Below are 126,234 nucleotides of genomic sequence, written 5' to 3' on the forward strand. Positions count from 1 at the left end.
TGTGAGTTTTTAAGTTTTAGTTTTTAATTTTTGGTGTATTTGTTTATGCTTCTGTGTTAATTTTTGTTTTTATTTTTTTTATTTTATATTATTTATTTTTGGTTATTTTAACTTATAAAAAATAAAAAGTAAAATAATTTGCTAGTGTGAGCTTACGGGGCTATCCAAATGTCTAGGCAAGTTTTAACTAGGAAAGTCTTGTGATTTAAGAGGTCCATGTGACCCCCCCTCACTTTCTTGGGAACGAAGCTAGGTCCTTGGAGAATTCTGTCTATCCCACTTGCATTTTCTTTTACTTAAATTGGATATCTGCGTGCTAATGAGTGAGGGTAAAACATGAATTTTCCATTTTATGTTTTCAATAATTTTTCTGTACAACATGCTTTACATAGTTGTAGGGTGCCAGCTCCGACCAACTACCCTCAAAATTTTCACCTACATAAACTATGTTCATATTGCTCTAATCCTTATCATAATTTGAGTAATTGTCCATCGTAGGGACAATTCTCCAATTTTTCATATGAGTAACATGATTTCACTAGTGCTGGGGAACATTTTCTAACTGCTCACATCGATGACTTAGTTGGGAGAGCAAACCAATTCATGGTAGCTAGGTTTGCCCATGTTCATATTGTTTTAACCCTTCTCACTGTGGACACAAATGCATATTCATTACACATTACAAGAGCATGATTGATAAGGATGATGCTAGCAATTTTGATCATAAGCATGTCCCTATCATAATCATCCTTGAGAGTGAGGAAATTGTGGATAACGATGAGGAGGAAGAGAAAAAGGAGCAATTGGAGTTGGTTAAGCACTTGGAACAAATTGAGCCTCTGTCAATTCCAAATTTCTCCAATGATAAGGAAGTGAGTACTGAAGCTCATTTCTTCATCACAATCCCTCTTGAGATACTTCATGAGCCCAAAATTCCAGTTCTTCAATATCTCAAAGAGTCATCTTATGATACACTTGTCAAGGATCTATGCACGCAAGCGCGTAAATCTAGAAACCATATTCCTAAGTGAAAAATTAAATTGACTTATAATGTAAACAAGTGTGTGTGTGTGCACAAAGTGTTAACAAAACAATATCAATGCGGAATTTAAACAACACAAGAAGTTCGTTAACGAAGTGGAAACTCAATAAGAGAAAAATCACTCCAGAGCAGCCAAACCTAGGATATCTACTATTCAAAAAACAAGACTAGTTACAAAGTAGTAGCATTCACATACCCCTGATGCAGTGGTCGTACCTTGCACTCTAACATGTAACCTAATACGAATGCCTCCCAGCTAAGTCTTCTGTCTGAAGGGGTCTTCAATGGAATCCTTTACCTTAGGGCCAATCCCTAAAATAGACTTCATATCAGCGCAGCAACAACACACACAATAATGGCTTCAGAGAGACTAACTCAGCACAATAACCTTACAATATAACTCTCTAAGCACTAAGGAATTCAATACCAAATTCTTGCTGTTCTCAAGCCTAGGGACCTCTATTTATAGGCTGCAGTTTCAACTGAGTGTCTGGCTTGATAAAACCTAGGCGCTGTCCCGATGGTAGTCATAGGGCGTTTAGACGAACAACTGTGCGATCGGCTTTCCAAAAATTCGCTGAAATTCTTTCCTGATTTGAGCCGCATCCGGACGGTTGCATTTCAGCTGCACGCAATTTCCATATTAAGGTTTCGCACATCCGGACTAAGGGAATGGTCATCCGGACGGTTGATTTGATGTACGCAATTTCCATATAAATAGCTCACGCGTCTGGACCATGAAGGCTAATGTCTGGATGTTTGAATTTTGAATGCGAGACTTGCCTTATGGATGAGCGCGTCTGAACGGTTGCAGCGATCTTCTCATATCTGTGTTTTAAAAAAAAAATCCTGTAGCTGGTCGAACACTGAGTGTCGTCCGAACGTGCTGATGAAACGTACGGACGGATGCAAGCTAGAGCAGTTCGAAGCTTCTTGACATAGAGGAAGGTTCGGATGGAAAGTTCTCGTCGTCCAGACGGATGATGCTTTGAACAGTTGGGCGTCCGGACAGTACATCACGTCGTCCGAACGGCTGCAAGGGATCTGATTTTTTTGAATTGTAGACTATGCAGAATCTTTTGGAAGCACTCTGAATAGTGGAATCCCTGTTTAAAAGTATCATTACAAAGAAGTGATTTTGTCCAACAGAATGTGGCCAATTACAAACTAACACTAAGAAGATCCTTCCAAGCATGCAAGTAGGTTACCTGAGATGGAGAAACATTCTTCTAGAGGGCTATCAAATTCTAAAGAAGAAAGGTTGGAAGGGATTAGTTGAACATCCCAATGATCGGGGAAAGTGCGATAACTTTTCTTTTCCATTTTCTTTTCCGCACATTTTCTTTTAGTCGTTTTTCATTTCATTTGTGTCTTTTTCTTTTGTTTCTAATAGCAATTGACCTTGTGATGTGTGTTTCTGTGAGAAATATTGATGTTAGTTTGTGATAGGTGTGCTTGTGTTTAAGTTTGGGGGACGCTTTGGCCTTTTTCACACCATGATATTTCCTTACTCCTAGTATCGTATTTTTATACTACACATTGTGAAAAATATGTGATTCAAGTTTGGGGATATGGAAACACAATCTGTCTGTTTATTTATTTATTTTTTGTTTATTTTATTATTCAAAAAAAAAAATTGTTTGTCTGTCTGTTTATTCTAAAAATAAAAATAAAAAATAAAAAATTTGTCCTATGTTGTTGATTGAGCATGATTATATCGCAACTGTGGCTTGTATGTCATTGGTTTGATTAACATGTTGAGCACTGCATGTCATTAGAAATCTGAATCTTTTGACTCATCTTTTGGATTAAAGATACTTCACTTGTTTGAAATTTTATCACAAGCACATTAGCATAGGGTCTGTGAGGTATTAGATTTAAATTAAAGAATGTGTATCTTGAGATTTGTAGGATAATTTGTTGATGAAACCTTGACTTAAATAATAATAATAACAATAATAATAATATCATCAGTTTGAGTTCTAATTAAGTAATCGGACCTCTTGTCTCACTAAGCATTGAGTGTTCGCGTAGAAAGATGAAATATTCAATTTGGTTAATTGTATGGCTAGTTTGACTTCGTAGCCTTTTTGACTTGAGTAATTAAGCCCATAGGGATGTCTCTACATCTAGTACCCTAAAACCATATGGTTTGGGAGTCACTGACCCACACTCGTTACATAGGTCAATTAGAAAGCTTAAAGGAGTCAAACTTTGCACAACCTAAAAAAAAAATATAATAAAATAAAATTGATTTATGCCTTGGTTGTTTTCATCTGGCAAGAATTCCTGTGAATTTTGGGGTATACAAGCTTTGAGAAAAATTGAAACCTTATGAGTCCATGTTAATCTTACTTTGCACTTATTGGAGCATGTGTTGTCTTAATTTTCCAACTGAGCTGAATCATTTATGATGTCCTGATGATGTGATTGTGATGTTCACCTTATTAAACCTACTCATAATGTATGAACCATGTGTTTGTGTGAAAATCCTTGTTTGTCAACAGCATAGTGCTTAATTGTATGTGGGTATCATTTATGGCAAACCCTTACGAGACTTTACTCATCTACTAGAGAGTCCTAGGGGTTTAAAAGACTTATTGCATATGCTAAATGCAATCGTTTCTCCTACAACAGCGGATTTATGTTTTATGTTTTGATTTTATTTTTTATTTTGTTTTGCTAAGAGACTAGCAAAATGTAAGTTTAGGGGTATTTGATGAGTACCAAATATTGTATATTTGGACCCCTTAATTTGCATTTGTTAAACTTTTAGCTTTGTTATTTTCTGATTTCTTGGTTAGTTTTGGTGTTTTAGTGTTTTGCAAGACGTTGATGTTGCAGTATTTTTGTGGGATTTGCAAAGACGCAGGAGAAAAAGTCTTTAAAGCCATTCAAAGCATGGATGTTAAGGCTGACGTGGCATGTGTGAATTTCAATGCTCTGACGACTGCTGACACCCTAAACCCGAGCATACTTTTGTCCTATTAGGGTTTTGAGGGGTAGAGGTGTCATTTTGAAAATATGGCCCTAAACCCTAGTATTCTTCTCTTGTATTAGGGTTTTGAGGGGTAGATGTGTCATTTTTGTAAAAATTGGGTTTTAACCTAATTTTTTGCTATAAAAACTCCATGATAGGCCCCACTTAGGACATATCCTAATATTGTACATAGCGGCAGCTGGGTTCTTTGGCTTTTATTATTTGTAAGTTTTCTTCTTCTTCTTCTTCTTCTTTTTTTTTTTTTTTTTTTTTTTTTTTTTTTTTTTTATGTTCTCAATAAAATTTAGTATTTTGTTTTTAGTTATGAGAGGCTAAGTCTTCAACTATGGTTAAAGATGAAGCCTCGCCATTGATTAGATTTCATGTTTTCGTGTTTTGATTCGTATAATCTGAATGTATGTTCATTTCAATTCAATTAAAAGATTAAAACTCTTTTAATTGATTGTTTTGATTAATGTATGTGTAAACGTTGGATATTTAATGTGTTTCATCCAACGGATACATTGAATCTTTTGATTTAATTTGGATATCTATTGTGATTTGTTAATTAAACAGATACATTGGATGATTTTGAATTAAATTAGATATTCATTGTGATTTGTGGAAATGATGGATTCATTGAATTTTTCAATAAGTAATTTTATGAAAATTATAATATGCATAAGATGTATGAACAAACATGAAAATATGTGCTTTGATTTGACGAGGTGGATTCTAAAACCTTAGTATTTTTTTATTAATTGTTTTTATTCTATTTTATTTTACCTAATTATTTTCCATCAAAATACCAAAATATTGGAACTAGGTTAAGATAGAATTAGTTTAAAAAGAAATTAATTTTTGCAGCACAATTGCATGTGGATTCGACCTCGCACTTGCACATACACTATATTGTATACGATTCATGTGCTTGCGAGTATTAAAATTTGCACAACACTGAGTAACTCATGTCCCTAGTTTGAGTCGACCAATATATCCATCCGAGTGAGGGGAAAGCTGTCTTTGAGACATGCTTTGTTTAGGTCGGTGAAGTCAACGCACATCCTCCATTTGCCGCTAGCTTTTTTCACCAGCACCACATTGGCCAGCCAATCGAGGTAGTCAACTTCTCGGATAGATTCGGCCTGTAGGAGCTTCTCCACCTTTTCATGTATAGTCTAGTTCCTCTCGGGAGTGAAACTTCTTCTCTCCTGTTTGACGGGCCAGTGGTTGGGATCTACGTTTAGCCTGTGTGTTAGTATCGAGGGATGAATACCTGGCATATCTTTGTGGCTCCAAGTGAACACGTCCTTGTTATCATGGAGAAAAGCCACTAAGGATTCTTTGAGTGGAGTAGGTAACTAAGATCTGACTTTAATCTTTCTTCTTGCGTTCCGGTTCTCAAACTCCTCTAACTCCTCAGCTGGGCTCCCCCGACTAGGGGTGTGCAAGGGGCGAAGCGGGGAGGATTCCCACCCTTTTTTCCCTCGCCCCGCACCCCTGCGGGTTGAGAAAATCTCACCCGCGAACCGTACAAAAAAAAGGGAAAATACATGTGGTGCGGGGTGAGGGGTGCGGGTTGGGCGGAACGGGGCGGGTTTTCAACAAAAACAAGATATGGGGTTCATAAAGTCACAAACACACATAGAACAAGAGAAAGTCTAACAAATCACAAATTCAAACCAAAGCCAAACAAAGCCAAATTCAAACAAAGGCCAAACAAAGCTAGATTCAAACCAAAGCCAAACAAATCACAAACAGGTTATAGGATCAGAGGGGAATCATTCAATACCGGTCTTGAAGCGAGGGTTGACGATCTCCCCACTGTTTCCAGTCTCCTCGTCAACCCTGATCTGGAACTTCATGACGTCCCCAACTCCCCACAGGATCGACGACTAGAAGATTAAGCCACTACGACCATGCTTGTAAGACAACACCATTTGGGGGGTAGAAAAAAGAGAGAAATGTATTGCAAGTGCGCATGAAGTGAAAAAAAAAAAGAAAAGAGGAGGAAGAGGAGAGATGGAGAGGTGGCGAATGCGAGGAGCTACTTGTGTTGGAACTTATGCAAGAGTCTTGAAGTCAGAAGGTGTGCAGCAAAGACTAGAAAAAATGAAAAAATGAAGAAAGGTGCTAGGGTTAACTGGGAATCCAGACCTAGGTTTTTTTTTTCTTCCAACGGAGTGGGGTGGGGCGAGGTGGGTCCCTGGAGTTTTTAAAAACCCCAACCCGCAACCTGCCCTGCCCTGTATGGGTATACCATTTTTGGACACGTACCCTCAAAAAATCAACTAAAAATCGAGATTTTTGGGGCACGGGGCGAGGGTCAGTGTGGGTGGGCGAGTTTTTTCCCTCCCCTACCCCTGACTATGATTGCTACCTGTCCTCTCCCTTGAGTCAAGGAGGGGACTGCTCGGGAGCGTCCTTCATTGTAATGTTGTAGCAGTGCCTTGCTACCTACCAATCTCCTTTGACTTCTCCAACCCCTTCCTCAGTCAAGAATTTCATCTTCAAATGCAATGTGGAAGTTATGGCTTTTAGCTTTCTCAGTGCCATCCTTCTGAGAATCTTGTTATAGGCTAGGGGCCGGTCTATCAACAAGAACTTGACCATTATAGTCTTCTGCTTTGGGTTTTCCCATGCTGTAATTGAGAGTTCGATGGAACCGATGGGGAAAACCTGCTCTCCTCCGAACCCCATTAGAGGATATTTCGCTAGGATTATTTTATCCCGACTTATATCCATATGTAAGAGCGCCAACCAATACAGTATGTCGGCATAGCTTCCATTGTCAACTAAAACCCTGTGGATAAGGTGATTGGCTACTTGCAAGGTGACAACCAAAGAGTTGGTATGGGGGAGGGATACTCCCACATAATCTTTATCCAAGAACCCAAGCACCGGGACCTCCTTCTTCAAGGACTTGCGGGGTCTGTCAATCATAAGAACCTCCCACTTCTTTAATAACCTAGTGTAGGCCTTCCGGTTTGCACTAGTCTCTCCCCCACCTGCAAATCCTCCGGATATAGTCTGGATCTCAGCAATGACTCAGTCGGGTTGCCTAGCACTTCTACTCCGTCTTCTCTCTTGCCTCGGCTCTTCTCTCCTTGGCTCATCCCTCCTGCGATTGTGCTTCCAAGGTTTGTCTTCCAGATGCCTCCACGGGGATGGAGCCCATTCCCTCTAGTCTCGGGGGGGATTATTTTGAGGTGGCCTATCTCAGTTCTACCCAGGTTGGGCTCGGTTGTCTCTGAAGAAGTGAACAAGCTTCCCACTACTAATGAACTTCTCAATCATCAACCTCATAGCTACACAGCCCTCGATGTGATGTCCCATTGCGTCATGGTAGGCGCAATACTTGTCCTTGTTTTTCTCCAATGGTTCTCTCAGAATCTTCTGAGGAGGGGCGTAATCAGGATCCTTCCTTACTTCCATTAGAACTTCATGGATCGGTGCGTTGATAGGTGTGAAGTTATAATCCTTAAACTGCTTGTGGGGTCTCTCAAGAGCCCGTTCTGCTGGATGACTCTTCTTCTTCTTTTCAAGGTTTTGGGAGGTTAAGGATTGAGCTTTCCAAGAGCCGATCATGGCTCAGAGAGTTTTTTCTTGGTTTATATATTCGTCCACCTTATCCATAAGCCCCATTAGATCATCAGGCTTTCTTCGAGCGAGGTCGGCCATCAGTGTCCCATCGGGTCATAGCCCTTGGTACAGGGCTACATATACCATTTCATCTGTGGCATTCTCAATAGACAATTTGGCCTGGTTGAACCTCATGACGTAGTCCCTCAGGGTCTCGCTTTCCTGTTAGCGCATAGATAGCAAATGGCCGGAGGTTTCTTTCGTACTCGCCCTACTAGAAATTGGGTCAAGCACTTTCGTCCTAGGTCCTCGAAATTATCAATGGACCTCGGTGGGAGTATCCAGAACTAATCTTGAGCACTCCCGGGCAGAGTTAAGGGGAAGGCTCAGCATGCCACCTCGGACGAAGTCCAATGCAAATCCAAATGAGCCTGGTAGTTATCTAGGTGCTCGGTCGAATCTTCAATCCCAATGAATATTGCAATGCTTGGGACTTTGAACTTCTTGGGGAGGCGAACTGTCGAGATCCGATCGGTGAACGGCAAAGCCGTTCCATGCAGCAAGTTGTCCACCAAAGAAACGATAACAAAAATTGTTCCCACAAACGACACCAAACTGTTAAAACAGTTTCCGATTTGGCGACACAAGCTTTAGAAACTGTCGATGGTCTCTTTCTGCAAAATAAGAAAGCTAGTGAGGGTGCTTGCTGGGGGTGACAATTGATCCCACTCTAATGCTTAAGTCAGTTCTTTAGATAATCTGTATCAATGCCTCAATAATGATAATTTCAGCCAAAGAATACCTGGAGGTTGATTTGTATTTATATTGTAGGGTTGAGACGGTTCATCCCTTGAAATGGGGGAGAACGTCTCTCTAATCATGGTTCATGGGTTATTGCACGTCACGAAACGTGTGCCTTCTGATAATTCGGAATGTGTGTACCCACGTTTGGATTGGGAGCAGCTTTGTGGAACGTGGCTTGAGCGCCTGAGATACGCTTGAGTATCTCGGGTTCTCACGACTTCTTGTATATGATTGGGAATGGGTTAGGCCTTAGTTGAATTAGGCTATGTTGACCGTGGGTGGGCCCTAGTTGGACTTTCAGGCCCACTTGTGATCTGTTAGGGACATTTCGGATTCCAGGCACTATGGAATCATGTTTATCCGGGTCGGGTACACCAACGGTTGTGGGTTTACTCGGGTCGGATAAACTGGCTAAGCTTAAACTTTGTGATGGGCCTGTTTGGGCTTTGGGAATGATAATTCCCCAACAAGACCCATAATATTGGGTCTCACAAATTCAATTGTGGATTTAAAACTCAGTTGTATGAAGATGTGTAGGACATGTGTGTGTATCATTTCTAGATTGAGTTATCTTATAATATTTGGACATAATTAATTAGTACTACATAAAGCATTTTTTTTTTAGAATTATATTTAGCCCTATGAGGTAAACATTATGCATGTGATCCGTTCTTGCTCATACCTATAGATTCTCTATTGATTACAACTTATCATGTTTAAATTTAGCATATGATCAAAAACATATTGAAATTAGTCAAAAAAGGATTATGAAAATAAATAAAGAAAAGCATTAAGGACAAATCCTAGACACTACTGAATTGCAATCTATATAATTGAAAGAAAAATGGGGGAAAACAAGAGATATTTGTATGAATATGCATGTCATGAGCATTCCTACTAAAACATACACTTTTCTTTCAGGCTAGAGCTTTCCTTCTGGAAGTGAGGGATAGAAAATACTTGACAGCCTATTTTCTAACCCACATAATCTTATGTATAAGTTTTTTATTACATTATAGAATTTGGATCTTCAACTATGAAAATTTTATCATTATCTCTAATGACATCAATAGAGTCAATTTCTGCTCCTTGTTCATCTGTTACTGCAGCATTTCTTGCATCAAACCCAAACTTTTGACCTATTCAAAATCATAGAATACACAAGTTAATAGGGTCAGATTGGAAACTTGTGAGTTCAATAATGAAAATCGTATATGCAATGTTGGAACGATTATAAAAAACCACTCTAATTGACATTTGGCAAAGCGATCAAGCTTTTCCAGAACGGATATAGGGAAAAATGTGAAAGAAAAGAAGATTGTTTTTGGGTATGGTTCCTTAGAATATATCCACAAAGGAATTTTCTCAATACACAAAGGATGAAAATAAGAGAAGTACTCTTAGATAGATACTCAAGAAATTATAGTCAAAATAGATACTTCATGTGCAGGCTGACTCAAACTCTCTTGAATAAGTGAGACTCAATACGTGAAATATTTAATTTAAATGAGAAGTAAATTAGAAAGACAAGATTTGAACTCAGAATTACTGGTCTCATATATACGTACTATCTTAAATCACCACTTAGTCCTAAAGCTTAAACTGATAGGAAATAATTAATTTAATCATTTAATGAATATTCTATCTAATAGCGTTTACGTGTAGGGTTAAGGGTGATTAAGATTTTATGGGTTGGGAATTAATGGAATGAACGCCATGTTGCATATGTGAATATTGTTTGTATGTGTTTGGTTTCACGGCCATACCATCCAAGTTATATGACAATTGTACTGTCTATTAAATGTATCTTCAGTAGTATTACTCATGAAAAAAATATGTACCTGCAATATTCTTGAGCTCCTCTAGGGAACCTGGCAACCTAATTAGTCTCCCAGCTTCCATGTAGCCAGTCTCTCTCCTCACAACTGGATTGCCTCTGTAAATGCTCACCCTTGGACAAACAACTCCACCGAAGTCTCTCCACTTGTCGTGCCTCGCCAAAAGCACGTCATTTATTTTGGTATCGGCTACCATAATCCGGTGACCAACCTCTCTTCTTTGCAAGATTTCATTCAATATTGCCGGAGGAAACTCGTAAATTTTTGCATTGACAATATCTGCACCGTTCAACAACAGAAGATTCACCATGTCAACGTTGTTATTAGCCATCGCAATCTGGATTGCTGTTAACCCGTTGCGATCCTTGGAGTCAACATCTAGCCCTTGTTTCAGTAATTCCTTCATCACCGATATGTCGTCTCTTTTTGCAGCAGTGCACAGAAGATCACCGACTATGTATGGATCGCATTGGGTGGCATCGTTGTAGAGGATCCAGAATATGGAATGGTGTTTTGATGCTATACTATTCCATAAAGCAGTGTCGCCATTTATGTCTGCCATTCATTGCATTATCATAAACCAAATAGTTTAAGTAAATCCAAGAATCCCAAGAGCGTAACTTTCAGAGAAAACTTCACTTACCTAATCGTGTTAAAGAATTTAACAATCATAACCTTAAATTATCAAAATTTTGAATGTTAATATCACAAGTTTCAGTCCTAACAGAGAATGCTAAAATGCTCACATTTTTTATTTTCTATTTAAAAAAAAAAAAAAAAAAAAGAAAAGAAAAGAAAAGAAGAAACCTTTCTTTAATTAAGGCCAAATTGATATTTTGATAAATTTTACAGGGGTATGAGAGATATTTCACAAGTTTGCCATTTGATTTAATACTAAACCCTGCCTCGTAAAAATTATCTAAAAAATGGAAGGCTAGAGCATTGGATATTACCTCGTAAGTGTATATTACATCCATGCTTAAGCAGTATCGAAACACACTCTTCATGCCCTTTTGATGCTGCTATATGCTGATCATACATCATAAGAAAAATCAGTGATAATATTGTGTAATAATGACAACAATGATATCAGTGATCTGTCAATGATGTTCATGGTAATTTCCAAAATATGAATTTCACACATATATGTCATAGGTAATTTAATGAATTAAAATGTATAAAAATATACCAATGGGGTTCTTCCTTTAGAATCTCCAATATCAGGATCCAATCTCTTCTTGAGAAGCTCATCAAGGGAAGCAGCATTTCCTGTACTAGCAACAGCCAGCAGGTTGGAACCCATGTTTGAATCACTCTCTTCTTCCTCACTGATCTCCCCCATCAAATCTCCACTATGCAGATCCTTTAGCTTTTTGTGATGCTGCATTTGCACCATATAATATGCCTAAATAATTAAGTCCTTAATCAAAGCCAACATAAGTATATTTTATCAATCACTTGGTCTTAAGTGGTGCCTCATGAAGCATCAGATCTAAATTAAGTTCCCTATTGAGTGGCAACAATTTTTTAGGGCTACGACGCTCACACGGTTTGCACGGTTTCTCTGGAACCTAGTCCGGGCAAAGCCCCGGATACCCAGTTATAAAAAGAAAATAATATGTTCTTCCCAGTATTGAGATGGATACACTAAAATGGACCTGAAGGAAGTTTTTGAGCATTTTCTTATAGTCTTGTTGATGGGTCTGCTTTGCTTCCATTAGAGCGGTGGTGTTGAGCCTCAAGAGTTGTGAAAGCTTTTTGGTTCGATACGTATAGCCTTCAGGTCTACAACAAAGTGCACCAACTTCTCCGAAAATGTCTTCAGAATGCAAAGTTCCCAGAACTTGTTCTTTGTGATCCACCTCACAATAAATGATTTCAATTTCACCCGACACAATGATGTAAACATCGTCCGCTGCTTCATTTTGCATTATAACATCCTCTCTAGGTGGTATGTACTCCGCCTTCATCTTCGCAACCTAATCAATGTCATTATATATACCATATATATGCATGTTAGATATATATATAATAGGTAGATGCATGCAAGATGTTTCAAGATGAATGACGTAACAGTACTATCTTGTCATCCTAGTTATATTCGCAGTCGTATATATAGCAGTCTACTAAATATAATTCGGTAAGTATGTACCAAGATTAAGAGAACTTCGGGGGAAAGGCCCTTAAAAAGATAGACATTCTTGACGGTTGGCATAAACAAATGCTGGCAAATGCTTTTACAGATGGACTTTGGTAGTTGATCAATCAGCTGTAGCTGGTTCAGGCTATCAGCCTTGAACCTCAAGCACATATAAGCCAATATTTGTTCTTTCAACCTTGGAGGCAGCTGATTTCGGCATACAAAATTTGATGCTGCTTCAATGCTATTTCGCTGCATATATATATGCAATATAAGTAGATGAACAAAGTAGAACACACAGACAAGACATCACAAAGACTGATGTGCTTACAAATTCCATAGTACGGCGAGTTCCTTCAACGACTAAATTGGTCATGTTGCCGATTAAGTAAGCTGTTAGGCCAAGGTTGAAAAGCATGTAGAAGATGATGAAGATCATTTCCATGGTGTTCACTGCATGGAGGTCTCCATAGCCAACTGTGGTCATGGTGGTAATGGACCAATACATGGCAGAAACGTATCGTACCCAAAGGCTTGTTTCTCTAAAATTCGGGATCACAGCTCCGATCCATGTCTTTCCTTGGTGAGGGTACCGGTCCGCTAGCAAGTAGTAGAGGCACCCGGCACAATGCACCGTAAACAACGTCACCTGAAGAACCCCCAAGCATTACAATTCCTTATGTTAGTTACATCTTTTGCCTGGATAAAGATCGCCAGCAATGTTGCTGCCCGTATTGTTAGCAATTCGGACAGTAAAATTGCTGCCTGACTAGCTACTTGTTTGTGTCTGGGTGAGTTGATGCATGTGTTACTTACAGAGAGTAGCCTAGCACACCTTACACAGAAATAACTGAACCTGATATCCTTCTCAAGCCTACCAAATGAATAAGAGAGCCAAAAGGAGTTAGCTTTAGAATGAGTGTCCAATTGTGAGGCTAAGGCTAATGATTAGGAAATGAAGAGTAACCTGGTGAAGAGTTGCTTGACCCGTCGGACTCTCCAAAATCTGAGCAGGCCCAAGATGGAGTAAGAGAGACCCATTTCTCGTTTGCCTCTCAAAAGGTATCCTACACCTTCAAATGGGACTGTTGATGCAAAATCCATCAAGAACCATGTTGACAGGTACCTTAATTAATTAGGACAACATCAGCATCACACTCGGTTAATCCCAATCATCTTCAATCACTAATTTACAGGCCAACAGGCCCATGGTAGGGGCGACTCCAACACTTCAGGGCAAATAGTTAAAAATAAAAAATAAATTTGTCATGCTAAGCCTTGTCTGATAGTAATTCGAGCAGTAAATATAAACGAGTCTCTATAGAATCTATCTGGATAAGTGACTAGACATGCAGCTCAAAATTTATTTAAGCAGGTATGTCCTAAATGAACTCTCTCATAATTGCTGCCTTGCTTAAAAGTCCTAATCCAACCTATGGTGCTAATTATAGACTGTTGCCACGCGAGCAACTGGTCTGTTAACGGAGTTAATATGGATTTTCAGTGAATATGGATCCCCATGAATGAGCAAGAACCTTCAATTTGTTGCTAAGGGGATGCACTGTGTTCCGATCAATTAATATAGGATCAACTGAATTTCTGAATAACTCAGTTGGACTTCTAATGACGGAGTTAATATGGATTTTCAGTGAATATGAATCCCCACGAATGAGCAAGAACCTTCAGTTTGTTGCTCAGGGGATGCACTGTGTTCCGATCAATTAATATAGGATCAACTGAATTTCTAAATAACTCAGTTGGACTTCTAATGATTTTGAAAGTTAAAAAAAAAAATAATAATAATTGTTTGAGAAAGCTAATGTTTTGACATGAATGAAATAAAGGTTAAAAAAAAAAAAAAATGTGAGATCTATAGTTAAAAAGTATTTTATATTTTAAATTTTTTTTATTAATGGTGATGAGAAAAGTTTTGTTTGTTTTTTTTTGTTTTTTGAAAACTAAAGTATCACTTTTGTCCACAGATACTTTTAAAAGCTAATTTATATCACTGATACTTTATTCATCAATATTTTTAAACTGGCAAATTACTCCCTTGTAATTTATGTTAAAAGAAATTATATTTACACACTAGTAATAATATGGAAATGGTATCATGTTTTACTTAACCATGTGCGTCTTAAGTGGATCAAATTTTTTGACATTATAAATTAAGAGACCTAGTTCGCTCCACACCATAGGACACCTCTTTCTTTCTTTCTTTCTTTTTTCTTTTTTTCTTTTTTTTTTTTTTTTGGGAGGGAATCTACACTATATATATATATATATATATATATGCTTTTTAGAGGTTATTTTTTGTTGGGCAACGGGCTTTGCCCAGCGATGGCCTCGTTTGGTCCATGAGGTTACAGCCCACTGTGAGTACCCAAGAGCCCAATCTAAGGAAGTCCGCATATCACGCATCCGTGGGTCTCCCATGATCTGCGGAGGTGATAACAACTATAATTCCTAGGTTAAAAATAGCCACATCAGTGACGCCCAAGAGGCGCCTATAAAAATGATAGCTCGAACCAGGTAAACTCTCTGAGTTCTCCCACATATGGTCCTAGAAATTCTAGACATACTTTTCGGACAAGCTTAACACTGACTCAGCATCGGAACTCTCCCCCACCGGCGCACACCAGCAAGTTCTTTTGCTCACCGTTCCTCTGTTTTTTAGGTCTTTTGCTTTCAGTGGTTGCTACTAAGAAATTTTTGTTTTAAAATTTTTTAAACAATATGCATTTGTGGTAATAATCCCACTCAGACCGACTCATTCAAATAATCATGAGCCTTCAGGTTAGTATTGACCCAAGGAAAATTGGCGGCCATAAAACCGAGACTGTAGGACTCCCAGGTAGTCCTATCCCAGGCGATAGACACCAAGTTATTATCTTCGGGAAAGCTATTCCTAAGAATATGCGACAGAATTAATGTGCATATATACCAATTGAGTCCCAGTAATACAGATATCTTAGGACCAAGATTCAATTTAATCAGCCAAGACCTGGAACAAGTATGTCCTGAGAACTCAGTTGTTAATTAAGTCAGCCAAGGCTCGGGACAAATATGTCTCAAGAACTCAAGTATCAACTAGGCTTGGTAATTTTGACACGATCCGCGAAACTGACACGAACACGACACGAATATAAAGGATTTGAGTTTATGCTATAACCCGTTTATGACCCATCAACCCGTTTATAACATGTTTATGACCCGTTAATGACACGTTTATGACCCACCAACCTGTTTATGACACATTTATGACCCATCAACCCGTTTATAACACATTTATGACGTGATAATTACATATTTTTTTACCAAATTAGCTAAATGAGTTGACACGCTAACCCGATGGGTTAACACGACAACCCAAATTGCCAAGCCTAGTATCAACTGCATCCCTAAAAATCCGAATTAGAATCCTACATTGAGATAGGATTCACGGTTTGGATCTCCTAGGATCACGCCCAGTTCCTGAAAATTCGAGATTGAAGCTAATTTTGGATTTATTGACAAGGATCTCACTTAGAGGTTGATAAGGAAAGAATCTCAAGATTGGAAGATAGGAGAGTCCAAGTCTAAGTCAAACTTTGACAGTGCTCCTAGGCGAAGAACATGAAACCCTAGAAGTAAGAGTTCTCATCATTCAGCCTATAAATAAGCTCATACCTTAGCTATAGAGGGGGATTGAATTTTTTGGATTAAGTAGACATTTTCTCTCATAAACTAACTTAAGCATCGAATTAAGACCCCCGGAAAGGTCTCATAACTTTGAATGTACATGTTTTTCAGAATTCTTGGGAAAGCTTCAAGCCTTCAAGAGCCTAGAAGGACGAACCGTGTTCATACTATACCGGAAACTAACTCAACTATATTGTCAAATAAAAGGGTTCGTGGAAACTATTTCTTAGAATGTGTTTTTTGCTTGCTTTTTTGTTGTGATGTGACATAAAAATAAAAATAATTTTAAGTATTTTCTTTTTGAAAAAATGCTAAAAAAATACCAATTACACACCGGTTACACCCCCATCTCACATGGAGTGGAGCCCACTACATGTGGGACCCACTCCATATGAAAAAAGAGGTATAAATGGTGTTTTTCTAACCTTTGTTTTTAGAATTGCTAGCTTGTTAAGACTTTTGCTTTTCTATTAAAATAATAAAAATAAATAAATAAATAAAAACCCTAAAAAGCGTCGCAGAACGACTTTATTTTTGGAATTAGGATTTACTACAACTACTAATAATTTAAACAAATAATATGAAAAATTCTCATATAAAAGTCATTTATTCGAGTAATTGGTGAGCGTAGATCGAGCTCAAAATTTATTTGGGTTTTGGATGCAAAATTGTACGATGGTCGGTAGTGTGGTGCCTTTGACAGCACTTTCCATTCATAGCGAACTGTTCCTTCATCTTCTCAATGATTGTACGTACTTACTCTAATTTCTTGAAACTTGATGATGCTCATGACTAACGTGCTGGGTTTTTGACTTCTTTTTCTTTTTTTCTACGAGCTTAATTTAGGACTTTGCATATAAAAAAATACGACCTTTAATTAGGACTTTATAGTGACAAATTTTTATTTTTTATTTTTTTGGAACAATACAAAAGTTACTAAAAAGTAGGATCTTTTCCTTTTTTTTTTAAAAAAAGGGCAGTATCTTTGATGATCCTCTTTAATATATGTATCTTGCCTAGATTTTTTTTTTTTTTTTTTGTCTTTTTTAATAAAAAAAGGTTGGCCCAGTGTAGGGTCGGACGATATTAAAAATAATAAATTGATTAATCTCCTATCCCAAAGTAGAAATCGAATTTTTTATAATAGCTATAATTTGTGATTGTGATTCGTAGACCAGACGGTGGGGTATGAATCATAATCTACAAAGAAAGCAAATTTCAGCAAACACGTGATTTTCCTCTCCTATTCCCAAGTTGAAGATGTTCTTACTACCATCATTAATTTTGGCTCCTTTTGTTTTGCGGTAAAAACTCTTCTAGAAAAGATAATTTTTTTTTTTTTTTTCCCAATATTTGGAATGACATAAAACTTTTGTCAAACTGAAAACATGCATCTTCGGTTGACTAGAAAAACTTCATTTGAGCTAAGCAAATTTTTTTTTTTTTTTTTTTTAATTTTCGTAAATTATTTTTTGAGTTTGAACTTCTTCTTCTTGACCTACAATACCCAACCTCCTTTCCGCATGCACGCACTCTTTCTTGCTGCACATTTTCTGCCGTACGTCGTCGAAGGTACTTGCCAGCCTCCTCTGGCCATTGTCGTACGTCGTCATCATAAGCTGTTGCCGTTGCTGATTTTTCGTACAAGCCAAACGCCAAAAAATGTTTTCAAACTCAAATATTTTTTAAAAAAACATTTTCCTAAACAAGGTTTAAGGTTTTTTACTTGACATGTACTACCACCACGGATGAGTAACAAGAAAAAAAAGATTGTACGGACGGACTAACCTGAGGGCGATCTTTCTAGAGTCGCGAACCAGAAGCTGAGTTCTTGGATCGATGTAGGCCACCGAGAACGTCAAGGCGATGTCGATCGCAAAAAACACATCCACAATATTGTCTGCAATCCAGAGTTTGGCCTTTGGAGAGCCATTCAGAAATGCCACCTCAAACGGGTAAACCCATGCAGAGTAAGCTACTAAAACCACCATAAATGTCTCCCAGCACCTATTTCACACATCAAAATTGACTACTTCATTCTTCATATTTACATTATTCTTTACATATATATACTAGGCTTTTATTTTATTTTATTTTATTTTATTTTACATTAAAGTATTCATTAACAGATTAAAGTTATCTATTTCTATTAGCTTAAACTTTGAGGACAAGTGACGATTTAACATGGTATCAAAGTCAATTAGAGATTTTAAGTTCGAACTTTGACTCTATCGTATATCCTCATTTTAATTAAATATTCCACGAATTAAGCCTCATCTATTAAAATGTACATAGTTTTAGCTCACACGTGAGGAAAAATGCTAAAGTATTTATTAAATTTAGGAGGAATTTTACTTACAACCCCTGACCTCAAACTTTAAAAAGTGTTAATTTAGTGTATCAATCTTTCATTTTTTTTCAATTTCAACCCTCCATCAGAATTTTCCATTAAATTCGGTCAAAATTTCTAAAATACCAGTGTTTAAAAATAAAAATAAAAATTATCAAAATTTTCAAGGATTCAGTCACGAGTATTTGTGCAAATTTCGTTAAATTCTGAACAACACCTAAATCCTTGCATTTTAACGGAGTTAAATTCTTTTTCTTTTTTTTTCCCTAAAAAAAATATGGGTATTTTGAAAATTTTGACAAGATTTAACGAAAAATTCTAATTGAGAGTTAAAAAAAAAAAAAATTGAAAGATTGATACCCTAAATTGACACTTTTTAAAGTTTGAGATTATGATTTGTCAAAGTTATCAAAGATTAAGGGTCGTAAGTAATTAAATTTTTCTTTAAATTTATCTGTTCCTTTTAAGTTAACTTTTTGGAAGTAATTATGATTTAACAAGAATTATTCTCTTCTTTATTTAGTTTATAATTTTCTTGTTCCTCGTAATAATATTCTCCTAACAGTACTTGTCTCTCTTCGCTCTCTTTTCTTTAAGTTTTATATATCTTATTATATATTTTTACATGTATGTACTAAAATATAGTGCCCATCATGAATAAATGGTGACATGCATTGAGAATGAAGTTCAACCAGAAAAACTAACCACTGATATATTTTTGGTAATAAAAAATATATAATTTTCTTGAGTTAATAATATTAATTACGTACCTATATCTTGAGTCCATGGGCGAGATGATCCACCCTTTTGACTGTATTTGATTCTGATTAGAACCAGAACCACCCAACGGCGGAAGAATGAGCTTCGACAGGTTACGCAAGTTCAGAGACGACGACGACGACGACATACCACTTTCTTCTTCTTCTTCTTGGTGTGAGGTTTCCGGCTGGTTTTTCCGGCAACTGCTCCCGGTGTCAGAGGGTAGGCCGGGAAGAGTAAATGGGCTAAATCTCGTCTCCATATAATCTCTCCCGGCCCTCCCAAACAACGCAACTCTTAGCTTTAACAGATTTTTGAAGACAAATATTGGGAATTAAGTTGAAGAGATCGATTTCTATGGCATTGGAAGAGAGAGTATAGGTTGTGAGGTGCATAGGAATTTGGTACAACTGAATTGATTGATGCTTCGTGATAAGATCTCTAGTTGGGAAATGGTGGTGGGGCAATGTTTGGCCTTGTTTGTGTAAGGGCAAAAACACACACATAATGATGCCAATTGCTACATGGTGACAACGTGAAGAAGATGTGACCCACTAGAAAATGTTTTTTTTTCTTTTTTTCTTTTTTTCTTTTTTTGATATGATATTAGCATTATTGTCCCATTCTCGATTGATTAATTAGGCTTTCAACTTTAACTTTATGTACATGTCTCTGACCCCACCCCCCAAAGTTTAGGCTTTTAGTTGGCAGTTTTCGTTTTTGAAAAAGATTTATAATAATTATTTGTCTGAATTATTAATAATAAACAGCTAATATGAGAAATTTTATATAAAATGTATATGTCCAAATAAATTTTAAGAAAAACTTTATTTACTATCTCTGATATTTTATTACTTTTTCAACCTTACCCTTAAACTTTAAAAAAACAAAAATTCAATTTATGATTACCATCTTTCAGAAATTTATAATGTCAACCATTCCGTTAAAATTCACCATTAAATCAAACGGTTGATGAGTGAAATCTCAAAAATACTCTTAAGATGTTTATAAAATTATAAAAATACCTTGAATTAGAAATTTTACTTCTTCCATTAAGATTTAATGTTAAATTTGGATAGAAAGGTTGGCATTACAAATTTCTAAAACATGGTAACCATAAATTTACACTTTTTAAAATTTAAAAATATAATTATAAAAGTAATGAAAAATAAAAGGCGGTAAATAAAATTTTTCCTAAATTTTAAGCTGGTAGATCTCATTTAAAATCTCTCGTATTAATATTTTAGTTATTAGCAATTCGGACGATGAATTATTAGTGAAGGTCCAAATTCGTTTCCATGAGCCTGACCGCAGCCTCCCCATTAGTGTATTAGATGTTGTTGGGAGAGACAAATCATATGATTCATGTTTTAATTCGAGTGCATGCCGCCACTACTTTTTTGTGGGGTAGCATTAAATATGTCTTTATTTGTTCAATTATTTTAGACTCGGGGTACATTTCGCGTCCAACCGCGTCAAAGATAGATTTACTTTGACCCAAAGCATTTACCCTTTTCCTTTTTTGTCTTTTTTGTTTTTTTTGAAAAACTTCTTTTATAACTTTTAATTTTTCAATCGCTTTTACAATTAAGGTATAGTTAACTTCATAAAAAGGTATTGAACTATATGGCGTTTTGACGAAATGGTACTGAACTATTATTTCTCTCGAACCGAGATATTAAACTATCAAAAACTCTCAAATAAGAGTATTCCGTCAGCTTTGAACGTTAAATCTTGACGAAATACCCAGAATACCCCTCTTCTTTTTCTAGAAAAAAAAAATGTTAGGATTTAAGTATTGGTAAGAATTTAACGAAATTTACAAAAATACCTATGCCTGAATCTTTGAAAAAATTTATAATTTTTTAAAAAAAAAACAAACACATGAGTATTTTGAGAATTTTGGCATGATTTGACGCCTAAAGCTGACAGAATACCTTATTTGAGGGCTTTTGATAGTTTAATATCTCGGTTCGAGAGAAATGATAGTTCGGTATCCTTCCGTCAAAACGTCATATAGTTTGGTACATTTATGTGAAGTTAACTCATTAAGGTATTTATCTTTAAAAAATTTCAATTTCGGATATTTATCTTTCAACTTCTTTCAATTTTAACCCTTCATTAGAATTTTTCTTTAAAATACTCATGGCTGTCAAAATTCTCAAAATACCATTTTTTTGGAAAAGAATAAAAAAAAAAAAAAAAATCAAGGATTTAGGTATTAGTCAGAATTTAACGGAATTTGCAAAAATACTCATACCTAAATCTTTGAAAATTTTATAATTTTTTTAAAAAAATAAAAAATGAAATATAGATACCCTAAATTGACACTTTTTAAAGATGAATACCCTAATTGCAAAAATGATAAATGATCATGAATTATAAGTGAAGTTTTTTTTTACTTTTTCTTTGTTATTATTATTAAAGGATTGCATAATAAAGAGAGGCAATGAATTGGTAAGTTTCCAAAACAATTGTCAGTATTAGACTACTGTTAGGTCACTCATCTTGCATTGATGTCCTTTTGGAGGGATAAGAAATAGAGTAATGATTCACTACTACCTAAATATACAATTTTCTACCACCTTGTCTATGTGGCAAGGTGGTCCCCCAATTTAATTTATTTTTAAAAAATAAAAAAACTTAAGAAGTAGTGGGGAACCACCTTGCCACATAGGGAAGGTGGTGAAAAGTTGTATATTTAGGTGGTAATGAATAATTATTCTAAGAAATATCCCTTCAAATTGGGCTGTCCTAATTCTATAAAATTGAAAATTGTATATATTTCTAGCAGCTAATTATAATAAATCCTGATCTGTGATGTCTCTCAAGATACCTAAGATGGAATGAACCCCATTGCGGCATTGCCTACCTTCATAGGGCCTAAAACAAGAAAAAGATAAGGATATATATATATATAAAAGAAAACGTCTAAAAGAGAAAGCGAAATGCCTTTACTCCAATTCGAGCATTTGTTGCATAAGAATGCTACACACATTATCACTTTCACACTCTCAAGTGCATTATTTAACATGGCACTAAAAATTACTATTGAATCAAAAATCTAATAGAGATCCATCCAAAACTTAATAATGATTTGTAATTGCACATCAAGAAATGTGCACTTAAAAATGTGAAAATGGAAGTGCGTAGCATTTCTCTTGTTGCATATGTTAAAATCATTTCCTTTTATGCTAAGTTTATACTTTATTCAACAAATGACGTCAAAATCAGTGTATTTGAAAAAAAATAAAGATATATATATATATATGTTAAAAATTCAATAATACATAGCGGAATGAATTATTCGATATTTTTTGTGTATCGAAATAAATTTGATCTTACGTAGTTGTTCCACATGCTTTGGTCTTGAATTCTTATCTCGTGGTAGATCATACTACTGGAGCAATACCCATGTAATTCACAGTCTAAATGTCTTCCACAAATTTAAAACGAGAGAGATGTACAAACACGTACACATACACATGTTGTCACACATTTTTACGGCACAGACATTTTTATGTCTCTTCTCTCTATTTAAAGCAACTGGCACATTGTTTATATACAATATAGCATGTAACCAGCAACGGTTACGTGCTGATTAACGTGAAATGTTGCTATCCATGGTGGGTGTTGTTTCACTTTCTATATATATTTTGCTCTCGGAGCATTTGGAGGGCCAACAAGAATTATTTTAAGAAAAAATACATTTATCTCCTCTAACTACCAAGCAATTTATAATGATGTTTCTCATAAAATTTTAATTTGTGTAATTTTCCCCTCAAATTATCATTCATGTTGCGATGTGCCATTTTTGCGAAATAATAGACAAAAATACACGTGATAAAAAATTTAGGAAAAAAAAAAGAAATTAAAGAAAAATAAGATCATTTTTCCTGAATTTGTGTCTTTCTATTTTTTTATTTTTTTTTGTACTTTTTTCAGATTTTTTTTTTTTTGTTATTTTTTACGCAAAATATATAAAAGACATTGCAACTTCAACGACAATTTAGCGGGACATTGCACAAATTAAAGTTGGGATGAAACATTACAAATTGAAAGTTGGAAGGGATGAATGTACTTTCTCCATTATTTTATCTTAAACGTTTTTTTGGCCTTTCCAGAATTCCAGTGGCTTGATAGTTTGTGTTGTTGACACCTAATTCTGCTTCTTCTTCTTCTTCTTTTTCTTTTTTTTCGTTTTTTTTTTTCCATACCTAATTAGACGTGTTCACATGCACCAGGAAAAAGCAGCACCAATAATATTCACAAAATTAGATTTAAGGGAAAGCCAATAATCTGAGATGACAATCATATGAAAGTCCCTAAGTCATAAGATTCCTAAGAGACACCTTAGAACTCCTCCTATTTGCAATTTCTGACCCATTTCCGTTTTTAATTTGCAGTGCTTAGAGAACCGACAAATTGCCCTTAGGACACATTTCAAATGCGGAATAGTCCTTAGGATGAAATTCGGATTCTTTTCATTTCATTTGCCTTGCATTTGAGAGACATTTGTGTCAAAAAAAAAAAAAAAAAAAAAAAAAAAGAAAAGAAAAGTAAAATGATTAAAATGCCCTTCAAATATAAGGAATCGATTCCTCTCCAGAATTGTCGAGGATCTGGTTCCTCAGGAATAGTCATTTTCGTTAGAATAGTTATTCCTTAAATTGAGGACGATAGTCATTTCTCTAAAAATAAATAGAGTGATAGACTATATTTTCAAAAAAAAAAAAAAAAACCCGACATGAAAAATACAAAAATAATGAGTTTTTTTATTTTTTGTTTGTTTAATTCAGTATTTGTTTTTGAAAAAAAAATAAAAAAAAAAGTGGATATTTAAGTAATTTTTTGGTTTCAATTCAAACGAGAACATATATGTTGTCACCAAACTGAGGACTATAAATACCTATTTCATTCAATCCTTTTCAATTCCCAATAAAAACTATTTATCTTTCTAATAGAATAATCATTTCGGGTACTAAAAGTGCCCTTAACTTATCAGGTATCTTGAATAACTAAATTCTCTCTCACCGCTAGGGTTTGAGAGAGCTTAGAGAAAGAGAAAGAAGGGTGAGATTGATGGTCAGGGAGGACGGAGGCGCCATGCTTCCCTCCTCCCATGGTGGTTTAGGTTTCTTGTTTTGGTTATCTTCTAGTCCGTTTTGAGCTATGGAGTTTTTGTTTCTCCTTAGATATATCCAGTGGAGTTGGATCTTCTCCTAGTCCGTCAAGGACTATGGTGTTATTGTTTGTTTTTTTTTTTTTTTTTTCTATTCGGTCTTTTCAGGCAAGAAGGCATCGAGAAGTGGCACTAGCGTGTCACCGGAAATAGCTGGCGGGGCTTTCTTCTTTCTTCATCTACTGTTGAAGCCAAATCTGTGTCTATCCACCGGAGCCAGTGCAATATGCAACCCTCTATGGTGCTTGCCGACCTCCTCCAGTTCTGCCACCTCAAGCCATGGCCTCGTTGGACTTCAAGCCCACACTCAAGGGATCTTCTCCTTGGGCAACCGCGCATGTGGGCCACACTCAATCTTCCAAGTTGCAACCGGTGGTTCCTAGCGGCTGCCTGCTACAGTAGGGTTCCTAGGGACGATGCGTGGTCTACACGTGTCGTCCCCGATGACGGCAGTCTCCCTTGTCGCCATATCTGTGATTTGGTGCTTTCTGTTTTAGTTTTTTGGTGTTTTAGTGTGGTTTTGCAAGTTTGTATGTTAAATTTTCATATATTATTAAACTTTTAATGGCTTGATAGCTAGATCAGCTATTTTTCCTTTGTTGTGACGCTTTATTGTTAAATAGTAGCTCATATGTCTGTTCCTGTAATATTTGGTATTTGTAGGTAGCACACAAGTTAAATTTTTTTTTAGTTAAATGTGTAGGGAGTCTTGTGCCTCTATTCATTATATTTGCCTTAAAGCGTTTGATATATCAATGAAGATCGATTTCCCTGTTCAAAAAGAGCTTATCAGGCATCTCCAAATAAGCCAAGACATGCATGCATTGGAGTAGCTCTGGTTTTCTTCCAAATATCAAAATTTAGTTTGGCCTCATAACGGATGGATGGGGCAAAATATGCATGTAAATGATTGGGGGATTTTTACTTTTATTATCATTAATCATTATAACCAGGATATCCTTTCCATTATCAACTAGCCAGCTAATACCTTTTAAAAAAAATTCCCTTCATTCCAAAATGTTCATCAAAATCAAGATCCTTACCGGAGGCCTGCCTTAAGCTGAAAAAGGTTAAATTTACTTATGCATCTTCCTCTAATCATACAAACCCAACCACAAAAAAAATATGGTCTGATTTGACAATGATTTTTTAGAAATGTCTTTTTTTTTAAAAAAAATAAAAAAATAAAAAACTTTTTAGCCAAAAACTAAAAGTAATAATAAACAATTCCAAACATTTTATGTCACGTTAGTGTACTCTTTTTTAACCAAAAAGCAAAAACACTATGTAAAATATTTGGGTTAAATATTATTTAGCCTCCCCAACTAAAAGTCATTTTTTATAAGGCACTACGAATTGGCAAGTGTCGTAATTTGACTATTCAGATTGCAAATCTGTTATGGTTTAGCCTCATCCGTTACAGGTTGCTGTCTACTTAGACGGAAAAATGGTTACAAGCATGGCACATGATCACCTGGGCCAAATTCTCTCCATTGTGCAACCCCTGGCCATGGAAAAATATATATATATATATATATATATATATATATATATATATATATATATATATATATATATATATATATATATATATATATCACAATGGCATTTAAAATACCTAACTCACTTCAAGCATTTGCTTTAAAGTAATATTTGGGTGTATGTACTTGTGTGCATACTCTAGTACGGTGCAAAGCACCAGACGCATGCACGGCAGTGGGTTGTAGGGCGCTACTAGCACCTTGATGGCGCACTTAGCATGAAACATCGGAGCTCGGAGCAATCTGATCATGACAATTCAATTTTGGACAGTCAGAATCATTCGATCTAAACCATGTGATGTTTCTTAGATAGATCTAATGGTTCGATTTATTCGACAATCACTAAAATAAACTGTAAGGTCAAATCAACTTTGATCTAATGGTTGAAATTAAATAATTATTATTAAATAATCATTGATAATTATTTAATCTGATGGTCAGAAAGAGTATTCAAGTTTAATTGCATTTTGCAAACAAGTAACTAAACAACAAAGAATTTTTAAAATCTATTGTATCTTGAAGAAATATTTGTTGTAACTTTTTGCATAATATTTGGTTACAACAAATATTTCTCAAGAGAATAAATAGTTTTTCTTACACAAAATAACTCATAAATTTAGCATTAATGTAGCAAGCATATGCGCATCGAGATAGAAAGAGAAAAAAGTGTTGCCCCACGACTTTCATATTCTGCAATGATAGTTATATGACAACTTAAATTCCTCACTTTTAATTTCTTGTTGAATCTCCCTTGGAAAATCAATTCGAAGATGTATTCTTCTTTGTTCTCGTAAGCATATGGAATACGGCACCTTATGTCACGATCTGAGAATATAGAAGCTACAGAACAATATGTTAACTACATCTTCACAATATTATATATATAAAACGATTATTCACAATTTATAATTGCTTAATAAATCTAAATCAATATATACATTATAATGCTATAAATTATATTGTTATCTTATAACTATTTCACAATTCTGGCATTCAGTCCCGACCGGCCAATCTTTAGATCAATTCTTGTTAAAAAATAAATAAAATTAATATTTGGTTGGGACTGTCAGGTCTGATAAAAATATGGTATATATCATTACTCATATATATATAATGAGTAATTAATGCTATATACGATATTTTTATCTCACAACTAGTCTACAATATTGATATGACAGTTTTAACCAATACTTAATTTTATTTTATTTTATTTTTAACAATCACTAATCCATAGATTAGTTGACATTATCACATCAGTTAAAATGTTTATAAAATAAAAATATAGTTTTTATGTCATAATAATGTATTCACAACCGAAATCCACAGCATCATATTTCATGAATAGAAATCTTTTATCAAAGCATGCATTTATGTCTATAATTTTCTGATTTCTTGTGTGTCATTACAAGTTGTAATGGTGATATATATATATTTTTCTCTTATAATTTTGTCAATATATATCCGAACCAAACAAAAAAACGAAACGACAAGATCAGGTGGGCACTAATATCAATAAACCTCCGTACGTACGAGTTTTCCAACTAGACTTGAAGTAGCTCAAATATTCTACCTGATCGTGATAGCTGAAAACCCACATAATCAATTAAATTAACAATGTCAACCTTAATTTTTTAACCTTGGTGATAAGGGGTGGGGGAAGATGGATTATTATTTCTGACAATTTTAAACAAATAGTAGGTTTTCAAATTAAAAAATTAAGGCCATTTTCTTTTGTCGAAAAACGCTTGAAAAATGCCATTTATTAAAATTTTGGCATATTAGATAGTTAGAAATAATTTTTTTTTTGAAAAATGCTTCTTCTTTAATTTTTTAGAGACGTTTCTTTTTTAGAAAAATAATTTTTTATTCTAATTATTTTTACAATATAAAAAGTAAGGACCTAATAAAAATATACTAAATTCTTAACTATAACGTAACATGCCATCTTTGTAATACGTAGTATTTTCTGAGCGTTTCGATCTAAAAGAATGATTTAAATTTTGTAATTTAAAATTTTACAGATTTTTAAGAATTGTAAGGTCTTAAGCCGACAGAAGATTAATGCTATATAATCCGATGGAGCTGTCTGCGTGCTTCAAATCTTGTACATACTGTCACTGAGTGGGTGACTATGAGTGCACTATATATATATATAGATTGATTGATCGATCGATTGATTTGGGTGTCACTGATGATCGATTGATTGGAATACTTGTGTTTCCACAAAGCATGCATGACTGGCAAGCAGCAAGTAGTGGACACTACGTACTGCATATGTATTCATCCTGCACATATATATATATATATATAGTGCATGGAGTTGAACTTTGTCATCGCCATGAATCATTCTTACACCACTATATATATAGTATGCAGAAAAGCTAGACAGGCAGAGAATATATGTTACCAATTCATATAAACATATCGAAAATTAAAATTCGATATATACTTGCATGTCGGCATCATTAAATACCAAAAAGAAGATAATAATTATCAAGCACATAGTTTTTTTTTTTTTTTTTTGGATGAAAAAAACCTTTATAGCACCAACCAACCAGAAACACAATCCCACTATTACAATCTACACACAGGCAAGAACGAGCAATAAGCTCTGCAATCCCTTACAACAGCAAACAAGGAAACAAAGGCGGACAAACAACAATCTGCCTAACACCTAAAAAAAAACATCAACAACTAACAACCAAGAAGACTATTAAAAAGGAAGATTCCAAAGCTGGGCAATCTTCAGATTCTCTCTTGTCCTCTTGAAATTCCCTTTAACCAACAATCTTGCTCTAATTTCCCATTTAATCTTTGACAGTAAAGCTTTCTCAGTAGTAACATTACTGTTATGAAGCAAAGCATTCCTCTGCCTCCACAAATTATAGACTGCAGCACCCAAACACAGAATCCTCAATCTGGTTTTAAAACAGTCTCTACTCAATTCAGTAATACACCAATAAGTAATCTCTTCCCATGTTTTCAAAGAACGATGCTCCAAACAAAGGACCATAAGACTTCTCCATATACGTTTACTAAAACCACATTGGAAGAAAAGATGAGCCTTGTTTTCAATATTACCTCGGCAAGAAAGCACATAGTTTGTTCATATATATATATATAAGAACACATCGTCTGCTGCATGCGAATTACAAAACTACTGAATGTTTGTGAGAAGCTCTTCATCCATCACATCCCATTTTTGCTTTAGTTTCTTCTACAGATTGAAGATTAATTACTTCCAAAAAAAAGTAATTTTCACGTCCATTTGGTGATAGAACAACTAGATAATTAAGAGCAGCAAGAGAAATCAAAACTCTAACAGTAGATATCCGTGCAACCGGTGCATATGTGTGAAAATAATCGTATCATCTCTTTGTCTAAATTCATTCTTTGCAACTAAACTGGTTTTAAACTTAATTAGTAATAGTACCATGCATCAGCATTAAGCTTAAGTTTGATGGGAAATTATTGATTCAATTTCATCATTCATAGTCTTTTTCCAAAAAGCAACATCTTGTGAGGACGTTGCTTCTTGAGAAGAATTAAGATGAAGGATCACTAGCTATCAACATTAAGCACAAACTTAGTTTCCTTCTTCACCTCATTTCTAACTCCTTCTACCAGGTAGATAAGAAAATCTAGTCCAAAAGATGTTTCTTTCTTAAGCCTTTTAGTACTTCTCCTCAGTTCAAATTCGTTAGGATGTTTATTTTCATTATCAACACTACTAGGAGTACAAACAATATAAGTATCATCCTTTTGAAAATCAAATTTAGTTAAATTTTCAAATATATATATCATTTGAATCTAAGTTTAAAAATCTGTAAGTCATGCTATATTTTTTGTGAATATCCAATAAAATCACATTTATAGGTTTTAGATTCCAACTCAGGCCTTTTGCATGTGATCTAGCTTACAAAAATAGGCCAAAAACACCCCACACTTGTAATCTTTTCAAAGATGGAGGCCAATGTCCTTGCCATAACTCACAACTCTCTTATAGGGTACTCAATTAAGAATGTAACAAGCAGATAAAATAGAGTCACCCCACAAGTTAAGTAGAAAACCGCAACTAAATAGCATTCCATTTACCATTTTGATCTACCAGAGTTCTATTTTATTTTTTTCTTTCTGCATTAATGCCTTTTTGCTGAGGTATATAAGATGTCGTGACTTGGTAATTTATCTATTGAGTTTTATTAAAGTCTGTAAACTCATTTGATAAATATTCACCCCCACAGTCCGACCTTAACGCCTTAATATTTTTACTTAATTAGTTGATTTTCTACTTTAGCTTTATAAATTAGAAATTTTGAAAAAACATCATTTTTGTTTTAAAGTGAATAAACATGTGTATATCTAGTGCAATCATCTATGAATGTCAGAAAATACTTATTACCAACATGAGATTCTACCTTTTTTAGATCACATACATCACTATGTATAATAAGTTCAAGAATTTTAGATTTGTGTTCAATATTTCGAAAAGGTTTCCTAGTTATGTTAGATTGAGCACAAATGTAACATTTTTTTAAACCTATCATCGGCATTGGAAATCAAGCAAAGATTAGACATGTTTTTCATGGAACCATAATTTACATGTTTTAATTAATCTACCATGCCATAAACCAAAAAGAAGAAAAAACGATATAATATAATTAACCTGAAGACTCTTTCATTACATTCATGTTAATCATTCCATTATAAAGAGTGGCCATTTCCCACAAAAATCCCATTCTTGGATATAAAAAAAAAAAAATTAAAATTAAAAAAAAAAAAAAAGAAAAAAAAAAAGAAGAAGAAAGGTTCATACATCATCTTGAAGCATCTCTTATTAAAAAGATCGCTAGAAATTCAATTTTTTGTCATTTCAGGAATTCACAAGAGTCGACACTTTTCCTGAGATGAATTTTAGCATGACAGTTCCCTTTCCAATGACCTTAATTGGTTTGAATGTTGCCCATTTTCACCTCAGTTCCATCATCAACCATTTAGTAAGTCTTGAAAAACCTTTTATCCATAACGGAAAATTTGTTCTAAATTTGTTGGAAAATATGTATGGGAAAGGGAAAATATGAAGGAAAAAATTATAAAGGACTTCAAGGCTAGATTACAATGATGATTTCTTTAGAATGTATTTTGTCTCATTTCTAAAAGTGTTAAGACGATTGGATAAAAAATTTACCAAGATACAATGAAGCCCCAGAAGTTATTCTAGAACAACACTTTCTAGAGTAACCTAATTAAAACACCCTTAGAATGAGAATAGTATAAAAGGATTATAGGAGAAGAAAAGATGGTTAGTGTGTTGTGTCTTTGGAGATCGATGACCAAATGGTCATTTTTATAATGGTTTTGGACTCATCGATCTCAAGCTTGTTTATTCAAAATAATTTAGAGCTCCGAGTGAAAAGTGCGCCTCATAAAGCCCAAAGCCCATGTGCGTATCGCGGGCGGCGTTGCCATCGCTAGGCAACTAGCTCTATTCTCTATCACTCAAGTTATAGTTAAAATGAGAAGGATACCTTATAAAGTAATTGACTTCTCTATCTCTAATTAACCAATGTTGGACAATATTTTCTTCATACACCTCAAAATTTTAGTTTGCCCTCCAAAATTTTGGATTGACATAAATTATTAAAATCTTTCAAATGAATGCAATTAATACTTTGGATGAAAAATATTTTATAATTATTTGAAATATTCAAAATAAATAATTTAATGGGAGTCCCACATCTTTAGATGAATGTATAGTATAGTCTTGCCTGCTAGCTTATAAAAATGAAGGGTAAAATATTTCAAAACCCCTATGTAATTTTTTGAATTTTGCGTTTTGGACCTCAATTTTCAAATTGGCAAAATTAATACATGAGTTAACAAAGTTTAAAATCAATCCGCTCCTTCAAATCAACCTCAATTGAATTGCAAGTCAGAGAAGGCGAAGTTGAATACCATGAACCACTAAGCACACATGCCACTCACAACTCAGTCTCAGTTGTACCCCAATCAACCATCCACCAACCCCCTTCCTCCTCTGTGTACCCCACACGCCGTAATGGAGCGCACGGGTTACACGAACTGCCACTCTTTTTGATCTCCTTCATCACAGTACCTCTAGCGTTCCTTTGTAATGCCATTTTGGTCCACCAGAAATTTTAGATCCAGATTTAGACCTCAAAAATATTTGATCTCTGTGGCTATCTACCCAACAGCCTCAGATGGTGTCTCCTTTGCTACCATGCAACTACCTCTTAATCTCTCTAGTTTCCTCATAAGTTGGTAAGGTGCTAAGTTAAAATAGATTTCCATTGTTGATACCCACAACGTCCACCATTGGCCACTATAACCGTCTTCGTTGGTAGCATTGGATTTTCTTTTTGGTTTTAGTATTTTGAATTTTGTAATTTTCGGTTTTTGTAACTGTGTTGTTTGTACTTGTTTTTACTGATCTATAAAATAAAAATGAAAGAAAATATATCCAACTCAAATCAGATAATTGCCTCAAAATTGTAAATGGAAACAATTTTCATGTTTTTCCCGAGTGTTTCCATATAAAATAGCTGAAAACAGTTTCTTCAAAGCTTTTAGAGTAGCTGGTAAAGGAATCATAAGCCCCAGGGAAAATAATAACATCAACAGCTAACTACTTCTACAGACTATGAGACTTGGAAGTTCTACTTTCTGAACTATTAGATAGGGACAGCACAGCTCCACAGCTTGTTTGCAGAAAAAAATTGCTGGGCTTAAAATCCCCCCTTTGGCATATAAATTCCTGGTGAAAGGAAAACTACCTACAGGTTGAGTAATAGGATGGCAAAGTTGTATACTTGTTCAACTCAGATGCTTCAAGATCTCCTTGAGAGGTTCTATAAACTTGGAGCTGAAACTGTGTAAATTATATTCACAACTCTGACTTTGATTCCAGGTCTTCCTCTGAAGAACTGTCTCTTGTTGAACTCTCTGGTTGATTAGAAGATGGCTCTTGGAGATCCACTTCATCATCACCTATGATTTTTGCGGTGAAACGTCTTGCTTCCAAGTCGAGATCTGGCCACTCGGAAACTATTCTTCTAGCACCCTGTGAAAATCACAACTGAAGTTGGTAAAAGCGAAACGAAAAAGTGCAGACAAAAAAGAAGAAAAAAGATAGACCGCGTTTAATGATTATGTGGTTCAACTGTTTAGAGAAAGAGGGAGCACAACTGAGGGAACAAGCATTTACCTGAAGCTTGGGTTCCTTTGTCATGGGATTGTTGCAAAGATCAATGGTTTTTGCTTTGGATTTTGTGGCATTACCACACCAGGACTCACACCACAGCCATTCTTGCGGCAGTGAAAAAATGGGTACTGTATGCTGAGCGTAGTTTGGAAGATCCTGAAATACCAAGGCATTCAGCAATCTAATAACTTCAAAGATAAGCATAAATGAAAAAGAAAATCATGGGGAATTTGAATGACCATGAAATATACACACGTGCAATGTTTTTACAGACCATAACTTACAAAAAACAAAAAGTCGTACCAAAAAGCTGAAATACAATAGTCCTATAAATGAATTGTTTAGCCCTGATTTGGTATCACTACTTTTAAGGACTTCTTTTGCTTTTGACTCAAAATACATGGTTTTAAAATTTGGCATCATGTTTACTAAAAAAAGTTCTTTTTTTTTTTTTTTTCAAATGAGTTATACCTCAAAATAACCACTTAAACTTAGCTATATAAAAGTGCTTCTCTTTTTTCTTTTTCTTTTTTTTTTTCCTTCAACCCATCTCCTAATCTCTCTCTCTCTCTCTCTCTCTCTCTCTCTCTCTCTCTCTCTCTCTCTCTCTCTCTCTCTCTCTCTCTCTCTCTTATTTTTCTTTTTCCTTCAACCAAAGCCTCTCTCGACACTCGACCCACACGTCACCCCCAAACATTGTGATCTCCGGTGTCTAGCCCCTCACTTTGGCCCCACTTAGAAATTAAAGGAGTCCTACTTAAAAAAAATAAAATAAAATAAAAAATAAAGATGGAAAAAAGTGACTTTTCCAACTATAGCAATATGAAAAATGGTAATTTTTCTAACTATTGTAAAAAATACGTTGATTTTTCAACTACCAAAACCAACTTTTCAGTTTCCGATAATTGCCTTTTGTTTCAGATAATTATTATTTTTATGAATAATACCAGACCTTATTTTTCAGCACAACTAATTTTCAGATAATTACTTAGAAAAAATCACAAATTCAATAGCCACTTATCAGTTTCCCAATAGAGTTGACCAATGGGCCTTAACATAGTTCATTCCTCTACCATCATTCCACCAAAAGATTCAATAAAAGATTTTTATCCTGTTTTTAGCAGATGGAGGGAAAGGACCAAAGAGAATAAGGGGAGGAGGGTGGGGAGAAGAGGAGCAGATATGGAATACTTATTCTCTTCCTTTTGAGTGTTTTAATAAAATAGCAATGAGAGAGGAAGAGATATCTCTCTTTTTTTGGTAGCATAGTAGAAAGTAGAGAAAATGATATGTGCTAAGGAATAGCTTGGACTGTTACTGAAATTATGAAAATTGTTAAGAGGTAGAAAGGGAAGTGCAAGAAAAGTACAAATATCATTGAACATTATGTCCTCTTCCTACAAATTCCCTAGCTTTGAGGGAACAGTAACCCTCCAAGTCACTTCAAATCCTCTCCTCCTTCACCCTCTCTGAAAAAATACATCCAAACAGTGAAAGGAAACCTCCAACCCTTTCCGTCTCCCTTTCCTCCATCCAAACAGATTATAAGTCTTTCCAAGCAGTGTTTAGATGATTAGTGGCTTTTCTTAGAATGTACTCAATAATGATAATAATGGTAAATTGTGCAAACCTCTCTCAAGAAATGTCAGGAACTTGCCTCTTATAATAAAAAACGGCAGTCTACCCCTTGAGATTTGTGATCCATATAATAAATACACCTTTTGACCACTCATGTATCATTATAAACTGTGACAAAATATTTCTTTCTCAAACTATTTTTTTTTTTTTTATAAGTAATTGTAATTTTATAAAAAAACAGCGTAAGACGCCCCTAGTACACACGGAGTATACAAGAAGCAACAGCCTCACCACCGACCCGACAAGGAACAGCCCACAAAACAACCCAACCCTAAGCCCCTAAAGCTCACAATCTTCAATCATATCTCACCTCCTATGGTCCTCATCAAGGGCAGAGAGGAAAGCCATAGTTCTATCCCCAAAATACATAGAGCACGCCAAGGACAGCTCCAAAGGAGAGGTAGCCTGGAGACCACCCGCAGAATTGAGAGGGCGGGCGCTTGAGAAACTACGATCTGCCTGTGAAAGAGAGGAGGAGCTCGACTCAAGAAACCCCCGCTTGAGAAAACCCACATCTTCATGATTTCCTTGACCCACCACCGGCTTTGGCTTCCTCCCTTTACGTTTGTACTGAATAAGAGGCTTGGACGTGGGTTCTTCCAGGGAAGAGGAAGGGAGAATCCTCCCTTCCGGAGAGCCCATCACAATGGAAACTTGAGAACCCAAGGCAGAAGTCTCCGACCCACGCCCTAAGTCCACAGGATCAAGAACCTGTGGAAAAAGCTTCCGACCAGCCTCTGAGGAAGCCATAGAATCCGTAAAAATAGCCCCAGGATCTGTCGACAGCAAGGTCACCAGCCCAGAAAACACTGGAATAGAAGAGGGAGATGCCGAAACAGAAAATAACGGCGACGCCGAACCCGCTACCTCAGAGGCATCTGACGAGGCAATCTCCATACTCCCAGAAGGAGAACGAACTAGAAACATCTCTGGCGTTGACACTGGCTTGTTACACGACGGACGGGGAACACTAGATTTCGGCAGAAAGCAGGCCATGCGAAAACCAAAACGTTTTCGACCTAGCCCAAACCCGAAAGACCGTTTCATCGGTAACAAGCCTTTGAGTTTAAGACCCAGAATGGACCTAGAACCCCGGCCCAAGAATATCCCAACCACTCGGCCCAAAGCCAAGTAAAACCTATTCCGCATGTTTTTCCCCGTAAACAAATTTGAATTCAAATTAAACCCCTTTGCTGACACCACCTTGCCTCGAGCAGAACACCCTGGAGAACTCTGCTTGCCCAGCGGACAAAGGGACTTGCCCAGGTCCGGCGGATCAACCGGAATGGACTCCAGAAGAGAGCAATCCACCGCCGTGCGAGAATCCTCTGGGATATCTCTTCTCAAAATCGGAAAGAGATCAAGAACGCACGGCTCCTCCAGCGGCGCCCTCATCCTGGACTTCCGACCACCCACAACTGGGACCAAACCCGACCTCAGCACTTCCGCATACGAAAGGCCAGTACCCCTAGAAATCAAACCCGCTCTTGACCCATCCTCCTTCCCATCTTTCTTAACCATCGCAAACGATGATCGTATCCCACATCCCACCATGTCCGAGAAGAAGTTTGAGACCTTTCTCAGCTCGCCGGAGAATTTATGCCAACACCATCCTCCACGCCCCTCAGGGATTCAAATGCTCCCTCTCTGACCACCCAACCCGAAAGCTGTCGCCTCTAAGAACCGGCCAACTTTGTTGCTATCTCTCCGAGCGATCAAGAGTTTCGACCCTTCTCTAAAAGACTTGACAAAATCTTGATCAGCCGGGAAGCCCAAAAGAACTTCCAATATCGACGCAAGCCAGACGGCACAATGGGTGCTCAGAATGACCTCGCCAAGAAAATCTTTTCTTCTCTCCACCACCCGTAGCACCGACGCCCCCTCCACCACCGAGAAAACAAAGGACTTCGACTCAACAATAAAGCTCTTCTCCATCGCAAGAAACCCCCAAAACACAGACGGCCAGCCCACAGGAGATTTACATCTTCGCCGAAGCAGAATACCACCCAAGAATGAAATCCACCGGTTGATGCCCTTGTCGTTGAAAAAAAATTAAACAAACAGTATTGCCAAGAGTACTCCACAGACTAACACTCCTCAAACTATATTCCCATCCAAAGTAACCTCAAGTGATGGTTAATAAACAGATTGGTTAGATGAGAAGGAAACTGAGGGGGGGATTAACAGTAGCCGACGGGTAGAGTTTCATTTCCAAAAATAGGAGGTAAGTTCTTGACATTTCCCTAAAATATGAAAATCAATAATTAGTTATTCACTATTTGTGAGTAAAAATTGAAAATTGCAAGGTTAATACTAAATTCAAGAACTAAAGTTTCTCACAGTATTTTAAAATCAGTTAATTTGCATTTCACAACCCTAAAAAGCTTTTTAGTTGCATGTGCATCATCTTTTTTCATTTTTTGTTTTTTTGGCTGGAATGCATATGATTTATTCATAGCTTAAAATATGAAGTTGATTACATTCAAGTTGAAGACTCCACAATCTCTAACAAACTCATAACATAGGATGAATACGATACAACTCCAAAAGTACAGAAACAAAACGGAACTTATCATTTTCACAAGTCATACAGAGTCAGAGTAATGCTAATATTAAGTAATTATTCAATAAAAGTAATTATTCAATAAACAAATGGAAACATGATATTGCTAACATATGAGGAACTGGAATTGTTAAGGATAATAAAATGAACTCGAAGGAAAAGAAAACATTGAAAAAACATCTTGAACTTAAACCACCTACCTGATCCAGATTGGATAGACTGTTTGGATCCTTGCTAAGACTTTCGTAGAAAACTCTTAGATTATCTCCTGCTGCAGTCTCTCGGAATTTTTTCAGATCAACAACATATAAAGCACTGAACAAAAGTAAGTTGCTCGTTAAGCCCAACTGCTATTCCTGGAAAGGGTTATTCAATTTAGCAACACAACGAACAAAAGCAGTTACCTACCTTATATGGTATTGTCTTCCCCGTAAATGATCTTTCCAGAAACCCTGTTCCACAGAAAATAAAGCGAAAACATAGGCAGCAGTGTATTAACATGTGTATGACGGATCACCTAAAACAATTAAGAACAATAAAATTAAAATAAAAAGAGGAATCTACTTGTCTCCAAAATCGATATCCATCCATATCCTTGTTGTTGTCACAAAAAGGAGTATATGCAAGCGGTCTTCCTTTAATATCCATGTCATAGAGTTCTCCCATGTCTGCCCTGACAATCTGATCTGCATCAACAAAAATAACCTGCAGATAACGGTGGACTTTTAAGATATCATATATGTGAAGTTGGCAAGCAATAGAAGATAAAGAAGCAAAAATAAAGCAAAATAATTTAAAATAGAAACAAGAAATGTTAAAACCTTTTCCAAAGAAATGGGGAAGATAACATCAAGGAACAAGATTTTATAGGCCCAAATAATTCGCTGCTTCTCTTTCTGCTTATGCAACCATGTGGGCCACTTGTAGGTGACTAGCTCATAATCAAAACCATATTCTTGTGCCATATGTGGAATCACATTCTGCATGTTATATCAACCACCAAGAGAGTGCATGCACGTTAAGACGATTTTCTTTTATATTATTTTTTCTCGAATATGTTTAATGGCAAAATACTAGGAAGATTTGACAGGAAAAAAAAAATAAAATAAAAATAAAAATTGATCATAGACATATACAACCTTAAATTGAGGAGAGAGATAGTTCTTAATGAACCAGAATTTAACTGGACGACGTGTGTTCTTTAGGACGCTTAGAATCATGATTTTCAGAAAACGTTCATACCTGCCAGAACATATCATGAGATTGTTACCCAAAAAAGCAAACACATAGTTTGTGAAGGGGGGAGAGAGAGAGAGAGAGAGAGGAAAAGAGTATCACTTGGTCAAACCATGAAAAATTTGTCAATAAATGAAGTATGGATTTCAATTCAGTATGCAGCTGTTATGTGTGGGATAAAGGGTTGCTGTCTATTCATAAAAAAAACAAATAATAATAAAGGGGTTGCCGTCTACCACCTAAAAGCATTGGCAATGAGAGGGTTGTTGTTGCCGTCTCTCTGACACATGCATGGTGTGAACATTATCAGAAGCCAAATAGTCTAACAATTGCATCCCCTCAAGGAATTAACTACTGGTATCATAAGAGATATCAAGGGTCCTCAAACGTGGAGAATAAGAATCAAATTTCAAAACATCTCACATTAATTTTTCACGAGATTAGAGTGAATTGATTTTGAGAACCTGCTCTACAATAGAGATGCCAAAAAGTGCAAAGTGCATGCTCCTACCTAGATAACCATTAGAATGCATTTTTTGTAAAGATACCAAATTCTCACACACAATGCACACACAATCTGACCATTATCACTAGCCAAATAATGTACAGCAATCTCATTGCCCCCAAGGCAAAGAAGACGATATCAGCAAAGATATCAAAGGTGGTTAAATATGGAAGTACCCATAACTATTTTAAAAAGACATTGGATTTTAATTTTAAAATAAAAATAAAGGTGTTCAGAGTGCATTTCTCGGAATACAAATATTATGCAGTACAAATACTGTCTGTAGTTACAAAATGTGCTACCATGCTTTTCAAAAAATCTAAATTATTATTGTAACATTCAGATATTAGCCAAACATAACATCAAATTCAAATATAGTTCATTTAAACAAGAGAGGTCTAAAGAGCATCTTACCAGCTAATATCCACAGTATCTCTTAAAAAGGAGCACAATACATAAATAATAATAAAAATTTATTTTTGATAATTATAAATAACAATAACAATAATAATAATAATAACAACAACAACAATAAAAATAAATAAATAAAATTAAACTTTCTATAGATTTTAAGATACAGTAAACCATCAATCATACTCTATTTAAATATTCCTTTCATTTAGCTTCTCATACTCATGTATTTAGAAATTTTTATTAACAGTTAATGCAGTTAAATAATTTTAGTGTTTTGGGTGTGATAATGACAGAAGCACTGATCAGAGCAAAGTCACAATAGTCATTACTTACAGTTGAAACCCCATGTATATGCATGTATGCATCAGACATATGTAAGTACATTTTAAACAGAATATCAAAATTATAAACTGATAGCAGAAAACTGCTTAGAGGCTTCTATAAAATTAGAGGTGAAAGATAAAGAAAATAATAAACACTTACAGGTGTCCAGAAGCGATAGAAAAAATATTAATTGTTTTCCCAACTCGCCCACCCTTTCCTTGCTCCTGAAGGGAAAAAAAGGTATAGCTTTATCATCGTCTTAATCACAAAAGACCAGGTAATCAATATATCATTTGTCAACGGTCTTTGTACCAAATGGCATCTCCTCCCTTTCTAATAAGGGGTTAGATCAGGGCTTCAATCCTATTGGATGCATTAGTTATCTTTGCCATTTAAAAATAAATTATTTTGATCTTGGTGTATAAAATTGGTGAGGATATGACATTAGCACTTCCAAGTTAGCAGAAGGTTTTATTTATCAAAATTAATAAAATAAAAGCTAGGTCATGTGAAGTATTATAGAGTGTATAATGCATAATAGCATAAGTGGAACATGAATCAGATGCAAGATGCAACATGCAACATGCAAGTGACAACTGTCAAGATACACAACATAGAATTCCCAAGAGGAAGTTACTAAGTAACAGTGAAGCACAATATTAGTAACAATATGAGGGGAGTCTACTGATCACCTTCTTCTTCATTGTGAAGTAGGAAAAGATTTACAGTGCTCAATATGTAATTTGTTTGATGTTGATTGGGTAATGCCTAGAAGGGTGAGACTTCTTGATGAGTTAGGGAGGTCAAGTGGGGTGTCGTGACATTTTGGAAGTTTGGAAGTTAGCTCCTTTATGTTTAATGTGATGTATTTGGAAAGAGCGGAATGCACAAAGCTTTGTAGATAGAGAGACTTTGGTGGTGGAGCTGAAAAGGATTCTATTCAACTCCCTTTACACATGGATAGCAACTCATAATAGTTTGTTTTTTTTTTTCTAGTTTTACCAACTTTTTGAACCAATGTTCTTTTTCTGCTGAATAAGGAATTCTCTTGTATACTTCTGGTGTACTACGGTTGTGCCCCTCTGCACTTTTCACTGAGATTAAATTACTCATCAAAAAATTTCTGCACACGCTACCAAGGTATGCCCTCATAAGAAAACAACATTCACATAGCACAGCTGGAAAATTAGGAATAGATTCTTCTGTTCTTTTTAGTCTTCAAGTATTTTGGGCCAGAATTTTCATTCTACCTAAGAAGGTCATCCGAATTCTTGAGCAGAAGTTTAATCGTTTTCTGTGGTGTGGGAAAGATGCAAAAGCCAAGGCTAAGGTGGCTTGGGAAAAGCTGTGCTGTCCTAAGTCTGAGGGAGGCTTGGGCTAAAGAGACTTGAAGAGTGGAATCGTGCAGCTATGTTGAAGCACATTTGGAGCCTTTTTGCCCAATCCGATTCTATTTGGGTTGCTTGGGTGGACTCTTATTGGCTGAAGCGGAGGAGCATGTGGAATATATCCATCCCCAAAGTTTGTTCTTGGAGTTGGAAAAAGTTGCTCAATCTCAGGGAAACTGCTAAGAAGTTCCTTAGCTTTAAAGTGGGTGAGGGTACATCTATCTCTCTCTGGTTTGACCTCTGGCACCCAGCTGGTAGATTGCTGGATACTTATGGCTTTCGTATTGTTTATGATACTGGAAGCAGTCTTGATGCCCTGCTTTCTTCTGTTATCAAGGATGGGAAATGGTCATGGCCTCCTGCTAGGTCGGATACCCTTGAGGAAATTCAGAATAGGCTGTTTGATGTTGATATTGGGGATGGGGATAGTCCGGTTTGGAGTTCAAAAAATGGGGTCTACTCATGCGCTGATACTTGGAATTGTCTTAGGACAAAATTTCCGGAGGTCCCTTGGTGTAATGTTGTCTGGTTCCCATTTGCTATATTCCTGGGCATGCTTTTATTTTGTGGCTTGTTTTCCATGATGCCCTTGTTACTAAGGACCGGATGTGTTGGTGGGGGTTTGAGGGAAATACCCTTTGCAGGTTCTGCTATGGTGGACAAGAATCCATAGCCCATCTTTTCTTCCATTGCAGTTTTAGCATAAGAATATGGAGAAATCTGATGTCTCTTTGTTTGATTCAGAATCCTTATGTGGAATGGGATCATATAGTGGACTGGTTCTGTAAGATGAAAGGCCATAGTTTGCAGATGCTTCTCTGTAAACTTTGTTTGGCAGCAGTTGTCTATCACTTGTGGTGCTTAAGAAACGACTTATGTCATGGGAACACCCCCCCGTACTGAAGAGGCTCTTGCAGCTAGGATTCAATGGGAAGTCAGAAGTAGAATCTTGTATAGAAGGAACACTGAGCAATCTGATATGGCTAGTAGGCTTAATCAGATTTGGAAGTTGTAGTTGTATTGCTGTATTTCCTGTTTTGTAGCTTTTGATGTTTTTGCTTAGTGCAGGTTGAGTTGTTTCCTTGTTGTGGGCAGGGTTTCCAGTTTTAACTGGAGTGAATTGTATTCTGCAGAGTTTGGTTATAAAATGCCTTTATTCATCCAAAAAAATAAAAATTTAGGAATAGAATTTAAGACCATGATTGACAGTTGATTTCACTATATGAGGATGGGGGAGCTGAGATATCTGAAAAGAAATTGAGAAGAACCATCACATTGACATGTTTGCATCAAGAAGGCATGGCAAGGCACTAATAAGTTCTAATGCTACAGTGAGATCAGTAGAACAGAGAAAGGTTTCTCACCACTGAAGTGCTTTCACCACCGCCACCAATAAAACCAGAAGCCCATTTTAAAAGATTTGAGTTCCAGCTATTTCCCTATTAGAAGACCAAAGGCATTTATAAGGCTACAGAGTAGTACATAAATCTCTGGAAAACCTTATTCACTAACATGATATTTGGACAACAATTTGCGGCCAAAACAACATGCACTTACTTTCTTCTCTTGAGAATGGTCATCATCGTCAGAAACAAGCAATTTCTCATGCTCTTTTCCCTTTTTCTTCACTACTTCCAAATGAACTACTTTACCCCGTAAATCATTTATCGTTATACGTTTAGACAATGGTTTTTCCTGACTTCCATCACCATCTTCCTTCAGAACATAAAGCTCAGTACTCCTACCTGGAGCAAGTTGCAAATACCAAACCCCAGGAGAGACTTTCATTTGCCAATAACCCAGATTCGCCATCACAATAGTATCAACCAAGTGGGGGGTACTCTTAGTTCCAAGAATCAGCTGAATGCCTCGGGGAGGATCATGGCCTTTCTCAGAACAATGACCTGGTTAAGGCGGCTCATTAATATAAATGATGACACAATTGGCTGTGTATCCCTCACCTAAGCATTCAGTCATGGGATGCACCAAGTTTCAATTCTCTTAAATAAACAAAACCTTACCAGTAAGGACAAGAGCTTCAAGATCAAACACAGCTTGCAATGTCCTCGTGTCGCCAAGGTTCTCAAGCAAAATATTATCCAGGTCATGGCTGAAAATTCAAAACCAAAGTAAGAAAAGAAAAATGTCAGAGAAAACATCACAGATAAATTTATGTTGTATACATGAAAATCAAGGCCTGTATTCAGAGATATATAAGTTAAATAAGGGCAAAGCATACATAGCAAGAACAGGTTCAACAAGCCAAGGCTCAGGAACATCAAGATTCATGGTGAGGGTTTTGGATAATGGCATGTTAGCAAAAAACGCTTTAGGGCCATTTATCATATCATTAGTGCTGCTAAAGTCATCCTGCAAAATCATAGCAGAAGTAAGACACCAAGTATGGGAACTAAAATCAAGAGTTATTAAGAATCGGACATCTTGGCTATACCATAGTCGGTACTACATATCTGTAGTAATTCTTGAGAGGAAGATCAACAAGGGAGCTCTGGCAGGAAATAAAGAAATAAATGTCAGTCCCCTAAACAGTAGACAGAACTTTACCCAATTATTTACAAGTACAGGAAGAGACACCACACAGATGACTGAATATGCCAGACATAATTTATTACATTTTTGATAAAAAGATACAACTGTCCCCTTTATCCCTTCTTCCAGTACACTCAATGGAGACGACTACTCTATGAAAAACCCAAAGCCCAGAGGAAATGGGTATTGGACCATGCAACATGTTTCACGAATGTAAAAGACTTTAAAAGAAGAAACACACGAATATAAGGGATAATCAACACAAGTTAAATCATCAATTTACTTGGCTCTTGGCCTTCCTTTTATTTTAATCAAACCCTTTTTCATCTATCAAAAATGAATATAAAAATGTACCTAACTATGAGCATTAACTAACCAGTGGATTTAGTACAATCCTCATGCTAGGCTGAATGTATTTCTGCAGAACCTGTAGAATTGAGGACAGCTTCTGGCCGGATGGACTTAAAGGATCAACAACCGCTTCGATATGAATAGTAGAATTTTCATTACTAAAAACAACAGCACTGTGCACAGTTAAGAACAAAACAGAAACGGGTAAGATTTTAGAGACAATAATAATTCTAAGAATCTCAAAATTGATAGCAAACAAAAAATACTTATTTCCACTGAAACCATGTATGCAGATTTCTGTGTCCTTATTTCATAGCTCAAAGGACATATCATACTCTTGTATGTAATGAGAAAGAAACAGTAGCAAAAATCTGCCTACTCGAAGAAGCAGTAGTTTCCTTTACCTATATTGTGCAGCCAAAATCTCAAAATTTGCACTTTCAGAACTTCGATCCCTCATAGCCATTGAAGATGACACGATCAAAATAACATCACTAATGAATTTGCTGCAAGTAACATTTAGAAAATAATCACGGAATCTCATGCGTGCTTAAGAAGATTATGCTGAAGAACTAGAAAATTCTATTCAGTATAATATCTTCTTTTGACAAGTAATTCAAATTCATTAAAAGCGCAAAGGGGCACAACCATTAAAAGCGTAGAGGGGCACAACTATAGTACACAAGAAGTATATAAGAAAATCCAAATGTAGAAAAGAAGAAGAACAAAATTCCAAAAACTCAGATAAATTAGAAATGGGCAAAGTAATGTTTTTTTAAAAAAAAATGGGCAAACTATTGTACGCTACAATCCATGTGTAAAGTGATTGGAACAATATCTTTTTCAACTCTAACGTTGCAATCTCACTATCTTCAAAGCTTCTTGTGTTTCTCTCTCTCCAAAGACACCACATTAAATACAAAGGAGCCAACCTCCACACTTCCAAAGCAATACGGTGTCCTTTTTGTCCTCTCCAACTCACAACTTTGTCACCCTCTGAGGCATAACCCATGCAACAACAAATAACTGGGAAAGCGAACTCCAAAATTCTCTTGTAATCTCACAATGAAGCAAAAAGTGATCAATAGATTCCCTACTTTTCATACACATACAACACCAATCCACCCAATAATATTCATCTTTCGTAAATTGTCCAAAGGAAGATTTTCCCTAAAGCTACCGTCCACACAAAGAATGCCACTCTCGTGGGAGACATAATTTTCCAAACACTATTCCAAGGAAAAGGGAAACTTACTGAAGTAGATAACACATGATAGTAAGTCTTCACTTCAAACAACTTCTTTTTAAAAGGGCTCCAATAAATTTTTTTTTTTTTTGATAAGTAATAAACTGACTTTATTAAAAGCGTCAGGCGCCCCTTAGTACACCGGCAGTATACAAGAGAAAACGCAAAGCTGGAAATCGAAAAAAAACAGCCCAAAAAGAAAGAAGGAAGCCCACCAAACAAACCCATGAGAACCTAAACCTACAAGAACAAAGAACCCCAACCCAACCCTCAAGGAACACACAACAAACCCACCCAAAAACCCACAGGAACCAACACCCGTAGCCCACAACCAACCCACAAACTACAGAACCTGAGCCTTTCCTCTTCTACTCCTAGAAGGCACACTCGCACCGCCGTAGTTTATGGAGCTCTTCAGATTCTGCAATTCTCTCCTTCCTTTGATCTTATACCGCTTCCCCATACTACCCCGATGAAAATCTTCCTCAATGGCATCCAACAAAGCCAGGGCCGAATCTTCATCCTCAGCACCATCCAACTCCCACTCCAAATGTAAGTCGGGAGGAATAACGCCCAATGGGTGAGGAAAGTCACCTTCCTCTCCCTGATCCCACAAAACAATCTCCCCAGATGGGCTAAACCCTACCGGCCACTCCTGAGATTGGATCAAGCCATTTGAGTTGGGAGTCTCACCCTTGTCAATGGTCATCGATTTTCAGCCGCTCAAGGGGGAGGGAACTCTCGGGAGAAGGAACCCGCGCCGTAGCCCCACTCCCCCACATTGCATCGGCAGGTTCTAAGCCACAGACCCGTCCATAGCCTGAGAAGAAGTACCCAATCAAATTTTATCCTCGCCTCGTTACCCTACTCTTTGAGAACACAACTCAAAGAAAGCAAAGAGCACAAGTCTTGTAAATAAAATATTCCAATAAATATTTCCATTCTGGAACTACATATGATCTGCAACCCATGCATCCTCACAATGTGCAATACTAAATAGTTTCAAATAAGAAGGCTTTAAAGGCTGCTCCCCACACCATAAACCTGCCAAAACCGCACCGTAGATCCAACTCATACCTAACAAATGTAGACAAACCTTCCCACCTCTTCCGCATACATTTCCACACTCCCACACCATAGAGCCCCGCAACCTCCATAGAACACCAACCTCCCATCAAGCTATCATACTTGGTGGCCACCACTGATCTCCACATAGCCTCCCTTTCCATAGCATACCGCCACAACCACTTACCAAGAAAGGTTCGGTTAAACTGAATCATATTTTTCACCGCCAAACCCCTTGAAGTTATCGGCATACATATTTTCAACCACTTCTTAAATGAAACTTAAATTCATCATTAATACAACCCCCCCACGGCCCCCCCAAAGAAAATCCCTCTTAAGTTTCTCCAGTCGATTAGCCACTCCTATTGGAATAAGGAAAGAGACAAATAATATATCATTACATTAAATAGAGTGCTTTTTATCAAAGTCAGCATGCCTCCCTTAGATAGATAAAGCATCTCCCAACCTGCCAACCTATGTTCCATTTTCTCAATAATGCCATTCCAAATGGTAGAAGCCTTGTAAGAAGCTCTCAAAGGAAGACCCAAATACTTCATCTACAACGAAGCCACTCTACACCCAATAATATTAGCCAGACCCTCTACATCACCTACATTGCCAACAGGAACTATCTCTGACTTGAATAAATTTATCGTCAACCTCGACACCGCTTCAAAAACATAAGAAGATACCGTGGGATACAAAATTGTTCACAATTAGCCTCACAAAAAATCAACATATCATCTGCAAACAATAAATAGGACACTATCATCTCCTCATGATTCCTTGATCCCAGCGAAAATCATGATAAGAGTCCATTGTCCATAGCAACAAACAACCCCCTCCTTTTTCTTTTTTTATTTGATGAATAATAAGAATTTTATTAAAAAAAGGAAATCCCACGTAAATGAAGAGTATACAAGAGAACCAAGAGAGCCAAAGCTCTAACTGCTACAACAACCTAGAAGACAAATCAAATCTATCAAATTCGCTGAGGGAAAATTAGGAACATAAACAATAGCTTAATCCAAAAGAGATCTCAGAAATGACTATTTAAGAAGAAGCACATTGGTCTCGCTATCTTCAAAGAACCGACGATTCCTCTCTCTTCAAATGCTCTACATTAAGAGGGCGGAAAAAACTTTACCGAAAGTTTCTCTGGGATGTCGCCGCCCAAGAAATTTCCAACAATGGAGACGCTGAAGAATGTTACCAGGCATGACCCAAGAGACCCCAAAACTATTAAGAACTAAGTTCCAGATGTCAACGGCATACTCGCAATGATGGAGAAGATGATTAATAGTTTCCTCATCCTTCTTACAGAGGCAACACCAGTTACTCAGCTGGAACCCCGCCTTCTGAGATTATCCACTATGAGGATTCTACCCAAGGCCGTTGCCCATAAGAAGAAAGCAATGCGAGAAGGGGCCTTCACCTTCCGCTTTTCCAAGAGAAAGAACTATGCTCACCTGATTGTAACATGGTATAGTAACACTTCACTGCAAGACCATGGCTGCTCGAAGGAGTCCACACCATGCTATCCATTACTCCCGCAAAGGGATTCGCAGAGTATAAAAGATTAATAAAAGAATCCAGAGATTCAATTTCCCAATCATGAGTAGCTCGAACGAAGCTAAGATTCAAAACGGTGTGGGGACTGGAGAGATCCATGTAATCTAACACCAAGTCTCCTTGTTACGTGCTAAGGAATAGAATTTTGGGAAAGAACTCTTTCGAGCACTATCACCGCACCAAATATTATGCCCAAAGCGAATGCGGAGACCATCCCCAACCTTATAGGAAACAAAATTGGAAAAAGCTCTCCAATTTTTCCTAATATACCTCCAGAGGCTCACCCCATAAGTACCTCGAGCTTCCTCTAAGCACCACCCCCTCTGTGGATCCTGTACTTCGACACAATCACCTGCCTCCATAAAGAATATTGTTCATTCCTAAATCTCCAAAGCCATTTACCGATTAAGGCTTTGTTAAACGGAATAAATTTTTTGAAACCCAACCCCCCCCCCCCCCCCCCCCCCTCTCGCAATTGGGGAGCAAACAGTCTTCCAGTTTACCAAATGCAACTTGTGGTCCTTGCCTGGGCTGTCCCACACAAAGTCTCTCTGAAAACGCTCAAGTCTACTAGCTATGGCAGCTGGTAAAAGGAAGAGAGATAAAAATAAAAAATAAAAAATAAAAAGGTGGTAATAGTAGAAAGCATACTCTTGATGAGAGTAAGACCCCCCCCCCCCCCCCCCCCCCTGGACAAGTAAATCTTCTTCCAACTCGCCAACCTTTTTTCCATTTCTCAACCACCCCATTCTAAATGGCTTTAGATTTGAAGGGAGCACCTAAAGGAAGACCCAAGTAATGCAATGGAAGAGAAGAGATATTACAACAGAGAATACTAGCCAGCTCCTCAATGTGCGGGACCTCCCCCACTGCGACTAACTCAGATTTTTAAAGGTTAATCTTTATTCCCAAAATGGCCTCGAAACACAATCCAAATTATGGATTTGATCAACGTCAGTATCACACATAATAAGTGTATAATCTGCGAACCCCAGGAATTCCTGATCTCAATCTGCTATCCACAAACAATATCCTACTTAATGCCTCCATAACAACCACAAACAATAAAGGAGACAACGGATCTCCCTGTCTTAATCCATGTGAGCTACTAAGGAAACCAGATGTAGATCCATTAATGAGAATGGAAAACCGCACCGAAATTAAGCAACGTTCTATCCAATCTCGCCATCACTACCCAAAGTCACATCTCTTTTTTTTTTTTGATAAGTAATTTAAAATTCAATAAAAAAGCGCAGAGGGGCGCAACCCTAATACACGGGAAGTATACAAGAGAGCCCCTAAACAGGAGGAACAACTAATAAATTAAGAAAGTCTACAAAAGTAGAAACACCTAGGTGGCAAAGATGGGGAGCTATCCATAGATAAATTAAGAAATTCAATAAGTCACATCTCTTCAACAAGACAATACAAACTCCTAATTAACATGATCATAGGCCTTCTCCAAATCCAATTTACACAATACTCCATCTTCCCTAGAACTAATCTGACAATCCAAACACTCATTCGCCACCAATATAGAATCCATAATTTGTCTACCTCTGATAAATGCATTTTGTGAACTTGAAACAATCTTTCCCAACAATGATTTCAACCTATTCGTCAAGACCTTAGAAATAATTTTATACACACCACCCACTAAACTGATAGGACGAAAATCCTTAATCTCAACCGCCCTAGCTTTCTTAGGTATAAGAGACACAGGTAGCATTGAAACTCTTCGCAAACCTCCCTCAGCTATGAAACTCCTTGAAAACCTCCATAATGTCCTCTTTTAATACCTCCCAACACTTATGGAAAAAAGTCATAGAAAACCCGTCAAGTCTTGGAGCCTTATCCCCATTGAATTTCTCACCACCTCCAACACTTCACTCTCCTAAAATTCTCTCTAACATCCAATTTCTTTCATCCGCATCAATTGAAAGGAATGAAAGGTCGTCCAACAAAGTCTCCAAGTATATTGTTCAACATACAACCATTTATACAAGTTCACAATATGCTTCTTTATTCTGTAGAATCAGAAGTCATGATCCCATTTACAACTTGGGACTCGACCGAGTTATTTCTTCTATGCGAATTTGCCAAACAATGAAAAAATTTAGTATTTTGATCTCCCTCTCTCAACCAAAGGGCCCTTGACTTTTGTCTCCAACGCATTTCTTTAAGAAGGACAATCCTCTCTATCTCTTTAGATATATCTTCCTTCCTCAACCTTTCATCTTCAATTAAAGGTCTTTCCTCGGCAATCATATCCAGCTCACAAAGACCATCTACCATCTCCTTCTTCCACTTTCCTACAATACCAAAGACCTTCTCATTCCATTTCTTTAAATCTGATTTCAATGCTATCAATTTTTATGCCAACACATAACTAGGAGAACCCTGATAACTATAGGACACCCACCAAGTTTTTACCTGCTCCACAAAACCCTCTGACTTCAGCCACATATTCTCAAACTTAAAGTACCTACTACTCCTACTCCCCACACCACAATCCAGCATCAACGAAAAATGAACTGACAAGATTCTAGGGAGGCATCTCTGAGATACATCCAAAAAATATTCTTCCCAATCCAGACACAGCAAGAACCTATCAATTCTAGATCATGCCTCATAATATCGATTATTGGACCAAGTAAAATTCCCCCTACCAACGCAATGTCCATGAGGCCCTGAACGTAAATGAATTCTGAAAATTCCACCATCGCTTGTGACTGTCTGGGATCGCATGAACTTTCACAAGGATACCATACTATATTAAAATCCCCCCGCCCCCCAAAAAACACCACAACATCTCCCACAACTCATAATTCCAACCATCTTATCCAAAAGACATCGACCATACACACCTGCAAATGCCCATTTAAAATTCTCAGTAACACATATGAAAGAACACGCTACCACAAACTTACCCGCACAGTCTTCAATCTTCTCCACCACCCGCTTATCTAACAATAACAAAATACCTCCTGATTCCCCTCTCAAACCAAAATAAGACCAATCCATGTTATGGCAACCCCACAAACTACAAACCACCTCCCTAGTAATAACCTCGATTTTTGTCTCTTACAAACAAACAATATCTACTTTCCAACCCCTTAGTAGCCCTCTAATCCTCGCCCTCTTCTCCTTATCATTTGGGCCTCTCACATTCCACAATACAATCTTAGGTTTCATAATTAACTCTTACCACCCCTCCCCTTCCCTGTCATTCTATGAGAATGACCTCCCTTGACATCATAATTCATTGAACACACCAATCTCTGAATTCACGGTTTCCTTTATTACTTGTCTTCTCACTCAATTCCGGAACACTACCCACACCATTTTGATGCCAACTAGCTTCAATTGCAGTTAACAAAGCCATCAGTTGATCCTCAAAATCTTCACAAGACATTCCGACTACATTAAAGAAAAAAATAAAAAATAACATTACCCTCTCAACCACCCAATCTAAAGACATTGAATAAGACCCTCCTTGTTCCCTGAATGCAGCAAGTGGTTGAATACCCAGCATCTCACTTCCCTTACTCTCCTCATCTGAACAGGAACTCATGGCCAAAGATGGATCAAACCCATCTCTATTCACACAGTTTACCTTCATCCCTTCTATATTCCAAACCTCTAAGCCTCCTTCCCACACCCCATTCTCCAAAAGCTCTAGACAGTTCCCAGAATCTAAGTTCAAAAAGGGCCTTGTACTTTGTCCACCTACCACCTGATACAGAATTTGGTTACCCACAACATATTCAAACCCCTGCTCTGAAACACTCGCCAAGAACATCCCCACTTCCATCGGCCCATTCACCCCCAACTCTTACTGTGATATCTCTTAGACCACCATCCGAGCTACTCCCCTGTATCACCAAACCACCCTCCTGCCATTGAACTTCTTCCCCACCAACCTCAAATAGTCCTTTGCTCCTATCTGTGCACCACCAAAACATTTTAGCTATTCCTTTTGGTCTCTTCTGTGTATGTAAGCTTCAAAATAATTTGATAAGCAACGCGCTAACTGCAGATTAAACATTTTGTGCTTATGCTCCGCAAATAGGTTTAGGAGAATCCGTTATGCAATGATTTTATCAAGATATAGATTAATTCTTTTAGTCTTTCAAAGGATACAAACAGAGAAAAGATATTTATTTGAGGAGGCCAAATGATCCAGTTGGGAAAAATAGGGGACTTCAAGAAGGTATGTGGAGGTCAGTCATATTGAGAAGGGAACGAGCTAGGTGATGCTACCTAAGATTTTGCAGTAGTGTATGGGATGATATTGACAAACGCTAAGTTTAAGAAATGGAGTTCACACTTGATAACCTTTAAGGGTGGATCAAATGTTAGTTAGATTGTAGAGGTTGTTGTAAATATTGTAAATTGATATCAGGAGAAAGCGTAACTACACATGGCAGTACTAGATGTTTCCAATAGGAGATAGAAAAGAAACAATACAGGACAGAGACAGTATTAAGTGCTGGAACTTGAAGGGAAAGAAAAAGTTCTGTTAAAAAATAGAATGGTAAAATACATTGAAGGGGACTTAGATAAAGATGCTAATGGGTTGTGGTATGAGATAGATAGATGTATTACAAGAGTGGGAGAAAATATTGTTATATAAGTATACAAAATATTCAAGTTCAAGGAAATTTGGAGGTGGACTGAAGATGTCGGGCAACAGTTAGTCCATGAAAAAAAAAAAAAAATAATAGAGAAAAACTATGAGAGAAGATGATCAGCAACAAGGAGCAGAAACCAACTTACCTTGTTAGAACGTCAGGATCTATGTCCTGCCAACTCACTTCTTCAATAATTTCCACAATGTGCTTTATTCTCTGCTTAAGTTCGACTGACTCTAGAAGATGCAGATCATGGCTCAAAAAGGTACTTTCATCAATGGGAAACACTACCTGTCCCATACCAAATTATAATCTTAAAAAATACAGTTGCATAAAAAATTAGAACAGAATTTATAAACGTGTTATATAGAAGAGAGAGAGAGAGAGAGAAAAAAAAAATCTCTTAAAGACTCACCCTTCCATTAGTAATGACTGCATTAACACCAAATTCATTCCCAAGTTTCCTATACACAAATTTTGACACCTGCATTCCGTCATAAATAATTAAATAAAAATAAAATAAAAGAAAGAAGCAGAATCATCTTCTCAAGTGAATTTTCTGACCCATAGAACAATTTTCATCAAGACAGAAGGAAGCCATCCAAAATATAAAAAAAATAAGTGGTGGCCCACAAACTAGAATGGAAAATCTTATACCTTATTTACATGTTTCCTCAGTTGGTCGATGGAAAATTCAGGAAGGGCAGATTTGAAGGCCTTGGATGGTAACCCATTAGCCTCAGCAAGCTCATAGACCGTATCCAGAAAAGCTTGAGTGTTCTCAGCTGCTTTGGGAGATGCAAAGATGTACTTTTGCTCATAGAAAGAGCAAAGCTTATCCAAAAAGTCTAATGCATTCTTCTTATGACTGCATGATACCATAAAAGGCAGGAATACACATTTAACATGACACTTGTACTTAAATTTTGCATCCAAACCCATAAAAAAAATTACGAAAGTTATATGCCTTCATAAACTGAACAAACCTGAATGAGGATGCAGTGATTTCAAACACCTTCACAAAAAGGAGACTAGATAAATGAGCATCCGAATTCACACTAAATAGCACACCTACTCGAGCACGTTTGGACCCTTCTATCTGCATCATAGGTCACAAATTGCAAATACATCAATAATGATGATGGTGGAGATGGTGATGATGGTCATAGCAAAGGTAAATATAAAATCAAGAAAACATCAGATAGATTTGCATCTCGGTGATTAAGAATAACCAGGTAGCGTAGGCCTTCATGTAGCAACTTCATTCCTTTCTTTGATGCAGCATCAACAGAAAGAAGATGAGTGACAGGCTTCAAATCATCCATAGCTAGACAAAGAAATCACGTGTCAGGATTACAATGACTCAACAAGATTGTAAGCATGAAGCTTTAATTTCAACTTGAATAAAGCTTACTTTCAGGAGAATGCAAATAATTAATGTCATTTAACACGGATTCTCCTCCAAGAATAGATGTAGCCAGAGATATGAACTTTGGTTTGCCATTAGCAATGATCTACATCAACGCATTAACAAGACATATTTAACTACGAGTAATACAACATTCTTAGAGAAATATCCCCAAAAAGGTAATATAACCAAAACAGATCAAATATTTCACACAACTCGTTCAAATGCTTTACCTGTGGATTATAGCGACTAATACCATTTTCTGATAGGAATTTGTCAAGCACATCAGTGCGAGAATGTACATGCCCATAATAAACTTGTTCCTGTATTCTGGGAAGCTCATCATTCATGGCATTTATGAGAGACTCCTATTCAAAATAATCGCAAAAGAATTATACATTGGTGGAAAGGAGTTTCTACGCTACACATAAATAATGATGTCCCTGCAACATATCAAACCTAAGTCAAATGGATAAAAAGGGGCTCCAAGATAAAAACTGAATGCCAAGGAAGCAAGCATGCCCTATGTACCTCCATCAATGGAAAATAAGAAAATTATGATTATAAGGGAAATATATATTAAAAGCAAAAAGAAACTTCAGCAATACCTCAGTAGAATCAAAGACAAGTCCATTCATCAAAAGGCAGCACTGCAGCTTAGCAACACCAAGCTTAAAAACAAACATGGAGCTCTCTTGTGACTCTTCCTTAAAGGTTTTCTCCCTCTCCAGCTTTAGTAATATATCTTGAGGTGGAGATTTTACCTTTGGTCTGCAGAAACAAAATGACCACACTTAATAGGTCAACTAGATTTGATAAAGATAACCCATATGTATCGAATGCTTAAGGATCGCAGCAGAAATGAGAATACATCATTACACATTGCCATACAAGTTGTGGCAATCAACTACAAAAATTCTTTAAGAACTTACAATACTGTTTCAACAAACGCGCCTTCAACATAGTGCATTTCAAGTGCATCATCTGCAGAACCATCTGCCTCAATCCGTAATTTATTTACCTGCCACATACGTTCAAAATAACTCTCATCTAGATATGCATAAAGGTTTATCAGATGATACTGCCCGAGCATTGAAATTGTAATATGTATATGACAAGTCAAAACATAGTATAGGAAGATGATAAGAATATGAATAACGTCATGCTGCCACTAAGCAAGAAGCAGGTTAGGAGAACAGACCTAACCGAATAATGAGTAAAATTCAAAGAAAGAAAAAGAGAGAGGCTTCTTTCTCTATACTGTCCCTTCATTGGTCAATGCCCAACACGCTAACTTGTGTAAAGCCTATTTATGATAGAACAGGATTTCAAAATATCTTCTTCTTTTTCTTTTACAAGTAATCAAATATCATTAAAGCGAAAGTGCAACCTAGGTACACAGAAAGTATACAAAAAAAATCGCTAGATAGAAGGAGAAAAAAGAACAAGAAAATCATGAAAACTAATCTCCAAATGAGCTACGGACGCAGCTGTCTAGATATAAAAAGCATAAAAGGACTTAAGCTCCTCTAACGTCCTCTCGTGATCTTCGAAGCTTTGATCATTCTTTTCTCTCTAAAGGCACCACAAAAGGTAATAAGGCATCATCTTCCAAACCACAGCATTTCGAGTACTACTGCCCATCCACCAACAAGTAAACAAGTCAACTACCTGGCTAGGCATAACCCAGGACAACCCAAAATGACTGAAAAAAGTATTCCATAAGGCACAAACAACCTTACAGTGGAGTAGAAGATGTTCCACATACTCCACATTCCTCTTACACATGTAGCACCTATTAACCACAATGACATGCCGCTTCCTAAGGTTGTTCATGGTAATAATCTTCCCTAGGGCCGCCGACCAATCAAAAAAAGTCACTCTCAAAGAAACCTTGGTCCGCCAAATATTCTTCTAGTGAAAAGGAATGCCATCATTACAGACAAGGACACTGTAGAATGAGCTAACAACGAACACCTCTTTTTTTTATAGGACCCACCAAAGCTTGTCTTCACCTTTCCATCTGACTCTATAAGAATACAAGAAATTGAAGAATGATACAAAGACATCCACCACCCAGTCGTGAGCTGCTCTAATGAAGCTTACGTTCCACTGAGGAAACCGCTAGAAAGCTCCAAATATCCTAGAACAATAATTTAAATATCCAAAACAAGGTGGTTATTTAACCAAAAAAAGAGTATCCCTTTGTTCATGATGCGCCTCTTATCTCATAATATAGGTGATAAAGCATCTATCCGCAAATTTCAAAAGGAAAAGTTGACAAACAACATTTTGGAGAAAATAAGAAAAAAGAAGTGTCATCGATGTCGCAAATTGCAACTCAACCAAATTCAGAGGTGTTGTAGTTTGTATGAAAAGCTTAGATAAACGGGGGAGGCTCGTTACACCGCACCTAGCCTCACATACTTTATTATATAGGTTGAAAAATATTACAATGACTAAAATACCCACGTACTCTAAACCCTAAAAAACTCTTTTAACACTCCCCCTCAAGCTAGAGCATATATATCATACAAGCCCAACTTGGAAGAAACAAGCAAACCAAAAACACCCAGGAAAACATACCCTAATACTAAAAAAAACAAGAGGAGGAGAAGAAGAAAATGTGCTAAAACCAAACATAAACAAGCTGAAATTCCACAAAAAGCCGACACCGATCAAAAATTCACCAAAAGCTTTGACGCCAATCGCAAACTCGCCGGAAAACACCAATTACCTATCACAACCCACCGCAAAACACCAAGGCCAGCCGGATCTCGCCGCAAAACACCAAGAGTCGATCAGATCTCACCGCAAAACACCAAGGTCGATCGGATCTCACCGGAAAACACCAAGAATTGATTGGAACCCACAGCAAAACACCAAGGTCAGTCGGATCTCGATAACCAATTACGACGATCACGATTCCAGTGATTAATAGGACCAACAACCAACAACGATCATGTTTCCCATGATCAATCCAACGAACAAATTACATTTGGTTGATGATCAATACTACCAACAACAACGTTTGATTGATCATCAACACAACCGGTCAACGGAAAACCAACAACGACAACTTGTAAACACCACTCTAGTACTCCCCCTTAGCAACAAACCGATGGTTGCTCCATGTAGCCCAATTGAGTGATAAACCACCGTAACCAATTAAGAAACCACTTGAACGGGCTGGAAAACAACTGGATCGACTGAAAACAGTCAGAACTGGTCAAGACAGAGCAAGAACTGGACAAAATTGCACTTAACTAACCTGAACCAGAATGAACGGGGCTAGAACCTCACTAAACCGGCTGGAATATGCTCTGAACCAGCATGAAAATGCACTGAACTGGACAAAAAAAACACCACTGAACCGACCAAAGAACACACTGAACCAGACAAAAATGTACTAAACCGGCTTTAAAAGATGTTGGACCAGTCTCTAAACACTATGAACTGATAGAAAAGATTTTGAACTGGCCGAAAGGATGCAAAACTGGCCAGCATAGTAAATAAACCAAGAACGCGACTATCCTTATTCAGGATAGGGAGAGCTACCAACAGCAACCAAAGAGGGTCTTCCCTGTTGCTTGAGACACCACCGGCCGCTGTTTTCAGCGATGTCTAGGACAGCAACACCACAAAACCATTTGTAAGGACCGCCATACACCACAGACGTTGCGGAAGAACACAAATAACCATCAGTAAAGACCACAAAAGTCACCGGAAACCACAAAAAGCACCAATAATCACTAGACTTTACCGGAATAGCCACTCAACACCACAGAGAAAGCCCCCAACCACAAAAACTGAGAGACACCACAAAAGCACCAAAAACATCACAGAAAACCAAACTACACCAAAATTGATCTAATACCTCTAAAGAACAAACAAAATCGATTGTTTCCTTCTTTTTTTCCCACCGGAGATTTTCCCGGTCACGATGTATAGCTCTTTTAGAGCTTCATCAAGGCTCTACCCATGTGGGCTTAGCTGACACGGGTGGTGCTACCACTGGGACTATAAACACCAACACCAAGATATCAAACGTCAACCAAAAGGTAGAAAAACCAAGATATGCAAACATAGATACACACCAACACAAAAAAATAATTGAATCCCAATGCTTCTCAGCGCTTAACACATACTCTTCATTTTTAAGCACCATACTACATGTAGATCTTTCTCTCTAAAAGGATAAAAATCTATGAAAAGAGAGTAAAAGAGCATAGCATCAACATTGTGAGGACAGGAGAAACAAAAGATTGAAATTTTTTTTTTTTTTTTTGATAAGTAATTGCAATTTATTAAAAAGCGCAAAGGGAGCGCAACCCTTATACACGGGAAGTATACAAGAGAACCCCTAAAAGGGACGAACAGAGAATAAATTTAAAAAGTCTACATAATTAAAAACACTCAAACTATGATGGAGCGCTATCTAAAAATATAATGTATTGAGCAACCGCTTCCGTAGCTCCACCATAGATGTCTCTACATCTTCAAACAGTCAAGCATTCTGCTCCCTCCAAATACACCACAGCAAACACAGAGGAGCTAACCGCCAAGCCTCTTTAGCATGACTACATCCAATCGCCGCCCCCCAACTACTCAACAACTCCAACACCGTTCGTGGCATAACCCACTCAACCCCAAATAAAATAAGAACGTAGCAACAAGTGATCAATAGACTCCCCACTCTTCTTACATAAACAACACCACTCAATTACTATAACATTCCTCTTACGCAAGTTGTCATGCGTCAATATTTTGCCCAAAGCAGCTGACCATACGAAGAAAGCCACCCTTGTTGGAGCCTTAACACACCAAATATTCTTCCAAGGAAAATATGGAACGGATGGGCCATCTTTCCTAATAAGCTCTTCGTAGAAGGATCTCACCTCAAATGAACCTTTTTTAGAGGGATTCCACACTAACCTGTCACCCTCTCCATGTCGAGCCGAAGTGGAGTAAAGTCGATCGAAGAAAGAAAGGACCATATCCATCTCCCAATCCTGGATTTGACGCGTGAAGAGAACATTCCACTAAATTACACCATTATGAACCACCAAATTATCCGCCACCATCGCAACTTTGTTCCTTATTATACTAAAAAGGGCTGGAAAGCATTGCTTCAAGGATCTATCCCCACACCACCAATCTTGCCAAAAACTAATATTTGATCCATTCCCCACTTCAAAACGAACAAAATTGCGAAATTTCTCCCACCCCCTCCTTATATGTTTCCATACACCCACTCCAAAAGAACTCGAAACCTCTTTCGAGTACCACCCACCCTTTAAACTCTCAAATTTGGCATCAATCACCAAACGCTATAAAGCCTCTCTCTCCCTACCATATCAAATTGCATCTCAATTTAAACCAAAAGGTCATAACAAGAAACAAAGTGCCCAAATTGGCAAGTAATGACAAAGAGCACAGCAGTATATCAAGAACATCGTGAGGAAAAGTAAGAAACAGAAGAAAGTGGCCAAATGAAGTTGCGGAGTGCAGCTAAAATCCATTAGGGGTTTCAAATTACACCAATCAGGTAGAAAGAAAAATACGTTAGAAAAGAGCAGCGCAGGAGTGAAGTTACAAAAAAGCATCAGAGTGAGAACTGATCAAGTTTCATGTTCTCAATGGCATTAACAAATATATGTTAGAAAAGTATAGTTAACGAGCCGAATCCATACATTGCCCAAAAAATGGAAAGCTGTTTTGATTCCGTGGTTCTCCTTGATATAAATGAACAGACGTATAATCTGCAAAAATAAAAAAATGGTGTCACTAAAGATGTTCATTAGCCTTCATGGTGTGCAGAACAAAAACACTTTCAACAATAGTCATCAACATTATAAGAGTTAGTACTAGAAGATATAAATAATATACAATGCAATCTGCAGACAGCATAGACTACTAGCTCACTCTGAGAAAATGTAGGACAAACAGGCAATATGAATAGTTGAAAGAATAATTACCAAACTGGATATATCCTCCTCGTTTTGATTATCATTCTCCTTGGCAGAAGAATCACTGTTCATTTGTATCTGCTTGACAAACTTTGAAGAATACAGAATAACCCCAAATCTCATAGGAAAATTATTCTCATACAAAGATGTAATCATGTCAATGGACTGCAAGATTCCAATTATAGACAGAAAAAACAATTAAAAATCTCACCAGCAAGGTAATGCAAAATAAGGAAATTAAATCATTGTCGTGAAACTTGCCTCAAGGCCACAAATGGTACCCGGATCAAGAACATAAACGGCATGGAAAAGGTTCTTACGAATATAACGTAGTTGTCCAGGGAATACTGGCATCAAAATCTACTCAAAAAACACACAATAAAAAAATAAATAAATAAATAAAATAGAAGTAATGTTATCCACAACCAAATCTTATAAACTCTTCGTATTGAAAATGAGGCAGAAAGAAGGATTCAACTACCTCATTTAAATTGCTCCGCCATCGCTTATACATAGCATCTTCCTCCAAGTTATTGAGAAAATGAACATGCGTTGAACGAAAATCAACGCGGAACATATTGGATTCTGGAGGAGGCAAAGTTGACAGGAGCTTCCGAATGATGGAATGAGGAATCTGTGATTATCGACAACATCAATAATACAATTCAAGCTTAGTCAGAAGCTAACCATAATCCAACACAATATATTTACTTTAGTAGCCTAAAACTAATATATATCAGGTTGAAAGTGTTTTTGTTTCTTGGCACTCTCTAATATGCCTTAGAAATTTTCAAAATCACATTGAAAGATTTACAAAGTGCAAACGGAGAACCGAATAACATAAAATTAGCCACTCTGCACTCCTTTAAGTTACTTAAAAGTTGCATTCCTTTCATTTAACACTGTTGGGCCAGCACAGATCACCCCATTGATGGAAACAGTGACTATTGAAATGCTTAGAGGTGTAGTCAAACCAAGAATTCAAAGACCATTATTCTCAGCTCTTTAGCTACAATCTTTTGACACAAAAACTATTAGATTTTTCGTTTTAAAATAAAGGCTCAGTTCAGTACTTTAGTCAAATTGGGTGAGCATTAACTAGTATCATCCTAGTTTAAAACTACTCATCCCATGTAAGATGATACATCAAATTATAAGAATATGGTTATATTCACATGTAACTTCATAACATCACAATTTGCCATGGAACTTGAGGTGCATTTAATTGAATGTGTCAGGTGTAAAATTAATACTTCCAAATAACTGGGCAACTCTAAGGATAGACATTTGTTTCATAAAGTTATTTAAATTGAAAGACAAAGTGAGGATGTGAGGGTTCTAGATTTTTTTTGACAAGTAATGTGAGGGTTCTATATTTTAATTGCAACTGAAGAGAATTTTCCTATTTCATTAGCAAGTATGCAAAATATAGATCCAACCAATAAAAAAAAAAAAGATCAATCGTTACACGTTGCGAGATGTAGATGCTACAATCTGATTTGAAATAAAAGATTTAATATGGGATCCATGAGATTAGCAAAGTTCTAAAAAAATAATGTGATTGGCTAACCTAACTTGACAAAGAATTCATTAAGGAGATTGATCACGTGGGACCCGTCAGAGATTGGATATAACAATTTATTAAGAATTATTCCGTCCCATAAGTTGATACTAATCCAAACTCTCATATACAGTATAGATTATCAGCTGAAATTTGAGAAAAATGAGCATTTTTGTCCAACCACAACCATTAATTCATTTGAATAATTTAACCACAACCTTAGTTCATCACCATTGCCAATACAGCTAATCAAAGAAAATTTAACATCACTCACCTTCAACTCCGAATATTGATCAGCCAACAATAAATCCTGATGGACCATGTCAACCAACCTAAGAAAGGAATAGACAAAAATCATACAAAAAGTAAGCCAAAAATGATAGAATCTTGATTCTGACAGCATCAAAATGAAAGCCTCTGAACAATTATTGAGCAAGCTTAACAAATGGACAACAGCCATATGCATATATGCAAAGAGCAGGTCAAGCAGTCGAAAGCTCACATCTAAATAAGCTTTAAAGAAATTTAATTCTAATATATCAGGCTAACAGGATTAAATCACATTCAGTGTGGCATAAATTTAAGGCTTTTCCAAGAAGCCATCCATAGGATCCATGGGATGAAAAATGTTCAACTCACTGAAGCCATATTTTAATTACATATATGAGGGTAGACAAATTTCTACAATTGTAATGAAGGGTGGACTGAAGGTTCTATTCTGGCCATTAAACAAAAGCAATCCTCTTTGTTCCACATGCACAGTAAACTGTTGAAAATATTACACTTAAAAGCGACAAAATGAATGTAAACAAGGAACAAAAAATTGGATTTCATGTGTAATACATCGACTGTTTAAATATTTGCCTTTGGATTGTGTGAAAAAAATAACTAGTCAAAATTATTTCAAAATATATGTAACACAAGTTCCCACATTAGGTTTGTCATTTTGTGTTTATCAAACTACAATCATGTATTATAATAAGCTTGCATAGCTTTCTTCGCAGTTTAATGCATGTCATGCATGTATAATGGGTGGCAAATTCGAACAGAAGAAGCAACTCCGTTAATTTCTTAGTTGTTAATGGGTCCATGTCCTCATACTCTACAAAAATTAGGGAGCATATTGTGCAATTTTACAATCAGCTTTTATTCATAACAATTTAGTTGACGGCCAAAGTTGGATGGTCTCTCTTCAATTCCATTGGTGCTGGTTTCTTGGTTGGAAAGAGCTTTTGAGGAAAGGTTTTGGAGGTGGTGAGAACCCTGAATGGTGATAAGGCCCAGATGGTTTCTCCATGGCTTTCTTACAAACTTGTTGGGAGGTCATTAAAGAGGATATCATGGATGTTTTCAAAGAGTTTCAAATTCAAGGGAAGTTTGAAAAGAGCCTCAATACAACTTTTATTTCCCTTATCCCAAAGAAAGCCAGGGTCATGGATCTTAAGGACTTCCATCCTATTGTATACCCAAGTTGTACCCCTCTACGCTTTTAAATGAGATTGACTTATTTCTCAAAAAAAAAAAATCCAGAAAAGAATTTGTTTTTTTTTTTATAAGTAAGAGAAATATCATTAAAAAGCGCAATCAAGTACATAGGAAGTATACAAGAAATGCATCTAAGAGGAAGAAGAAAACAAAATAAGGAAATCATTAAAACTAAACACTAAAGGTGCGAGGAACGCAGCCGACCAAGAGTACAAAAAATGAAAAAAAAAAAAGAGTTTCTCAATGGTTCTTTCTTTGTCCTCGAACTGTCTATCATTGCGTTCCCTCCACAAGCACCACAAAAGGCAACAAGGGAACATCTTCCACACGACCGCACTTCAAAAGCGACCATCCGTCCACCAGCAAGCGAATAAATCTAGCACCCGAAGAGGCATAACCCAAGACAAACGAAAGCGACTAAAGATGGCGTTCCATAGAGCTCGTGCAACCTCGCAATAGAGAAAAAGGTGATCCACAGACTCTCTATTCATTTTGCACTTGCAACATCTATCAATCACAATGACACGCTTCTTTCTGAGATTGTCCAAGGTGAGGATCTTCCCTTGCCCTACCGTCCAAGCGAAGAAAGCCACTTTCAAGGGAACCTTGGTCCGCCATATACTTTTCCAGGGAAAATGAATATCCTCTTTGCAAGCAAGAACCTTATAGAAAGATCTAACATCAAATTTCCCTTTGTGAGAAGGAGACCACCAGAGCTGGTCTTCCCCATCACCATCCACTCTAGTAGAGTACAGCAAAGAGAAAAAGGAAGCCAAAACATCCACCTCCCAGTCGTGGGCCGCTCGAAAGAAGCTAATATCCCACTAATAGGACCCGCTCCCCACAACCAAATGGTATGCAACATGTGCATCCTTGTCATGCGCTATGTCATACAAAACTGGGAAAGCTACCTTAAGGGGCACCTCACCACACCACACATCGTTCCAAAAACAGATCTTAGATCCATTTCCCAAAATGAGTCTGGTATGGCTACAAAGCAAACTCCACCCCTTCCTAATATTCTTCCAAAGCCCCACTCTGTGTGACCCAGGGGGGTCTAAAGAACACCAACCAGCCCAAGTAGAACCGTACTTTGCATCCACAACAAATTTCCACCAAGCCTCTCTCTCATGGGCATAACGCCACAACCACTTCCTTAAAAGAGCCTTATTAAAGATCCTCAAATTCCAGATGCCCAAACCACCATTTGAAATAGGAGAACAAACCTTGTACCAATTAACCAGATGAAATTTAAACTCTTCACCTATACCTCCCCACAAGAAATCTCGATGCAGCTTCTCTATACGACTAGCAACACTGGATGGAATAGGGAATAGAGAAAGAAAGTACGTAGGAAGATTAGAGAGAGTGTTTTTTATAAGGGTAACTCTGCCACCCTTCGACAGATACAACCGCTTCCAGCTAGCCAGCCACCTCTCAATCTTACCAACTACCTCATCCCAGCTGGACTTAGCCTTAAAAGGGGCCCCCAACGGAAGTCCAAGGTACTTTAAAGGAAGAGATGAATAACAACCACACATCAAAGCACAAACTATCCAAAATTAAATAGAACTATAAGGCTTCTAATAAATGCATCAAACCAGCAAATACTAATAATAGCATCGCAACACATTTAAGTTTTAACGTATAAACTCAGAGGCTAAAAAAAGGATTAATGTATAAGCTCAAAGCCCATATTTTGAAATTAACAAGCCAGCCTCAATTCTCTCAACATAGAAAAGGTTGGAACATATTAAAATGGGCAATACCAGACCACAAGATGCATTAATGTTAAATAAATATGAATGGCCATGATCTTTAGGATGAAAAGGGAAAAAGATATTAGTGGGAGAAAAAGCATTACAGATAAAGGTCAATATCGTCGATATTGATTAAAGCACCATTGAGAGCCATTAAGGACTTGCCAGGAGGGATCATTCGCTGGTTTGCAATTATTTCATCCTTAACAGAATCATTGAGCTGCCAAACATTAATGGATTTTAATCAGGAAAATGGATAGCATACAATATCTTTCTAGCAAATACTTCATGAAACAAACAGCTACATTCTATATTGGATATCAAACCTGATAATCTGTAACAACATCACATTACCTTCATGCGGGATAAGGAAGAAACTATGCTTGGAAAATTTTGACTGATTTCTTGCATTGACTGCAGAGGATCAGAGGCATGAACTATTCTCTGGGCAGTTTGATGTCCTAAATCTGTTGGACCACATCCAAAAAAAAAAAGGAGCCATTATAGCAATTGAAGGTTATGAAAGGTGAAAAAAGAAAAACAATAAATTGCAAATACCCTTTAGTTCCCAAACGTCAAGAGTATCCGATATTGTTGACGACAATAGGTAATCCCTGAAAGCCATTATCTCAGATGTCAGCTCAGGTTTGCGTTCCTGCAAGTGAACAAACCAAGTAGCAGTTTGAGTCTATGTTGACAGGGTGGACATTTTGATCTTTAAAATCATCTAAACTACATTAATAAGGATAATCATATTACGAAAATTGCTTTACAATAACAGAAATTGTTCCCAATTGCACCAGGTCAAAAAGAGAAAAACACAGCTCAAATCTACTCAACTCAATAAAATTCCTAATTCCAAACAGCTGGGCCACCTTCAACATGAATCTCTTATGAAGCCTATCACATGGCTTTTCAAACTCAATGAGAACCATGCAAAGACTTTTTCGATGTCACAACCTTCACATCAGTTGACTCAAAAAATGCTTAGAAATACCCCTTTTTTTTAGCATTAAATAGAAACTGATATTCTAAGAGCACCCTCCCCCTGGCCCCGGGCGGAGTGCGAAAAATGAAAAAAAATAAATAAATAAAATAAAAAAGAGAAAGAAAGAAAAGGAACTCAAGCCTTTTTCTTTTTATAAGTAATCGAGATATCATTAAAAGCGTAAGGCACCCTCAGGTATACAGGAGTATACAAGAGAAAACACCTACCTAAAAGGAGAAATAAATGTTGTCTCAAGATAAAGAAGAAAAAAGACTTAAGCTCCTCAAACGTCCTCTCGCGATCGTCAAAACTTCTATCATTCATTTCTCTTCAAAGACACCACAAAAGGCACATAGGTACCATTTTCCACACAACAGCATTCCGAGTGCTACCAACAGTCCACCAACAAGCAAGCAAGTCAACTACTCGTCTAGGCATAACTCAAGATAGCCCAAAGCGATTCAAAACAAAAAAAATAAGGCACAAGCAGCCTCACAATGGAGAAAAAAGATGGTCAACAGACTCTCAATTCCTCTTTCACATACAGCACTTATCAACCATAATGACATGTCACTTCCTAAGATTATCATTTGTTTCTGCATTGTATGGTGGCTACAGATTTGTGGAGGGCTCTGCTGCAATTGTTTGGGGTGGAGTGGGTTATGCCGGGGTCGGTGATAGACATGTTGGGGAGTTGGAGGGGCCAGAAGGGTAATCGGACTGCGATTCAAATTTGGCGCATGGCTCCGTTGTGTTTGATGTGGTGCGTTTGGAAGGAACGGAATGCTCGCTGTTTTGAAGATAGTGAGACTTCTTTGGTGAATCTGAAGAGAAAGATGCTTCAAATGCTGTTTTTGTGGAAAGATAGATTTAAGTTATTGTATGATTGTTCCTATTTAGATTTCTTAGATAGATGTTCTCTATGTTCGTTTCATTAGGGGTTCCTTGTATACTTCCTGTGTACTTTGGGTTGCGCCCCTTTGTGCCTTTTTTATATATTTTACTTATCAAAAAAAAAGATTATCCATGGTAAGTATCTTTCCTAAGACCGCCAACCAAGCAAAAAAAGTCGCCATCAAAGAAACCTTAGTCCGCCAAATACTCTTCTAAGGGGGAAAAAAAAAAGTCATCACTACAAACCAGGATATTGTAGAAAGATCTAACATCGAACAACTCTCTTTTCGAGGGTGCCCACCAAAGATTGTCTTCACATTCCCGTCTCACTCTAACTGAATACAACAAACTGAAGAACGAGGCAAAGGCATCCACCTTCCAATCATAAGCCACTCTAGCAAAGCTTACGCTCCATTCATTAGAGCCACCAAAAAGCTCCAAGTGAACCGTGACGGAAGCATCCTTCGAGCAAACAATACCATATAAAGCTGGAAAGGCCTTCTTTAGGACCTTGTCCCCACACCACGGATCATGCCAGAAACTAACCTTGGAGATGGTAGTCATGCATTTAACTATTCTCACATCACAACCTTTCCACAATAACTATCTCAAAGAGTTTAATCATCAAGCACAAAGGCTTAATGACATAATAATTGGTACAGATTTGAATATTACTTGTATTCCTTCAAGGTACCAAAAGACTTATCCTCACAAAAAAAAATGATTTTTCTTCCACACATCAAGCATCTTCTAATCGTTAAAATCATGCTAAACATTCACCAACAAGATTTGGCTCAATAGTGTGTCCACCCCACTAGAAGAATGAGGTGAAGGGTAAGTAGTGGGTTTGAGACTCATAAGATGCGTCTACTAATAAAAAAAAGAGCCAATCTTTCTTGATAAGTAAATGCAAATTCATTAAAAAACACTAAGGCACAACCCAAGTACATAAGAAGTATATAACAGATACACAAAACCAAAACATGAAAAAAGATGAATTTTTTTTTTTAAATGACGAGAAACCCCTATAAGGCAATGCCACTTCGTATACCAACCCTTGTCAGGTAAACCTCAGACACGTGTAATAAAGAAAAAGATCAAGAATAACACGTAAACTAGAAATATTAAAGTCAACAGCAGACTCCTAAATATTAAACTAGAAATATCATAGACCCACCAAACATTCCTTTTTTATTATTTCTAGAAAGTAAAAATTGTGATAAACATTGAACAACATAAAGGCATCATCATCTACAGACTCCCAAATACCCATGGGGATCTTAGTTGGTTCCTAAAATCTTTCCTACTTTCATTTACTATAAATTACTTTTAATTCAATTAACCCGAGGCAAGGAATATTCTGAAGTTTTTGTAAATCTAAAGTTCATGCAATTCATTCATTGATAGCTTTTGGTAAACTTTTAACAAGTACAAAAAAACTTTTTTTTTTTTTTTTTGTTGCGCTCTCACCATAATGTCTTACTCTTTTCCAACATTTGTAGACATATACTATACTCAGTTCATCATTTTTTTTGGTTTTATTGTCTCTTGAAAATCTTATCTTTGCATTTCCAAAACTTCAAATTATTGATTTCAATATTTTAAAAATGCCTTGCCATCAACCATGATATTCCTTAAGACAATCTTTGTACTGTGAAATCCGTAATATAATAAGAATTTAAGTACATTAGAAAACTTCTTTTTTTGATAAGTAATTGCAATTATATAAAAAGCGCAGAGGGGTGCAACCCTTATACACGGGAAGTATACAAGAGAACCCCTAACAGGGACGAACAGAGAATAAATTTAAAAATTCTACATAAGTAAAAGATCTCAAACTATGATGGGGCGCTATCCAAAAATATAAAGTATTGAGCAACCGCTTCCGAAGCTCCACCATGGATGTCTCTACATCTTCAAACAGCCTAGCATTCCGCTCCCTCCAGATACACCACAGCAAGCATAAAGGAGCTAACCGCCAAGCCTCAATAGCAAGACCACCCTCAAGCTACTGATAGCAAAGAAAATCTCACTAATAGCATCCTTTTCTTTTAAAGGAAAAAGATATTGTAAAACCTCCTAATAAGCCCACCTCCAAAGGTTACGGTAAAAACAAAGGACTAATTTAATAGTCAAAAGAAAAAAAGGAAAAGGAAAAAAGAAAAAAAAAAAAAAAATCACTCCATCAATTGTCCTGTTCTTTAAAAGCCAAACTCACTCTTCTATTCTTAGCCGACATTTTAGGGTGTGGGTTTGCCACTTTGCCGGTTAAGTATCTAGGTCTTCCTTTGGGGGCTTCCTATAAGTCCACTCATATTTGGGACAGGGTTGTTGAGAAGATTGAACATCGTTTGGCTAGTTGGAAAATGATGTATCTCTCTAAGAGTGGTAGAGTAACCCTTATTAAGAGTACCCTTGCCAATGTGCCTACTTACTTTTTCTCTCTGTTCCATCTCCCGAGGAGTGTTGCTGCTCGTTTAGAGAAGCTTCAACGGGATTTTCTTTGGGGTGGATTGGGTGAAGAATCTAAAATTCACTTGGTGAGGTGGTCGAAAGTCTGTTCCCCAATTTCAAATGGAGGGTTGGGTATTCAGAATTTGTTGTTGTTCAACCATGCTTTGTTAGGTAAATGGTTGTGGCGGTATGGGATAAAGAGAGAAGCTTGGTGGAGAGTTGCGGTGGATGCCAAGTTTGGTAGTTTGTGGGGTGGGTGGTGTTCTCGCGAGCCGGTTGGTGCTCATTGGGTGGGGCTGTGGAAGAATATCAGGAAAAGGTGGGGGATTTTCTCTGGTCTCTCTAGATTGGAGGTAGGGGATGGGGCTAGGACAAAATTTTGGCATGATCTGTGGTGCGGGAATAGGGTGTTGAAGGAAGCATTTCCTATTCTTTTTGGTATAGCTCGGATGAAGGATGCTTCCGTTGCGGATAATATGGAGGTTTTGGGCAGCTCTATACAGTGGAATGTGAGCTTTGTTAGAGAGGCTCATGACTGGGAAGTGGGTGTCTTTGCATCCTTCTTTCATGTGTTGCATTTAGCCAGGGTGAGTAGAGATCGTGCTGATAGGCTTAGGTGGGTCCCCTCCAAGAAAGGGGTGTTCAAGGTTAAGTCCTATTTCAGCTCCTTGGCCGGCTGTGAGGGCAGTCATTTCCCTTGGAAGAGTGTGTGGAGGACTCGGGCTCCTTCGAGGGCGGTGTTCTTCGCGTGGTCGGCAGCCCTTGGAAAGATTCTTACAGCGGATAATCTCAGGAAGCGAAAGAACATCATTGTGGATAGATGCTACTTGTGCAAAAGAGACGGGGAAATTGTTGACCATCTTCTTATTCATTGTGATGTGGCTACTACTTTGTGGAATCATGTATTTTCTAGGTTTGGTATGCCTTGGGTTATGCCTAGAAGAGTTGTCGATTTATTCGCATGTTGGTGGAAGGCGGGTAGGTCAAGGAGTGCTGCAGTTTGGAAGATGGTGCCTATTTGCATTCTTTGGTGTGTTTGGAAGGAGAGAAATTTTAGGTGTTTTGAAGACTTGGAGAATTCCGTGGAGAATTTTGTTGCTTCATTTTTTCATACGTTGTATCTTTGGACGGAGGCTTTTTTATCTCCCGTGTGTATTAGCTTTTCTGATTTTCTTGTTCGTTTTTCTTTGCCTTCTTAGGCGTTTCTTTGTGTATACTTCCAGTGTACTTAGAGAGGCGCCTTACGCTTTTATGAAATTTCATTTACTTATCAAAAAAAAAAGAGCAAAAAACATGCATCTAGAGTTATACTGATGTGACTTGAATCTGTCACATTACACAGGGTCAATTTTTTTGTTTTAGTCAGTTGGCTTATTGGTATCCAAAAGTCACTATGCACAAATCATTAAAAAAAAATCCATAAAACAACAAACAAACAAAAAAAACCCACCATTAATTTGTGTGTGCAGTAGCACAATTGGTGGATCCCACTAATGTATTTTATTTTTAGAAATTCTTTTTTTTTTTTAATGAATAATAATATCATTGAAAGATAATAGCAAAGCCCTCGTACACGAAGAGTATACAAGATGGTCGAATACCCTAAAAATTACTACAATCTAAAAAACAAATCAAATCTACTAGATTCTCTCGAGTCAAAATTAGGAACATTTACAATAACCCAATTCAAAAGAGATCTCAAAAAGAAGGATTTTTAAAAAAATTGGACTCGCTATCCTCAAAGAGGCCAATTCCTTTCTCTCTAAATGCTCCACATTAAGAGAGCACGAATAACTTTCCAGATTACCTCTTTGGGGTGTCCCCACCCTTGAAATTTCAAGGAATGAAGTAGCTTTAGGATGTTACTAGGCATCACCCAAGAAACCCCAAATATGTTAAGAACCAAGTGCCAGAGATCAGTAGTATACTCGCAGTGGATGAGAAGGTGATTAATAGTTCCCTCATCCTTTTTTGCATAGGCAACACCAATTAGCTAGACAGAAACCCCGCCTTCTAAGGTTATCCACCGTGACGATTCTACCCTTTGCTGCTAGCCATAAGAAGAAAGCAATGAGAGGAAGGGCCTTAACCTTCTAAATACTTTCCCAAGGGAATGAACTATGCTCACCTGATCATAACATTATATAATAGTTCTTCACTGCAAAACCGTGGCTGCTAGATGGTGTCCACAACATATTATCCACTTTTTCCGGATGAGTTTTAGAGGAGTATAATAGATTGAAAAAGAAGTCAAGAGATTCCAGCTCCCAATCATGAGGTCCCTAATGAAGCTTGGATTCCAATGGATTGGTGAACTGGAGAAGTCCAAGTAGTTTGACACTAAAGCCTCTTTGCTATGGAATAGAATTCTGAAAAAATGAATACTTAAGAGCCTCCTCTCCACACCACACATTAGGCCAGAAGCGAATGCGGGAACCATCCCCAACCTTGTAGGATACAATGTTGGAAAAAGATCCCCCAACCATTTCTAATATTCCTCCAAAAACTCCCGCCGTAAGGTCCACGAGCTTTCTCTAAACACTAACCCCCTCTCTGGATTCCGTATTTCATATCAATCAATTGTCTCCATAAAGAATTTTCCTCATGCCCGAATCTCCAAAGCCATTTACTGAAGAGAGCTTTGTTGAACAGCATGATATTTTTTATACCCAAACCCCTCTAGGAAATGGGCAGCAAACAGTCTTCCAATTTACTAGGTGCATTTTGAGTTCCCCGGACCATCCCAAAGAAAATCTCTCTAAAGGCGCTCCAATATCCTAGCTATGCCTGCTGGTAAAAGGAAGAGGGATAAGATGTAGGAAGACTGAATAGCGTACTCTTGATGAGAGTCTGAAACCCCCCCCCCCCCCCCCCCCCCTACAAGTAGATTTTCTCCCAACTAGCCAACCTTTTTTCCATTTTCTCAACTATCCCGTCACAAATGTCTTTCGATTTCAAAGGAGACCCAAGTATTTCAGAGGAAGAGAAGAGAGTAGGGGGGAAATTGAAGTTAAAAATCATCCGGAAATACACATTAAACAAAAAGAACACCAACAAAACAAAATCAACGAAGGAAACACTCCATAAAAATAAATAACAGCATACTAATCATGAATACACTATCCTCACATATATTCTCACGCCACTCCCATCCACAAACAGACATGCACGCATAATATTCAGAATAAAGACAAAGGGTCCTGATAGCAGTTATAATTATTACCATGAGAAACAATCTAAACAATAGTGTAACCTTAAGGGATAACCAACCAGAATTTTAGAGAATATGAACCCTCTAACTTCTTGGCTGAGGTCTTCAGTCCGAGGATCCTCCAGAGTGACACCTACAACTCAAACACATTGTTAAATGCATGTATTTAACCAATAAAATCTGAATATTAAAACATGGTAGAACATATACAAACTATAACCATTTTTTACTATTATAAGCACGATTATACCCTGAGCACGTTATATGGATATTATATATATATACAAGACTAATCATATTTACATCTCCTATAGTAATTAATTCATTGGCAAGCAATTATTTTAAGATTAAAACATTCAACTCAACTAAATCTTAATCCTAATTAAATTAGGGTCGTTTATGGATCCTCATCAACTAATTGGAATGGACCATATGTGTTCATTTCCGCCATTGTTCCTATATAAAATCATTGTATACTCTATCGCCTCCTTATTTGACATTTCTTTTTTCACTATTTCAACTAAAATAAATTTAGGCCTCCCTGTAACTCTTTTAATTCCATCAACTTGTATTAACTCACTTTCACACTGGTGCATTAATCGGTCTCCATTGCATATTAATAAACCATCTAAAGTGGCCCTCTCATCTTTTAAAAATTAAAATTAAACTAAGAAAGAAGATATAGTAAAACCTACCACGAAAAGAAAACCAAAACAAGAATAACTAAAATCCAGATGACCAGTAGAATGATAAAGTTGTCCAATCCATCACTAGATAATTGTCTAAGGACCACAAGTGGAAGATGTTAGATATAGCCGTAGAGGGGTGGAGAAAAAAGACAAGATGTGCATATAAATATCTGATCAAACAACAAGAAACATGCTACAAACTTCAAAGGAAGCAGCAAGTGAGAGAATAACTTAAATATGTTTAGATGCCAAAACCAAGAGTCTCGTCGTCCCAGATCAATTGCGTAATTTGCGGTGTTTCTTCTTATGTTTTGAAGCTGTGTTGGGCTTGAAGATCAATCTGGCTAAGTCGGATTTGGTTCCTATGGGTAATGTTGATAATGTGGATGGGTTGGCTGGTATTCTTGCATGTGGGGTTACTTCTTTGCCTTTGAAGTATCTTGGCATTTAGTCGGAGGCTTCCTATAAAGCCAAGCCTATTTGGAACGGTATTATTGAAAAGATAGAGCGTCGGTTGGCTAGTTGGAAAATAATGTATTTTTCTAAAGCTGGTCCCTATCCTCATTAAGAGCATACTTTCCAATTTGCCTACGTATTTCATGTCTCTCTTCCCTCTCCCTGTGGCTACTGCAAACTATATTGAGAAGCGTCAACAGGATTTCTTATGGGGTGGGTTAGGCGAAGAGTTCAAATATCACCTAGTAAGCCGGTCCAAGGTTTGTTCTCCGAACTATGAGGGAGATAGACACAAATAGAAGATAGCATTCTCCAATAATGCTTGCAGCAGACAAAAGGCTTCAGCTTTTAAAGTTTGACAAAGAAAGAGGGTTACACCGTGAATCAATCATTCTTACCTTTCTTTATTGTACTGTCATCCATAGCCTTGTATTCCATGTTCTTCAAAGCAAGTTCTACGCCATAACCACCCAAGTTCAAGGAATCTCTTGTACCAACAGCACCACAGTGACCAATTTTCTCTTCACAGCCAGAAGGTAATACAGGTCTAACAACATACTTAACTTTTCCCTGCAAGTTATTGAGACAATGCATCAGCAATTATCTTGCAAATATGTAATAAAAGCGAAGAATCTAGAAGACAGACTACTTCTAAAGCCATAAATTATACCAGCAAAGAGAGAGAGAGAGAGAGAGAGAGTAATTATGGTATTGGGTTGATAACTAGGTAGTATAGATGGCACCATAATGCTTGAAGGTGTAGACACATGAGGAGTCATACATAGAAACATTTAAAAGAAAATATGGAGAGCTAGTTTTCAAGCCATCAATTACATCCGCAGAGAAAAAGAGAACGCAATGACTATATTTCAGAATTAGGGAATAAATGCTTATTGCTTTAGACCCACAAGTTAAAATTGTGGTTTTCTAGAACCGTATCTTCATGTATTTTTTTTTTTTTTTATGTAAGTAATCTCATATCATCTTCATGTATTTTAAGGAAATACCATTACCGATAACAAATCCATTTATCATCTGCCACACAAACAAGACAAAAAACAAAAAGCATACATAAAGCTAAGCAAGATTAGCAAAAGAAAAATTTTGAAACCTCTTTTAGAAAGAAGTACCTAATAAGAAGGCAAAGAAAGTCATAAATTCTGGTCACTAAAGCAACTGCCAGAAGCACTTGTGCTACTCGTTTACTAGGGACATATTTTTTTTTTTTATAAGTAATTGTAATTTTATTAAAAAAAAAAAAAAACAACGTAAGGCGTCCCTAGTACGCACGGAGTATACAAGAAGCAACAGCCTCACCACCGACCCGACAAGGAACAACCCACAAAACAACCCAACCGTAAGCCCCTAAAGCTCACAATCCTCAATCATACTAGGGAAATATTGAGACCTTCATAGTAGAAACAGCTATATGTAATCTTATTAAAATGCTCTTCACTCTATATTAGAGGTGGGCACAACCTTTGAATAGCCTTTAAAAAAAAAAATAAATAAATAAAAAATAATAATGGCTAACATAGAAAAATGAAGATGAGTGCTTCCACATTTATAAAGTGGACGGTTATTTTTTTTGGAACATCCCAAAAGGAAAGGAAGACATTTATTTTAGGATGGAAGGACTAATTTTTTGAGCCTCAAAAATCTAAATGTATTAAGTAATGAAGCAACACATATTGCTTGATGAATGGGAAATAGTCATCAAAGAATTCAGAATCTCCTGATGAGGATCTGTAATACAAAACTAGGACATCTTTAGGCCAATGAAAACTATCCATGCCCCTGCTTTTCATCTGTTTCCTAAGTTATACTAGATTGCAAATCAATTTAAAGCAGTCATTCCAATTACAGAAGCAACAAAACTAACAGATTATTACTTTAATAGAAAATGTAATAACAGAAACGTTTCTAACACAAGTGATAGACCTCTTTGGCAGCTTCAACTAGAGTAACATGAAACTTCCTAAAGCAATCAGTTCCAAGAGCTCCATAAAGGATGGCAACTGGGCTCTCAACACTTGAATCAATATGGACGTGATCAAAATCAAACAGTTCAGGCTGCTGAAATGAATCTCCAGCACTGAAAACCAAGAAATGAGCAAATAAAAATTAGGAAGACTGCAATATATGAAAATTATCAGACAGAAAAAGGAAAATGACACAGCAGAACTTACAGTTCAGTAGGATTGTGAAGCCACAATAGCAATTCTGCAATATCAAAGAACAGCGACCCACCAGTATCCACCCAACAACATTTTCCACCAGGACTCTTTGGGTTTACACCAACAAGCAAGGGATCTGATTTTTTAATCTCCATTCTTGAATTTGTTTCTAACGTTTCCTCACTATTATTTGAGATACCATCATCATCAGCCAGTGGAAAAGAAGAAAGAGACTCCTCTGCTAATTGCCGATAAAGCACCAATCTTGGGGATGCTGATCTCAGCATAAGAGAGAATTCAAATAACGATGCCAATGGTTCACTTAAAAGAGAGCGTCCGTGTTCTACCATTTTCTTAAGGCAGCCTTTAGCTGTATAAGAGTCAAGGCCATCCTCACTATGAAGCCAGACCTCAATGAAGTCCCAAAAAAGGTCTTTCCATTCCTTAGATAGTAATTCACTGTTTATGAAGAACAAAAATGGAAGTTATTACAGGCTTAGGGAAAGGAAATTCTGTTCACCTAAACTAAACGGCATGTACATCCTGTTTCCAATTGGCCAACTAAAATCCCCAAAAGAAAATAAAAGATAGAATGCAAAGAAAAGATAACATAATTATTTGAAGTATACAACCAGTTACATATTTCCCTTGCAAAACTAAAGCTTCTCTAGGAAGCAATCCAGAGAATTTTTTTTTTTGATAAGTAATTGCAATTATATTAAAAAGCGCAAAGGGGCGCAACCCTTATACACGGGAAGTATACAAGAGAACCCCTAACAGGGATGAGCAGGGAATAAATTTAAAAATTCTACATAAGTTAAAGAACTCAAACTATGATGGGGCGCTATCCAAGAATATAAAGTATTGAGCAACCGCTTCCGAAGCTCCACCATAGATGTCTCTACATCTTCAAATAGCCTAGCATTCCGCTCCCTCCAAATACACCACAGCAAGCATAAAGGAGCTAACCGCCAAGCTTCAATAGCTAGAGCACCCCCAAACGCCGCCCCCCAACAACTCAGCAACTCCAACACCGTACGTGGCATAACCCACTCGACCCCAAATAAGGTAAGGACAAAGCTCCAAAGAGCCTGGGCTACCTCACAGTGAAGCAACAAATGATCAATAGACTCCCCACTCTTTTTACATAAACAACACCACTCAATTACTATCACCTTCCTCTTACGCAAGTTATCATGCGTCAAAATTTTGCCCAAAGCAGCTGACCAAACGAAGAAGGCCACCCTAGTTGGAGCCTTAACACGCCAAATATTCTTCCAAGGGAAACACGGGACAACAGGGCCACCTTTCCTAATAAGCTCTTTGTAGAAGGATCTCACCTCAAATAGACCTTTTCTAGAGGGATTCCACACTATCCTGTCACCCTCCCCATGCCGAGCCGAACTGGAGTATAGACGATCGAAGAAAGAAATGACCATATCCACCTCCCAATCCTGAATATGTCTCGTGAAGAGAACATTCCACTGAATAGCCCCATTATGAACCACCAAATTATCTTCTACCGTCGCATCTTTATTCCTTGCTATACTAAAAAGAGCTGGAAAGCATTGCTCCAAGGATCTATCCCCACACCACCTATCTTGCCAAAAGTTAATATTTGATCCATTCCCCAGTTCGAACCGAACAAAGTTACGAAATTCCTCCCACCCCCTCCTAATATGCTTCCATACACCTACTCCAAATGAACCCGAAGCCTCTTTCGAACACCACCCCACCTTTAAACTCTCAAACTTGGCATCAATCACCAATCGCCATAAAGCCTCTCTCTCCCTACCATATCTCCACAACCACTTACCCAAGAGAGCTCGATTGAATTGGATGAAATTGTGAACTCCCAACCCACCTGTAGGCAAAGGTGTGCAAATCTTGTTCCAATTAACTAGATGAAATTTGGTCTCGTCACCAATGCCACCCCACAGAAAATCCTTACGAATTTTATCAAGACGATTAGCCACCCTCACTGGGATAGGAAACAATGATAAATAATAAATGGGGATGTTGGAGAGCGTACTATTAATAAGAGTCAACCGAGCACCCTTTGACAAGTACATCCGCTTCCACCCCGCCAACCTCCTTTCCATTTTTTCAATAACACCATTCCAAATAGAGGTGGACTTGTAAGGAGCACCCAACGGCAAACCCAAATAAGTCATAGGCAGAGAAGCAACCCGACAACCAAGAAGATTAGCCAGCCTTTCGACATCCTCTACTCCACCAATAGGGACGATTTCTGATTTCTCTAAATTAATTCTCAAGCCAGAAACTGCCTCAAAACATAAGAAAATACATCTCAGATGTCGAATCTGTTCTTCTTGAGCGCCACAAAAGATCAAAGTGTCATCCGCAAACAGCAGGTGATTCACAACTACGGCCTCGGAATCCCTGGAGCCCACTGAGAACCCAGTCAAATTACCCTGATCCAAAGCGGCAGTCAACATCCGACTCAAAGCCTCCATAACCACCACAAACAACAAAGGAGAAAGAGGATCTCCTTGTCGCAACCCACGAGAGCTACTAAAAAAACCGGCTGGGGTTCCATTTACAAGAATAGAAAATCTCACCGTAGATATACAAAAACGTATCCACTTCCTCCATCTTTCCCCCAAACCACATCTCTGCAACAAATAAAGCAAGAAATCCCAGTTCACATGGTCATAAGCCTTCTCCAAATCCAGCTTACACAGAAGTCCAGGTTCCCCCGAACGAATATGACTATCCACACATTCATTTGCAATAAGCACAGAGTCTAATATTTGCCTACCACCAATAAAAGCATTCTGAGTGTTGGAGATAATCTTGGCCACAACGGACTTAAATCTGTTTGCAAGAACCTTTGAAATAATCTTGTAGATCCCCCCAACCAAGCTAATAGGGCGAAAATCTCTCACATCCATGGCAGCAGTCTTCTTGGGAATCAAAGTGACAAAGGTAGCATTCAGACTCTTTTCAAACTTGCCTCGATCATGAAATTCTGCAAAAACATTCATAATGTCAGTTTTTAAAAATCCCCAACACTTTTGAAAGAAAGCCGCAGTGAATCCGTCAGGGCCCGGCGCCTTATCTCCATTCAAGTCCCTGATAACATCCCACACCTCCTTCTCCTCAAAAGCTCTTTCTAGCCAGGTGCTCTCCTCCTCATCAATGGATAAAAAAGAAAGGCCCTCCACCCTAGGCCGCCAGGAACAGTTCTCTGAGTACAGCTTACTGTAGAAGTTAACTAAATGCTCCTTAATCTCCGTAGGATTTCTTGAAATTATACCGTTAATATTCAAGGAATCCATATGATTGAATTTACGATGTGAGTTGGCCACCCTGTGAAAAAATTTTGTATTCTTATCCCCCTCCTTTAACCACAAAGCTCTAGACTTTTGCCTCCAGCTCATTTCCTCAAAAAGAAGGGTCTTCTCCATCTCTCTCGCCATATCCACCCTTCGAATTTTTTCGTCCTCCTCAAGACAGCGACATTCTTCGATTAAATCCAGCTCTCGAATTCCCTCCAATAATTCTTTCTTCTTTTTCCCTAGATCACCAAACACTTCTTCATTCCATTTCCTCAAGTCAGCTTTCAAAGCCTTCAATTTATTGGCCAAAACGAAGCTTGGCAAACCAGAAAAATCATAGGACATCCACCATTTTTGAACCTGCTCAACAAAACCCTCGTATTTCAGCCACATGTTTTCAAACTTAAAATACCTGTTCCCTCCTCTATTTGTCCCACACTCCAATAACAAGGGAAAGTGATCAGAGAAAAGCCTAGTCAATCTCTTCTGAGACACATCAGGAAATCGTTCCTCCCACTCCGAAGAAATTAAAAATCTATCAATTCTAGACCAAATCAGATCTTCCTGACCATTAGACCAAGTAAACTAGCCATCCTCCAGGGGTAAGTCCACCAGACTATGTAAGGAAATGAAGTCTGAGAACTCTTCCATAGCTGCCGAGAAGCTAGCACCATTAGATCTCTCACTGGGAAAGCGAACCACATTAAAATCCCCCCCAATACACCAAGGCATCTCCCACCAACTCATCAATCCAGCTAACTCATCCCACAACACCCTCCTCTCCCTGTCATCATTCGGACCATAAACACCCCCAAACGCCCAAATTACATTATTACCAGTGTTGCGCAAGGAACAAGCAACAGAGTATCTACCTATACACTCCTCCACTTTCTCCACCACCCTTCTATCCCACATTAGCAAAATCCCACCCGATGCTCCGCTGGCACCTAAATAACACCAATCAACGTGAATACAGCCCCAAAGACTTTGCACCACCTCTCTAGAAATAACTGCCATCTTCGTCTCCACCAAGCAAACAATATCCGCCTTCCAAACCTTAAGAAGCCCTCTAATCTCCAATCTTTTCTCGATCGCATTAAGCCCTCTAACATTCCACGACAAAATTTTAGGCATCATAATAACGAGATGTGCCCCTACCCTTCTGTCTACCTCTCTCAGACTGAGCCCCTTTCTTCTCATAATTAACAGACCAAGTCAGCCTATTTAATTCTCTCTTCCCTTTCACCCCTTTAGTAGGCGTACACTTCGACTTGGAATCTGCCAAAAAGAGGTCTCTAGCCACTTCAATTTCCTCAAACAAAGCCAACAATCTGTCCTCAAAGTGACCACAAGAAAGCCCAATGGTTGGATAGTACCTCTTAATTCTTTCCAACACCCACCTAGGTGATACTCTCTGTCTGTCTGCATCTTCCACTGCCAGTGGAGCAATAACTAAGGGCTCAAAGCTCTGTAATTCCCCCTCATCGACTCTGATTTTTTCTTGCATCAGCAGTCCTTCATGAAAATGCTCAAGCAACATCGAAGAACAATCAAATTGAGCACACTTCTCATCCTCCACACATTCAACAGAAACCCCACTCTCCATAATGTCTCCTAATCCTTTCCAGAGGTCAATATCCATCGAAGGACCCCCTAAAGAAGCTTCTGAAACGATACCCTCTTCTCCTTCTACTTCGGAAAGCATCACCAACTCAAGACCACCTACTCCCTGCCTCTGAGACACTGGGTCCACACCAAACCCAGAGAAACCTATTCCAGCACTCGGCTGTGAAGTTCTCACCTGAGGAGTCACCAGCAAACCTCCACCTACTGCCGACACAGCCAAGCTGAAATCATTGCCAACGACAGTACCCTCCTCTTCTGGATCGGAATTCTCTGACACTGCCGTTGGGTCGAACCCAGACTGCCGAGAGCCGTCTGTAACCAGCCCAGGTAAAGAAACGACAGCCTCCTCCGACTGACTAGCTGCTAGCTGCAAGGCTGTCGTCACTCCCGCCCCACCACCCAGCACCATCTCGGACGCCTGGGACGCTTCCTGCTCCCCAAGCTTCGAAGAAATCGCCTCCTTCTCCCTGTCCTTATAAGTTCCTGCATCCTGGATGGGCTGCCCTGTCTTAACTCTCCAGACTGCCGAAGGACGCTGGATCGGTCGCAATCCAGAGAATACAATTCACTTCTAACCAATGCTACATGAAGTAGCCATAAAATCCAGTACAGAATTGGCCTCTATATAAACATGCCTACGTTTCCAGCACAAAGCTAGTTTCAACTTGCAAATCTCCCCCACTACTCTTTTCACCAACAGCTTCCTCAGGCTCATTCAACACTTCCCTTGAAAAGGCTGATCAATTGCAAACAACCAATTTCCTTACCTCCCAATTCTGATTTGTTCAAACTCCTGACAAATAATAGGTAAAGGATTAGCAGACACTGGATAAGCTCATGGCAGCCTGCTTCATGATTCAAATCACTCCCCAAAAGCCCCTCTAACACTGATAAGAGATCCATCTGATTTCAACAACCAATACCCAACAGGAGTTGAAGTCCAAATTTAGCTTTCACAAAACCTAACTAAAGGTGATATGGAAGAAGCAAAAGATCACTCAAGTTACGGGATTTAAAGGCTTACTGGAATCTCCAAAAAAAAAAAAAAGAGAGAGAATTTCCAATGAAGAGAATCAGAAACAAAATAGGACATGTCAATACTCCAATAAATAGGACCCTTTGGCAGTTTTCAATCGATTTTTGCACAAAAATATCTGAAAAACCCTTCTACAGTACCATTGTACAACAAAATCATTTATTCCAAGAAAATGTTAAATATGAAATCTTTTGTGGATGATAATAAATAACATTGGCAATAACTACTCTTTTAAACTACCCACACCACTTCCCCATTGCTCCACATTTTTTCCTCTTACACTTTCTCAGCTTGTCTTTCCCTCTTCCCTCCCCTCCACAATTTTTCCCTCTCTCTCCATCTCTTTGACCAAAAAATAAATAAATAAAGAATATAATGCCTTGGGCACAAAGACAGACACATGCCAAGTGGTAGTTGCTAATTTTTTTTTTTTTTTTTTAAAGTACTCAAAATATCATTAAAAGCGTAAGGCACTCTCAGGTACACAAGAAGTATACAAGAGAAAACACCTAACTAGCTAGAAGGAGAAAAAAGAATAAGAAATTCATCATAAATGAACACCAAGGGAGAAATAAATGCATTTCTCCAACGATACAGAGTACAGAAGAGAATGCTTTCATTGGGGGTCGGCAAATCTTGGATTCTGTTCTTATAGCCAATGAATGCCTAGATGGCCAAATGCGGTCAAGGGAGGCTGGGTTATTGTGCAAACTGGATTTGGAGAAAGCATATGATCACGTGAATTGGGATTTCTTACTTTACATGCTTCAAAGGTGTAGGTTTGGGGAGAGGTGGAGGGAATGGATTAAATTTTGCGTTTCTACAATAAAATATTCCATCTTGATTAATGGCGTCCCTACAGGTTTCTTTCAGAGCTTGCGGGGGATTAGGCAAGGTGATCTTCTTTCTCCTTTGTTGTTTGTGGTGGTTATGGAAGCGCTTAGCAAAATGTTGAATGCGTCTATGCTCCAAGGCTTGCTATCAGGTTTCTCGGTGGCCATCAGGAATAATGAAGCTTTAATGGTGAATCATTTGCTTTTTGCGGGTGATACCTTAGTCTTTTGTGGAGCACAGGCCGAGCATGTTCGAAATTTGAGGTGTACCTTCTTATGTTTCGAAGCAGTATCAGGGTTGAGGATCAATTTAGGCAAATCCGAATTGGTCCCTATTGGCGAGGTGGAAGATGTAGAGTCTTTGGCACATATTCTGGGTTGTAGAATTGGGTCTCCATAAATGACTTATTTGGGTATGCTGTTGGAGGCGCCGTTCAAATCTATTTCTATTTGGAATGAGGTTATTGAAAAGGTGGAACGAAGGTTGGCTAATTGGAAGAAACTTTATTTATCCAAGGGTGGTAGGGTAACGTTGATTCACAGTACTCTCTCTATCATTCCTACTTATTATTTATCTTTGTTCCCTATTCCTGTGAGTGTAGCTAAGAAATTGGAGCGGCTCCAAAGGGAGTTTCTATGGAGTGGTATGGGGGATGAGACTAAATTGCATTTAGTAAATTGGCATCAAGTTTGTACCCAATCAAGGCTGGTGGACTGGGAGTTCGCAATGTTATTAATTTTAATCAAGCCTTATTGGGGAAATGGATTTAGAGGTTTTCTCAGGAGTGCGATGCTTTGTGAAGATCGGTGATTGAGGTGAAGTATGGAAGTGTGAGGGGAGGTTGGTGTTCACTACTGGCGACGGGGCCTTATGGTGTCAGTGTTTGGAAGTTTATTCGAAGGGGGTGGGATAATGTTGCCAAGTATTTGCATTTTGAGGTGGGTGATGGGTCTCATATTCACTTTTGGCATGATGTTTGGTGTGGGGATAGGCCTCTCAAGCTCTGTTATCCAGCTTTGTACACTATTACGCGTTCTCCTGATGCTTGGGTGGTGGATAACTTGTCAATGGTAGGAGATGTGGCTCATTGGAATGTTCTCTTCACGCGCTCTGCTCAGGCTTGGGAGGTGGAGATGGTAATGTCTTTCTATGAACTGTTATACTCTATTCGGGTTCCGCATGGAGAGGTTGATAGGGTGGTGTGGAGTCTTTCTAAGAGGAGGAATTTTGAAGTGAAGACTTTCTATAAAGCTTTAGTTTGTCACGAGACGGATTCTTTTCCTTGGAAGGGGAATTTTGGACTGCGGCTTTATGAAAGATTTTAACTCATGACAATTTACGTACGCATGGTATTGTGGTGGTAGAGTGATGCGTTATGTGTAAGAAGTATGGGGAATCCGTCGATCACCTTCTTCTTCATTGTGACGTGGCTCGAGTTGTTTGGAGTTCTTTTTATAGCTTGTTCGGGGTGGAGTTGGTTATGCCTAGTAGTGTCTTGGATTTATTGAGTGGGTGGGGTACTTTGTTGAGTCGTGGTACTGTTAACCGTATTTGGAAGCAGGTTCCTTTTTTGTTTTGTAGGGCTTGTGACGTGAGAGAAATTCTAGACTTTTTGAAGATGTGGAGGTACCGGTTGGGGCTCTTTGTAGAAATGTTCATATGTTATATCTTTGGGTGTCGACACATAGCCCGGGTAGTATGTCGTTTGCTAATTTTTTACTTTCTTGTTCGTTTCTTTCCTCTGATTAGAGGCACTTATGTATATTTCCTATGTACTAGGGTTGTGCCCTTCTGCACTTTTTAATGAATTTTTTATTTATTAAAAAAAAAAAAAACAGAGTATAGAAGAAAAAGGAGTCAAGCTTCTCCGACGTCCTCTCGTGGTCCTCAAAATTTCTATCATTCATTTCTCTCCAAAGGCACACAAGAGACAAGGAGACACCATCTTCCACACAACAGCACTCTGAGTGCTACCAACAGTCCTTCAACAAGCAAGCAAGTCAAGGCGTCTTTGGCTAGGCATAACCAAAGACAGCCCAAAGCGTCTGGAAGAAGAAAAAAAAAAAAAACATTTCATAATGTGCAAGCAACCTCACAATAAAGAAGAAGATGGTCCACAAACTCACAATTCCTCTTACACATACACCACTTGTCAATCACAATGACATGCCGCTTCCTACGAATCATCCATAGTAAAGATCTTTCTTAGGACCGCCGACCAAGCAAAGAAAGCCACCATCAAATGAGCCTTAGTCTGCCAAATACTCTTCCAAGAGAAAGGAAAGCCATCAATACGAACCAAGACATTGTAGTAAGATCTAACATTGAACAACCCTTTTTAGGAGGGTATCCACCAAAGCTTGTTCACACCTTCCCGTCTCTCGCTAACTGAGTACAACAACCTGAAGAATGAGGCAAAGATATCCACCTCCCAATCATGAGCTGCTCTAGCACAACTAGCGTTCCACTGATTGGAGCCACCAGAAAGCTCCAAGTGGACCGCTACGGAGGCATCCTTTGCGCAAGCAATACCTTAAAAATCTGGAAATGCTTCCTTCAGGGCCTTGTCCCGACACCACAGGTCATGTCAGAATATAACCTTGGAGCAATTTCCTACCTCAAATCTGGTATGACTTGAAAACTTCTCCCAACCCTTCCTAATATTCTTTCAAAACCCCACCCCATACACCCCAACAGGCTCATTAGAACACCAGTCACCCTACGAATTGCCAAATTTAAAGTCCACCACAACTCTCCACCAAGCCTCTCTCTCATGCACATGCTATAACCATTTTCCTAGGAAAGCATAGTTGAATATCTATAGGTTCCGAACCTCCAGTTCTCCCTCAGAGATCGAAGAGCAAACCTTGGACCAACTTATCAGGTGAAATTTGAACTCTTCCCCTAGCCCTCCACATAAGAAATCTTGTTGAAGCTTCTCAATATAGTTCACAACACTCGTAGGGAAAGGGAAGAGGGACATGAAATACGTAGAGCAAATTGGATAGGGTGCTCTTGATAAGGGTAATCATGTCACCCTTAGACAAGTACATCATTTTCCAACTAGTCAGTTGTCGCTCTATCTTTTCAACATATCGTCCCAAACAAACTTATCCTTATAGGAGGCCCACAACGGGAGATCAAGATACTTCATAGGCAAAGGAGAAACCCCACAACCCAGAATGCCAGCCAACGCATCCACATTCTCAACATTACCCATAGGAACCAATTCCAATTTAGTCAGATTAATCTTCAAACCGTAGACATCTTTGAAGCATTAAAATAAAGTACAAAGATAGGGAAGGTAGTTAAGCTTGGCCCCACAGCAAACCAAAGTGACAGCCGTAAAGAACAGGTGTGATATGTTAACCACACCAGGGTGTCTAGACCTCACAGAAAAGCCTAAGAGAAAACCCCATCAACAGTTGCAGTAATCATTCTACTTAAGGCCTCCATAACAATAACAAAGAGAAAAGACGATAAACGATCTCCCTGTCTCAAACCACAGGAGCAACTGAAGAAACCGGACAGAACATCATTCACCAAAACATAAAAAACGCACCAAAGAAATACAATGCGTTATCCAAGAACGCCATTTCTCCCCAAAACCACACCTCGTCAACAAGTACGAAATTCCAATTGACATGATCATAGGCCTTCTCAATATCCAGCTTATAGAGCACCCCGGGCTCACAAGATCTGATCTTACTATCCAGACATTCATTAGCAATGAGCACAAAATCAAGGATTTGCCTACCTCTGAAAAAAAGCGTGTTGGGGCTCCAAATTATCTTCTCAACAACCCTTTTCAACCTATTGGCAAGGACTTTAGCAATAATCTTGTAAAGCCCACTCACAAGACTGGTAGGGTGAAAGTCCTTAAGATCAATGGCCCCAGTTTCTTCGTAATGAGGGCAATGAAGGTGGCATTGAGACTTCTCTCAAACTTGCTACTAGCATGAAAATCATGGAACACCCCCATAATATCTACCTTGATCAGCTTCCAACATACTTGGAAGAACGCCATAGAAAAACAATCAGGGCCTGACACCTTCTCACTGTTCATACCTTTTACCACATCAAGGACCTCACTCTCCTCGAACGATCTCTCTAACCAGAAAGCTTCCTCCACATCAATGGAATCGAAATCAAGGTCGTCCAGCTTGGGACGCCACCTAAACTGTTCTAAGAAAAGATTGTCATAGAATTGCACAATGTGATCTCTAATTGTCGATTGATTAGAAGATATTGAGCCATTGACTAACAACAACTCAATGGAGTTGTTTCTCTTATTCGAATTGGCCACCCAATGGAAAAACATCTTACATTTGTCGCCCTCTTTTAACCATTGAACCCTAGACTAAATAATAACAATACTAAAGTTTTATCCCCTTTTTCTAAAATCTATAAATTTTTTCCACCCGCATATAGCATTTAACCCTAACTACGATAGCATAAATCTTTCATAGAAAAGTTAGTAGAAGGACAATGAAAGAGAATTAAAAGAACGGATGCATAAGTTGCCATATCTAAGAGCTACATTGAAATTTCCAATGCTAGATATGCACATGTGACATCATGGCAAGTAGGCAAAAACTTAGAAGTCATACAATTGCGAAATGGTTACTAATTTTTTTTTTGTTTTATTAATAATAAGATTTTTATTGAAGAAAAAGGAAATTCCTTGTACACGGAGTATACAAGAAAATAAGAGCGCCAAAGAACTAGCCTTTTATACAAGGGAAATAAGAGCACCAAGAGCTAGCTGCTGTTACTATCTAGAAAGCAAATCAGATCTATCAAGTTCCTTGAAGAGAACTTAGGAACGTGAGCAAGGACCCAATCCAAAAGAGATCTTAAGAAAGAGGATTTAAGAATGGCTACTAATTTCATTGTTTATAAAAATTTGAGATTTTAAGTACAAGACAAAACTCAAGAAAATCCTAGCCATTAAAAAAAAATAATAATAAATAAAAACTCAAAAAGATCAGTCTGCCAAAAGAAAAAAACTCAAAAATAACATTAGGCCACTTAGAGTCTTCATAGTTACTTCCAAATTTTCTTTTACCCTCTGTTTCCATATCTTTTTTTTGGTAGGTAAACATTTGAATCTGACAAAAAGTCATAAACCATAAATACAAAGGATTTAACCAAGCAAATCTATGTGGTCACCCGTACATCTATCAATTCAGCTAAAAAAAGGCCTTCAAACAGAATTGATAATATCTCTTGAAATTCTGCATTGGTTCCCATATTCTGGTTGCATATTGTGTACTCTGAAGATCTCCATCAGAACCACTGCACCCCCCCCCCCCCCCCCCCCCCCCCGGGGCAGGGGAAAAAAGACAGAAGAAAGAAAAAGTAGACTCACATGCACACACAAACCAAGAAAGAGAGCATGTGATCTATTATAGAACTACAGAAAACTAGTAGTCGTGAAAGAACATAGACAAAGAGAAGTGTTAAGAAAATATAGGAGAAATTGTTTGCAGATGAGCCTCCAAGTAATGGGAATAAAGACTGCTCACTCACTGGGGGTTTTGCCGTAACCTCAACTCAGAACTATACTAACAGTCTAACATGTACTCTTCAATTCAGAAGGTTTTGACAGCATTCTGAAGTACAGTATAGTACAGGAATTCTAGAATCATTGGGTTTGGACCAAGGGCAGAACTATAATTTCAGGTGGGGGGGACAAAACTAAAAAAAAATAAAAAAACTTTTTGGGTAGTAAAAAATTAATTTTAGAGAAGCATGTCCATCGTAGCTTATTTGTGATGACTCCCGTAGAGAGAGACGTTAACTGTACATACTCCAGCTCTAGAAGTAGGAGTGCCAAAAATATTTGATTGCCATGTTCTCAAGCATATATTAAGGTTGGAGATGTGCTTTTCAACAAAACTTATCTACAGGAACTACCACCTTACTAGGGAGCCAAGCACCACGAGAAAGGACATCAACCTCAAAAACATATTTTTCCATTTAAAATTCACTACAACTACTTGTCCAAAAGTCCTTTTCGATCTTGTGAGAGTTCTTAACACCAAAGTCTCAAGCTTCTAGGGAGAAACAGAGATTTTTTGGTCTCACCAATGAAATTTACATACACTATCCACATTCCTAAAGTTATTAATTATTTAAAAAAAAAATGAACTATAAATAAGTATGCAATGATAGTGCATTTGGTAAACTGGAAGACTATTTGTTCCCCAATTGCGAGAGGGGGATTGGGTTTCAAAAATCTTATTCTGTTTAACAAAGCCCTACTCAGTAAATGGCTTTGGAGATTCGGGAATGAACAAGATTCTCTATGCAGGCAGGTGATTGTGTCGAAGTACAGGATCAAAAGAGGGGGGTCGTGCTCAAAAGAAGCACAAGGTACTTATGGGGTGAGTCTCTGGAGGAATATTAGGAAAAATTGGGGAGCTTTTTCCAATTTTGTGTCTTAAAAGGTTGGGGATGGTCTTTGCATTCACTTCTGGCATGGTATTTGGTGAAGTGATAGTATTCTAAAGAGTTCTTTCCCAGAATTCTATTCCTTAGCACGTAACAAGGAGGCTTTGGTGTCAGATTACATGGATATCTCCAATCCCCACACTCTTTGGAATCTTAGCTTCACTCGAGCTAGTCATGATTGGGAAATTGAATCTCTGGATTCTTTTCTTACTTTTTTATACTCCATGAATCCCCTTCTGGGAGTAATGGATAGTTTGGTGTGGACTCCTTCGAGCCGCCATGGTTTTGCAGTGAATAGCTACTACACTATGTTACAATCAGGTGAGCATACTTCTTTCCCTTGGAAATTTGGAAGGTGAAGGCCCCTCCTCACATTGCTTTCTTCTTATAAGCAACGGCTTTGGGTAGAATTCTCACAGGGTTCCAACTGATTAACCAGTGTTGCCTCTATAAGAAGGATGAGGAAACTATTAATCATCTTCTACTTCATTGTGAGTATGCCACTGACATCTGACACTTGGTTCTTAATAGTTTTGGGGTATCTTGAGTCAAGCCTGGTAACATTCTTTAGCTTCTCCATTGTTGGAAATTTCTTGGCGGGGACATCCTAAAGAAGCTATCTGGAAAGTTGTTCCCGCTTTCTTAATGTGAAGTATTTGGAAAGAAATGAATCGTCGGCTTTTTGAGGATAGCGAGACCAATGTGCTTCTTCTTAAATCCTCCTTTCTGAGATCTCTTCTGGATTGGGCTATTGTTCATGTTCCTAACTTTCCCTTAAGGAATTTGATGAATTTGATTTGTTTTCTAGATTGTAGTAGCAGTTAGAGCTTTGGCTAACTTGGTTCTCTTGTATACTTTTCGTGTACGAGGAATTTGCCATTTTTCATTAAAATTCTTATTATTCATCAAAAAAAAAAAAGTTATGCATAGCTCACATGAATGTTGAATAGAAGCATCAGACAAAGCAAATGTAAGGGTGAATATGCAACACTTGCATAAACATTGCTTTGAAGGAGATTAATGGCTTTCAAACTGTTCCACAGGTGAAACATTTTTTTTTTATAAGTAAATAAAGTTTTATTGAAAGCGTAAGGCGCCCCTAAGTACACTGGAAGTATAGACAAGGAAACGCCTAAGAAGGCAAAGAAAAACGAACAAGAAAATCAGAAAAGCTAATCAACAAGGGTGACAAAAAGGACACGGTCCAAAAATATAACATACGAAAGAAATAGGCAACAATATTCTCCAAGGAATTCTCCATGTCTTCGAAACATCTAAGGTTTCTCTCCTTCCAAACACACCAAAAAATACATATGGGCACCATCTTCCAAACCGCAGCACTCCTTGGCCTTCCAGCCTTCCAGCCTTCCACCAGCAAGCAAATAAGTCGATAACTCTACTAGGCATAACCCAAGACATACCAAACCGAGAAAAAACAAGATTCCACTGAGTGGAAGCCACATCACAGTGAAGAAGAAGGTGGTCTACAGATTCCCCATCTCTCTTGCACAAGTAGCATCTATCCACAATGATGATCTTCCGTTTCCTGAGATTATCTGCTGTTAGAATCTTGCCTAGGGCTGCCATCCACACAAAAAACGCCGCCCTCGGAGGAGCCTAAGTCCGCCACACACTCTTCCAAGGAAAGCGTCTACCTACAGAGCCAACCAAGGAGCTGAGGTAGGACTTAACCTTGAACACACCTTTCTCGGAAGGGACCCAACAGAGCCTATCTGCACGATCTCGACTCACCGTGACTGAATGGAGCACCTGAATAGGACCATATAAAATAGGACCAAGTAATTCACTAACTCATAAGTTTCAATATACTTGTTTTGAGAAATCCACGAAGGAAGGAAGGCCATTTTGTTTTTTCAGCCGTTTCCATCTAATTACATAAACTGATCACCTGATGACACATTTACCATGATATTTTCACTTAGAGGCATCCATCGGAACTTATTTGCCAAGAAGAAAACTTCAATTTTCAAGAGCATGAATTTGCTTTTCTCCTCAAGAGAAAAATATGTCTCTAATACCATTCCTCATTCCAATCCTACTTCACCAGAGCTTGTGGAACATTTTTCCACATATCATTGGATAAATTTCCAATTCTCACTTTCCCCCAACCACCAATGTTCCAGAAAATCATCAATATTTGTAAATCAAGACTGTAATTAGGATTCTTACATTGAGAATCTTCAACGTAATGCCTTGGATTGGACGTTGGATGGTGATGAGGGTAAGGATCCATCCTTGGCAATCTTGGATGCCATTGACGAGAAGTTTCATCAGAAAACTATGGTTGCGCGCCGAAAGACCAAAGATATGAGGGACCTATTGAACTTGAAAAGCTCCATTAACTACGGTGATGCAAGCGCACCCTCTCAGCGTTGGAAATGGAAGGCTCACATGATGTAGTGTTGAGTGCCTCTTGGGTTTTAGGATTTTAGGATCTAGCGGGTTTGTTGGTTTTCTTTCCTTTTTTTGGGCTAGTTTGGTTGTTCCTGTGTATACTACGTGTACTTAGGAGCGCCTTATGCTTTTTTTAATATATTTTTATTACTAAATAAAAAATTATATTTTAATATTCAAATCCTTAGCTTGCTCTAATAGTAGTGGTTTCCCTTGGAAAAGTGTGTGGCGGACTCAAGCTCCTTCGAAAGCCAAATGTGGATCATCTTCTTCTTCACTTTGATGTGACTTACACTTTGTGGACTAATATTTTCAATCATTTTGGTATGTTTTGGGTTATACCGAGAAGAGTTATTGACTTGTTTGCTTGTTGGTGGAAGTCTGGAAGGCCGAAGAGTGCTACGATTTGGGAGATGGTGCCTATTTGCATCTTTTGGTATGTTTGGAGAGAAAGAAATCTCAGATATTTCGAGGATTTGAAGAATACCATGGAAGATATTTTATCTTCGTTTTTTCATATGCTATATCTTTGGACGGTGGCGTCTTTGTCCTAACTGGCTATTAGTTTTGCTGATTTCCTTATTCATTTTTCTACTCCTAGTTAAGTGTTTCCTTTTGTATGCTTCCAGTGTACTAAAGGACGCCTTACGCTTTCTATTAATCTAAATTTACTTATCAAAAAAAATAAATAAATAAGGAGCTTTAGTGACCAACAAGAAATGCAATTAACTTCTTGAAGTTCAAGATGTTAGAACCTAATATCTCATTGGGCCATATGTGGACCACAGTCGACAAAGGACACACTTGGTTTTGGCCCAAAGAAATCTTGATATTTAAAATGTCCAAAATATGTGGGCCTAAATGGGTGTTTTACTTGAAAGGGTTTCTTTGACGGGAGGTATACCCTTTCATGAAAAGCTACTAACATAAAGTTGATCACTGGAGAAAAGAGAATATGCCTAAGAAACCCCATCTCTTATTCAAGCTTAAAAGAAATCTTGTTCTCTCTAGAAGGATCATCTGATTTCTTCTTCTCTTAAGATTTTTCCGCTGCAAATGTCTACATCAAGAATTATTAAGGATCCCATGAGTCAAGGTGAGTATACTATCTTCGATCAATTTATAATCAATGAATCTTTACACATTAAACTTACTTCACTTCTTTCACTTCCCCTTTTTCCCTATATCCTTTCATAAATTACTTCCACTTTTTGGGGGGAAAAAGTTTCAAAAATATATAAGACGAACACCTACAAAACCTCTCATTTCCTTCTTCCTTTTTCATTTCTTTTGTGGGAGAGGGGCAAAAATAATGGGCATGTTTGAGTTTGATAATGCTTTTGAAAATGTGTTTTTTGTTTTTGGTTTGAAAATGTGTTTAGATGTGATATAAAGGTGAGAAGTATTTTTTGGTGGGGTCAACATTTGAGAAAAAGAAAAAAAAATGGTGGGGCCCACTTATGCAAATTGTTTAGTTTTGTTTTCAAATAAACAAATACTAAACATGCCTCTTTCATACTTTGTATCTTTGGAGTGTGGCTTTTGTGTCCCCATTGTCGCTTAATTTTGTCAATTTTCTTGTTCGTTTTTCTCTTTCTAGTTAAGTGTTTCATTTTGTATACTCTCGGTGTACTTAGGGGTGCCTTACGCTTTTAATAAGATTGTTTATTACTTATCAAAAAAAAAATACAAGCAGATGTAGAGTTAAATTCTTACTTATAGTAATAAAAATAAAAAAGGCCATGTGGCCTCCTTCAGTGAAAGAGAGGGTGGCTGCGTGCCCACCCTGATCTGGTTTGCCTGTTGTAGTGGCCGCACGGTAACCTTTGAGCAAGACAAAGGTGGCCGTGTAGTCATCCCTTTCATGCGTTGAGGGTGGCCACGCCGCCACTCCTTTTCAGTTTTTTAATTTTTGAAGTACTAAGTTAGTTCTAACAGCTGCAAAAATTAAATACTTATTTTATTAAAATATTCCTACAAGGACCTGTTTTGTCAAATATTATTACAATAAGTGAAAAGTCTTTTGAAAAGTATTTTACATTTTGAGTTATTGTTAATGGTTTTGAGAAAATTGTAATCAAAAACATTACCAAACGTAGCTGCTGATTTGTGGAGCCATGTTTGCAGCATTGAAAGAAACTAATTTCAACAGCACAGCTCCTATCATAACCCAAGTCAAAGTACAAGGTAATGTAGCCGCAAAAATCATTCAACATGAGAATCTAACCCAGGAACTACAACGAGTAAAAAGACATAAACAAATACCCATTTCAGGATTCAAAATAGAAAAGAAATGCAACGTACCCAGCTTCTAGAATCAGTGGGGTACCGGACCACTTGGCCCGAACCGCTGCCTGCACGTTTTTGGGTCTTCGATTCTGAGCACAAACCGAACCAATCCCACTGGGTCCCAAAAGGCCAACCAGGACGATCAGAACCCACAACCCAGATCTTAAACTGGTCCCCATTTGAAAGCTCACCAGAGAAATCAAACCGGGTTTCGAATCTTTCACGACCGTAAAGGTTCAAGTAGATCCACCATTGACAATACAAGAAACAAGTGACGGATCAGAGACCGAAACTTCTGAGGTTTTGGCACTGAGAGAACAAGAAGACTTAGAGAGAAGACTGTTAGTGCAAACGGCTTTGTGGTCTTTCTATGCAATATGGAGGCTGTTTCTGTAAATTCATAATATGGTGCCACGTCAAAAATGTGACATGGCGGTATGTGATTGTGGGGAATAATATTTTCTCGGCTATTCTCGTAGGAATATAGACAGAATATACAATCGAATGATTTATATTCTATATTTTTATTATATAGTTGTTTAACAATATTAATGTGAAACTTTAAATCAATTATATGATTTTTTTTTTAATTTAACAATGATTAATCTAAAAATTATTAAAAGTGTGATGTTAACCTTGTTAAATGAATGTTGGATATAATTATAATATCTAACATTTTTCTTTATTTAATAGTCTTCGATCATGAGTATCTATTTGATAAAATTAAAATCACAAATTTTTGTGTTTTTCTTTTTTACAAAGGGTGGAGGCACAACCTATGAACTTCTTTTCTTCTTTTTTTCTTTCTTTTCTTTTCTTTTCTTAAACAATTTTGAGATGAAATTAAAAAAACCAACAAGTTAAACTTTTTCAAAGGTAAGTGGACTATGATTTAGCATGATTTACAATAGGCGGACTATTTCGGGCGACCGACTAGAATACAGTCATGAACTCTATACTAAATCATACTCAGCAATTGGTCAACCTACAACCATGTATTGATGTATATAACACCCAAGAAATAGTTTGGGTGTTTGTTAGTCATTGAACCATAACAATTAGAATAATAAAACATGACGACCCTCATACAAACGAATTATCACATTGGTACGACTATTCAGAGGCGGACCAGCGTTGGGGCCAGCAGGGGCCGTGGCCCCTGCTGGCTCCTGAGAAAAAAAACAAAAAAAATTACTATACCAAGTTCTAAGCTTAATTCAAACTTGGCCCCACCATAATCATCATTATTACCTAATAGATTTTTTTTTTTTTTTTTTAAGGGACCCACAGCATCAGCATGGTTTTTTAATCTGGAATGCTTACACAGTTACAGTACTCCATCAGTCGCTTCATCAGTCCACAGCCCATCTCACGATTCTCACCTGCTGCCCTGCAGCACATCAAGTAGACAAGCACGCACAGCCCATCTCACCTGCAGACCTGCTGCCCTGCAGCACGCACGGCTCAAGAAATGAAATGATAGAAGAGAAGAGAAAAAAAAAAAAAAAAATCTGTAAAAGCTCTTAAACAAAGAACTAAAGAACGAACGAAAAATAAAACAAAAAAAAAGAACGAAACAACGAAAGAACAAACGAACGAACGAAAAAAAAAAAAAGAGCCTGCATTGCGCCACTGCTGGTGACTGCTGGGTGAGTACCGTGAGTTTTGTGGCTGTGGACCTGTGGTGGAAAAAAAAGCTGAAGTGAAAGAGTAAAAGTGTGAAACTCAGAAACTTTGAAGTGTGGAAGTTTAACATTTTTTTGAGGTATTTTTTTTTAGTGTTCAATGAGTATAAAAAACTTTTTTCTCTTTTTTTTAAAAAAAATGTTAGTTTTGAGGTTTGGCTGATTTGCAGGTGTTGAAGTCTTGAAGAGCATAAGAAGGAAGAGGACAAGAGATTTTTCATTATTTTTGGGCATTGCTTCTCTATTATACTTGTGTTGATCTTGTGACTTTTGTCTACAAGGTAATTTCTCTATTCAAATTTTCAGAATATTTTTTGATTTTGGGTTATATATGAAATTATCAATGATGTTAGTTTTGAAGTTTTTAGTTTTTCATATTATTATTTTTAGTTTAGTGTTATATAGACTCTTGTTTTTTTTGGCTTTTTTTTTTTAGTTTGTATGATTCAATGATTGTTACTTATTAGATTCTGATAATTTTTTTTTTTTGTTTTGTTTTGTTTGATAGTTTGATTGTATCTTATGGGGTTGTAATTTAATTTGAAAAATTTAGGTTCATCAAGCATGTCAAAGTTTAAAACTATCGAGTCATTCTTCAAAAGAAAAGAAGTTGATGTTCCAGAAAGTAATCCACCATTGAATTTTAATGCTGAAACTTCAAATCTCAAAGAACGTCCTCTTAAATCTCAAAGGATTGAAGTTGAAGAATATCCTTATGAATCTGTAATTGTGGAAGTTCAAGAGATTCCTTTTAAATCCTCCACGCTTAATGTTAACGAAGTTGATGGTTTTTCTATAGAACGGGATCCAGGAAAACGTCCTCCGATGTGGGACTATCCAGTCAATCGACGTGATGAAATAAGAATGGCTTATTTGAAAGCACGTCCATATCAAATTTTGCGTCGAGACTATCCATTTTTCTGGACCTGAAAATCATCCCCGTCGTTTTCAAGCTTCATGGTTTACACAATTTTCATCTTGGCTTGAGTATTCTCCTACTACGGATGCCGCATATTGTCTCCCATGTTATCTTTTTACAATTAAACAAGTTGGACGTCATGGATGGGATGTATTTATCACCAAGGGATTTAGAAATTGGAAAAAGGTTCACGATGGAAAGAAATGTGCCTTTTTGACTCATATTGGAGAGGATCCTTGTTCACCCCATAATAATGCTGTGAAATATTGTGAGGATTTAAAACAACAATCATAGCATATCGATAAATTATTGAATGCACAAAGTACTGAGCAAATTCAAAATAATCGATTACGTGTAAAAACTTCTATTGATGTTGTTCGGTGGCTTGCATTTCAAGGATGTGCTTTTAGAGGTCATGATGAGACTCCTGATTCAAAAAATCGAGGTAATTTTCTTGAGATGATTAAAATTTTGGCATCATATAATGAAAAAGTTGCAACAGTTGTTTTGGAAAATGCTCCTAAATCTGCAAAGTATACTTCTCATAGAATTCAAAAGGAGATTTTGCAAGTCATGGCAAGTAAAGTGCGAGATAAAATTCGTGAAGATATTGGAGACTCTAAATTTTGTATTATTGTTGATGAAGCACGAGATGAGTCTAAAAGAGAACAAATGGCTATTGTTTTGAGATTTGTTGACAAATATGGTTTTATACAAGAGCGCTTATTTGATCTTGTTCATGTTAAAGATACATCGGCATTGACTCTCAAGAATAAAATATCTAATGTTCTTTCTCATCATGGACTTGACATTCAAAATATTCGTGGACAAGGATATGATGGTGCTAGCAATATGCATGGTGAATGGAAAGGATTGCAGGCATTATTTATTAATGATTGTCCTTATGCATACTATGTTCATTGTTTTGCTCACCGATTGCAATTAGCATTAGTTGCTGCATCTAGAGAAGTGGTTTCTGTTCATGAGTTCTTCACAAATTTGAATTTCATTATCAATATGGTTGGTGCTTCATGAAAACGTCACGATCAACTACAAGCTGCTCAAGCAGAAAAAATTGCACATATGCGAGCTATTGGTGATCTTGAAACTGGAAAAGGAGCTAACCAAATTGGCACTTTGAAACGAGCTGGTGATACTCGTTGGGGTTCTCATTATAATTCTATTTGCAGCCTAATAAGTATGTTTGATGCTACTTGTTCAGTGCTTGAATTAATTAGAAGAGAAGGAGCTAATTACTCTCAACGGGGAGATGCTAATGCTGCTTATAAAATGATTACATCATTCGAATTCATTTTTATTTTACATTTGATGAAGGAAATTATGGGTATCACTGATGTTCTTTGTCAAGCTTTGCAGCAAAAATCTCAAGACATTTTGAATGCTATTAATTCAGTTTCTACTGCAAAAAAGCTTATCCAAAAGCTGAGAGATGATGATTGGGAGAAATTGCTTGAGAGCGTTGTCTCTTTCTCCAAGAAATTTGAAATTGACATCCCAGACTTGAGTGCTCGTTATATTGAAGGTCGAGGTCGTAATCAACGGAATCACATTACAGTGGAGCATCATTATCATTTTGACATATTCAATGCTGCTATAGACTTTCAACTGCAAGAGCTTAATTGTAGGTTTGGTGAAAGGGCAGTCAGACTTTTGACACTTAGCTCAGCTTTGGATCCAAAGGATGGTTATAAATCATTTAAAATTGATGATATATGTAGTCTTGCAGAGGTGTATTATCCTCTTGATTTTTCTGAGCAGGAGAAAATTAATTTGGGATTCCAGTTGAAGTATTTTGAGCTTGATGTGCATAATGATTTGAAGTTGCAAAATTTGTCTTCTGTTGCAGAATTATGTCAAGGATTGGTAGAGACAGGAAAATCAAAGACATACCATCTTATTGATAGATTGATTCGTCTTGTTTTGACTCTTCCAGTGTCTACAGCGACTACCGAACGAGCATTCTCAGCTATGAAAATTGTTAAAACAAGACTTCGCAACAAAATGGAAGATGAATTTCTTGCAAATAGTTTAGTTGTGTATATTGAAAGGGAAATTGCTGAGAGCTTCAATTTAGATTCGATACTTGATGATTTTGTTTCTCTAAAAGGACGTAAACTAGGTTTTTGAACACTTTATATTTATGTCTTTTTGTACTAGTGCCAACATGTTTTTGTTGCTAATATATTAATTTTGGCACAGATTATAATGAATTTTTATAATGTACTTTTATGATACATATTGTGTGACAAATTATTCAATTTCTATTTTAAATTATATTTATTGGCCCCTGCAATGTCAGTTACCTGGGTCCGCCACTGCGACTATTTGTCGCTTAGCCAACTTATGGCACATGCTCCATCACAAGTATCTAATAATCATAGTTATACCTATGCAATATAGAAAACATAATGATATAATCATTATCTCAGAGGAAAAGCATATCTATAAATAAATATGTTTATACAAAAGAGCCATCAATAGTCTATTTATTTAAAACTTAACAACATTTACATCATATACCCAAAGAATGGCTACACAAAAGAATTAGTGACACGCAAGTCACGAGCCATATACAAAATAAAAGACCCCATAGTCCAACAATTTATAACTGTCGCGATAGGCTTCAGTAGTAATACCTCAAATACAAAGCCACTGGATAATCATCTACCTCTAATATAATGTACCTGCAGCCAAAGGAGTAGCATCTATACGGTTGTGGTGGTAGCCACATCCGTATAGGTGAAAGGATGAGTTCACCGTCTCAGTATAAAATATACCGAATTTTCGCAAAGAACCAACTTTTCCTTTTATCATACGTTTACTATACCACTACGTTTTGAGGTTATGACAATCCGTCCCTTGAAAACAATATCGTAGTTGGTAAAGTAAACACCAATATCTCAAAAAACATAAAAGTGTACTACGTAGCTGCAAACATATATAGAAGTTTCAGTCATCCCACCTTGAAAACTTCTACATATAGACCCATCTACCGTATAATACTTTTGCTCGGTGGCTCAGATATACATGCACACGATTACTCCATTACGGATTCACACATACACATAAGCCTTAAACGGAAAACAGTGGCATCTCACTTAACTATAGAAAGACCTTACCATTACTAAAGTCGTCAATGTCGTATCTAAGTACATTGAAACTTAGTTCCTTTAATACAATAGTTCGATCATGCATGTACTTGAGTAGAACTCTAAGATACAGGCACGTCTCTGCTGATGAACAAATAACAGTTCATCCATCTATACAAAGATATAACACTTTCCAATTCTGAGCAATGTAAACATCCATGTACGGTAAAGCTCAATGCTTTTAAATCATGCAACCAGTCGATAGAAATATGCATATGTTCTTGCCCATTAAAACTCATATGCATACCAATACATCTAGTATAAAACTATAACATATTATGAAAACAACTTAAACACTTTAGTTAAGCAATGCTATGCATGCTCATGTTTGTACATTATTTCACTCTAGGACTTGTCCCGACGGCTTCAAGGATATCCTATTTTGTACACTTAGTGAGAAGTTTGCAACTCACACCCCCTAAGGACTTGTCCTTCACAATGTCATTTAAATTCTCTTAGCAGCATCAAGGGCTTACTCTTACGGACTTGTCCGTTTGTATAATGCTAAAGGCTTACCTCGATTCTTATCGTGTCTTATGCAATTATCTCACATCCATATTTATGTTTTATGCTCAATTCAATATACCTTTAGATTTCCTAATTATGCTTAATAATCAAACACTATTTATTTGTTTTTCAATAACTATGCCTTTAACACATGCTTTCTTTATAAAACAATAAACAGTTCAACATGTCATTTTCTCAAACAATTTGCATAACTTAAATTTTAAACTGCAGCAGGCATCAAATACATCAAACACTTCAAATCAATTCAGATCACACTTTTCATTCATGCAACAATTCTCATAAACATCATTGCTATTTTTCAACATAATTAAAACTACTTAAATCATCTAAAACATAATTAACATAATGTCGGTTCAGTAATAAAAACATTTATCAATTCACTTTATAGAAATACTTAAAAGTAGTAATTTTCTTAGTAAGTAGAATATTCATCTTAGGCCGCTTGTTCATTAACTCCCAACGACTCTAAGTTTAACCCGCAAAGTGCCACTAAAAATACAACATATTGCACTATTTAGTATTCTGGATAGGGGTGTAAACGAGCCGATCTTGAGCGGGTATTGGCTGTTCGAGATCGGCTCGTTTATGTTGGGTTGAAGCTCGAGCTCGAGCTCGAGCTCGACACGAGCCTAAGTTTGGTGTGCGAGCTCGGCTCGCTATGGATAAACTACTGATCGAGCTCGAACTCGATTATTTTGGTCGATCTCAAACTCGAGTACTCGGCTCGAGCTCGGCCCGAGTGAAAAATTTAAACAAATATAAACACAAAATAAGCAACGAGTAGATCAAATCAAAACTCTAGAGCCAACCAACTAATCCCATACACAAAATTCAGAAAAGCAGAGGACAGGAAAATAGAACGCAAACCTGATGGAACGGAGCTAAAGAATGCGTAGGAGAAGGCTCTTGCGGCCGCTCCGTCTTTTCCAAGTAATGTGGATGCATTTCAAGAGAAGATTGACGCAGCACGTAACACAGTGAGCCGTCTCAATAGAGCTTGTAACAAGTTTTTGTGCTTGGGAGAAGAAACGAAAATTTGGGAAGGGAAAGGATTCTGCTTCTGCTACTGCTACTGCTACTACTACTGCTACGCATACTTTGGGAAGGGAAACGAACGGGGTATTTGGCAAGCATCTCAGCTGAGCTGAGTTCTCCCTTGTCCCATCATTTTACTGTTTCAAATTATTATTTAGTCAAAAAGTTGCTTACGACTTGGCAGGTGCGCGGCATATCAGCTTAGCTTCCGGTTTTTATTTTCAAAAACTCTCCTCAGTCTACTAACGTGAGCGTCAACTCGTCCTCTCTCGTCAAGTCCACTCAGTCTGGGTTGGTTGATGTCTGGAAAGTTAGTCCCTCGAGCCAAGTGATCTTGAAATGATATATTGTCATTTAATAAAGTTATTATATACAAGGACAACCGACCAAAAGCACAGAAAGTAGTTTCAAATTTTAAATTGTTAAAATCGGTAAAAATAAAATAATTAGCTTTAAGCTTCAGGACTTTCCAATGAAACAAACCATTGGTTCAAGACTCAATAGGAAAAGCTAAAAATATGTTTTTTTTTTTTTTTTTTTTTTTATGTAAAAATATATATATATATTTTTCTTTTCACAATTGACTGTTGCTCGTGGACCCGTGGTCCTTCTTATCATGTTATGTCAAGGTTACCAACCACATTGTTAAACCTTTTTATAGAATGGGTTATCAAGAAAAAAAAATTGACAAAAGAATCGTTACATTTACATTTTATATGCATTATGTATTTTCATTGAGGATGATGGTACACATTGAGTATTTGTAACAAAGTTCCTTTAATATAAGTATAAATTATAATACACTATTATCAAAATCCTTTATTTGATAGAATGGAGTCTATAAATTTGTGGTTTAAATTACTAATAATTTGAACTGTAATTATGAGAAAATTTATATATAATTTACCTATTCGAATAAGTGGCTAAACAACTCAAAATTTATGTAAGCAAATAGATTTATATGAATTCTTTCCTAATTCGGTGCTCAAATTATTGGATATCTTAATCTATGATTCAAATATATAATAATAACATGACAATGGCTGCTCATTCACTTTATTTAATTATTTAAAAAATTGTAGTTTAAGTTTTTTAGACTATTTTTAAAACTATGTGTCAAAAAATTTGGCAGCTCACAAGTAAGTGAAAATTTGAAAGTGACATTCCTACAATTTTTTACCCACTTTTTGTTTTATATTTTTTTTATGCCTTTCCTCCTCCTCATCATCTTCTTCTTCTTCTTCTTCTTCTTCTTTTTTTTTTTTTGTCTTCATGTTCTTATAATTAAATGTAAGATTTATTATTGATGTTTTATTTACAAATGCATAGAAACAGCTCAAAGAACTCCAATCTCTATATGGAACATCCTAATAGATTAGACCAACCTTATCATTTTTGTTTTGTTGTCTTTATGTCATAGGATAGAAATCTTGTCATTTGTTTTTTTTTCCTCTCTCTACATATGTGCTTTCTAAACAGTCATACGAGATGGAAGTATATTAATACAGTTTTAATTGTTAGATAACCTATTGTCTCAAAAAATTAATCAATAAAAAATGAAAAGTTTAATTTCTCAACCGGTTATCCTACAAGTTCAAACTTAAAACTTTTGCTTTCATATTATGTTAAACCTTCAATGTCTCAAAATATTGAGCAGACAAGAAATTATTAAATTAATTATTTAATTAATATTTTTAACTAAAAAAAAAATGTTTTTCAATGTATGAAAAACAATTAGAAAGATTCAACGCAGGGTTACTTTCAATTGACTGAAAGCATAACCAAAAATCAAATAATATAAAGTTGAAAAACAACCAAAATTGATGTTTAAGTGGTTAGACAAGCAAAATTATGAATCATATCATATCACTTAACTTATAAGATTATAATTTATCTATGATAACATTGATAAATATAATCATTATAAGTCATAACTATTATAATTTCTAACTATCTTCTAATAATACTAATATCATATGAATCATATAATTGTATGATCTAAGTCTTATTGTATGATTATATGATTCATACGATCTAACAATTCATATGATCTTAAATCTTGAATCACTCGACGAGGGCAATGTAATGATTCATAATATCTAATAATAAAACTTATAAGTTATAATATTAGATATAATGAATCAATAATTACATGTCATACGCTACAATGTTATATTATTATATCATTATATAGTCTTATTATATTACATAAATAATATAATATGAATCATATAATTAAGTATCTAAATTGTCATTATATCAGATGATTAAGTGATTAACAATTAAGTATTGATATTATTCACTTTTACTAATATTTTATATATATATTGATATAACCAATTAATATTTACTGACAATTTTTATTTGTTACTTAGTTTATACTTACATATAGTAATATATATAGTATATTGTTTATTAATATATATACACTATATTATAATACTAAGTTATATATTAACAAATTAATATATATATATATATATATATATATATATATATACGAGTCAAGCCTTAATAAACGAGTCGATCCTTATACGAGCAAGTTCACGAGCTTTAGTCGAGTCGAGCCGAGTTTATACGAGTTTGTATCGTTTAATAATCGAGTTTGATTTTCGTGTTCACGAGTAGCTCATTTAATAATCGATTCGAGCACGAGTCGAGTTTATTCGAGCCGATCTCAAGTAAGCTCACGAGTAGCTCAGCTCGTTTACACCCCTAATTCTGGACAATAACTACTCTATGTGGTACTTAAATCACTTAGGAGCTACATTATTAAATTACCCATAAAATTCTAATGATCCGTTTGGGTATTTGATTTTTGAAAAACGAATTCAATTCTAATTCACTACGGGAATTTCGAAGTTTGACTTTGTAAGATAAAATATAAAAAAATAAAAATAAAAAAATTGAAAAAGTTGAATAAAATATAATTTGTTTTTAAAAAAAGTAGAAAAGAATGAGTATTCTCTTTCAAAAAAGAGGTTTGCCAATCGAATCATAAGAGTTCTAGACAACTACCCATAACTTGTAATCACTAATTCAACCACAATAATGTTAACCCATAAGTATTTCCTTAGGGTTAAACACATAAAACAACACTTAAACAAAATACCCATAAGTTAGGGTTTGAGAGAAAACTTACCAAAAGTTTACCAAACCAATACCCAAGGTTTGGGTAGCCTCTAGCAAGCTCCAAATATCCAAACACCTAAAGAATATTAAGGATTAAACTCATATTTACAAGATTTCACCAAAAAATTTCCAAAACATGAGTTTAGTGATTTACCTCAAAACAATTAGTCAAAACGTAGATCTTAACGCGTAGATCATGTTTCCGAAGTCGAATTTGAGATTGGACCTTTGGATATTCGTGGATCAAGGTTTTTATATGAAAAACCTTAAGAAAAATCGTGTGGTGTGAAAGAGATTTGGATAAAATGAGCCAAAAGGACTCAAATTCGCATTTATCTCAGATGCCGTCCAGACAGGCTAAGTGAGTGTCCAAACACGCACATTTTAAATCGCGCACGTCCTCAAAAGGGTTTGGACGGTGCTACGAATGTGTGCTCTCGGACTTCAGCTTCTGCAAGAGCATCCGAACGATTAGCGAATGCATCCCATGAGGGTCTAGATAGGTTGCAAACTCTACAACCAAATTGTCCGTTTGGGCATTCTTTCACACCAGGACTCGACCCTAAGTGTTTTCTAAGCGTTTTCTAGGCATTTTCTAGACACTTCATTAATTCCAATCCATTAATTAGTCTAATTTACATTTAAAATGAATTAGAAATGTCTAGGGCATCACAAAAATGTAACTCAAGAAAAGAGGATAAAATTGGCAATGTAAGGCCCAGTTGCACATTGAATGTCATTTTTTCTCAGCTCCACTTAAGCTAGATGATCATTTTGGTAGCTACACACTCACACGTAAACCCCTCATTTTGGCTCACATGTACCACTAATTTTCTCCACCATTAAAGCATTCACAATAGACACCTTATAAGGAGTTCTATTCCATAAATTTAGGAAAAATGTCAAGGAAGTTACAAAAAATCACACACAATAGATACCCTATATTTTTCCTAAAGCTAATGAATGCTACAGTGCAACCCAATGCATTGGGTTGCATGGTAGCATTCCCAAGGCATTATTATAATTAAATATAAATTAAAAAAAAAAAACATAATCTCTCTCCTCTCACACCTTTTCGCATAACCTCTCTATGTTACAGAGCTCAGGAATTTAATTGTAACTGAACCCAAAGCCAAGATCCAAGCACCCTTTGAGCTCATCCAGATCCTCACCCGCCAAGCTTTTTGTCCTCGTCAGATCATCCTCATCAACAGCCTCAACATAGCCTTCAAGCAAAACTTGGTTCTTCTTTGTGTTTATCAATATTCAGTTTTGTCCATTCTTCTTCTTGATTGAGAAACCCAATAGAATAGCTTTGGTGGTGGTTTTCCAAGGTTTCAATTTCTGGGCTTAGGTGGACTAAGGTTGTGAAAGAAAACCAAGATTCAGATTCACATGGAAAGCCCCTAATATGCTACTGATTTAGAGTCTCTTGCCACTTGGCTTGCAGAAGACGAGACAATAAGAAAGAGAGAGACAAAAAATAGGGAAGAAAAAATAAGCAAAAAAAAAAATAAAAGTAAAAAGTATTATTTTAATTGTATAGGGAAAGATTAAAGGAAGTTATTGTAAAGTGTTTTGAAATAGGGAAGCAAAAAGTAGTTTTGTTCTCTATATTTGAGGAAAATGGTTGGGTAGCTGTTGAAAATGCTTTTACTCGTCACACTGAAACACAAAGCACCACACACTCGGTTCTACAAGGAAAAACCGTACCTCTCACCTATTTCTCCAACTCTCTCATTTTCTTTTCTTCTCCTCGCTTGCTCTCTTCATCTTCACATGGGGCATGATTGGCAAGGGTTTTGGAACTTAAAGATTGCACATTAGAGAGCTTGAATTCGTGATACATAGTTGAACTGTAAGCTCTCTCAACTTTTTCATTTTCACTCTTCTTTTCTCTTGAGTTTGGATGGCATGGGTAAAGCTCAAAGTGGTCATAAATGGTTGTACAAGTTGGTGCAATGTGTTGAATCCATTATTTTCACTCTCTCAACCTCTCTTCTCTTTCACGTGTGACTAATGACTATAGGTTTGAGCTTGGGTTTGTTTCAAATCAAGCCTTCCATCATTTTCAAGCATCGGGTAATGTTTATCAACGTTGGAACTTTCAAATTTACAAATTGAAGTGAGGTAGTTTCGTTAGCCCTAGATTTTCTCTAAATTGGGTTAATTTTAGGGTGTGGAACTAAATTTCTAAAATTGGCGTAGGGCTTTTGTATGTAGTGAATTTCTAAACAATATTCAAGTTTCGAGTTGTTGATTATTCGGGTTGAAGCTTCAATTTCGCTATTGTTCAAGGTATGTACATAAATCCTAATTTTTGTAGTTTTAGTTGAATTTGGGGTTTTTAATGTTTAGACACTAGAATTATTATTTGGATTGTTTAATTGCATTTAGAATGTTAATTAGCAATAAGTTTTCCATGAGTTTCATGATAATGGGTGTTTATATAGTTTGTGTACTAATGGATTATATTAGTATTATGAATTATGAATTTTTAGTTGTAAACCCTAGAGTTTCTCTATGGGTTGGATTAATTCGTTAATGAGTAGCAAAGTAAACCTTTGATTGATATGGGTTGTCATGGAAGAATGATACTTGAGATGTTAAAGTATTATTGGGTTTCTCTAGAGTTAAAGTATGGTTGTGAGTTGAGGTATTTTGTAATGTGATAAATGCAGTGAGCATTGCGAAGGGTTGAGTTGGGGATCCTTCACGAGCATTGTCAATGATAGGTAAGTATAGTGCTAGACATTTGATAATTTCTCCTCCGACTAGAATAAAAGATTCCATTGAAGCGGCTAATCCCATGCATATTGTATGTACATCCACTTGAATTAGTTTTTGAAAAAATAGAAATAGATTTATTTAGAATAATAAGAATATTACCATTAGAATACTAAGAACTATTTTACTTTTAAAGCACTTTATGTATATTTTATTCGGGCCATGTATTTTTTTATTTGAATATGACTATATGCTTTTGATGCTTTGAGATATGTTATGAAATGTTATTTGTTGCAAATGGTTATGAGATGCATGAATCGAGTTAAATATGTGTTAAAAGGTTTTCATAGACTTAGAAAGGTTGTTAAATGAAGGTAGTTATGAAATAAATGGTTGATTTAAATGTGTTTATAATATTTTACATGTGATGTTAAACATTTTTAGAAGATTTTACATGTGTAGCTAAATGAGTTATGAATTGTGTTAAAGATACGACGTTAAATGTTGCATTGTTAGGCAAACAAGAAAAGCATGGTTAGAGTTAAGCATCATGAGTATGTACACAAAAGATGAAATGAAATCAAGAGATTAATAAATTGGGACCAGTTCCCTAGGTTGTTAATCAAGCATTTTCTCAATAATCAAAGGAATCAATCCCAGCATTACACTAAAGGACCATTCCCTAGGGCTATCCCTCGATACTGTTAACTTACTTCTGTTATGGTGGACGAGTCCTCAGGTTGCTGATCGAGCATTCTCTCATAGCCAAAGGGACCATTCCCTCATGAAAAACATGTATGATAAGCGAATAATATCCTAAATAACCGTTGAAAACAATTTATCAGAATGATAAAGAAAGAAAGAACAAAAACATGCATGACATAGTTTTATATTAATGTTTATGGAATGTGAATTGCCAGGGATTTTATGCTAGATGTATTTGTATGCATACGTTTTAGATGGAACATGACATATGTATGTAGTTATAGCTAGTAGCATATGATGTTTATGATATGTTTTCTTGCTTAGGTATGCATATTTGTATGTGGTTCATTGTCATGGATTTCATGCTAGATGTATTCATATGCATATGTTTTTAGATGGAACATGACATATGTATGTAATTATAGCTGGTAGCATATGATGTTTATGATATGTTTTCTTGCTTAAGTATGCATATTTGTATGTGTTTCACTGTCATGGATGGTGGAATGTGTGTGTTATATGATATATGAGTAATGTTAAGAACTAATAAAGAATTTTTATGTGTTTTGAACTCTTCTATCGTGTTTATTTTATTAGCCATAATCATTGCATTGAGTTGGAAAAACCTATTGTACCTACTATTATAAACAATTGATAAAAATATATCTATAAAGATGGCTCACATTAAAAAAACTTAGTTATTATTATACTTGTTGAGACTGTGGACTCACTTATCCGCCTGTGTTATTGTGGTGACCTCACAATTGCATAGATGTTGTTGCAGGTTGAGAGGTTAGCATTGGTCCTAGTGTGAGCTTAAAGTCATCAAAGGGTAAGCTTAGATATGCTAGCCGATGGGGTTCTAACTTAAGTAAGTCTGGGTTTCTATATTTTATTGATGCCATGTGTGGCATTTTGTTGTGGTATTTTATATTCATTGATGTATAAGTTCTAATGAGATTATATATGAAATAAAAGGTCAGGTTAGTTTTATTGTTGAGTTTATAAGGAGTCGGCTTTTTTATATTTTACTGATGCCATGTGTGGCATTTTGTTATGGTATTGTATATTCATTGTTGTAAAAGTTGTGATGGGATGATGAGATTATGTATGAAATAGAAGGCCTGGTTAGTTTTATTGTTGAGTTTATAAGGTTAACTCATAATTAAAAATTTATTAAAGGATTTTCGTTGCGTTGATTTATTTATAAGGCAATAGTGGTAGTGTCTTGTGGTAGATTGAGAAAATCTCCACTTTCACCCTTGTATTTTAGGGCGAGGCACTACAATTCGTCATTGTCTTTTGGAGTTAGTTCTGGAATATCCTCAATTCTTCCTTAAGGATGTAATCAAGCTTCAAACTGGTAAGGAAGAACAATATCTTTTATCACCAATGAAAGAAATTTTGTTCGTTAAAGCGACCAAGATGAACGAAGTCTTGGTTCATCACTTTAATTGATGACAATGCTTCCATAATCAAATTATGTTCTAAATAGCTGGAAAATATTATGGAATAAACTAAGAAAATATGAAGGCAAAAAGAAATTAGGACTTCAAGGCTCAATCGCAACGATGGTATTTTTAGAACGTATTTTGTCCTCTTTGTAAGTGTTAAGAGATTTGACAAAATAGTTTCTAGGATGCAATGAATTCCAAATATTACTCTAGAATATCACTTTCAAGAGTAATAAGAAATCACTTAAAGAGAGAATAGCACAAAAGAAAGTTTGTAGTAGAAAGAAGAGAAGTTATCGAGGCTCTTGGGTTTTTGTATGGGGATTGAGACTAGTCTTAGTCAACTTTTTATTTTTCAAAATAAATTAGAGCTTCACAATTGCTCCTCGCTTTGATGCGCACAAGCAAAGTGCAAAGTGCGCCTCATAGTGCCCATTGCCCTTGCCCTTACTCGTGACGCAGACGGCTCTGTCTTTGCTAGGCAGCTAACTTTCTTTTTCATCACTCAATTTATTGTTAAGTGAGGAAGATTTCTTAAAAACAAGTTGACATCTTTGTATCTAGCCAAAGTGGGACACACTTTTCTCCTTGTACTTTGAAATTTTGACTTTTCCTCCAAAATTTTGGATTGACTTTGAAAGATGTAAATATTTCAATTAAATACACATAAAACTTTCAAATAAAAAATAGATATCATAATTATTTCAAATACCAAAAATAATTTAATTTATTAATATATTTAATTTAAATAAATATAACAATTTTAATATTACGGCAGTGCATGAAGTGTGTTTTGTCATCTTCAACCTGTTTGACCTAATTACAGCAACAAAAAGAAAATCACATCAGTGTCACTCGTGGTTGTGAATCCCGATCCTCTTAGAAATGATTTTGCCCCATCTTGTCCCTTGATGAGCGGCTGAGGGTGTGCAATTAGGGCATCCAAAAAAATTCTTCCTGGGTTAAGGAGAACTTTTGGGAGATGGGGAGAGGCATTTTACCCCTCTCCGCCCCCTTCCCTCCGCCCCAATTAAGGGGGAAAATCCGGTTACGGTTACCACTTATTGGTTAAAATCGGTAACCGTAATCGGGGTAGCCAGTTGGCCAAAATCTTAAACTGGCTCTGGTAACCTGGTAGCTGATTAACCAGTTATTTAATAACTAGTGGTTAGAGGTTAAAACCCGGTTATGGTCAATAGTTATTGGCTAAAAATGGTAACCGTAATCGGGGTACCCTAGTTGGTCAAAATTGCCAATCAGCTCCGGTAACCAGGTATGTAATAACCGGCGGTTACTTGTTGGTTCTCGATTATCCAGATCGATTATTAGAGTATTTTATTTCTTACTAATGATTGTTACTAATATGTTGATTTAACTACGAAATCAATAGATGATTTCAATCAAAGCAAATGTTGCGACATTATGATCATATGAATTTGTCACTCGTTTACTGGATTTTATTTGGGAAGGAAACATATATCTGAAGAATTCCCACATTTAAAGGAAGCCTCATTTGGTGCCTCTTTTGCCAATGAAAAGGCTTTGGTAGAAGACGATAACATAAAGATTTTATAGCAAAGCTTTGGTCATCCTACAGATGCTATAAGCTTGGCGAAGGAATACCTAGACATGAAACTTGGGTTGAATCAGAGAACTAGGATGCAACGGCTTTAAACAAGTTCAACCTTACTGGCTCTACAGTGTACCTAGCAATTCATAGCACTACAAGAATCAAATCTCCTGTTAGGCATTTCATCAAACACGAGCCGCGCTAATTCTACCAAACAACAACAAGTATAACACATTGAATTGTTCAATTTGATTAACCCTTGAAGAGAAAGCAACCCAGGACTCCAGGAGGAAGGAGAGAGGTGGGCTTAGTGTAAAGGGGATTTGTGCTTTACACGGGTAGGTAAAGGCCTGAGACTGAGAGTGTGATGTGGGCTTGGAATCTGTTATATATGACAGTAAACATATAAAACCTGTATTTCTGGACTGTTAGACTGCTAGTAGGTGCATTGTAAAATTAACGTTACATAATCAGAGTTTCATCAAGTGCAATCTTTGTTCATCCACAAGGAAATATATCTTTTCGTTCATCCACAGGATTACAAGGAAATCTGAAAGGATCTATTAATTTGTTTATAGAACATAATCAGAGTTTTATCACACTTTTAATTTTTTTAATTTTAATATATATTTTTTATTATTTAATTATATATATATATATATATATATATATATATATATATATATATATATATATATATATATATATATATATATATATACCCGGTTACTGGTTATAACCGGGTATATATAATTGCTAAAACCGGTGATAGAGCGGTTAACGGTTATTTCGTTTGTTCAGGGAAATCATAGTTCATTATTTTGTTTGCCAACAAGAAGATAGTTTGCTGAGTTCCAAGTTCTTGCTGGTTTCTCCATCTTCTCAACAACAAACTCACATTGAAGTTCGCTTCTAACATATCTGTGGGAAGACAAACAATCTGCGTGTATCAATATTCAGGTGCAAAGGAATCTACCTGAATTTGATCCAGTTAGAATAGATGCTTTTCTTCATTGCATATTTGCATTATAAAGAAGGAAAAACAAAAGAAAAAGACAAAATTGTGGATTGCAATAGCTATTGAGCTTGCAACTTGGTTTGATGACAAGCGGTTCTTGAAGTCATCATAACACAACACAATTATACCTATGGCAGATTCATTTAGAAGAATAAACAAAGAAAACAAGCCAAACAGATACCATCTGCTCATAAACCATCTTCAATTTATTCAATTGTGCTCCTCCAAGCCTCCCAAATTTTTGGAAACATACTAGTACCATTGTTGAAATTCATGATGAATAATAAAATATGAAGAGGAAAAGTGGAAGCAAAGAGAAAGAAAAGACACAAGGAATTTTGGGCTGATTCGGTGTTAGACACGTACGTCCACCACTGTAAATTGTTCAAAGGCTACATTGTGCTCTCATTAACTTGATTATTGTTTACAATACAAAGGTCCTTATTTATATAAGAAAATTGGGGTAGACAAGTATGGTAATTACAATCAATCCTAAATGGAGAATATTCATACAAGGAAATATAATCAACCTAATATGGAAAAATATATATTCTACCAACCATCATGGCAATACAACTGTATGAACAAAGTAAAACCTTCTCCTATATTTGGTCGGTTCAAATTCTTGGCCTCCACTCCAGTTAACAGTATAATACTCTTTGGTCCATGGCTCTAATATGCATGCATTGAAATGCTTAACTACGCATTGAATCCATGCAAAGAAGGGCCTTCCATGTACACGGCTTCCACCTCTCTACATCCTTTTCGGCAATGCAGAAACTAAGAAAAAAAAAAAAAATACTTTCTTGATTACCTGAGCATGTCCTTACTATGTAATTTTGGCCCGCTCAGCGCTGGTGATATGCTGAAAGTATTGCCATTGCCATAAAATGAAGGGTGCGCCAGGGGCATTGGTCGATCTGGAATTGGTGGAACCTCAATATCGCCTTCCAACATTCTCAAGGTCTCCATAATGGTTGGCCTCAACGCAACCATTACATGAGCACACAAAATTCCTACGAGCATAAATCTCTCCATTATGCTCTTTGGATTTGAATTCACAGAATCCCCCTCTTTCAACAAAGAAGCATCAAAAGCCTCTTCTACTTTTCCAGCTTTTACCATTGACCAAGCCCAATCTGTTATCAGAAATGCGTGTGGTGATCCTGATGACAAATCAAGTGCTTTTCTCCCACACATTATCTCCAAAATGACCACTCCAAAACTATAAATATCACTCTTCTCAGTCAGCTGTCCATAGAGCGCGTATTCTGGGGCCAAGTACCCATGTGTTCCAGCAACTCTCGTTGTGAGATGAGACTGGCCTTCCCTGCTCTGCCTTGCAAGCCCAAAATCAGCCACTCTTGCTCTAAAATCTGCATCCAACAGGATGTTTGTGGCCTTGATATCTCTATGATATATCGCAGGTTTAACTCCATAGTGCAAATAAGCTAACCCCTTGGCAACATCCAATATTATGGTTTTCCTCTGAGGCCATGTCAATAGTTTGTTCCCCATTCCACCATCAGCCGAGGGAAACAGATGGGTCTCAAGATTGCCATTAGGCATGTAATCATACACAAGATACCTCTGATTTCTCCTCTCATCATATTCCTCATCGCTATCAATGACACAACACCCTCTAAGCGGAACAAGATTCCGGTGCTTCAAATTGCTAATAATCTCAACCTCATTGCAAAACTCAGCATCTCCTTGAATATCGGATTCTATAATCTTCTTCACAGCAACCACAGTCCCATCCGGTAAAACCCCTTTGTAAACCAACCCAAATCCACCTCGACCGATGAAATTCTTCTGCGAAAAATCGTTAGTTGCCTTCTCAAGTTCCTGAATTTTGAACCAAATCGACCCTGTATTCGGCCTCACACGCGGCCTAGAAGACCCTCGTTCTTCCAAATCATAGCCACTTCCGAAATTACCCCCCAAAGCCTTCTTCTTCCTCCTCGAACTCCTATCAAACCAGAAGTAAAATCCCAACAAACAGGACATCACCAAAACCGCAACCCCAGCTCCTGTTAACCCAAAAACAAGACCAGAATGGCTCTTACTCGCCGAACCCAGTTGCGAATCAAGCGATAAACCGAGAATACATGACATAGCACCATCGCTCTCGGGTCCAAGGTTATTAACAAAAGCAGCAGCATAGAGAATAGCGAAGTAAAAGCAATCTTGGGCCTGAGAGGTATTACCGCCAAGCGAAATCAATTCCCGCTGAACCTGGAGGCCGGCCGACAAGCAGGCATCACAGGAAGTGAGATCGGTAAGGTCCGCCCGGCAACCGGAGTCCAGAGCAGTGCTGGAGCCGAGCTTGCCGACCCAGTCCTGCGTGGACTCTATCTGGGCGCAGATGTTGCGGCTGATAACGAACTGTAGAGGGTCGAAGCAAGAGGAGACGAGATTGGAGGAAAAGGAGAGGGCGGTGAGCTTTGATTGGAAATCTTGGAGACAAGAAGTGGAGGTGGGGAGGTCGGGGAGCTGGAACAGAGACGTTTCTTTGAGGTGTTGGGCAAGCGCTACGCCGAAGAGGGAGAGGAGGTTCTGGCAGCATAATGTTTTGTTGGTATCGTATTGGGTGTGTTTGCAGAGTGAAGTGTTCCATGGGATTCTGAGGACATAGTTGAGGTCCATCGGGCATGTCGGAGCAGGGGAAGGAGCTGCTGAGGTTACAGAGAAGAAGAAACAGAGTGAGAGAAGCAGTAGAGCAACTTGATTCATGGCTGCTTCTGTGTGCTTGGATATTCTGGTTTGCGTGAGAGATTGAGAATCAACTACAAGACCTGGAAGGGGAGAGACAGACGTCATCTTGGATTGTAGCCATTGATTCGAGGATCGCAAGATTCACCTTTGGTCAAACCCAGCTTTGGCTCATTTCTGGGTGCTAGGGTTGGTGAGTTTACTATTTAACGTAGGTAGTGAGAATAATCTACTGTTGCTTGTTTGACTTTCTGCGCTATGAAGAGGAAACGTTCGGGAAAAACATGGAAATATAAAAATAATTGTTTATAGTTTCTAGAGGATATTTTTTGGTTTTTTATTTAAAAAAATATTTTAATATAACAAAAATGTAGAAATAATTTTAAAGATTTTTAGCTGTTTGACAATATTTTTATGTTTAAAAAAAAATAAAAAAGAAATATATTTTCACACAATACTTTTCCAAAAGCTGCAGCAAATAAGTTCCATTAATGTGGTGTTGAACAATATTCTTCTAAAAAAAAACCTAATATTACAATTTATATATAATTATAGGAAAATGTTAGATTTGGGTGTGCACGTGGCAGACTGATCTTGAAGGATAAGAAATGAAAAAGCATAGAGTTGGGTATATTTTGGGAAGACCAAAACCATGAATTTTGTGAAGGAGCGGAAGTACGGAAACTTATGTCCTGTCAGCGCTTACATCACTATGGTTGAAAAATGCGGAGCAGATGGAGATCTGATTGTTAATAATATTCGCATTATATTGTGATTATTATTTTTAGATGTTCGTAATTTGTATTTATTATTTATATTCGTGTGGTTATTATAATTATTATTTATTGTCCGCATATAAAGTAATTAGAGTTTTTAATAAATTTATATGTAAGATTAAATAATATAATTATTACTATATGTAAGGTTAAATAAAATAAAATTTCACTTGTTACACAATTTACGATTATTAATAATAGATGGTCATTGTCTCATAGAGTAATCGAGATTTGAATTGACCACTCCTCATGAAGCGAAGGTCACTAGTTTGAATTCTCCCTCCCCCTCTTATGTGCACAAGTCAAAATAAAAAATATGAAAATTTGAATTATTAAAAAAAAAAAATAATAAATGTAGTAAGGTATGACTTTGAAATGATAGTAAAAAAAAAACATAAGATAACCTAAGAGTCATAAACTTACCAAATTCAAAACGACACCATTTGATTGAATTCAATTAAATATATATAATGTATTATATATAACTGCATCCGCATATCCTCAAATCGTTATCCGCATATGCGAACAACGGATGGTAGTTAAGTGCGGGTGTAGGTAGTTATTATTTATCGGTATTTTCACCCTTACATATGACATTTACTTATGAGGATCTTTTCAAATTATTCTATAATTGTTAGAAAAAAATAAAAAAATAAAAAAAAATTGCTATAACTATTTAGGAAATATATGTTTGATCCAATGTGGTGGACCAATGGCATAAATGCGCAGATGTGACGGGATGCTGATACAGTAAAACCTTTTTTTTTGTTTTTAATAGGATATCGTTAGCTGTCGAGGGCCCCATTCTTAAAAAAAAAAAAATTTAAAAAAGTAGTCGGCAGCCTGATAAAAATTTAAGGTCCCACGCAAAATTGGTCCCGACTCCTGTTGGTGAATAAACAAAATAAATAAATAAATAAGTTTTTGTCGTTAAGAAAGTTAAAATTCTTTAATGTGTTATATCAGTATTAATTATATTGTAATATGTATTATTTATAATAAAAAATTAAAAAGTATTAAAAATTTATATATAAAAGAAAAAGGAAAAAAAAAAATATGATAGATCAATTATCAGATTTGATGAAAGGAGCAGTGATCTTTGCGCAACAGTTGTATACTATATGTACACAATTGTAAATATATGGAGTGAGATTCATTTTATGGGTCACAACCCATGTGTTTACGATTCTCCACAACATGTGTACAACCGTTATATAAAAGTTATTTCTCTTTAGAAAGAAAAAGCTTTTGGGTAAAGAAGATAATTGAATCTCATTCTAATTTAATAGGATGTACTTTTGAAAAGCGATGGTTTGTGTGTACAAAAAAATTATACTGTTATTATATTCAAAATTATGAATACTGAAAAAATTTATTTTTAAAATTATGTTTGAGTGGTTTAAAAAATTTAAGATAAAATTAAAAAAAAAATTAGTTGAATTTGAATTTAAAAAATACAGTCGAAACGTAGTTTTTATAAATAATAGAATATAATAATAAAAATAAAAAAGTATCAATGTTTTTATTTTGGCTGCTAATCCCATCATCCTGTTAGCTCCACTGCTACTAGTCTACTTTCCCCCGGATAAAAAGTTTTGAAATAAATATAAAATTAATTCACGTGGTTCGAGATTTTGACTAATAGTTTATTGAGTTTTGAAAAAGTATTTAAACACTTTTTAGATCAATTTTTTTTTAAAAAAATTTTTTTTTGTAAGTGGCAGAATTAGAACTTGATTCAATTGTCGATTCAAACTTCTTTTTTAATTTTTTTTTTTGTAAGTGGCAGAATTAGAACTTGAATCAATTGTCGATCCAAACTTCTAAGTCCTCTGGTTTTTGAAATGCATTTGAAAGAGATCTTAGAGGACTTCAAAGCATCAAGTTCCAAGTTCCAAAAAAGTTAGATCGCACCAAGTTTAAGTAAAGCAAAATTACATTGTTTCAAAAAGAGTTACTTAGAGCTTCGATTGCAAGCACGTTCGAAGGTATTTTGACCATGATGAACCTCAAGTCAGATCAAAGACACTCGGTTGCAATGATGTTTTAACGTCGTTCAAACACTACTTGCAATAAGTTTTGAAACCCTTGTTGTCATCGAGTGTGACGGCCTCATATTGTGTTTTTCTTTAACTGACTTGCACATTAAACATCATTTTTCTCATAATCTATATAAGCATTATAAGCTACAAATTTTTTTTATTTTTTTATTTTTTTTTTATTTTTATGAAAAAAAAACCTTGAGACCATTGTTCTATGTTCTTGGAAAGTGATTTTTCATTCCCATGTCATTACTTTCATATCTCTTATTGATTTCATTAAACTACACAAATCAAACCTTTAGCTATCGCAGTTTTGGGTTGCAGAAGAAGCTTTATAGAAAAAAGGCCATAGTTCTGGACCTACTACGGTAGAAGACAAACAAGTCGTTTTGTTGGATACTTGCATATAAGTCACGATTTTACCATAAAGGTATTGTAAGTATAAATTAATTGTAAATGTTCTTTTATACTAAATAAGTTTCCTAGGATTGGCTCGAATTAGTTCTACTTTTGAAAAATTATTCAAAAGATTTTCGGCTCGTCACCAAAATTCTTGTGTTTACTTGATTTTATGTTTTGCTGAATTTCGGTGAAATTGTATATGGTTGCAAAATTTGAATTGACCGTGATTATTGGAAAAACACCTATTCACCTCTCTCTTGAGGTTATTTGGTATTATCAGGCGTTTTTCAACTTGCTTGATGATGACAAAGACTAAAGAGATCTTCATGTGTAATCTCTCTCTCTCTCTCTCTCATACATGTTCTCTTTTTTTTTTTTTTTTTAAATTGTCCTTTTTAATTAATTCAAATGATATGGCAAAATGGTTTATAATTCTCAACTTTTACTTATATTGAATGCTCTAAAATAAAATCATTATATGTGAAATAAAAGTGAGGGTCAAATGCTTAATGATATCCTCTATCAGTAAATATATATGTACGTTATAATGATTACAAATAACTTCCCCACTGCCTTTTTGTTAAAAGAAAAAGAAAAAGAAAAAGAAGCATAAAGTCGAAGTGGGTGAGCTTGTCTGATACATAGTCCAACATGTTGACGAGGAAAAGAAATTGCAAAAAGGAAAAGATTCCATACTTGCTGGACCTAACTTATTTGACCAATTCAAATTGTCTTGTTGGAGAAAGATGTCCGTTAGTTTTTACCGGCAAATTCAGTGGAAGACTTCTTTTCTTTTGTCTTTCTCATTTTTGTCTTACCAGATAAGTCGGTTTGACCACGCAACAAAGCTAATTGGCTAATGAGAATAGGAGATGATATTAATGATTTGGCCACACCATTACATAGTTATTAATTTTTATTTTTATTTTTAAAAAAACCCACAAAATCATGGGTGGGTTTGGTTTTGTAGTTTTTTCTTTTTTAAAAGAAAATTAAAAATTAAAAGTGGTCACGTGGGTAAGGAGTGGATGAGAGTTGTATCTTATGGTAGACAAATATCATATCTCTTGACTAATAGCAAGTTAACTTGACAAAAAAAAAAAAAAAATACTAACAAAAAAAAAACTGATATAAAATTAAAAAGTAAAAATAAAAATATGTAATATGTAATATTTTTTTAATTATTTTTAAATACAATATTCATTCACCAAATAAGCAAGGGTTCCAATGAAAGATCAAGAGCGGTGGGATCACCAACAATATACCCAATCCGAAAATATAGCGCCAAAAACTCGAAACACCAGCCAGGAAAACTTAAGAAATTACATTATATATATAAAGAAAAAAGGAAAAAGGAAAAAAAATCATAGAGTATGTTATGAATTTCCTCTACAAGCATCGATACTGTTGATGCAGTCTCTGGCTGGTGATGTATCAGTCGCAGGATAGTCTTTCTAACAGTGAGAGCCCGAAGAAGTCGGTTGCATCAGTAGATTTGGATCTACAAAATAGAAAAAGACCCGCCGGGGGTTGGCCCTCGACGCCTCCTCCGATGGTTAAGTCAGTCGTTGTTTTTTTGTGAGAGAGAAATCAAGAATATATTTAATGCTAATGCCAGATTAAGTATTAACCATTTATGATGGCTATTTATACCACATTCTTTTTGTGGATTTGCACGTGCGAACCTTGCATTGCCAGCGGAGCAAGTATGTATAGGATTTGACATGATCAGCGATCATTTATGGTATTTTGACCATTAACATGATGAACTGGTATTAGCAGTGGTGCGATGCGCTGTTATGCCCTCTACAACCAGTCACGATTAGACTGGCTGATATCACATATAATAAATGAGCATGACTTGTCATAAATGAGTTCTTCCTCCCTGAGCATCCCCAAGTATCTTGGTCGAATACCCAAGTATCTGACCGTAACCTATTTAGATCCTCGGCACAGATGGGCCTCGTAAAGGGATTTACAGGCCCATTCAACCCCATTAGTTAATGAGCCTGTCCTGAACCGTCCCCTCTACAATACCGGTCCATCTTCAAGGCCCAATCCAATAATTCAAAGTATAATTTCCCAACAGATACTAATATATATATATATATATATAGATTATTTTCAACCATTGTGAAGTAAGATCATGAGCTTTTCTTACTTTACAAGCAGAAGTTATGATACTGATTAAGCAACTAATAGAAATAGCAAGAAGAGTAAAATTTATCTGGCAACCCGAAGTTGTATAATTGGGCAGCCACATCTATACTAGGTTAGGAATTAGGAAATAACAAAGAAAAATAGGTTGAAAATAAACAAACCCATGCATATGGACAAATCAAACCTTTAAAAGCTTAATCAGTGTTTTAGTATATCCTCGTTTATGATAGAAATCATTATCATAAATGAGAATTTGTTGTAAAATCAAAGAAAATAACAATACAAGATAAATAGATTGTAATATGTAAAACTAGTTTTTCAGGAACTATGTATAGTTCTTCTCTATTATTGTGTGTCCTTACATACAACTCAATATTCACTTTTATAGACATGAAATTATAATGGGAGGTTAAGGTATATAAAAGGGTAGTACATGAATTAAAAGGATACATAAATGTATTACATGAATGTTATAAAATTCTAAGAGATGACATGAATGTATAGAATTCCAAGAGATGGAACTAAATGGTCATCCACCACATGCATTAATGCATTCATAACACTCACCCTTGGATGACTATACACTTAGAATATGCCTCGTTAAAACCTTGCCAAGGAAAATCCAGTGGGAAAAAACCTGTAGCGAAGGAAAAAAGAGTACATTATTCTTGTGTGCCGTCGTTTGCTTTAGGACTGTCTCATTGAAACCTTGCAAAGAAAAACTCAATGGGTAAAATCATAGCGAAGGAAAAAGAGTACAATCAATATAATCTTTTTACTCCCCCTCATTAGTATGACGAACTTCAATTGTTTATGATGAAAGATCCTTGAGTCGTCGCATTCCAATGTTATTTACTAACTTCTTAAATGTTGCAGTTGGTAATGTTTTGGTAAATAAATCTGTCAAATTGTCACTTGATCTTATCTGCTTCACATCAATATCACCACTCTTCTGGAGTTCATGTGTATAAAAGATTTCGGTGAAATGTGTTTTGTTTTACCACCTTTAATATATTATCCTTCGATCTGTGTGTTACAAGCAACATTATCTTCATATAATATTATCGGACTATCTTTGATTGTGGATAAACTACACATTTCTCGAATGTGTTGAATTAGTGATCTTAGCTATATGCATTCCCGACATGCTTCATGAATTGCAATAATCTCTGAGTGATTTGAAGAAGTATCAACAAGTGTTTACTTGACAGATTTCCATGAAATAGCAGTACTTCCACATGTAAATAGATATCCTGTTTGAGATCTACTTTTATGCGGATCAGAATGAAAACCCGCATCTGTATATCCAATTAACTGTGAATTTGAACATTTTGGATAAAATAATCCCATGTCAGTTGTTCTACGAAGATAACGTAGAACATGTTTAACCTATTCAAATGCCTTGGGGTTGTTGCAGAACTGTATCTTGCTATAAATTAACTGAAAATGTTATATCAGGTCATGTGCAATTTGCAAGATACATCAAAGCATCAATTACATTAATATATGGTATTTTAGGACTAAAAATTTCTTTGTCATCTTCTCGAAAGAGAAAATGGTCTTTTTTCACATCAAGTGATTGAACAACCATCAGAGTGCTCAAAGAATGAGCTTTCTCCATGTAAAAGTGCTTCAGGACTTTTTCTGTGTATGTTGATTGATGAACAAGAATTCCATTTGGAAAATGTTTAATCTTTAAGCCAAGTTGTCTTTCCAAGATCTTTCATCTCAAACTCATTTTTTAAATAAGTGGCAGTTTTTGTGAGCTCTTCTGGAGTTCCAACAAGATTTAAATCATCTACATAAACTGTAATGATAGCAAATCCAGATTCTGTTTTCTTAATGAAAACGCATGGACAAATTTGACTATTTTCAAATCCTTCTTCCAATAGATATTCACTAAGACGATTGTACCACATGCGTCTGGATTGCTTTAACCCACATAAAGATCTTTGTAACTTGATAGAATAATTACTTCGAGATTGGAATTATATGCTTAAGGCATTTTATATCCTTTAGGAATTTTCATGTATATATCATTATCAAGCGATCCATATAAATATGCTGTAACCACATCCATTAAACGCATATCCAAACTTTCTGTAACTACCAAGCTAATAAAAAATCTAAATGTAATTGCATTCACTACAGGGAAATATGCTTCTTCATAATCAATATCAGGTTTCTACGGGAAACCTTGTGCAACAAGTCTTGCTTTATATCTCACAATTTCATTTTTCTCATTACGTTTTCGTATAAATACCCATTTGTGTCCAACAGGCGATACACCTTCAGGTGTTTGGACTATAGGTCCAAATACTTCATGTTTTGCTAGCGAGTTCAATTCTGCCTGAATTGCTTCCTTCTACATTGGCCAATCATTTCTATGTCGACATTCTTCGATGGATTGTGGTTCAATATCATCATTACTTCTGGTAATGTCAAATGCAACTTTAAATGAAAATATGTTGTCGACAACAATTTTGTTTTTATCCAATATTTCTCTTGTACTTATATAATTTATTGAAATCTCATTATTTTCAGGTACTTGTTCCTCTTCAAGGGATAACTCTTCAGGAGATTCCTCGGTTCCTCTTCAGGGGATTTGTTTTCAGGAGAATTTTGTACAAAAAGTTTGGATGGATCAATTTTCATTGCCTGTTTTGTGGGTAAGACCTCTTCAGGAGCGCCAATTTTATTTCATTGTTCTTTTCTCTTCCGGAGAATCTTTTCCTTTGCACTAGTAGGTCTTCCACACTTCAAGCGTGCTTTAGACTCATTTGTTGATATATTAATTGATTTTCCTACATGGACTTTTATCTTTGCTGGAGTATTAATGTTGTGCAAATTTATTTAACTCCCAAGTGCCCAAATCGTTTGCAATATAGCATTTTGCAAGTGCGAGGTCGATCCCACAGGGAATTGTGCTGCGAAAATTAATCTCTATTCAAACTAATCCTATTTCAACCTAGTTCCATGATGTGTAAATTTTAAAGTACTCGCAAGTGTACAAATCGTTTACAATATAGCGTTTTGCAGTGCGAGGTCGATCCACAAGGAATTGCGTTGTCAAAATTAATTTTTATTTAAACTAATTAAATCTTAACCTAGTTCCAATTTTTTTGGTTTTTAGCACGCAAAACATCAGACCTAAACCAAAATTGAAATAGAACAAATGATAAAAAGTACTAAGGTTTTAGAATCCACCTAACCAAATCAAACAACACACTCTTGTATTTTATTTATACACCCGATAAACATTTAAACTTTGTTCATTACTCAAGTTTCCTAACAATGTATGTTAAAACATTTAATGAATCCAACTCAAAGATAAATCACAACGAATATCCATTTGAAATCAAATCATCCATTGTATCCATTTGATAAACAAATCACAATGGATATCCTATTTTAATCAAATAAATCGATGTATCCATCGGTTGAAACACATTAAATATCCAACCTTTTAATCAATAAACATGCAATCTAAAGACATAAATCAATAAAATGAATGGGACTTGAATAGTATTTTAAAAAACATCGGATTGTACAAATAGCATAGCAAGAATGTGTGTGTTATCAATGGTGAGGTTTCATCCTCAACTTTAGTTGAAGATTTTAGCCTTCCATGACTCGAAACAACACACTAACTTGAATTAAAAACATATACATTAAAAGAAACTATGAATGAGTGCTTAATAAAGAAAAGCTTACAAATAATTAACTTGTAAAGAAATCATAAAAAAAAAAGAACTTAAGGATTGCTACACTAAAAGAGAACACACGTGAACAGGAGCTGGGCTCTAGTCACGTCCGGTTCTCTTTAAACAAACAAAAAAAAAAAAAAAAAATAGAAAAATGCAAGGTCAGTCACGTCCGGTTCTCTTTAAACAAACAACAACAAAAAAAAAAAAACAGAAAAATGCAAGGTCATGTTGGAAAGAAAAGGAACAAGAAAATGAAAACAAAGAAACCACTGAACTGTTCTATGTTTACAAAACAGGAAAGGAAAAAAAAACAAAAAAAAAAGGAAAACTCAACTGCAGAGAAAAGGCAAACCAGACGTGACCTGGTGCTACCCCCAGTCACGTCTGGTCTTCTCCCCTTTTTTTTTAGAAAAGAGCTTGGTTTTGAAGTAAAAAGAGAAGAACAGAATAATAATAATAAAAAAAAAAAACAAGAAACAGAGAAAGAACAGAATCAGAATCAGAACTTGGAACGTAAAACCAAAATGAGAGCAAAACTAGCGTGACTGGAGCTGCTGTCCAGTCACGTCCTGGGCTGCGTTTTTTTCTACAAGAAAAGGAAATCTGGGTTGCAAACTAAGAAGAACAGCACAAAAACCTTCCAAAATTAATCTGAACAGAACTTGTAAAGAAAAGAATTGAAATCCTAACAAAACCAACGTGACTGGAGCTGCTGTCCAGTCACGTTCTATACTCTGTTTTTCTACCCGAAAAGGCCTTTCTCTCTAATGGTGTCTCTTTGTTTTTATAAGGAAAAACCAGGTTTGAAAAACAAGCTGAAAAGTGGCGCCCACACCCCTCTCCAACGTCTCCTTCCTTTTTTTTTTTTTGTTTTTCCTGGTTGGCTGAATGGGGACAGATTGGTCTCATTTTCCCTCTTGCTTGCAAAAAAATTTTTGGGCATTGCCTACCAAGAGAAAATGAACTTGTTTCTTCCTATTTTTGTTATCTTCTTGGGAAGAGTCGGCAGTTCACGTGTCTTCTTTTTTTTGTTTTTTTTTTTTGTTTTTTTTTTTTTTTTTTTTTTCACTGTGTTGTCTCATGGCTTATGCTGGTTGGGTGCTGTGAATTATGGACAGCTGCAAGTTTGACTTGTGTGTTGATCTTTGGTTTTTATGGAATTAGCAAATTCATTTATGTGTGCTGCAGGTCCTTCTCGGCGCATGGAAATGCAAAGAGGCAAGTCTGTGGTAAGGAAAGTAAATTGTGTGACGTCGGTGCTAGCTTGATCTTCAATAAAAGACATTTGTGTCCCTTGGTCCCTTCACGTTCACTCTGCCACGCACAACTGCTTAAGGAAAGAATTGTGGCTCTTTTGTGCATGGATGAAAACGTGTCCTGCTATTACTCTTAAGGAAAGAAATTCTGAATTGATGCTTCCCACCTCCAACGCTCCATGTCTTCATGCACGGCTACAGCTAGCACAAGCATTTGCCTCCACTAATCATGTGTGTTTTCTTTGGTTGCTGTCACGTTTGGAAAGAATTTGCTGGAGAACCTGCTACTCTCTTTTTGCATGGAAAGAATTGTGTGCATATAAAGGCCAGCTTTGGAAAGAGTTTTTGTCTTGATTCGGTACTTCTTGTCTTCACGTGTTTGCTGGTCTTTGGAAAGAAATCGAAAGCTCCAAGTCAGCATGGGTAGGATTTTCCACACGTCCTAGTGCTGCCAGCATGGACAGGCTTTGCTTGTCTGGAGAGAAACTTTGCAGATTTTACATAGAAACCACTATTTTCTCTTAATGACCTGCAAAATGTTAAAGCACTAAAACCAACCAAAAATATTAGAAAATAACAAAATTAAGGATTTAACAAATGCAAATTAAGGGGTCCAAATATACAATATTTGTGACTCATCATTCCATATTTAGGGTTTTTAAACAAAATAAAACATAAACTTAACAAATCAAAAGATAGGGTTCTAAGGTTTTGAAATCCATACACACCAAATCATAATAACAAATTATCATGCCCATCTACACCGATTTGAAGTTATCACCATAAAAATTTTAAGTATGCTCTACTTTGCTTCAAAAATTGTTTAAGTCATTCAATGAATCTATTCTTTACACAAATCACAATGGATACCCGGTTTTTCACCAAATCATCAAATGTATCCGTTGAATGAAACACAATGAATACCCAACGTTTTGATAAATAAAATCCAAGCAATTAATTAAATGAGACAACCTCAAATGATCACTTGTATTTGGAAATCACAAGATATACCCAAAAATCATCTCAAAACTCGAATAGAAGTAGAACAATTAGAAATCAAAAGCTCATAAACTCAAATAGCATAAACAAGCATGAAAAAATAGTTTCTCTTCAATGGTGAGGTTTCATCCTTAACCTTAGTTGAGATTTTAGCTACACATGACAAAAAAAATTAAAACCTAAAACCTTGAATTAAAAGCATTAAAATTAAACACTTACAAGAAAATGCAAGAAAATGGAAACTTGGTGCAATGGTTCTTCAACGGCAGGGCTGCGCCCCCCCCCCCCCCCCCCCCCCCCCCCCCACACCTTTTACAAAGGCAAAACAAACGTATATATAGTGCCAAGTCTTAGGAGTTTTATTTGGCACCTCCAAAAGAAAACAAGTGACGGTGCTGCCCCTTTCCTTTTTGTCCATCTGTGTCCTTTTCTTGGAGATTTACGTCGCTCTAGGTCTCTCCTTGGAGAAAATCATGCTGACTATCATGAGAAATCGTGTCTTGGCATGGAAAGGAAGAGCCTTGCATTTAATTCGTGTCTCTTTGTTAAAGGAAATAAAATCCCTCTCTTTATGGTGCTACTCTTGGACAACATTGGCTTTTAAGGAAATTCTAGTG

At 36.7% G+C, this 126,234-nt stretch overlaps 4 protein-coding genes and 1 pseudogene across 4 annotated transcripts; 1 reads left to right on the forward strand and 4 right to left on the reverse strand.

The window, feature by feature from the left end:
- Positions 1-6,479: 6,479 nt before the first annotated feature.
- LOC133881089 (uncharacterized) lies at positions 6,480-7,610 on the reverse strand. The gene is made up of 2 exons (XM_062320053.1): positions 7,301-7,610; positions 6,480-7,030 (listed from the first exon to the last, which is right to left on the reverse strand). The coding sequence occupies exons 1-2, from the start codon at positions 7,608-7,610 to the stop codon at positions 6,480-6,482; spliced, it is 861 nt and encodes a 286-aa protein (XP_062176037.1).
- A 1,606-nt stretch (positions 7,611-9,216) lies between these two features.
- LOC133881752 (potassium channel AKT2/3) lies at positions 9,217-19,663 on the reverse strand. The gene is made up of 11 exons (XM_062320777.1): positions 19,188-19,663; positions 17,856-18,074; positions 13,354-13,512; positions 13,203-13,260; positions 12,718-13,035; positions 12,399-12,638; positions 11,905-12,225; positions 11,436-11,627; positions 11,200-11,275; positions 10,250-10,801; positions 9,217-9,547 (listed from the first exon to the last, which is right to left on the reverse strand). Exons 1-11 carry the CDS (start codon positions 19,436-19,438, stop codon positions 9,417-9,419), a joined length of 2,517 nt encoding a protein of 838 aa, XP_062176761.1. The 5' UTR covers positions 19,439-19,663; the 3' UTR covers positions 9,217-9,416.
- Positions 19,664-32,359: 12,696 nt separating this feature from the next.
- On the reverse strand, positions 32,360-93,962 carry LOC133881892 (UDP-glucose:glycoprotein glucosyltransferase). The gene is made up of 37 exons (XM_062320960.1): positions 93,633-93,962; positions 75,672-76,118; positions 75,424-75,577; positions 73,881-74,052; positions 72,397-72,470; positions 65,349-65,445; positions 65,145-65,257; positions 64,895-65,010; positions 61,820-61,877; positions 60,466-60,618; positions 60,246-60,344; positions 59,994-60,149; positions 59,709-59,777; positions 54,948-55,036; positions 54,624-54,786; positions 54,249-54,383; positions 54,022-54,121; positions 53,840-53,934; positions 53,594-53,706; positions 53,265-53,475; positions 53,023-53,091; positions 52,753-52,898; positions 44,495-44,596; positions 44,116-44,263; positions 43,642-43,698; positions 43,429-43,559; positions 43,211-43,299; positions 42,747-43,093; positions 42,554-42,628; positions 39,961-40,025; positions 38,462-38,564; positions 38,144-38,302; positions 37,887-38,027; positions 37,731-37,774; positions 37,523-37,637; positions 33,125-33,277; positions 32,360-32,980 (listed from the first exon to the last, which is right to left on the reverse strand). Exons 1-37 carry the CDS (start codon positions 93,794-93,796, stop codon positions 32,804-32,806), a joined length of 4,899 nt encoding a protein of 1,632 aa, XP_062176944.1. The 5' UTR covers positions 93,797-93,962; the 3' UTR covers positions 32,360-32,803.
- A 1,904-nt stretch (positions 93,963-95,866) lies between these two features.
- On the forward strand, positions 95,867-98,369 carry LOC133881090 (uncharacterized; annotated as a pseudogene).
- Positions 98,370-111,745: 13,376 nt separating this feature from the next.
- LOC133881666 (probable receptor-like protein kinase At1g11050) lies at positions 111,746-114,462 on the reverse strand. Its single transcript, XM_062320656.1, has one exon. The coding sequence runs from the start codon at positions 114,381-114,383 to the stop codon at positions 112,371-112,373; it is 2,013 nt and encodes a 670-aa protein (XP_062176640.1). The 5' UTR covers positions 114,384-114,462; the 3' UTR covers positions 111,746-112,370.
- Between the last annotated feature and the right edge of the window lie 11,772 nt (positions 114,463-126,234).

The sequence above is a fragment of the Alnus glutinosa genome, chromosome 11 (genome assembly GCF_958979055.1).
Source record: "Alnus glutinosa chromosome 11, dhAlnGlut1.1, whole genome shotgun sequence".
Lineage (NCBI taxonomy): Eukaryota > Viridiplantae > Streptophyta > Magnoliopsida > Fagales > Betulaceae > Alnus > Alnus glutinosa.

What these genes read in the sequence shown, in the direction of transcription:
- LOC133881089 (XM_062320053.1), bottom strand. Translation starts at nt 7,610, where the DNA reads ATGATCGGCTCTTGGAAAGCTCAATCCTTAACCTCCCAAAACCTTGAA. An exon ending in GATGATTGAGAAGTTCATTA is followed by an intron (nt 7,031 to 7,300) that starts GTAGTGGGAAGC and finishes GAGGATTTGCAG; the next exon opens with GTGGGGGAGAGACTAGTGCA.
- LOC133881752 (XM_062320777.1), bottom strand. Translation starts at nt 19,438, where the DNA reads ATGGAGACGAGATTTAGCCCATTTACTCTTCCCGGCCTACCCTCTGAC. An exon ending in TCTAGAAAGATCGCCCTCAG is followed by an intron (nt 13,513 to 17,855) that starts GTTAGTCCGTCC and finishes TAATTAATTAAG; the next exon opens with GTACCTGTCAACATGGTTCT. An exon ending in CTAAAGGAAGAACCCCATTG is followed by an intron (nt 11,276 to 11,435) that starts GTATATTTTTAT and finishes ATGTATGATCAG; the next exon opens with CATATAGCAGCATCAAAAGG.
- LOC133881892 (XM_062320960.1), bottom strand. Translation starts at nt 93,796, where the DNA reads ATGGGGACCAGTTTAAGATCTGGGTTGTGGGTTCTGATCGTCCTGGTT. An exon ending in CCACTGATTCTAGAAGCTGG is followed by an intron (nt 76,119 to 93,632) that starts GTACGTTGCATT and finishes CTTCATAAACAG; the next exon opens with TGAATTACTATCTAAGGAAT. An exon ending in GATATGTAGTACCGACTATG is followed by an intron (nt 43,560 to 43,641) that starts GTATAGCCAAGA and finishes ATGATTTTGCAG; the next exon opens with GATGACTTTAGCAGCACTAA.
- LOC133881666 (XM_062320656.1), bottom strand. Translation starts at nt 114,383, where the DNA reads ATGACGTCTGTCTCTCCCCTTCCAGGTCTTGTAGTTGATTCTCAATCT.